The sequence below is a fragment of the Oncorhynchus mykiss genome, chromosome 5, assembly GCF_057628025.1.
Source record: "Oncorhynchus mykiss isolate SJ-2025 chromosome 5, ASM5762802v1, whole genome shotgun sequence".
NCBI classification, from domain to species: domain Eukaryota; kingdom Metazoa; phylum Chordata; class Actinopteri; order Salmoniformes; family Salmonidae; genus Oncorhynchus; species Oncorhynchus mykiss.
In genome coordinates this window covers 87,291,029-87,407,500 of record NC_143026.1, presented here as the reverse complement: position 1 = coordinate 87,407,500, position 116,472 = coordinate 87,291,029, and the positions used below count along the sequence as shown (strand labels likewise).

Here is a 116,472-nt window from a genome sequence, read left to right as displayed (position 1 = left end):
TTAATTGAAACACATTCCCTTATTGAATGCAACAACCATGTATATCACTAACAAATACAGTCATGGGTAGGTCTCTGTCACATTCACTCAAAAGGCACGCTGGGAAGTATGCAAATACAGCTTTACACCCTACACTGTTTAAAACCTAAACGCCTTGTCCTGAATAATTGTGCTCGTGTTTAAAAAGTGTTTCAGTGAATACAAATATTTACAATCTAAACACTGACACATTTTCACTGAAATTCTAAACGCCTCGATGCGTTTAGAAAGTGTTCCAGAAAAGTGTTTAGTTATGCGTTCAGATCCTAAACACTTGGTTTTACAGTGTACACATACAACAACACAGCCAAATCCACACACGGTTGCACACAGCTACAAAACAGAGCTGAGGTATTGAGATGGTTAAGTGAGTGGTAACCATGGTGAGGCAGTGTCGCTAAGAGAAACTAGAACTCGTGGTGTAAACAGGCTTTCAAAGGAACATCCTTTCAGCAGACCAGAGCCAAATCACACTAAGGGTTTAGGGCAATGTGTGTGTTTGACACGTATACAAAAGACATTCTGAGGGACTGCAACAAAAATAGTAAAAACTGAAGTGAGAGTTTCATACTGACCAAGGTGTGTGTACGTATGTGTGTCTGTGTGTGTCTCTCTCCCCCTACCTCTGGGCTGTGGGGGGCAGCAGCGGCTGAGCTGGAAGCGGAGGTTGTCGGTACGGAGGTTCTGTCCAGACAGGTGGTCTAGCAGCTCTCTGAGAGATGACCTGTAGGTCTCTGTCCCGTACAGACGAAAACCCTCTGAACCCACCTCGATCTGGAAGTTCTTATACTGACGCACCTGTCTCGACTCACACAGATCCAACTGAAGAAAGGGAGGTGGAGATAGGGAGAGGCGAGTGGTCAGTTTGGGGGAATCAAACGAGAGGAGAAGAAAATAAGAGGGAGAGAGGAAGTGAAAGATGTTACAACAACCACACAGAGTTCAGCTGGTAGTGAAAGATGTTACAACAACAACACAGAGTTCAGCTGGTAGTGAAAGATGTTACAACAACCACACAGAGTTCAGCTGGTAGTGAAAGATGTTACAACAACCACACAGAGTTCAGCTGGTAGTGAAAGATGTTACAACAACCACACAGAGTTCAGCTGGTAGTGAAAGATGTTACAACAACCACACAGAGTTCAGCTGGTAGTGAAAGATGTTACAACAACCACACAGAGTTCAGCTGGTAGTGAAAGATGTTACAACTACTGTCAATAAAAGGCTAATCGATACTTTGAACAAAGCTAGCAGGTCTTTGAACAAAGCTAGCAGGTCTTTGAACAAAGCTAGCAGGTCTTTGAAGTCCGTTTTCACTACTATGTTTAGATTAGACCCGAGTTAGCTGGATAAAAAAAAACTGTCCACTGGAACACCACATCCCAATCAGCCTGTACATTAAGTCACATGCTATTGGCTGAAACTGAATTCATTTAATTGAGAATGGATGCCTCAAACAAGAACACACTCACATACTCTCTCTCCTGCGCACGCACGCACACTTGGAGCCTGTTTGACCATGTGTTGTGCATGCATGTGAGGCTGCTCAGTCAGAGTGTTGACACTGAACAACAGTGTTTACTTATGTAGTACATCTTACCATGATGATGTGATACAGACACCAGACCAGACCACCAGGCTCTGCTCAAAATCTACTCTGGTGTGTCACCTGGTATGTGCTTGTTTTGACAGTAACCACACATTGTCTGAAAAGGACTTTAATTGCTCTTCTATCATCATCATCATGGTTTTCAGTACTCTTTATCAGACAATAACGAAACAGTCAGACAATGAGCAGTGTGTGTGTGTGTAAGTGTGTGTGTGTCATGTTTTGGCATCATCTGTGTTATATCTGTTCTTAGTCACTTCCTTGTGTAATAATCTCTGAACTTTGGCCTTTTATCTGACTTCTCCACTTGTTCCACCTCGCCCACTTCAGTCATTTCCACCCCACTCTCCCTGCCTGCAGAAATACATTGTTTGTGTTCTCAGTAGGGCTGTGACGATATCAGTATCGCAATATTTTTTCCATGGCAAAAAATGAAAACACAAAGCAGACCAAACTCTTTGGTCCTTTAAAAACTTGCTGTATGTTAAATATTGTGTGCTATAGGTTAGAAAATAAATACATTTGACTCTGGAAGACAACATAATGATGCTTGTTTCCAACATTAGAGCCATTTTCCTAAAGAAGTTAAATCAGCTTAGTTTTTTATTTCCTTGCCACAATACTAACGAGTATCGCGATACTGGTATTGTCCCGGACCTAGTTCTCAGAGTGTGTATGTTACCTCGCTGCAGACCACGGTCATGATGATGTAATGGTAGTCAGTACAGGACCAGCGCAGGACGTAGGTTCCCTCCTCGTTGCCCTCCTGACGAAGCTTCTGGTTGGCATACTCCGTACTGCAGGACGAACAAACAGAACCAACGGTCAACAATACAAAACTCAACGCTAGATTAAGAAGTTAAACAGATAGAAGTGATGGAAGATAAAAATGGGTATGAAGAGAGAGAACAAAAGACAGAAAGAGAGAGAGAAACAGTCAGAGAGAGCGAGCTAGAGAAAAATAAATGGACACACACCGAGAGAGAGTGAGTACTGACCAGATAGGTCCATGACAGCAGTTCTGTAGGTTCTGCACCACAGAGGAAGGGGCCACCTCTGTACACAGGTAGTGATGGGCATCTACTGTCAGACGGAAGTACCCATCCACCAGGGCAGCGAACGCCAGCGCCTCTCCTTTAAACTCCAGCTGCACCTCCTGTGGGACAATAGGAGCTTTAAACAATAGTAAGAAATACTTTTAGAAATCAAAACATTTGATTATTTTTGTCTTTATTTAGATCCCCATTAGCTGTTGCCTTTAGTCTGTTCCAAAACACTGCACTAGTTTCCTTTCTTGTGTCCATTCCTTAGTGTCTTGGGCCTGTATCGACAAAGCATTTCACAGTAGAAACTGGCCGATAATCTAAACACAGACTACTAATCACATTATTTGTCCCTTAGCTATGTTGGCTGGCTGTTAGGCCCAGTGACATTTGAACTCTGGCTGGCTGGAGCTAAGACGGTACAGTAGAGACAATGTTCATTAATCACTCATTAATATGCTACGGTCACTGCTTAATCTAGTAATCCAAGCTCAGGTAGTGTTTGGAGAGATGTGTGTCTCACCATCTTCTTGTTATCCTGTCTGAAGATGGTGACAGTGGACTCTTTGATGACAATGTGTGTGATCTCGTGGAAGTCACAGAATGTCACCCAGCCTTCGCTGGCGTCGTTCTTCTTGGTCTGTTTGCCCTCAAACTTGTTCTTTTTGGACTTGTTCTTTTCCTTCAGGATCAAGGTATTCTATTGCCAATGAAAGAAAAATACATTGTCAAGAGATTTATCTTAGATGAGTTTCAAAATACATTCAGATCAATAACTTCCAAATTCACTCCAACTTCAGAGATAATATACAGTTTCTCAAGCCAACTCAAAATCACACCCACACAAATACCACATTTTACACATTCAAATCCACAAAAAAACATTTGAAAATCTCCAAACATCTCACACCAACTCAACTCAAATCCCACACATCCTCCTTAACATAAAAAAGGACCCAGTGACCACTCACATTAGGGGGCTTCCTCCTGTATGATATCCCTGTGGTGCCAGTAACCTGGACCTCCATGGCCAGGGAGGACTCAGGCCTGTGGCTCAGCTCCCCATTGGTCTCTACCTCTTGGGTAACTACCAGGGCCCTGGGCTCCAGCATCTCCCTCCCCAGGCCCCGGGTCAGGCCTTCCAGGGTGGACAGGTACTTGATCTTCAGGTCGTACAGTGTGATGTTACTGTCCTGAACAGTGCGACTGTTGAACTCATTCAGGAAGTTCTTGAAGACGTTGTTGATGCGGAGCCGGGTGAGAATGTTCCGCTGTTTGATTTGCCTGTTCAGTTTCTCCGGGATGAAACGCTTGTAGCTGGAGAGAGAGGGAGTAGCGATGGCGAAGAGAGGCAGCAGAGAGGGAGAAGAGAGGCAGCAGAGAGGGAGAAGAGAGGCAGCAGAGAGGGAGTAGCGATGGTGACGAGAGGCAGCAGAGAGGGAGAAGAGAGGCAGCAGAGAGGGAGTAGTGATGGTGAAGAGAGGCAGCAGAGAGGGAGAAGAGAGGCAGCAGAGAGGGAGTAGTGATGGTGAAGAGAGGCAGCAGAGAGGGAGAAGAGAGGCAGCAAAGAGGGAGTAGCGATGGCGAAGAGAGGCAGCAGAGAGGGAGAAGAGAGGCAGCAGAGAGGGAGAAGAGAGGCAGCAGAGAGGGAGTAGTGATGGTGAAGAGAGGCAGCAGAGAGGGAGAAGAGAGGCAGCAGAGAGGGAGAAGAGAGTCAGCCGAGAGTCAGCAGAGAGGGAGAAGAGAGTCAGCAGAGAGGGAGTAGAGAGTCAGCAGAGAGGGAGTAGCGATGGCGAAGAGAGGCAGCAGAGAGGGAGAAGAGAGGCAGCAGAGAGGGAGTAGTGATGGTGAAGAGAGGCAGCAGAGAGGGAGAAGAGAGGCAGCAGAGAGGGAGTAGAGAGTCAGCAGAGAGGGAGTAGAGAGTCAGCAGAGAGGGAGTAGCGATGGCGAAGAGAGGCAGCAGAGAGGGAGAAGAGAGGCAGCAGAGAGGGAGTAGTGATGGTGAAGAGAGGCAGCAGAGAGGGAGAAGAGAGGCAGCAGAGAGGGAGAAGAGAGGCAGCAGAGAGGGAGTAGCGATGGCGAAGAGAGGCAGCAGAGAGGGAGAAGAGAGGCAGCAGAGAGGGAGAAGAGAGGCAGCAGAGAGGGAGTAGCGATGGTGACGAGAGGCAGCAGAGAGGGAGAAGAGAGGCAGCAGAGAGGGAGTAGCGATGGTGACGAGAGGCAGCAGAGAGGGAGAAGAGAGGCAGCAAAGAGGGAGTAGCGATGGCGAAGAGAGGGAGTAGCGATGGCGAAGAGAGGCAGCAGAGAGGGAGAAGAGAGGCAGCAAAGAGGGAGTAGCGATGGCGAAGAGAGGCAGCAGAGAGGGAGAAGAGAGGCAGCAGAGAGGGAGAAGAGAGGGAGTAGCGATGGCGAAGAGAGGCAGCAGAGAGGGAGAAGAGAGGCAGCAGAGAGGGTGACGAGAGGCAGCAGAGAGGGAGAAGAGAGGCAGCAGAGAGGGAGTAGCAATGGTGAAGAGAGGCAGCAGAGAGGGAGAAGAGAGGCAGCAGAGAGGGGGCAGAGAGGGAGTAGCGATGGTGACGAGGCAGCAGAGAGGGAGAAGAGAGGCAGCAGAGAGGGAGTAGCGATGGTGAAGAGAGGCAGCAGAGAGGGAAAAGAGAGGCAGCAGAGAGGGAGTAGCGATGGTGACGAGAGGCAGCAGAGAGGGAAAAGAGAGGCAGCAGAGAGGGAGCAGAGAGGTAGCAGAGAGGGAGTAGAGAGTCAGCAGAGAGGGAGTAGAGAGTCAGCAGAGAGGGAGCAGATAGTCAGCAGAGAGTCAGCCGAGAGTCAGCAGAGAGGGAGAAGAGAGTCAGCAGAGAGGGAGTAGAGAGTCAGCAGAGAGGGAGTAGAGAGTCAGCCGAGAGTCAGCAGAGAGGGAGAAGAGAGTCAGCAGAGAGGGAGTAGAGAGTCAGCAGAGAGGGAGTAGAGAGTCAGCAGAGAGGGAGCAGAGAGTCAGCAGAGAGGGAGTAGAGAGTCAGCAGAGAGGGAGTAGAGAGTCAGCAGAGAGGGAGTAGAGAGTCAGCAGAGAGGGAGAAGAGAGTCAGCAGAGAGGGAGTAGAGAGGCAGCAGAGAGGGAGCAGAGAGTCAGCAGAGAGGGAGTAGAGAGTCAGCAGAGAGGGAGCAGAGAGTCAGCAGAGAGGGAGAAGAGAGTCAGCAGAGAGGGAGCAGAGAGTCAGCAGAGAGGGAGTAGAGAGTCAGCAGAGAGGGAGTAGAGAGTCAGCAGAGAGGGAGTAGAGAGTCAGCAGAGAGGGAGAAGAGAGGCATCAGAGAGGGAGCAGAGAGTCAGCAGAGAGGGAGTAGAGAGTCAGCAGAGAGGGAGCAGAGAGTCAGCAGAGAGGGAGAAGAGAGTCAGCAGAGAGGGAGCAGAGAGTCAGCAGAGAGGGAGTAGAGAGTCAGCAGAGAGGGAGTAGAGAGGCATCAGAGAGGGAGAAGAGAGTCAGCAGAGAGGGAGTAGCGATGGCGAAGAGAGGCAGCAGAGGGAGCAGATAGTCAGCAGAGAGGGAGTAGAGAGTCAGCAGAGAGGGAGCAGAGAGTCAGCAGAGAGGGAGCAGAGAGTCAGCAGAGAGGGAGCAGAGAGTCAGCAGAGAGGGAGTAGAGAGTCAGCAGAGAGGGAGCAGAGAGTCAGCAGAGAGGGAGTAGAGAGTCAGCAGAGAGGGAGTAGAGAGTCAGCAGAGAGGGAGTAGAGAGGGAGCAGAGAGTCAGCAGAGAGGGAGTAGAGAGTCAGCAGAGAGGGAGTAGAGAGTCAGCAGAGAGTCAGCAGAGAGGGAGCAGAGAGTCAGCAGAGATGGAGTAGAGAGTCAGCAGAGAGGGAGTAGAGAGTCAGCAGAGAGGGAGTAGAGAGGGAGCAGAGAGTCAGCAGAGAGGGAGTAGAGAGTCAGCAGAGAGGGAGTAGAGAGTCAGCAGAGAGTCAGCAGAGAGGGAGCAGAGAGTCAGCAGAGAGGGAGCAGAGAGTCAGCAGAGAGGGAGTAGAGAGTCAGCAGAGAGGGAGCAGAGAGTCAGCAGAGAGGGAGTAGAGAGTCAGCAGAGAGGGAGTAGAGAGTCAGCAGAGAGGGAGTAGAGAGTCAGCAGAGAGGGAGTAGAGAGTCAGCAGAGAGGGAGTAGAGAGTCAGCAGAGAGGGAGCAGAGAGTCAGCAGAGAGGGAGTAGAGAGTCAGCAGAGAGTCAGCAGAGAGGGAGCAGAGAGTCAGCAGAGAGGGAGTAGAGAGTCAGCAGAGAGGCAGCCGAGAGTCAGCAGAGAGGGAGTAGAGAGTCAGCAGAGAGGGAGCAGAGAGTCAGCAGAGAGGGAGCAGAGAGTCAGCAGAGAGTCAGCAGAGAGTCAGCAGAGAGTCAGCAGAGAGGGAGAAGAGAGGCAGCAGAGAGGGAGTAGAGAGTCAGCAGAGAGGGAGAAGAGAGGCAGCAGAGAGGGAGCAGAGAGGGAGCAGAGATGGAGAAGAGATGGAGAAGAGATGGAGAAGAGATGGAGAAGAGAGGGGTAGAGAGGGAGCAGAGATGGAGAAGAGAGGGAGCAGAGATGGAGAAGAGAGGGGGCAGAGATGGAGAAGAGAGGGAGCAGAGAATGAGAAGAGAGGGAGCAGAGAAGGAGACGAGAGGGAGCAGAGAAGGAGAATAGAGGGAGCAGAGATGGAGAAGAGAGGGAGCAGAGAAGGAGAAGAGAAGGAGAATAGAGGGAGCAGAGATGGAGAAGAGAGGGAGCAGAGAAGGAGAAGAGAAGGAGAATAGAGGGAGCAGAGAAGGAGAAGAGAGGGAGAAGAGACGGGGCAGAGATGGAGAAGAGAGGGGGCAGAGATGGAGAAGAGAGGGAGCAGGGATGGAGAGAGAGAGAGCAGAGATGGAGAAGAGAGGGGGCAGAGATGGAGAAGAGAGGGGGCAGAGAAGGAGAAGAGAAGGAGAATAGAGGGAGCAGAGATGGAGAAGAGAGGGAGAAGAGAGGGAGAAGAGATGGGGCAGAGATGGAGAAGAGAGGGGGCAGAGATGGAGAAGAGAGGGGGCAGAGATGGAGAAGAGAGGGGGCAGAGATGGAGGCAGTGGAAGAATTAGGGACATTGTCATTCCTTTCCATTTGTGAAATATGTGTGTAGAGATTACAGAGTATATCTGGTTGTGTGTGTCTATGTTGTGTGTTAGTGTGTGTATATCTGTGTACATCTCTACCTGATCTCATTGGAGGCAGTAGACAGGGGAATCTCTCTGGTCATAGCATAGTGAGTGATGGCCAGTACAGCCATGCCCAGGCACTCATTCTCTATCTCATGCTGCTCTGCCTCACTCTGGGGGCAACGAACCACAGCAAGACCCTTCTGGAAATCATTCTGGCCCTGGAAACACACCCACACATGATTGGCTGACTAATGTTCCAATGAAATGAAGAGTAGTGAATCATATCCAGGGCCTTTATATCAAGCTGTCCAACCATGTCCAAAGACTTCAGCCACCCAAGACAGACTGTTCACTCTGCTACCGTCCGGCAAACGGTACCGGAGCACAGGCAAATGTTGCTACTCTTTATCCTTACTCCTATTATTATCTATCCTGATGCCTAGTCACTTTACCCTGTCTTTATGTACATATCTACCTCATTATTATCTATCCTGACGACGTCTATTCACTTTACCCTGTCTTTATGTACATATCTACCTCATTATTATCTATCCTGACGACGTCTAGTCACTTTACCCTGTCTTTATGTACATATCTACCTCATTATTATCTATCCTGACGACGTCTAGTCACTTTACCCTGTCTTTATGTACATATCTACCTCATTATTATCTATCCTGACGACGTCTAGTCACTTTACCCTGTCTTTATGTACATATCTACCTCATTATTATCTATCCTGACGACGTCTAGTCACTTTACCCTGTCTTTATGTACATATCTACCTCATTATTATCTATCCTGACGACGTCTAGTCACTTTACCCTGTCTTTATGTACATATCTACCTCATTATTATCTATCCGGATGCCGAGTCACTTTATCCTGCCTTTATGTACAGATCTACCTCTCATACCCCCTGCACAATGATCGGGTACTGGTACTCCCTGTATATAGCTGCACATTCTTCTGTTACTATTTTTGAGAAAGCATTTCATTGTAAATTCTACACCCGTTGTAGTCGGCATATGTGACAAATAGCATTTTTACCTGCACAGTGTACACACCCTCCCATACAGACACACACCCACACGTACCTGGGCGAACAGGTAGTCAAGGGAGGCCGCGTCCAGTAGGGGTATACCTTCAGGGGCCCTCTGTGGGCCGAGACCTCCCCTCAGCTTACTGATACAGTGTCTCCACACTGGAGACTCACGCTCACTGGTACCATGCCAGTTAGTGAAGTAAAACCTGATGGATGGATGGATGGATGGATGGATGGATGGGAGAGAGAGAAGAGACAGGACCATGTTAATACCAAGACATGGTCGGGACTCGGTAGGTGGGTGAGGTGTCCACATATTTACAGTAAGTATACGCATTTGTTTGTCAACAAAGGTTGACCATGATCTGTTGTTTGACCAAGTGTATCCTGGCTGTATGATGCAAATTCAACTCAACAATAGGCCTGCTCATTAAGGCTCTCACCACATTCACCCTCCCCTCCTCGCTCTCTATTTTCTAGTGAAAGAACAGAAAGAGGATGTCTGCGTGATACCACATGTTTGCTATCCTTCCTCTCGGAGTTAACAGTTTCTCCTGGATCATACACAACGGAACTGGCAAGGCAACTGAATATCTCCAGTTTCAATGCCCTCAAACACATCCACTTCATACTTTAAGCATTGGATTTCTTCCTGCCTTCCTCCATGTATCCTTGTAAAAACAGTTCACGAGTAAATCCTAATTAATTAAACAGCTAAACTTACAAGTTTACCAGCTCAGCAAGTGACTCTGCACAGCATGGTGCCAATGAGAGAGACGGGAGAGAGGAGAGACGAAGGTTGAATGTCATGCGTCCTCCGATACACAACCCAACCCAACACAGCGCACATCCAACCCGGAAGCCAGCCGCACCAATGTGTCGGAGGCTACACCGTGCACCCGGCAACCTTGGCTAGCGCGCCACAGGCCCGCCACAGGAGTCGCTGGTGCGCGATGAGACAAGGAGATCCCTCCCGGCCGCGACCGGGAGGTCCGTGGGGCGACGCACAATTGGCCTAGCGTCGCCCGGGTTAGGGAGGGATCGACCTCCCGGTCGCGGCCGTTTACGACAGAGCCTGGGCGCGAACCCAGGGACTCTGATGGCACAGCTGGCGCTGCAGTACAGCGCCCTTAACCACTGCGCCACCCGGGAGGCCTCCCACCTCTCTTGTTACACTGAATCCTGGATGATCAATGACGGTTAAGTATCAGCCCTGTTGAATAATCTAGAACGTAGTGACAGGTGATGCAGAGAGCTCACAACGACAACAGCAGCAGATAACAGTGGTGGATAACTAAGTAAGTGAGAGTCCGTGAGATTCATCATCCATTAGACTGATTTGATAATGTAATAACACACAGTGTAGTAGGCCTGTCTCAGTACCTCATGCGGTAGTGCAGCTTGATGCAGGTCTCGTCAGTAACCTTGATGACGTGGTTGGGAGCGTACCACAGCTGTTGGTTCTCATCATACAGACCAAACAGATTACAGCACAGGGGGGAGATATCTGAGAGAGACAGAGAGAGGGGAAACAACATTATTCATCCCTTCATTCATTTTGACACCGACTCGTCAGTTCATATAGGAGTCGTGGTATAAATAGCATAACATACTAGGGCTGGGCGATATATCGAATTAATTTGAAATGATGTTTTAGCTCGATGTTTAATAATGCCTGTATTGCAAGAATCAAGTTTATTTTATTTTATATTATACAAAGGAAAAAAAAGTATGAGTGTTGTGTATTTTTGGTCCGGTCTCCTAACCACTTACCGACAGAAACATTATTTTACTGTAATAGATGACAACTTAACCTTTCTAATTCCCAAAACGTAGAACTGAGCTTACCCTACTAAAACGAGAGCATCAATGAACATGATTGTGGAAAACGAATGCGCCGTTTCTGTCAGGCTTTTCATTTACCACGTACCGCTAGCAGCATTTTAGTCACATACTGTTATGTGCTAGCTGTCTAGTCTGTGTTTTATAAATGAACAATGAGCATAAAAATACATTTATTTAAGGAATTGGCAACTCGTTGTCATTCTGAGAAATAAGCCTCTTCTTATCCAGGTAGGCCACTGGATTTCAACATGTAAACAGAGTCAACAGGCTGTTGTTCAAACAGCTGGAGACAGACAAGAGGGTGTGTTCATAACAGTTCAACTGTTCTACCTTTTTAGCAAGCAAATAGATCCAAGTTGGCTAGACTAAATAAAGACTAGCTGGCTACTCACTAGCATGTGGGCTTGTGCTTGATTGTTTATGAGACCAGTGTTAATGTTCTATAATGTCTGTGACAAGAAGTTTGTCATTGGGCTATTAGTGGATGTGCATGGTTCTAGTTAAATTTGTAACAAAAATGCAATTTTCATAAACAGACTTGAAAATTAGATCAGTGATTATTGCTACACTATTTTAATAAAATAATTACATTATTAGTAGGTCTTGGTTGTGGAAGGCTTATATTTAGCCTATGTATTATTTTACAAATTTGAGGTATGATTTAGGCCATAATCGCCCATCCCTATAACATACAGTACAGCAAGCCTACTCAATAGGTGGACCGCAGTCCGGATCCCGAACCAGAACAGAGTCAATACAGTGCAAGGAACTAAAAATTGGGCTTTCAATTTACTTCTGTTAAGAGTAGAATGCACAATGTGCAACATTTGATAGAACAGGGCAGTTTTCCTCATTAGACTATTTCAATCACTGACAGACCTTAGAGGGTTATTTATAAACAGAAATGTCCAGTTGATCAACTAGCTGTAGGCAGTAATGCTAGTCTAATCTAAGACTTGTAGAATAGTAGTTATCATGGCCAGATTATGTGCCCAGGGGACTCGACACCCAGGGAGCCCTCATTGATTTTGTTGAGTCACTCCGGTATCATATGAACACACAAGACATGGCAAAATGTGTAGAATGGCAGAAAATTAGCTTTAAAACTGCAACATTTTCTCTCTGCACCAACAATAGGGGTGTGAACAGTTTGGGGTCGCATAGGTTGCAGGTTTGTTACTACACCGATAAATTATAATATCCATCCAGACCTTTGCCACCTAGAAAATGTGTACGACTGGACCTTCAAATAGTTTGAGTACCCCTGCAGTGCAGAGTACAGCACACACATGTATGGCTACAGTTTCTGTGTGAAAAATAACAGAGGTAAAGTCCCATTAGGAATAACAACATATTGGACGAGTAGTTGACTTGGCTATGGATACTAGCTACTGTATGTTCAAAGTCTCCAATAGGTGTAGATCTTCACAGTCACAGTGGGTCTTTGTGTGTTTATAGGGCAGGTTTCATTGGGTCAGAAATTCACTGGGCAGCCAAGGAGACAGGAAGGAAGGGAGTGGTGCACTGAACTGTGAGAAATTAGTTCTGCAAAACACACCGTCTTGGACAGAGAGAGGGAATCCCCCAACATGAAGTGCCTTCGGAAAGTATTCAGACGCCTAGACGTTTTCCACATTTTGTTACATTACAACTTTATTCCAAAATTGATTAAATTGTTTTTTTCCCCCCTCAGCAATCTACACACAATAACCTTATAATGACAAAGCAAAAACAGGTTTAGAATTTTTTGCAAATTTATTACAAATAAAAAACTGATATCACATTTACATAAGTATTCAGACCCTTTACTCAGTACTTTGTTGAAGCACCTTTGGCAGCGATAACAGCAAGTTTTCTTGGGTATGATGCTACAAGCTTGGCACGACAGATTATGATTTTTCACCGCCGATACCGATACAGATTATTGGAGGACCAAAAAAATCCGATACCGATTAATCGGCCAATATAAAAAAAAAATGTATTTGTAATAACGACAATTACAACAATACTGAATGAACACTTATTTTAACTTAATATAATACATCAATAAAATCAATTTAGCCTCAAATAAATAATGAAACGTGTTCTATTTGGTTTAAATAATGCAAAAACAAAGTGTTGGAGAAGAAAGTAAAAGTGCAATATGTGCCATGTAAGAAAGCTAACGTTTAAGTTCCTTGCTCAGAACATGAGAACATATGAAAGCTGGTGGTTCCTTTTAACATGAGTCTTCAATATTCCCAGGTAAGAAGTTTTAGGTTGTAGTTATTATAGGAATTATAGGACTATTTCCCTCTATACCATTTGTATTTCATTAACCTTTGACTATTGGATGTTCTTATAGGCACTTTAGTATTGCCAGTGTAACAGTATAGCTTCCGTCCCTCTCCTCACTCCTCCCTGGGCTCGAACCAGGAACACAACGACAACAGCCACCACATGGAAGCAGGGTTACCCATGCAGAGCAAGGGAAACAACCACTGCAAGTCTCAGAGCGAGTGACGTTTTAAACACTATTAGCGCGCTAACTAGCCAGCCATTTCACTTCGGTTACACCAGCCTTATCTCGGGAGTTGATAGCCTTGTGTAGTTAACAAGTGATTATGATTGATTGTTTTTTATAAGATAAGTTTAATGCTAGCTAGCAACTTACCTTGGCTAACTGCATTCGCGTAACAGGCAGTCTCCTTGTGGAGTGCAACGAGAGAGAGAGGCAGGTTGTTATTGCGTTGGACTAGTTAACTGTAAGGTTGCAAGATTGAATCCCCCGAGCTGACAAGGTGAAAATCTGTCGTTCTGCCCCTGAACGAGGCAGTTAACCCACCGTTCCTAGGCCGTCATTGAAAATAAGAATGTGTTCTTAACTGACTTGCCTCGTTAAATAAAGATTAAATAAAAGGTGTACATTTTTTTTTTTTAAAAGGCAAAATCAGTGTCCAAAAATACCGATTTCCGATTGTTATGAAAACTTGAAATCGGCCCTAATTAAATCGGCCATTCCGATTAATCGGCCGACCTCTCCTTGGCACACCTGTATTTGGGGAGTTTCTCCCATTCTTCTCTGCAGATCCTCTCAAGCTCTGTCAAGTTGGATGGGGAGCGTTGCTGCACAGCTATTTTCAGGTCTCTCCAGCGATGTTTGATCGATCGGGTTCAAGTCCGTCTTGGTTGTGTGCTTAGGGTTGTTGTCCTGTTGGAAGGCGAACCTTCGCCCGAGTCTGAGGTCCTGAGCGCTCTGGAGCAGATTTTCATCTGCTTCATTCATCTTTCCCTCAATCCTGACTAGTCTCAAACTCCCTGCCACTGAAAAACATCCCCACAGCATGATGCTGCCACCCCAGTGCTTCACCGTAGGGATGGTGCCAGGTTTCCTCCAGACGTGATGCTTGGCATTTAGGCCAAAGAGTTCAATCTTTGGTTTGATGAAACCAAGAATCTTGTTTCTCATGGTCCGAGAGTCCTTTAGGTGCCTTTTGACAAACTCCAAGCAGGCTGCCTTTACTGAGGAGTGGCTTCCAACTGGCCACTCTACCATAAAGGTCTGATTGGTGGAGTTTGCAGAGATGGCTGTCTTTCTGGAAGATTCTCCCATCTCCACAGAGGAATTCTAGAGCTCTGTCAGAGTGACCATCAGGTTCTTGGTCAATTCCCAGAACAAGGCCCTTCCCCCCCAATTGCTTAGTTTGGTGGTTCCAAACATTTTTCATTTAAGAAATGGAGGCCACGGTGTTCTTGGGGACCTTCAATGCTGCAGAAATGTTTTGGTACCCTTCCCCAGATCTGTGTCTCGACACAATCCTGTCTCGGAGCTCTACAGACAAGTCCTTCGACCTCATGGTTTGGTTTTTGGGGGAACTTATATAGACAGGTGTGTGCCTTTCCAAATCATGTCCAATCAATTAAATTTACCACAGGTGGATTCCAATCAAGTTGTAGAAACATTTCAAGGATGATCAATGGAAACAGGATGCACCTGAGCTCAATTTTGAGTCTCATAGCAAAGGGTCTGAATACTTATGTAAATAATGTATTTTAGTTTTTTTATTTGTAATAAAATTGCAAAAATGTATAAAAACCTGTTTTCACTTTGGCATTATAAGGTATTGTGTGTAGATTGCTGAAAACAATTAATATTTAATCCATTTTAGGATAATGCTATAACGTAACAAAATGTGGAAAAAGTCAAGGGGTCTGAATACTTTCCGAAGGTACTGTAAACCAAGCCTCGATAACTCAGATCAAAATATCTGGATGTTACTCCATCTTAATGTATTGCACTAAGCATGACTGTCATGAGTCTACTATAGAGTGTCTAGACTGTCATGAAATGGCAAGTGTAAGCTATAAGTGATAGTAACGGCAGCAGTAGTAGTCCTATAACATACAGTAGGAACTGTTACTACTACTACATATCCTACAGGCTAACACTTTAGCCTTTACAGATGAACCTTTCTAATTGTTTCAAACAAAAAAGGGAACATAGTGAGAGACAGGAACATGCCGGGGCAGGGATACTTCCTCTTATCTGAGCTCTCCTGTTTTGTTGTGACTTACTGTGTGTATCAAACTACCTACCACTGACCACACAGACAGAAAGGCTCTTCACAGACACACTTGCTATAAACAGATCATACATTTATGTTGGCAGCTGCTTTGCTTGTTTAGCCTCTAATGTTAACTAGTGAATGTTTGCGTATGGACTATGGTAGCTGTGGAGCTGAACTCCTCCTTGGTCTGAACTCCTCCTTGGTCTCCCCTCTCGCTCTGCAGTACTGGGAAAATATGTTTTGGCTTCACACAAAGAGGAAATTCCAGAACCTGTCCCATTCTGGCCCGACCCCAACCAGCCGCCATATTGTCTTGGAGTGTTTGGCTGAAAGCAAGAGCTGGACGGACAGACCCACTCCTTTCTCTTCCCCTCTCCCTTTCTATCCATCCCTGGTCCCACTGGCAGATGTTCTGGACTTTTAGAGCAAGTATCAGAACAATGTTTTAAATATCGTCCAAAATGTGTCTGTCAAAGAAGAAGGCTATCAAACAAGCATTTTTAGAACGGTAAGAAAACAGATGCTGGATGTTAGTGGCCTTTCTAATGAGGGTTAGTAGCTGGGCTTTATCAATCAGTCCGTATTGTGTGCCTTATATCTGGCAGTTACTGTAATAGCCAGTTAATATGGTTACTACTAGCATCAGAAGCATTTCTTATATTAGGATTTAGCATTTCTTATCTTAAACATCGAGATTCAGCTGTAATAAAGAGCACCCACTGACAAACAGATTGTTGGCAATAAAACAAAGATCCACAAATAACACAGATAGGCCTACATCTTTGGAATATTTTCAGGTCCCATATCATATAGGCTAGAAGCTACTGTACGACACAAATGAGCGGCACACAAAAAGAGACAAAACATCTCCGACTATGAAGCCATTTCTTAGTTAGTGTATTATCCTTCTTGTCTCCTAGGTAACAGTTCTCATGTGACAGGGCCTATTTACAGTGGCACAGTGGACTTCTGTTGGCAGAAGATATAGTTTGATCATAAAGTTACTGTTCCCCTCAAACACTTGGATTCATTATTAAAGGGAACAAGATGACATCACCTGAACTTTCATTTTAATACACTAATGGTAACATGATATTCTCTTACCTAAATTTAACAAGGTACTGTCTAGCTACAGTTGAAGACGGAAGGTTACATACACCTTAGCCAAATACATTTAATTCCTGACATTTAATCCTAATGAAAATTCCCCGTTTTAGGTCAGTTAAGATCATCACTTTATTTTAAGAATGTGAAATGTCAGAATAATAGTAGAGAGAATGATTTATTTCAGCTTTTATTCCTTTCATCACATTCCCAGTGGGTCAGAAGTTTACGTACACTCAATTAGTATTTGGTAGCATTGCCTTTAAATTGTTTAACTTGGGTCAAATGGTTCGGGTAGCCTTCCACAAGCTTCCCACAATAAATTGGGTGAATTTTGAACTTGTGAACTTTTGAAGTATGCTTTGGGTCATTGTCCATTTGGAAGACCCATTTGCGACCAAGCTTAAACTTCCTGACGGATGTCTTGAGATGTAGCTTCAATATATCCACATAATTTCCCTCCTCATGATGCCATCTACTTTGTGAAGTGCACTAGACCCTCCTGTAGAAAAGCACCCCCACAACATGACGCTGCCACCCCCGTGCTTCAAGGTTGGGATGGTGTTCTTCGACTTGCAAGCCTCCCCCCATTTCCTCCAAACATAATGATGGTCATTATGGCCAAACAGTTATATTTTTGTTTCATCAGACCAGAGGGCATTTCTTCAAAAAGTACAATCTTTGTCCCCGTGTGCAGTTGCAAACCGTAGTTTGGCTTTTTTTAATGGCAGCTTTGGAGCAGTGGCTTTTTGCTGAGCAGCCTTTCAGGTTATGTCGATATAGGACACATTTTTACTGTGGATATAGATACTTTTGTACCCGTTTCCTCCAGCATCTTCACAAGGTCCTTTGCTGTTGTTCTGGGATTGATTTGCACTTTTTGCACCAAAGTACATTAATCTCTAGGAGACAGACCACGTCTCCTTCCTGAGTGGTATGACGGCTGCCTGGTCCCATGGTGTTCATACTTGCGTACTATTGTTTGTACAGATGAACGTGGTACCTTCAGGCGTTTGGAAATTGCTCCCAAGGATGAACCAGACATGTGGAGGTCTTCAATTTTTTTTCTGAGGTCTTGGCTGATTTCTTTTGATTTTCCCATGATGTCAATCAAAGAGGCACCGAGTTTGAAGGTAGGTCTTGAAATACAGGTACACCTCCAATTGACTAAAATGGTGTCAATTAGCATCAGAAGCCTCTAAAGCCATGACATAAACAGCTTGGAAAATTCCAGAAAATTAAAGCCACAGTCAACTTTGTGTATGAAAACTTCTGACCCACTGGAATTGTGATAGTGAATTATAAGTGAAATAATCTGTCTGTAAACAATTGTTGGAAAAATGACTTGTGTCATGCACAAAGTAGATGTCCTAACCGACAAACTATAGTTTATTAACAAGACATTTGTGGAGTGGATGAAAAATGAGTTAAGGACTCCAAGTGTATGTAAACTTCCGACTTCAACTCTGTCTTCAGCCAGCATGGAACAAAATGGGGGGGTGGGACGGGTCATTCAAAACTTCTACAGTAATGTGGATTCTACCATGATTCCGGATAATTCTGAATGAATCGTGAATAATGATGAGTGAGAAAGTTACATACGCAGAAATATCATACCCCTAAGACACGCAAACCTCTCACCATTACAATAACAGGGGGGGTTAGCATTTATTGGGGGGTATAATATTTGTGTCTAACTTTCTCACTCATCAGTATTCACGATTCATTCAGGACTATCCGTAATCAAAGTACCATTCACATTAATGTAGAAGTGTTTAGAAACATTCTATTCTTACCTACAATAAAAATGACTCCAAAATGACACAATACATGATTTTACCATTCATTTCCATTGAGCACTAAATGATCTGAAACAACCAAAAACAAACAGAAAATGCATTCAGCAAATGTTTTGAGCCACTTTGAGTCACAAGCTTGATGTAGTCATTGTCTGCTATGAATATGGGACAAAAAACTACTTTAATACACATACAAGGGAATTTGTCTCAATACTTTTGGTCCCCTAAAATGGAGGGACTATGTACAAAAACTGCTGTAATTTCTAAACAGTTCATCTGATAAGGATGACAATACCCTGAAATTAAAGCTGACCGTCTTCACTTTAACTTCATGGTCATAGCCTTTTTTTCCAAATCCAAACTTTTGGTATATAGAGCCAAAAGAAGAAAAAAAATGCTTCACTGTCCCAATCATTAATTACAGAGGGCACTGTTGGTGCAACTTCAATGTTGTTTGAGTTGCTTTTAGTATCACTAAGTTAGCTTTAGAGGATTTTACTGCAACATTGCTCACTGCATCCAAGTTGCTTGACATAGATGTTTCAAAGAGCTGTCAGTCAAGGCGAGCTCATGAATACAAGCTCCCCACCCACTCAGCCTGTTGTTTCAAACTTCCTGGTAGTTAGCCATGAGAGAAAAAGTACTTTTCAGAATGACTTTTCAGGACCTGTAAAATAGGAGTATATAACTCCAGAATGTTTCTGAAAACGTCCCCCAATCAAATCGTAAAAACACAGACTATGCTTTTTAATGCTCTGGCATACAGGGACGCACACACTCGGATTCCCGCAGGCAGGCAGGCAGGCACACACACACCCACACATATATGGATGATCGCAGTTAGGCACGCACACACACACACACACACACAGCGGGAGTTGAGACAGTACTTACAGCATCTTTTGGCGGCCTCCACACACAGCTCCTCAGCGGTGAAGCAGTCTTTGAGGAACTCCAGCGGGTGAGTATCTGGTAGGTAGAAATGAATCTCCAGACCTCTCATGGTCACAGTGACGGGGCCCTCGGCCCTCCTTGACCTCCTCATCTTCCCACACAGTTGCCTGCCCAGCTCCATCACCCCCAGACTTGGCATCCAGACTCTGGAAGGAGGGAGAGGGATGGTGACTTGGAGTGGGTAAATGTGTCAGGAGTGGGTAATGTATTGATCCAGAGGTGAGCTCACTGTAGCAGCGATGCAGAGTCCTGTATACCCTGATGACTCACGTTCCAACATGGGCTGCCCCCAACACACACACACCTACTGAGGCGACGTCATTCACAACACACACACCTACTTAGATAATCTCACCAAAGCAAACACACACCTCTTGAAATGTCATTCACATACCTTCATAGATTAAATCAAAACACACACACACTCCTCTACCAAGGTAACCCTATTAATAACACTCATGCCCACTGAATTGATGGCATCAAGAACAACCACAGAATTATAATTACTCTAGCCATGTTATTTCTAAGAGCACAACACGCTCTGTGGTCCCATGACGTGACAAGCCAAGGACAAGAGAGTTGACCACTGTCCCCTTTACCCATCTCTCCTACTAGAGGAAGAGAGGATGATGGGAAGAGAGGAAGAGAGATAGTTCCCCTCTGCATGCAGATCATCCCATTACTTCTCCCAGCAGCGTTTCCCCTTCCTCTAGAGCGGCGCAGGCAGCACCCCCAGTGGCTCGGACACAGCTTGTTTCATAACAGCCCTTACCAGCCTATCGCCCATGGCGGCGGAGCTTGTTTCATAACAGCCCTTACCAGCCTATCGCCCATGGCGGCGGAGCTTGTTTCATAACAGCCCATCGCCCATGGCGGCGGAGCTTGTTTCATAACAGCCCTTACCAGCCTATCGCCCATGGCGGCGGAGCTTGTTTCATAACAGCCCTTACCAGCCTATCACCCATGGCGGCGGAGCTCTGATCTACTGACTGATGACGGGATCAGCGGGGTCACAGTACACACACACACACAACATTTACACAGGTGGGCCAATTTGTAACTTTTTTTCACTAATTGGTCTTTTGACCAATCAGATCAGCTCTGAAAAAGATCTGATGTGAAAAGATCTGATGTGATTGATCAAAATACCAAGTATTGGGAAAAAATATATCAGAATTGGGCTGCCACACACACAAACAAAATAGGCCTACATTAATCATACATATCTCCACTGATAGGAATATAACAGGACATAAGGATTACATTAAATATGTCTATGCGGAATATAACGCATCTCAACATAAACTTTTCAGAGGAGACTGCGTGAATCAGGCCTTCATGATCAAATTGCTGCAAAGAAACCACTACGAAAGGACACCAGTAAGAAGAAAAGACTTGCTTGGGCCAAGAAACACGAGCAATGGACATTAGACCGGTGGAAATCTGTCCTTTGGTCTGATGAGTCCAAATTAGAGATTTTTGGGTCCAATACCATGTCTTTGTGATATGCAGAGTAGGTGAATGGATGATCTCCGCATGTGTGGTTTCCACCGTGAAGCATGGAGGAATAGGTGTGATGGTGCATTGCTGGTGACACTGTCTGTGATTTATTTAGAATTCAAGGCACACTTAACTAGCACGGCTACCACAGCATTCTGCAGCGTTATGTCATCCCATCTGGTTTGCACTTAGTGGGACTATTTTTTGTTTTTCAACAGGATAATGACCCAACACACCTCCAGGCTGTGTAAGGGCTATTTGACCAAGAAGGAGAGTGATGGAGTGCTGCATCAGATGACCTGGCCTTCACAATCACCCGACCTCAACCCAATTGAGATGGTTTGGGATGAGTTGGACCGCAGAGTGAAGGAAAGGAAACCAACAGATGCTCAGCATATGTGGTAACTCCTTCAAGACTGTTGGAAAATAATTCCAGGTGAAGCTGGTTGAGAGAATGCCAAGAATGTGCAAAGCTGTCATCAAGGCAAAGGGTGGCTACTTTGAAGAATCTCAAATCTAAAATATATTTTAATTTCTTTAACATTTTTGGGGGTTACTACACGATTCCATATGTGTTAGTGCATAGTTTTGATGTCTTCACTATTATTATACAATGTAGAAAACAGTAAAAATAAATAAAAACCCTTGAATGAGTAGGTGTCGACTTTTGACTGGTACTGTATATAAAAGTACTATGTATGCAAAATGTATAAATAAAATGTATGTATACATAGCAACAAAGCTGTAAAAACAAAATGTGTGTGCGCCAAAGAGGGGTTAATAAAACATTTTATATATATATATATATATATATATATATATATATTCTAGGAACTATAAAATAACAAAAAAAAAGGAGAGACTAGACAACATGCAACAATTTTTTAAATATTACGGAGTTACAGTTCATATATGGAAATCAATCAATTGAAATACATTCACTAGGCCCTAATCTATGGATTTCACATGGCTGGGAATACAGATACAGTGGGGCAAAAAAGTATTTAGTCAGCCACCAAATGTGCAAGTTCTCCCACTTAAAAATGTGAGAGAGACTGTAATTTTCATCATAAGTACACTTCAACTATGAAAAAAATCAAGAAAAATCACATAGTAGGATTTTTAATGAATGTATTTGCAAATGATGGTGGAAAATAAGTATTTGGTCAATAACAAAAGTTTATCTCAATACTTTGTTATATACCCTTTGTTGGCAATGACAGAGGTCAAACGGTTTCTGTAAGTCTTCACAAGGTTTTCACACACTGTTGCTGGTATTTTGCCCCATTCCTCCATGCAGATCTCCTCTAGAGCAGTGATGTTTTGGGGCTGTTTGGGCAACTCCCTCCAAAGATTTTCTATGGGGTTGAGATCTGGAGACTGGCTAGGCCACTCCAGGACCTTGAAATGCTTCTTACGAAGCCACTCCTTCGTTGCCGGGCGGTGGGTTTGGGATCATTGTCATGCTGGAAGACCCAGCCATGTTTCATCTTCAATGCCCTTGCTGATGGAAGGAGGTTCACTCAAAATCTCACGATACATGGCCCCATTCATTCTTTCCTTTACACGGATCAGTCGTCCTGGTCCCTTTGCAGAAAAACAGCCCCAAAGCATGATGTTTCCACCCTAATGCTTCACAGTAGGTATTGTGTTCTTTGGATGCAACTCAGCATTCTTTGTCCTCCAAACACGACGAGTTGAGTTTTTACCAAACAGTTATATTTTGGTTTCATCTGACCATATGACATTCTCCCAATCTTCTTCTGGATCATCCAAATGCTCTCTAGCAAACTTCAGACGGGCCTGGACATGTACTGGCTTAAGCAGGGGGACACGTCTGGCACTGCAGGATTTGAGTCCCTGGTGACGTAGTGTGTTACTGATGGTAGGCTTTGTTACTTTGGTCCAAGCTCTCTGCAGGTCATTCACTAGGTCCCCCCGTGTGGTTCTGGGATTTTTGCTCACTGTTCTTATGATCATTTTGACCCCACGGGGTGAGATCTTGCGTGGAGCCCCAGATCGAGGGAGATTATCAGTGGTCTTGTATATCTTCCACTTCCTAATAATTGCTCCCACAGTTGATTTCTTCAAACCAAGCTGCTTACCTATTGCAGATTCAGTCTTCCCAGCCTGGTGCAGGTCTACAATTTTGTTTCTTTGACAGCTCTTTGGTCTTGGCCATAGTGGAGTTTGGAGTGTGACTGTTTGAGGTTGTGGACAGGTGTCTTTTATACTGATAACAAGTTCAAACAGGTGCCATTAATAGAGGTAACGAGTGGAGGACAGAGGAGCCTCTTAAAGAAGTTGTTACAGGTCTGTGAGAGCCAGAAATCTTGCTTGTTTGTAGGTGACCAAATACTTATTTTCCATCATAATTTGCAAATAAATTCATTAAAAATCCTACAATGTGATTTTCTGAATTTTTTCCCTCATTTTGTCTGTCATAGTTGAAGTGTACCTATGATGAAAATTACAGGCCTCTCGTCTTTTTAAGTGGGAGAACTTGCACAATTGGTGGCTGACTAAATACTTTTTTGCCCCACTGTATGCATCTGTTGGTCACAGATACCTAAAAACAAAAAAATAGGTGCGTGGATCAGAAACCAGTCAGTTTCTTGTGTGACCACCATTTGCCTCATGCAGCGCGAGATATCTCCTTCACATAGAGTTGATCAGGCTGTTGATTGTGACCTGTGGAATGTTCCACTCCTCTTCAATGGCTGTGTGAAGTTGCTCGACATTGGCGGAAACTGGAACACACTGTCGTACGTCGATCCAGAGCATCCCAAATGTGCTCAATGGGTGACATGTCTGGTGAGTATGAAGGCCATGGAAGAACTGGGACATTTTCTGCTTCCAAGTATTGCGTACAGATCCTTGCGACATGGGGCTGTGCATTATAATGCTGAAACATGAGGTGATGGATGATTGGCATGACAATACCAAACTTTGTCCAAACATTTCAAACAACTTTCCTAATCCAACTTTAGGTATTTTAAAACGTAAATAATCTATAAAATGTAAGACGGGATAAACTGCGTTCAATAGTGGATAAAATGAAAGTGGAGCGAGCTTCAGGTCACGCGCCCCAAACAAAACAGTACACTTGGCTATACACCCAGAAAGGAAATGGCTACTTCTTCATTTCTCAAAAGAAAAACATCAACCAATTTTTAAAGACTGTTGACATCTAGTGGAAGCTATAGGAACTGCAAGCATATTTCTATTAAAACAGGCTTGCCATAGAAACCAGCTTCTGGGCCTGAGTAGCAGGCAGTTTACTTTGGGCACGCTTTTCATCCGGACGTGAAAATACCACCCCCTATCCCAGAGAGGTTTTAAGCACACTGAAAACTTTTTCCCTAATAATTTGCCTAGGCTGCTCCTCTTCCGTTGGCACTCAATCAAGGTGAGAGATGTAGGCTAATCATTGATGTGTGTATAGTGTGATTTAAGGTAACATTTAAAATGGGGTGTTTCTATATGCATGAAAAAAATACATACGGTGCCTTCAGAAAGTATTCAGACCCCTTGACTTTTTCCACATTTTGTTACAGCCTGAATTTAAAATGTATTCAATTAAGATTGTGTAGGCCAGTGATACACACACACACACACAATAATGTCAAAGTGGAATTATGTTTTTTGAAATTTACAAATGTATAAAAAATTTAAAAGCTGAAATGTCTTGAGTCAATAACTGTTCAACCTCTTTGTTATGGCAAACCTAAATAAGTTATATGATTTTATTATTACTACCTCATCTCTATACCCCACACATAAAAGTATATGTAAGGTCCCTCAGTCGAGCAGTGAATTTCAAACCCAGATTCAACCACAAGGACCAGGGAGGTTTTCCAATGCCTCGCAAAGAAGGGCAACTATTAGTAGATGGATAAAAAAAACAGACATTGAATATCCCTTTGACCATGGTGAAGTTATTAATTACACGTTGGATGGTGTATCAATACACCCAGTCACTACAAAGATACAGGTGTCCTTCCTAACTCAGTTGCCAGAAAGGAAGGACACCGCTCAGGGATTTCACCATGAGGCAAATAGTGACTTTAAAACAGTTGCAGAGTTTAATGGCTGTGATAGGAGAAAACTGAGGATGAATTACTCCACAATACTGGCCTAATCGACAGTCTGAGTGAAAAGAAGGAAGTCTCTATAGAATAAAAATATTCAAAAACATGCATCCTGTTTACCATAAGACACTAAAGTAAAACTGCAAAAGAAATGTGGCAAAGCAATTAACTTTTTGTTGTGAATACAAAGTGTTATACTTGGGTCAAATCCAACACAACCCATCACGGGGTACCACTCATCATTTTTCAAGCATAGTGGTGGCTGCATAATGTTATGGGTATGCTTGTAATCGTTAAGGACTGGTGAGTTTTTCAGGATAACATTTTTAATGGAATGGAGTTAAGCACAGGCAAAATCCTAGAGGAAAACCTGGTTCAGTCTGCTTTCCACCAGACACTGGGAGATGAATTCACCTTTCAGCAGGACAATAACCTAAAACAAGGCCAAATCTATACTGAATTAGCTTACTAAGAACAGTGAATGGTCCTGAGTGGCAGTTTTGACTTAAATCTGCTTGAAAATCTATGGCAAGACTTGAAAATGACTGTCTAAAAATGATCAACAACCAATTTATAGTGCTGGGCGACTAACCGAAATGTCAGTTGACCGACATGTGTTGAATTATTTGAATTCCATTTTGTTCAGTTTTTTTCTGTGAGCTCAATGCACACATTGCACAGTTCTCTACGGATAAATCAAATACAGCCTGAACTGTCTGATGTAATAGGGAGTTGTCATTTCCAACTATTCTACATAGTTTAGCTCAGAAAACATTACCTACAATGATATTTGTATGTTCACAGATGAAATTTAATGTTTCACGCATGACTTTTCTTATGATCCTGACAAATTATGCATGGATTTTCTTACAAGCCTAACTATGTGTAAATTCAATTTTTTGGCAGCTATCTGGCTCCATAAACCCTCGCTTCTCTTATATCGAGGCGGAGTTGGAATTTAATGACTGGTGGCAGCAACAACATTGTGTCAAAATTAGTTGGTTCTTATAAAAAATGCTATTTCTGAAAACCCTTAGCAACATGTACCTATGTTTGTACTGTACAAATACGGTCCTTCCGCGGGGTGTTAATTCATAATTTTAATAAACTTTAAGTGAATACAATCACCGACTTTTCCCTCGCTGCTCATAACTACGTAAACTGAACTCCAATTGGGTCCGTGCTATTCGGGTTCCTTGGGATGTCCCTTGCTGTGTTCAAGCGTTCGTCGGAACAAGGAAACTCGGAAAAGTACGACTTTCTAACTGGTTGTAGTTATACACGTGCAGTTAGTTATACATTGTAGTTGACATTTTAAATGGTTACCGTAGAGATTAAAGCTGCAACATGTAACTTTTGAGCGAACCGTTATAGATCTGCCATTCTCATTTAAAGCAAGTCCAATAAGCGGTAGAACTGTTCTATGTGCGCCATTTCTATGCTTTCCGTTCTTCAGTTTTTGCGTCTTTTACTTTCGGGTTTGTACAACAGCTTCAAACAGCTGAAAATATAATATTTTGGGTTGTGAACAGCGGTTTAGATGGTTCGATTGGTGTTCGATGGTGTTTTGTCACAAACTTTAATTTGGCGAGCTATTAAAATTGGTGGAAATGGTGGAGCAATGTCTGCATATTGCACATTTAATGTACGGGTTATGTACGGGTTAAAGTTAGGGCTATGGTTTAGGGTAGAGACCTCCCAAGGATGCCGGATAGCACAGACTCAATTTAATCTCAGTTTACATTGTACGAGTAACGAGATAAAGTCCGTGGTTGTATTCGCTAAAAGTTTTTATTGGGAGTATGAATGTCAGTACCCCGCGGAAGGAACGCAGTTGTACAGGACAAACATAGGTACAGTTAAGCGTTTTCAGAATTGACATATGTACAAGAATCGACTGACGGTGACTCAATATTGTTGCTTGTAAATCCCGCGACCAGTCATCAAAACTCAACTCCACCTCGATACAAGAGAACGGAGTTGAGGGTTCCTCAACTATGAAATCCTGTGCATTTGTAACAGCCCGCAATAAGCAGGTGTGAATCTAATAACGATTCTAGTTAAAAGAATATCAGCGGCTTGATGGCTGGTATTTTACTCAATATCAATTTAAAACAGATTGTATGTGTTTTTTACTCACCTAGCCGTTAGCAAGCTAGCCAGATGGCAAGTTTACTTCCGTATCGGTCAGTTCGTAGATCCAGAATATAATTATCCGTTGTGAAACTATAAAGACTGAGTTGATCTTGACAAGAAAATATCCTTAGTCATGTCAATATTCCAAACGAATTTGTTTTTGCCCGACGAGTTTCTTTCCTTTCTGGTCGAAAGCACATACATAATCTTTCTAGCTAACCCTTCCTGTCAAGTATCGTCCCTATTCCCGAAAATAGTGCATCATGCTCAGCTTCACGCATTCTGATTGGTGCATTACTCCTTCAGTCAAGTGATCCTTTAGCCCACAGACACTGTCATATATGTTGTTAACCCTAGACTGGAGGGAGCAGTAAACTGAAGGAAATCACATCCATTGTAGTGTGTGTGTGTGTGTGTGTGTGTGTGTGTGTGTGTGTGTGTGTGTGTGTGTGTGTGGAGATAATACAACCGTCCCTCATCTTTCATGGGTCTTAAAATCCACACAAAAGGGTGTGAGGTTATTATAAATGTCACAATTTCTGTTGCCATGTAGGCTTTTGGGAGTTATTTTCATAGTAATGTTCTATGTATATTACTCATGTAATACACCATGCACAGTACCCTGCCCAGTACCCTGCCCTGAACCTTAGACACTGCTAGCAAAACTGCTAGCAAAACTGTGTATGTGACCAATAAACTTTGATTTGATTTGATGCATACATTAGTCTAATGTGGATTCGATACCCAAAAATATATATATACAGTAGATATATCTTGCCTCTTTAACAGGCACTCAGTGTCTGGTATAGCTCAATACAAATGCACCGAGACTCTAAAAGCATTTCATTATATAATTTGCAACACATGGAAAAATCAATTCCTTCTAACTGTTACAGTAATATCACTTAGATTTGCATGTCAAAAATCCATCAGTTGTGGGTTACAGGAAACATTGATTGTCCTTGGTGAGGAACACCCCATTCACAATTGTGTTTGTTTCTGACCATCTTCATAAATGATTTACATCTTTAATTAATAACCCTTTCTCTGTTCAAAAGATGGGAAAGGGCTTTTTCTGTTGCAATTGAGATGTAATAAGGAATTATGCTCCTCCATTTCTTTCCCATCTGATCATATTTCAAAATATGATCATCAACATTTCTTATTTACAGTATTGTCACGTAGTCCAAAAAGGAGGCCAACTGTCAAATGGAAACTGACATCCTCGTAGTGAGGTGGGAGGAAATAGAGAGCCAGGTCTTTTAAGATGGTCCAGTCTGTCTGTAGGAGAGGGACTTCCCGTCCCATATCTGATGTGTTACAAATGTGTTCGTTTTCCAGGAACCGTGGGCAGAAATTTCCCAAGAATGTTGTCGTCACTGACACAATAAGAAAGTGCAAGGTGTCGGCCAAATGTATTACAAACCTACCATATTAAAACTAACTTTTAAAAATACTGTATACAGGTAGGCTAGTAAGTATGTGATACATGCTTACAATTTTTTTTTTTATTACATTCTATATGATTAATAGAACCATTCATATGTAACAGTCCCAAAAGTGTCAATCACAGAAGTGCTTATAAAGTAGTCATTATGAGACTGTGGTGCTGTAAGTGTGAATGATGATTTGTTATAGCTTCAGCTGGAACTTCCAGGTTCACAGATATCCTCGGGGTCTCCAGTAAACTGAAAGGCAAGGGAATGCCATTACAGTGTAGTGAACGAAAAGCAAAAACCACAGGTCACCGTTAGCAAACCACTACATTCTCACAGCTATAGGAGAAAATAAAACATTGATTTTCAAAATAGGGATGTGAAACAGAAGGCGACTTTTAACTACAGTTCTTTGTTTCCCAAATTTCTCTTGTCAGTGGTTTTATTATTTACCAGAATTGATTTTCCACTGATTGCCATATCTCCAAAGTTATATTGTGTGATTAGGGTGATTCAGGAACCTTTTTTTATCCTCAAAACCATTTAAAACTTTGATCTGTCCAGTTAAACTGAACCGTGTGGATTGATATCTGTTGTGGTGAGTGAGTGGAAAAACATGTATGGGCAGAGAAAGGAGAGCGAGCGGGATAGAGAGGAGGGTGGGGGCAGACAGAGAAAGGGAGGGGTAGAGAGAGGGGATAAGGAGGGAGGGGCCAGAGAGAGGGTGAAAGATGTGATGTGACCTTTTGTTTGTCTGTGAGGGGATTTCCGCATTGACTTCCTGTATTGCTAACATTCTAAGGACATGTGTCAAACAGGAGTCTTATTTAAATACCTTTACTTATATGTTGTTATTTCTATTATACAATCATACCAAAAATGTATTATTAACTTTTACAAATGTGTTTGTATTATTTATTATATAGAAATCTAATCAGAGTTATTAATCAATTTGAAAATGTGATGTTTTTATTTGAGATATTTTATATCTTTAATTATCAATATTTTCACACAAAACATCACAGGCTATAATGTCTTTAATAATGCATTTTATTTCTGGAAATGTAATTAAATTACTGTAGTGGCCCCACACTTGAGTATTATAAATAACATGACTACATATTATTTTCAGTTTCTTTCTGATTTATTTGCATTTAATGAAAAACATGAATGACTCAAATGCTATAAAAGAAGAATTTGTTCACTTTCAACTTATGACATAATACATCATACACAAATTTTAGTCAAATACAATAAAAACATTTAGGCTATAATCATACATTTTCTAATTATCCAAATATTTGTATGTGGTTTTAAAAAATGTAAGTTGGAGACACAACATTGTAATATCCCATATGTAATTATTTCAGAGACACAAAAGTTCCTCCCTTTTTCCTTCGCTGCAGCACCAGTTCCCTCCCTCCATCCATCCATCATCACATAGTCAGTGGGTCAGGTGTGTCAAGATGGCAGCCATCCTTCAGTTATCACAGTACTGTACCTTTAAAATGGACAGCATCAGCACAGTGATAACTGAACCAGGGCAGCCTGGATGTCAGATTTAGCAGACAGGAGACATGAGCCAAGAGCCAGGGGCCCAGTCAGTCTGAGTTGCAGCACAGTGACGGTACAGCATCAGCAGTGGTGGTGGCAGTGCAACCAAACGCCCTGCCAAGGTGTCAGGATGCCATCCGTCTTCATAATACCAGGCCAGGGTCAAAGACACACACAGCACTGGGAGTCCAGAGCAACAATAATACCCCACAGTCAGTCACACTGTTTTATTGCAGATGGAACCATGCTATAAATAGGGGGGACAGGAGAATGAGAAGACGCTGTATAATATAGGGTCGGCAGGTGGGGGTGCCTTTGGAGATTATGAAAATATGCTAAAACCATAAATCATGTTTGTACTCATGTTTTCCACAGTCTCTAATTACATGAATGAGAACACATTCTCATGCAGAAGTAATGTAAACAGGCTTCTCTATACTATAGGTTACACAGGGAACTGCATTTAACAAAACCTGCAAATCTTTGTAATTATTCACAAGAGATAATTATGCATGTGCTATGAATTCAATACAGTCATTACATAATTCTAGAAAGGTATTTTACTACCATGAGTACGATGTCTTTCTCACCTCATATGAATGCAATCCCAATATCATACATGTGTAACAGCTGTAGTGTATCATCTTTTTCCTAAACTTTTTTGAACATGTCTTTTTACAGGAATAACACCGTGTTAATTGGTCGACGCCAGCACTGTTTACCCAGTACAGTGTTTGAACTGCATAATTTATACCACAGAGCTGACGTAAGACTTGTTATGATTTCTTGGGCTCCGCCCTCAGCGCGCGAAGCCTCTCCAGCAGTCCAGTCGCGTAGTCTGATCGCAGAGACTCCTCCCTAGCTCTGTCCGCCCTCCGCTTCATGTAAACAACTCGATTAGCTGGTTCTGTTTGATATCACAGGATTGCACGAGCACTTGCCAACAATTATTTAAAAAATAAAAAGCTGCGCAATGTTGAGAGAACAGTTGAATCGAGCAAAACACATAACATTGGTTGCATAATTCAATTGTAAAAAATGTAAATAGCCTAGCTACAAAACTTACCATAGATAGACTGTACTTCTTATAATAGCCATATCAGACCCTTCAATAATCGTGAAGAGCCCACCATCATATTAAATAAACGTACTTTCTTTCAAAACATATGATCACTATTGTAAGAAAATAAAATGCAATCAACACATTTCAATTGCTTGTTGCTGTTTCTATAGCCTAAATAAAACAAGAGTAAGGTTATTTAAAAACCTTTGTAAATAGGCTGTCTATCATTTGACAAATTTGAAAATACATAAATTGCCATAACTTTGATATTCAATATGAAGACCATGTCAAACAGCAATGCTTTATTTTCTATTGAGTCTTATTAATGTGCAGCAAACGCTAACGCCCAGCCTACACACACCCCTTTCCAGTTAAAAACAAGTACTATGTAGTCCAAATGAACATTAGCAATTATCTTTTTATATTTACTTGCAGTACAATATCTGACATATTAGACTTACTTACTTGCATTTTGCGCGTTTCATTCCCGTGTTTCAATTTTTTTTTATGACGCAGCAAGACCCACATAGAACAACGTGATTGTCGCCATTTTTTGTTGTTATTGAAATCTCTCAACCATGTGACAAAAAAAACAGCTAGTGAGTAAATGTATAATCTTCCAATTTATTTTCGTCTGATGGATTAGGCAGGTTCCATTGACTCAAGACAACAATAGGCTGTGCATGCGCAGCATTTGACAGCTTTAGGACACTGACGCCGCCGTCTGGTTCGCAACAAGTAGGCTACATTCCTTGGTCTGCAAATGTTGCGCGGAATGACAGCGTCTCTGCGCGTAATGGTATGTAGCCTGGGTGCCAGTCTGTTTCTGTTTTCTTGCCATCTCCGTATGAAATTGTCATGTTTGGCTTGACAATGACAATGGAGTAGGCGAAAGCACAAACAGATCTAGGATTAGGCTAGTAATGTGTAATGGCCAATGTTTCAGAGGGACACCTGAAATGCGAGAATTACCGTTGCGCGCGAGCTGTATTGACTGTTGCTGTCAACAATTGTGTCCATTTTGGGGTTCACAGTGTTTTGTCAATAGGTGTCTTACACATGACTGGAAACATTAATTCAGATTTATACCATTCATTACGCAGACATTATCAAGATCATACCCCCTCTCTACTCTCCCCTCTGGAGACGTGCCAATAAATATTACTCCCAAATAGTTCTGAATAGCTTTAATTGCATTCTAATAGAACATCAATGCACGAAGTTGGCCTTTCATACAGTGAAGTAAACTTTCTGGCAACGCAGTGATCCTTTAACCGAATAGTGTGCAATAGTGTATTGACCAAGTAGAGGGGGGTCACACAAACTAGGTCTATGCATGATTGATGACCTTACCGTAGATCTATAGACTTGTGATAGCTGCATAAACTGATGCCTGTAGACTTTAGGTCAGTGAGCTAAAGTGATCTGCAGTCGTGCAGACGATTCAGGTTCTATTATTCTAATCCGTTATATTCTATACTCTTCTAGTCCTCATGTCTCAGCCATAGATTTACATATGGTTGCTACAATTAATTCCTCATGTCTCCCGCACAATAGAAAACTACAGGTACCAGATTCCTAAGCATTACCAAGATTTCCTGCGCACATTTTTTCTGGGTGATGTGTCGGGGCGGTGCTGAGAAATAGGGCGTTGTGTCAGCTCCTCCATCCATTCGCAGAGAGAATCCCTTTCTTAAAGACGCAGGCAACATACTGTCCTTTGAAAACAGGAAAAAAATCTGACTTGGTCTGCGTGAACGACGTGCTTTATAACGCATACTTTTGCAGGACACACGCAGAAATCTGAGGTGAGGAGTGATTGTGGACATCCGCGAGGTATCTCTCATTATGCGTGACTGTTGCCCTGTTGTTTTTCTCCATAGTTTAAATCCGACATCTGTACGAAAATAAATCTAGGAAGTTCAATTTCTCTCGCTGATTGGATGAATGAGGCTCTTTATCAACCTTGCAAACTGCAAGTTTCGTTTTTCTTTAGCCTTTATTAATCGTAAGTAACCAATATGGAAAGAAATTGTTTGCTCCTGCAATACTATTATACACTTCAATAACTATGTTAAATGAAACTATTATAACTATAATAAATTATAATGCACTTTAATAACTATGTTCCTGTTAACTCAAAGGAACAGAAAGTCTCTGTGCACAGACTTTGATGATAAGTTGCACAGTGCACACCATGGGCAACATTGAAATATGCTTATCAATGTTTCAATGATTGCAAAAAGTATGTTGTGCTTTTCTTTTGTCTCCTCCAGATACAGATACAGTCTGTGGTGTCTCAGGCTATAGTGGATAATGGCCAAACTGTTCCGAGCTGTGATCATGGGTCCACCAGGTTCTGGGAAGGGGACCATATCTGAAAGAATTGCGCAGAGCTTTGGACTCAAACATTTGTCCAGTGGCGACTTCCTTCGGGAGAATATAGCTGCAAATACAGGTTGGCCTATTCTTGATAAGTTACTCACCATCTACTTATCATTTACCATTCAACAATCTATGTTTAATCTATAATTTTTTCTATGTTTTCTTATTATATATATATATATATATATATATATATATATATATATATATATATATATATATATATATACACACACATTTCATTTGCCACACCTAAGTTTTCACTTCTGTAAATTCCAATAATATTGTAACACCAGCAGAGGCCCAAGTTCAGGCGAAGTGAAGAGAGTGGCTTCCATGTTGGCACCATGCCGGACTGTATCTAATAACAGTGGAGCATTTCTCAAATCAGGAAACTCCTATCATCCAAGCCACAAAAACAATAGTTCAAGTTAGAAGAGATGGCAAACCTACTGAATTGTCCACATTAAAATACACATATTATAGGGTTTCAAAAAAACCCCAGCTATAAAGAGTTTACTTTGTGTAAGGCTGTGGCAAGTAAAAACCTGTTATAGTGTGTTTAAGATGTTGAACAGCTGTTATAATGTTTAACTCCTAATTACCTTGCTGTTATAACAATGCTGCACCTCCTAAATTATATTGAGTGATGTTTGTAACTTCTCTGATTTGACTTCTTTGAGTCCATTAAATGGAGCCTATTTTAATCAGAACATGTGCCCAGCTCTTTAGCCCACAAATGAAATGTGATGCATTCAGGGCAAACCCAAAACACATGTGTATACTTGTAATTACAGTTGTCAGTACTGCTTTAAGGCCATGCCTTACTAAACTAAACCCAGTTTCCAGACTTACTATACTGGAATTATTTACAGTACATAGGCCTACAGTAGCACTTGTATAAACACGTCATACTCTGCATTGAACCATAGAAAAACCATAGAGATCTTCCGTTTAATTCTGTGGACACAACAATAGTATGCTTTGGCTTTATGTACTTCTATTGTTGCCACTGTAACAACATTGTCGTGATCCAGATTGGTCAGTAGGTCATTCAATGACATTAATCAATTATTGATGACTGTAGTTTAGAAACTGTAGTTTTGTCTGGAGATCCGTCTTAGATGCAAGTTACGTGACTGACTGCTGTGACTAAAGCAGGGGAAAAAGCAGGAAAAGAAAGCAGGATGAATGGGTAATTGCTTAGGTGTTGTGTAACTGTCCAGTGAAAATGTCATTTTGAAAAGTTAATATTCTGTTAACTCATACCCAAATAATGTTGTTGAGTCGTCCTATACTTATACTTGTGACCAAAGCATAAATTGGAGGAAAAAACACAACCTTGTATCTCAAACAGACTGTTTAAAAAATGCTTGCTATTTCCTCAAAGTATGATGTCATACTCCTGAAGAGGATGAGCTTAATGTAACAGGTTAGGAGAATTAGTTCAAGGTTAGGAAAAGGGTTAAGGTTAGGTTAGCGAAAATACTCTCCTAACTTGCTACAAAAAGTAACTTCCAATTATAGATGTATTGAAATGGTGTGGTTTTAGGGAGTCCCCTGGCCAATCAGCGGTCTACTCGCATGAATATTTTTAATGAACGGTATATGCCCACATGATTCCAAAACAGAAAAGTTGCTTTTTAACAATTAATTAATTACAATTCTTTGGAGGAAAAATATTCCACTCATATTGTAGGTCATATTTCAAAGAAATCTGGAAACACTGGACAATTACTTTAAAGCCATAAATGGTATTCCTAGATGGGTTTGCTCTACCTCCCTGCCTCTAGCCTAAAGTCCAGCTCTCTTATCAGAAGTCTTTCAAAATGTATTAATGTGTTTTACATATCAAGTATGGATGCCATCATCATCATCATCTTATTTTCTTCTTCATCCTCTCTCCCCTCCCTCCCTCTCTCCACAGAGGCTGGTGTTCTTGCTAAGACCTACATAGAGAGGGGTCTGATGGTGCCGGACAATGTGATGACACGGCTCTTACTGCCCAGGCTGGAGGAGATGACTCGCCACAGCTGGCTGATGGATGGTAAGATCACACACACACATACACTGCTCAAAAAAATAAAGGGAACACTTAAACAACACAATGTAACTCCAAGTCAATCACACTTCGGTGAAATCAAACTGTGCACTTAGGAAGCAACACTGATTGACAATAAATTTCACATGCTGTTGTGCAAATGGAATAGACAACAGGTGGAACGGTCAGAAACAGACTCCATGAGGGTGGTATGAGGGCCCGACGTCCACAGGTGGGGGTTGTGCTTACAGCCCAACACCGTGCAGGACGTTTGGCATTTGCCATTTGCCAGAAAACACCAAGATTGGCAAATTCGCCACTGGCGCCCTGTGCTCTTCACAGATGAAAGCAGGTTCACACTGAGCACATGTGACAGACGTGACAGTCTGGAGTCGCCGTGGAGAACGTTCTGCTGCCTGCAACATCCTCCAGCATGACCGGTTTGGCGGTGGGTCAGTCATGGTGTGGGGTGGCATTTCTTTGGGGGGCCGCACAGCCCTCCATGTGCTCGCCAGAGGTAGCCTGACTGCCATTAGGTACCGAGATGAGATCCTCAGACCCCTTGTGAGACCATATGCTGGTGCGGTTGGCCCTGGGTTCCTCCTAATGCAAGACAATGCTAGACCTCATGTGGCTGGAGTGTGTCAGCAGTTCCTGCAAGAGGAAGGCATTGATGCTATGGACTGGCCTGCCCGTTCCCCACACCTGAATTCAATTGAGCACTGGGACATCATGTCTCGCTCCATCCACCAATGCCACATTGCACCACAGACTGTCCAGGAGTTGGTGGATGCTTTAGTCCAGGTCTGGGAGGAGATCCCTCAGGAGACCATCCGCCACCTCATCAGGAGCATGCCCAGGTGTTGTAGGGAGGTCATACAGGCACGTGGAGGCCTGTAGTTTTCCCACTTTAATTTTGAGTGTGACTCCAAATCCAGACCTCCATGGGTTGATAAATTTGATTTCCATTGATAATTTTTGTGTGATTTTGTTGTCAGCACATTCAACTATGTAAAGAAAAAAGTATTTTATAAGAATATTTCATTCATTCAGATCTAGGATGTGTTATTTTACTGTTCCCTTTATTTTTTTGAGCAGTGTATACAGTGCACGCCCAATTTTTCAGTTTTTGATTTGTTAAAAAAGTTTGAAATATCCAATAAATGTCGTTTCACTTCATGATTGTGTCCCACTTGTTGTTGGTTCTTCACAAAAAAATACAGTTTTATATCTTTATGTTTGAAGCCTGAAATGTGGCAAAAGGTCGCAAAGTTCAAGGGGGCCGAATACTTTCGCAAGGCACTGTATACACACACACACACACACACACACACACACACACACACACACACACACACACACACACACACTTGTAAACAAGACTTGATGGGGACACATGACAGACACACACACATACAAACCCGCACCCTCCCCACAGTCGCCCTCATCCCTCTCTTCTCTCCCTCAGGGTTTCCCTGTACCCTAGCCCAGGCCAAGGCTCTGAACAGTACCTGTGATCTGGACCTGGTCATCAGCCTCAACATCCCTTATGAGACCCTGAAGGACCGGCTGAGTGATCGCTGGATCCACCCAGCCAGCGGCAGGGTCTACAACAGGGGATTCAACCCTCCACGCGTACAGGTCCGTAATGTTGTCATGTTGTGTCTTGTCTCTGTCCTTTCCCTTCACCCTGTCTCCCTCTGCTGGTCGTTGTTAGGTTACCTTTTCTCCCCCGCTTTCTCCCAGCTGTTCCTTGTCTCCTCTAACTACCCATTCACCCCGTTTCCCACCTGTTCCCTTTTTCCCTCTGATTAGGTCCCTATATCTCTCTCTGTTTCTGTTCCTGTCCTTGTCGGATTCTTGTTTGTGTTTCATGCCTGAGCCAGACTATCGTCATGTTTGCTGTAACCTTGTCCTGTCCTGTCGGAATCTGCCGGTCTATCTGAGCCTACCTATGTTTGGTTATTAAAGAAGCTCTGTTTAAGTTAGTTCGCTTTTGGGTCCTCATTCACTCACCATAACAGAAGAATCCGACCAAGAATGGACCCAGCGACTTCGGATCCTCTCCACTCAGCCGTCGGGATCCAGGGAGCGATGCTAGGCAGACACGAGCAGGAAGTGTCTGCTGCTCGACATGCCGTTGAGACCCTGGCCACCCAAGTCTCCAACCTCACAGAACAGGTTCACCATCTCCGCCTCGATCCACCGGCCACTTCCAGGGCTTTCGAATCTCCGGAGCCCAGAATCAATAACCCGCCGTGTTACTCTGGGGAGCCCACTGAATGCCGCTCGTTCCTCACCCAGTGTGATATTGTGTTTTCTCTCCAGCCCAACACTTACTCCAGGAGCACTGCTCGTGTCGCCTACGTCATATCTCTCCTTATTGGACGGGCTCGTGAATGGGGCACGGCAATCTGGGAGGCAAGGGCTGAGTGTACTAACCAGTATCAGGACTTTAAGGAGGAGATGATACGGGTTTTTGATCGATCTGTTTTTGGGGAGGAGGCTTCCAGGGCCCTGTCTTCCCTATGTCAAGGCAATCGATCCATAACAGACTACTCTATTGAGTTTCGCACTCTTGCTGTCTCCAGTGGCTGGAACGAGCCGGCCTTGCTCGCTCGTCTTCTGGAGGGTCTCCGCGCAGAGGTAAAGGATGAGATTCTCTCCCGGGAGGTTCCTTCCAGCATGGATTCCTTGATTGAACTCGCTATTCGCATTGAGCGACGGGTTGATCTTCGTCACCGAGCTCGTGGAAAGGAGCTCGCGCTCTCCGTCGCCCCCCTCTCCGCATCACTACCATCTTCCTCTGCCGGCTCGGGTGCTGAGCCCATGCAGCTGGGAGGTATCCGCATCTCGACTAAGGAGAGGGAACGGAGAATCACCAACCGCCTCTGTCTCTATTGCGGTTCCGCTGGTCATTTTGTCACTTCATGTCCAGTAAAAGGCCAGAGCTCGTCAGTAAGCGGAGGGCTACTGGTGAGCGCTACTACTCCTGTCTCTCCTTCAAGATCCTGCACTACCTTGTCGGTCCATCTACGCTGGACCGGTTCGTCTGCTTCCTGCAGTGCCTTAATAGACTCTGGGGCGGAGGGCTGTTTTATGGACGAGACCTGGGCTCGGGAACATGACATTCCTCTCAGACAGTTAAAGGAGCCCACGGCCTTGTTCGCCCTGGATGGTAGTCCTCTCCCCAGGATTCAGCGTGAGACGCTACCTTTAACCCTCACTGTTTCTGGTAATCATAGTGAAACCATTTCTTTTTTAATTTTTCGTTCACCTTTTACACCTGTTGTTTTGGGCCATCCCTGGCTAGTTTGTCATAATCCTTCCATTAATTGGTCTAGTAATTCTATCCTCTCCTGGAACGTCTCTTGTCATGTGAAATGTTTAATGTCTGCTATCCCTCCTGTTTCCTCTGTCTCTTCTTCACAGGAGGAGCCTGGTGATTTGACAGGGGTGCCGGAGGAATATCACGATCTGCGCACGGTGTTCAGTCGGTCCAGGGCCACCTCTCTTCCTCCACACCGGTCGTATGATTGTAGTATTGATCTCCTTCCGGGAACCACCCCCCCCCGGGGTAGACTATACTCTCTGTCGGCTCCCGAACGTAAGGCTCTCGAAGATTATTTGTCTGTAGCTCTTGACGCCGGTACCATAGTCCCCTCCTCCTCTCCCGCCGGAGCGGGGTTTTTTTTTGTCAAGAAGAAGGACGGGTCTCTGCGCCCCTGCATAGATTATCGAGGGCTGAATGACATAACAGTGAAGAATCGTTATCCGCTTCCTCTTATGTCTTCAGCCTTCGAGATCCTGCAGGGAGCCAGGTTTTTCACTAAGTTGGACCTTCGTAACGCTTACCATCTCGTGCGCATCAGGGAGGGGGACGAGTGGAAGACGGCGTTTAACACTCCGTTAGGGCACTTTGAATACCGGGTTCTTCCTTTCGGCCTCGCTAACGCTCCAGCTGTCTTTCAGGCATTAGTCAATGATGTCCTGAGAGACATGCTGAACATCTTTGTTTTCGTCTACCTTGACGATATCCTGATTTTTTCACCGTCACTCCAGATTCATGTTCAGCACGTCCGACGTGTCCTCCAGCGCCTTTTAGAGAATTGTCTTTTTGTGAAGGCTGAGAAGTGCACTTTTCATGCCTCCTCCGTCACATTTCTCGGTTCTGTTATTTCCGCTGAAGGCATTAAGATGGATCCCGCTAAGGTCCAAGCTGTCATTGATTGGCCCGTCCCTAAGTCACGCGTCGAGCTGCAGCGCTTTCTCGGCTTCGCGAACTTCTATCGTCGTTTCATCCGTAATTTCGGTCAGGTGGCAGCTCCTCTCACAGCCCTTACTTCTGTCAAGACGTGCTTTAAGTGGTCCGTTTCCGCCCAGGGAGCTTTTGATCTCCTCAAGAATCGTTTTACATCCGCTCCTATCCTTGTTACACCTGACGTCTCTAGACAGTTCGTTGTCGAGGTTGACGCGTCAGAGGTGGGCGTGGGAGCCATTCTTTCTCAGCGCTCCCTCTCTGACGACAAGGTCCACCCATGCGCGTATTTTTCTCATCGCCTGTCGCCGTCGGAACGTAACTATGATGTGGGTAACCGCGAACTGCTCGCCATCCGGTTAGCCCTAGGCGAATGGCGACAGTGGTTGGAGGGGGCGACCGTTCCTTTTGTCGTTTGGACTGACCATAGGAACCTTGAGTACATCCGTTCTGCCAAACGACTTAATGCGCGTCAGGCGCGTTGGGCGCTGTTTTTCGCTCGTTTCGAGTTCGTGATTTCTTATCGTCCGGGCTCTAAGAACACCAAGCCTGATGCTTTGTCTCGTCTCTTCAGTTCTTCAGTAGCCTCCACTGACCCCGAGGGGATTCTCCCTGAGGGGCGTGTTGTCGGGTTGACTGTCTGGGGAATTGAGAGGCAGGTAAAACAAGCGCTCACTCACACTCCGTCGCCGCGCGCTTGTCCTAGGAACCTTCTTTTCGTTCCCGTTCCTACTCGTCTGGCCGTTCTTCAGTGGGCTCACTCTGCCAAGTTAGCCGGCCACCCTGGCGTTCGGGGTACGCTTGCTTCCATTCGCCAGCGTTTTTGGTGGCCCACCCGGGAGCATGACACGCGTCGTTTCGTGGCTGCTTGTTCGGTCTGCGCGCAGACTAAGTCCGGTAACTCTCCTCCTGCCGGCCGTCTCAGGCCGCTTCCTATTCCCTCTCGACCGTGGTCTCACATCGCCTTAGATTTTGTCACCGGACTGCCTTCGTCAGCGGGGAAGACTGTTATTCTTACGGTTGTCGATAGGTTCTCTAAGGCGGCTCATTTCATTCCCCTTGCTAAGCTTCCTTCTGCTAAAGAGACGGCACAAATCATCATCGAGAACGTTTTCAGAATTCATGGCCTTCCGTCAGACGTCGTTTCGGACAGAGGTCCGCAATTCACGTCTCAATTTTGGAGGGAGTTTTGCCGTTTGATTGGGGCTTCCGTCAGTCTCTCTTCCGGCTTTCACCCCCAGTCTAACGGTCAAGCAGAACGGGCCAATCAGACTATTGGTCGCATCTTACGCAGTCTTTCTTTTCGCAACCCTGCGTCTTGGTCAGAACAGCTCCCCTGGGCAGAATACGCCCACAACTCGCTTCCTTCGTCTGCGACCGGGCTATCTCCTTTTCAGAGTAGCCTCGGGTACCAGCCTCCGCTGTTCTCATCTCAGTTCGCCGAGTCCAGCGTCCCCTCCGCTCAGGCTTTTGTCCAACGTTGCGAGCGCACCTGGAAGAGGGTCAGGTCTGCACTTTGCCGTTATAGGGCGCAGACTGTGAGGGCTGCTAATAAGCGTAGAACTAAGAGTCCTAGATATTGTCGCGGTCAGAGAGTTTGGCTCTCCACTCAGAACCTTCCCCTTAAGACGGCTTCTCGCAAGTTGACCCCGCGGTTCATTGGTCCGTTCCGTATTTCTCGGGTCATTAATCCTGTCGCAGTTCGACTTCTTCTTCCGCGATACCTTCGTCGCGTCCACCCGGTCTTCCATGTCTCCTGTATTAAGCCCGTTCTTCGCGCCCCCGCTCGTCTTCCCCCCCCCCCCCCCATCCTTGTCGAGGGCGCACCCATCTACAGGGTCCGCAGGATTTTGGACATGCGTCCTCGGGGCCGTGGTCACCAGTACCTTGTCGATTGGGAGGGGTACGGTCCTGAGGAGAGGAGTTGGGTTCCCTCTCGGGACGTGCTGGACCGTGCGCTGATCGAGGATTTCCTCCGTTGCCGCCAGGTTTCCTCCTCGAGTGCGCCAGGAGGCGCTCGGTGAGTGGGGGGGTACTGTCATGTTGTGTCTTGTCTCTGTCCTTTCCCTTCACCCTGTCTCCCTCTGCTGGTCGTTGTTAGGTTACCTTTTCTCCCCCGCTTTCTCCCAGCTGTTCCTTGTCTCCTCTAACTACCCATTCACCCCGTTTCCCACCTGTTCCCTTTTTCCCTCTGATTAGGTCCCTATATCTCTCTCTGTTTCTGTTCCTGTCCTTGTCGGATTCTTGTTTGTGTTTCATGCCTGAGCCAGACTATCGTCATGTTTGCTGTAACCTTGTCCTGTCCTGTCGGAATCTGCCGGTCTATCTGAGCCTACCTATGTTTGGTTATTAAAGAAGCTCTGTTTAAGTTAGTTCGCTTTTGGGTCCTCATTCACTCACCATAACAAATGTAGTGATTCTCTCCTTTTAATCACCAGTTTGTCACCCTTTTCTCACCTTTACACGTGTTTAGACTTCTGGTTAGTCTGTCTGTTCCTCCCAGAACCCAGCACTAAGCAATGGTTTCTACAGAAGGCTGTGAAAATATGGTACCAGATTATCTTGTATTTGTTTATGATCAGTACAATCTTTGAATAATTTGAATGTGAGGGGTTCAAGATAACTCTCTGTGTACAGTTTTCATGAGTTTACGCCATTGCTGTAAGAATCTCTCTGTGTTGTGTCATCTCTCCAGGGCAGGGATGACCTCAGCGGAGAGCCTCTGATCCAGCATGATAATGACCAACCAGAGGCCCTAGTGGCCAGACTGAGGCACTACAAGGACGTGGCCAAGCCAGTCATAGACCTGTACAAGTACGTCCACTCTTCACATCACTGACACATTTTTAAAAGCACTGTGTAAATAGCTTTCCCTGTAAAGTCTAGTCTAATCTTGTGTAGTCAGTTTATCATTAATGTCCATGGTCAGAAATACTGTACCCACCTTCGTACTCTCTCACCATTGCTTATTTAACGTTTTTGGCCATACTTTACATTCTTACATGGACATTTCAGATAAAGTACATAACTGATCAGTTACATAGTAATTACAATTTAGTTTCAATATTATTATAATGTTACTACAATATAATGTGTTTAAGCTACATGGTATCAATGCAACAATGCATCTAAAGTGTGACCTTATTTTCCTCCCCAGGTCAAAGGGCATCCTGCACACGTTTTCTGGCACAGAGACCGACAGGATCTGGCCTTACATCAACTCTCTTCTCAGCACTAAGATCCCTAGCAGACCTGAGACAGACACACAGCACATCCCAATGCCCTGAGCAGAGCAGAGGTGACATAGTAGGAGTGCAGGCCATGCACAGGAGCTGTTAGGAGCCTCTTTAGCTTGGCAGTTGCTACCAAAACATGTCTGCAAATACAATATTATGCACTACATACAGGTGAAGTCAAAAGTTTACATACACTTAGGTTGGAGTCATTAAAACTTGTTTTTCAACCACTCCACAAATTTCTTGATAACAAACTATAGTTTTGCAAGTCGGTTAGGACATCTACTTTGTGCATGACACAAGTAATATTTCCAACAATTGTTTACAGGCAGATTATTTAATTTATAATTCACTGTATCACAATTCCGGTGGGTCAGAAGTTTACATACACTAAGTTGACTGTGCCTTTAAACAGCTTGGAAAAATCCAGAAAATTATGTCATGGCTTTAGAAGCTTCTGATAGGCGAATTGACATAATTTGAGTCAATTGGAGGTGTACCTGTGGATGTATTTCAAGGCCTACCTTCAAACTCAGTGCCTCTTTGCTTGACAAGACCTCAGAAAAAAAATTGAAGACCTCCACAAGTCTGGTTCATCCTTGGGAGCAATTTCCAAACGCCTGAAGGTACCACGTTCATCTGTACAAACAATAGTATGCAAGTATAACCACCATGGGACCACGCAGCTGTCATACCGCTCAGGAAGGAGACGCGTTCTGTCTCCTAGAGATGAACGTACTTTGGTGTGAAAAGTGCAAATCAATCACAGAACAACAGCAAAAGACCTTGTGAAGATTCTGGAGGAAACAGGTACAAAAGTATCTATATCCACAGTAAAACAAGTCCTATATCGACATAACCTGAAAGGCCGCTCAGCAAGGAAAAAGCCACTGCTCCAAAACTCCAGACTACGGTTTGCAACTGCATGTGGGGATAAAGATTGTACTTTTTGAAGAAATGCCCTCTGGTCTGATGAAACAAAAATATAACTGTTTGGCCATAATGACCATCGTTATGTTTGGAGGAAAAAGGGGGAGGCTTGCAAGCCGAAGAACACCATCCCATATATTGAAGCAACATCTCAAGACATCAGTCAGGAAGTTAAATCTTGGTCGCAAATGGGTTGCAAAAAGTCAAGGTATTGGAGAGGCCATCACAAGTCCCTGACCTCAATCCTTTAGAAAATGTATGTGCAGAACTGAAAAAGCCTGTTCGAGCAAGGAGGCTTTGAAACCTGACTCAGTTACAGCAGCTCTGTCAGGAGGAATGGGCCAAAATTCACCCAATTTATTGTGGGAAGCTTGTGGAAGGCTACCCGAATCGTTTGACCCAAGTTAAACAATTTAAAGGCAATGCTACCAAATACTAATTGGGTGTATGTAAACCTCTGACCCACTGGGAATGTGATGAAAGGAATAAAAGCTGAAATAAATAATTCTCTCTACTATTATTCTTACATTTCACATTCATAAAATAAAGTGGTGATCTTAACTGACCTAAGACAGGGAATTTGTATTTAAATGTATTTGGCTAAGATGTATGTAAACTTTCGACTTCAACTATAAATCAGGAGGCCACACCTTCAGTCCTCAATGGCTACAGTGTACGGTTTTCATCCTTACCTGTTAACCAGAGACTGATTTCCCCTCTCCAGATAATAAGTATGAACCCCAGGGAGAAATGGAAATCAGCAGGACTGCAGAACTTGAGAGCCTGAGTTGTGCAACCCTAAGTATGCCTTTAATAGCCAGACATGCATAAAGATGGTGGCCCCAATGTACTTACCGCAAACGCCTAATTAGCTTTTTTCTCTCCATTACTCTTGTTTTGTGTAACGGAGTGCACTGTATATTACGGCGCCATAGTTGAACAACTCTGTGAGTAGTGCTAAAGCAATGAAGTCATACCTGGATTCCTCCATCTTCATGCACCTTCGCCTCTTACATTCTTATTACTCTTACATAGATAGCCTAGCGGTTAGCGCGTTGGGCCAGTAACCGAAAGGTTGCTTGTTCGAGTCTCTGAGCCAACACAGTGAAATATCTGTTGATGTGCCCTTGAGCAAGGCACTTAACCCTAATTGCTCCATGGTTGCTGTTGATAATGGCAGACCCTGGCCATGACCCCACTCTCCGAAGGTATCTCAAAAAATACATTTCTAATTCACACATGCATATTAATTTGCACTTGTAATTAACTAACTGTTGAAATCTAATTTTTCTTTCATTTAAACTGAAATTACTATTGTTTTCTTCTAAACAGCACACCCTATAATGTGGCTTACTTTTAGAGTTCCGTCAGATTAAGATGTTCATCTTTATCAAAGTTAGATTACATTAATATGTTTTTGTGTTCAATTTAAAACTGTTTTGTTTATTTTCGTTATACCAAATATAACCTTATAAGACTAAATAATGTAAAATGATTCTAATGAAATGTTCTAATTCTAATGAATTCTAAAAAACAATAAGGTCTATAACTGCATTAAAAGGGACCAAAGAGTGTTTTAACCAATTGAAAGTGTAATACGTCTGAATGGCTGTATCAGAAAAGGGATGAGTGTGGTCAGTGTGGTTGGACAGTATTTGTGGGAGGATGTGTCTCCCTGTTAGATTTCAATAACACAATATGGAAACAGTCGCTGGTGTAAACTGTAACTGGGCCAGTATGAGTATGACAAGCCCATTATGGTGAATGAGTGATTAGGAAAGCTCTTCATACACTGTGTATTACCACCACACACTGAATGTTTTCTGTCCAGAAGTCATGTTTTCATACACTGTGTATTACCCCACCACCACACACTGAATGTTTTCTGTCCAGAAGTCATGTTGCTGTCCAAACTCTGGCATATTCCAAGGAACATTTTTTAAAAATTCTCAGAATTTCCTTTCAGGTCTTTGACTTCTCAAGGTCAAACACCAGTTCCAGGCACTATGCCTACTATGAATATGCTTACAGTAGAAACTAAATGTCTACCATTCAAAGCTACATTCAGTTTAGGTTGCATTCACTGAATAGTATTTGTATGTGCTACAAAATGTATTCACATCCCTTGACATTTCCCACATTTTGTTGTGTTACAAAGTGGGATTAAATTTACACAAAATACTCTGCAGTGGAAGTATTTTTACATCCATTCTGTTCCCGAAAAACTTGTCAGTCCTTAAAGATTACAAGCATACCCAGAACATGAAACACAACCCTGCCAAGCCGCACTGCCCACTTAACCCAGAAGTCAGCCAGAAGTCAGCCAGAAGTCAGCCAGAAGTCAGCCAGAAGAAACACAGTACAACTGGCGACCGAAGTCAGCATGCATGCACCCGGCCCACCACAAGGAGATGCTAGAGTACAATGGGACAAGGTGCACCCGGCCCACCACAAGGAGATGCTAGAGTACAATGGGACAAGGTGCACCCGGCCCACCACAAGGAGATGCTAGAGTACAATGGGACAAGGTGCACCCGGCCCACCACAAGGAGATGCTAGAGTACAATGGGACAAGGTGCACCCGGCCCACCACAAGGAGATGCTAGAGTACAATGGGACAAGGTGCACTCGGCCCACCACAAGGAGATGCTAGAGTACAATGGGACAAGGTGCACCCGGCCCACCACAAGGAGATGCTAGAGTACAATGGGACAAGGTGCACCCGGCCCACCACAAGGAGATGCTAGAGTACAATGGGACAAGGTGCACGCGGCCCACCACCCAGCCCACCACAAGGAGATGGGACAAGGTGCACCCGGCCCACCACAAGGAAATGCTAGAGTACAATGGGACAAGGTCCACCCGGCCCACCACAAGGAGATGCTAGAGTACAATGGGACAAGGTGCACCCGGCCCACCACAAGGAGATGCTAGAGTACAATGGGACAAGGTGCACCCGGCCCACCACAAGGAGATGCTAGAGTACAATGGGACAAGGTGCACCCGGCCCACCACAAGGAGATGCTAGAGTACAATGGGACAAGGTGCACCCGGCCCACCACAAGGAGATGCTAGAGTACAATGGGACAAGGTGCACCAGGCCCACCACAAGGAGATGCTAGAGTACAATGGGACAAGGCCATCCCGGCTGGCCAAACCCTCCCTTAACCCTGATGACACTGGGCCAATTGTGTGCCACCTCATGGTTCTCCCGATCACAACACAGCCTGGGATCAAACCCAGGTCTGTAGTGACTCCTCAAGCATGAGGGGGATTAGCAATTGTGTGCCACCTCATAGGTTCTCAAGGTCGCAATGCAGCCTGGGATCGAACCCAGGTCTGTAGTGACACCTCAAGCACAGTGCCTTAGACTGCTGCGCCACTCGAGTGGCAATGGCGTTCCCACTCAACACTCACTTTATGAAGGCACTGTATAGAAGACTGATGGGTTTCTACTGTGAGTGGTGAGTGGGAACGCCATTGCTAACATATTAGATATGCTATCATAGAACTATATAGGCATACTGTGGTGATGCAGCATCTGTATGAATCCAGTCCACCATGCATTCTAATGAAGTATAATGTGACAGTTACAGCACCCCCTCCCTTATTTTACCTGAAATGCACAAGGTCCTCTACTCCGACAATAAATCCACAGATAAGAGTGTAAACCAAATTTGTTTCTAGTAATCTCTCCTCTGCTAGGCTTCTTCTTATGACTTTATATGGTGGTTGGCAACCAACTTTATGTTGTATTACCACCACCAACTTGACTGTAGTGTGGACCTCAGTTCACCTTTCAGTCACCCACTGGGTATATGCTGCTAAAAAAACAATGAGGAGATGGGAGAGGCAGGGCTTGCAGCAGCCAAGTCACAAATATAATCAAGTATATTTTAGTGCCTAGCTATGCAGACTTTCGTTGACACGCGCAAGCAGTGTGGATGCAATGATTGAATAACATGTATGTGTACATTTATTTTTCAAGGATTGGGCACATAACAAGTGGTGTGGTCAGCATGGCAGTCTCATGTAAATGTCAGCACATGTGAGTTAATTTTAATTTCCATCTATCCAGTCCCCAAATCCCTACTCAGATTTTGCTTGCCTATGTTTTATTAGTAGGCTACGGCAAAATATGATGCGCTGTGTAGTCAGCATTCTGAGGCGCTAATCTGCGCATTTTTCCAGTATATGGATCTGTGACATCCGGAACACTTGGGCTCACATGGATAGGCTTCATATTGTTGTTAGATCAGCGAATTGAGGTCGCGGGATTCGTTTCAGTGAAGCTCACATTAAATATTAGGTGATGATGATGATGATATGATGATGTCGTAGTCATTAGTAATTGTAATTTTAGCCAACCGCAGGAGCTGACATTATACACGTTGCCCGTGCACCGCCACCACTTACAGGTTGAGGTACAGAAGGAAGTATCGGTCGTTTGACCTTTGACTGCTCTGGCGGCGAATGTCAAATCGAATGACAAAAAGGTTGACATTTCTCAGAGCGCAGCTGGGGTCCCCGCGCGGATCTCAGGGGCTGAGGACGTCGGCGTTCCAGAGATAATGACAGCGAGCGCTCTGAAAGGTATGCGAAACGGACTGTATTTTTTTATACATTTTTGTTGTTGTTGCATAATTCGTTTTAAACCAGATACGTTTTGTTTCAAATGACACTGAAATGATTGTTTCGGAGTAGCATCGTCGTCATGTGTTTCTCCCCGATTAGATTTGAATATTACATAATGATTATCTTCTCTGCCCCAGGAATTCTGTTGGCTAGATCCGCATAAAGATATTCTGCATATCATGGTTTGGCAATCAGTAGAAGTCTATCTCCGTTTTACCATAATATTAGACATTTGAATATCCCATAGCATCGATGATGTTTGGTTCTATTCCGTGCAGGTGTTTTGTCAAGTTACAGGCCTATCTTTAGGCGAGGAAATGCGTAACGATGGGAAAACAGCCCTGTGCGCTCAGACTCTGTATGACGTTACATACCTTTTCCTGTTGCCGCTTTAAGCTTTTTTTTATGCATTTTCTAGTAATTATGAGCCAAAAACATGCACTCATATGAATGGTGAAACCGCCGGCCTAAACAACCAAGCGCACTGAATGACAAATATGACCGGGGGGATTTTTAGGCATGATCTGAGATTATTAATGACTCACTATTTTAAATGGGGGGAAACACTAAAATATTTAATATGTGCTTAGCTAATGATTCTCATAGTTTTTAAAGTCACTGACTCATTAAAATGGAAAACTACATGCTAAGTAAAAGAAAAGCTGGCTATGCCGTGGATGATTAATGTTGCTGAATACAGTTGAGGGGCAGGTTGAAGAAGACGACGACAATATAGAGAAACCAACTAAATATTCTACTAATTATTTGCTATCATTCTTAAATGAATTATTTAGCTCAGATTTCAAAGGAAATGGGTTTTGCTGAGGAAAAAATTGTAGGGAAATCCCTTGCATGATCCAGGTGCTGAAGCGATGGCCAGTTCTGGTTTCATATGGTGACAGTGTCGTGCCGCCTCCTGTCCTATGCCGCACGGTGGTGTCACATGATGAGATGCGTGGTTTCCGTTTCACACCAGACTAGTAAAACCGTTAATACTGACGATTACATTATATTATCGAAACTAGATACATTCAGGACAACATTTTTCAGTGCAGGTGTTAGTGTAGTAGCTTATTAATATGGTGTATTGATATTACTTGCCTATAGGCTAATTAAGAGCAAATAACCACATGAAGGCTTAACTTGATTTATTACCCTTTTAAGAGCATATTTCTCTTATGCATACATTTCAACGAAATTACGTTGAACCAACGTGGAATAGACATCGAATTGACTTCTGTACCCAGTGGGTTGTGATATATAGCAATACTATGTTTTATTTTCATTCCATCATGATTCCTTTGATGATGATTGGAAAGATGTTTAGAGATTCTTCATTAGGCTAAGCAAGAATCTATTTAGTTCAAAATGTAAAGACAGCTGCATGGACAATAGGCTACACACAGATCAAGTAATTTAGGCTACTGTCTGCCAGTGAACCCTAACCCTAGCCAGCAGATTTTACAGGTCAATAAAGCTTTAACCTGTAGGGATAATCATTAATCCACTGTCCACCATTAAATATGATGGCAAATCCACCGATTCAAGCAGAAAATATTATTTTAGGTCAGTCAGTTTAGTGAAGATAATGGCTGTATGGCTGGACTGGATTCAAGTAGCCTAATGTTGTCCTCAATATCCATAAGTCTTAAAAATCATGAAGTATAGCAGTTTTTGAAGAGGCGTAGCTGGAAGAGTGAAATAAACTTCTGTTTATGAGGCGAAGGTCTTATAAAACATCACAAGATCTTTGTTAAACTACAACTTCCTTAACCCACAGTGCTTAAACCTCTCCTGTAAGGGAATAAAGGAATGCAATGTGGCATTTAAACCTATATAGTAAGTTAATAAAGGTTGGCTGGGCTATAGAGTTAGATTATTTTAATGGCTGTCATTTGTTTTTTATGTAGCAGGTTTACGATAATCTCTCCCTGTTTATTCATATTCGCTTATCTGTCCATTATTCTGGATTATGTGGAAGTGTAGTTGTCATTGTAGTGTGATTTTTTTCTGCTTTTCGAACTTGGATCCCAAATACAGTACAGTGGACACTCTCATCATCCAAGTGATCCCTTCTTGCATCACACCACTGTGACCATAGACATAAAATAGTGGTCAAAAGGGGGTCAAAAGGTCAATGCCAGGACATTACATTGCTTTTGATGCCCAAGTCCAGTCCTCTCAGCGAGTGAGGATTGTAACCATTTGAATTGGAGACTGACTGCAGGAGTAGTAGTGCATCTGGGGTAAATGTCTGATGTTGGGAGGTTAGCTGTCAGAGGAAACTAAATCCTACAATAGAGCGGCACTTTGCATCCGGTTACGTCTGGAATAATTTCTCCTTTTGGACATTCCCTTGCCTGCTGTGCTTTCAGTCCAGGGCTCCTGTTGTAAAGGGTTTCCCAGGCCCGGGTTCTGCTTTGAGAAACCATGCAGCCCTTTAGTTGCCAGGGAACTGGGCCAAGGAAGGAAGCATGCTGCAGAACGCCAAGTAGCTGTCTTGGTGTGCTTTCCAAATAGCACACCATTCCCTATATAGTGTAATACTTCTGACCAGTGGTAGAAAAAGTACCCATTTATTGTACTTGAGTAAAAGGAAAGATACCTTTTAATAGGAAATAACTCAAGTAAAAGTGAAAGTCACCCAGGAAAATACTACTTGAGTAAAAGTCTAAAAGTATCTGGTTTTAAATGTACTTAAAGGATAAGTTTACCCAAAATCCAGAAACTCCCAAGTGATTCCATACATTGAAACTAGTTCAGTGGAGCTTGCCCTCTCCCCCTCTCTCTCCCTGTAGCGCTGTACTGAAACCGGTGCAAAAACGGGTCACGTGACTCGTGACATTGCTGGATGCAGGCCTCGCTTTCCTCCTTTGCCAGTGAATTCATGATTCAGAAATCAGCAATTATGGACAAAATCGTTTTTTATTGAAAGTGCATGGCCAAATTAGCTATTTTGGTCAGAAGTACTATATGTTTTGAGTCACAAAATGTGTACTTTTCCACCTAAAACATTTTAGATTTATTTATGATAATTATTTTATATAGCCGACTGCTAAAATACAGCTGTTTCTACTGTCTGTCCATGGACTGGATCTGGAGCAGTGCCAAAATACAAATAGGTGTTTGAGAAGAGAACGCGACAAAACAACGGAGGTATGTAGCCCAGTCTGACTCTTGAAGTTTGCAGTGTTCTTATTGTGTTAGTACCATTGCATCATATAATGTAGACATAGAGGCATAGGTGCTCTACAGGTTAGCATATGTTCCCTATATATTTATAACAGCTGGGGTTGAGAGACAATAGACATTGTGTCACCTTTATTTGCAGAATAGAATACCCCCAAAACATGGTGATAAATAAACATAGGCTATATAGTGTTTCGGACTAATATGAAAACATAAACCCACTAACAGTCCCGTTCATAGAGGTTGATCATAAGCGATCATTCAATAAAGTAAAGTTGCCACTTACTCGTTAGATAACTGTCCATTTGACCCAGGTGAAACAGGGATGTGTCTCCAATTCGTTTTTTTGGAACATGGGATCAAAAGGGCCGCAAAATCCCCTTGGTTGCAAACTAACTGTTCCTCATCATCATTACATTCCTCCATTTTTGTAGGAATTTGAATTCTCATATTTCACATATTTGAAATCTCTGCAGCACAAACATAATTTGCAGCATTGAAGCACAATTGCCACAACTGCACCACCAGTCTGTGTTGATCCTGGGGATGGGTTGGGGCTGTGGTCCAACTACTGCCTGTCTGTGTTGATCCTGGGGATGGGTTGGGGCTGTGGTCCAGCTACTACCTGTCTGTGTTGATCCTGGGGATGGGTTGGGGCTGTGGTCCAGCTACTGCCTGTCTGTGTTGATCCTGGGGATGTGTTGGGGCTGTGGTCCAGCTACTGCCTCTCTGTGTTGATCCTGGGGATGGGTTGGGGCTGTGGTCCAGCTATTGCCTGTCTGTGTTGATCCTGGGGATGGGTTGGGGCTGTGGTCCAGCTACTGCTGCAGCACCAGTCTGTGTTGATCCTGGGGATGGGTTGGGGCCGTGGTCCAGCTACTACCTGTCTGTGTTGATCCTGGGGATGGGTTGGGGCTGTGGTCCAGCTACTGCCTGTCTGTGTTGATCCTGGGGATGGGTTGGGGCTGTGGTCCAGCTACTACCGGTCTGTGTTGATCCTGGGGATGGGTTGGGGCTGTGGTCCAGCTACTGCTGCAGCACCAGTCTGTGTTGATCCTGGGGATGGGTTGGGGCCGTGGTCCAGCTACTACCTGTCTGTGTTGATCCTGGGGATGGGTTGGGGCTGTGGTCCAGCTACTGCCTGTCTGTGTTGATCCTGGGGATGGGTTGGGGCTGTGGTCCAGCTACTACCTGTCTGTGTTGATCCTGGGGATGGGTTGGGGCCGTGGTCCAGCTACTACCTGTCTGTGTTGATCCTGGGGATGGGTTGGGGCTGTGGTCCAGCTACTGCTGCAGCACCAGTCTGTGTTGATCCTGGGGATGGGTTGGGGCCGTGGTCCAGCTACTACCTGTCTGTGTTGATCCTGGGGATGGGTTGGGGCTGTGGTCCAGCTACTGCTGCAGCACCAGTCTGTGTTGATCCTGGGGATGGGTTGGGGCCGTGGTCCAGCTACTACCGGTCTGTGTTGATCCTGGGGATGGGTTGGGGCTGTGGTCCAGCTACTACCGGTCTGTGTTGATCCTGGGGATGGGTTGGGGCTGTGGTCCAGCTACTGCTGCAGCACCAGTCTGTGTTGATCCTGGGGATGGGTTGGGGCCGTGGTCCAGCTACTGCCTGTCTGTTGATCCTGGGGATGGGTTGGGGCTGTGGTCCAGCTACTGCTGCAGCACCAGTCTGTGTTGATCCTGGGGATGGGTTGGGGCTGTGGTCCAGCTGCTGCCTGTCTGTGTTGATCCTGGGGATGGGTTGGGGCTGTGGTCCAGCTACTACCGGTCTGTGTTGATCCTGGGGATGGGTTGGGGCCGTGGTCCAGCTACTACCGGTCTGTGTTGATCCTGGGGATGGGTTGGGGCCGTGGTCCAGCTACTGCCTGTCTGTGTTGATCCTGGGGATGGGTTGGGGCTGTGGTCCAGCTACTGCTGCAGCACCAGTCTGTGTTGATCCTGGGGATGGGTTGGGGCTGTGGTCCAGCTACTACCGGTCTGTGTTGATCCTGGGGATGGGTTGGGGCTGTGGTCCAGCTACTGCTGCAGCACCAGTCTGTGTTGATCCTGGGGATGGGTTGGGGCTGTGGTCCAGCTATTGCCTGTCTGTGTTGATCCTGGGGATGGGTTGGGGCTGTGGTCCAGCTACTGCTGCAGCACCAGTCTGTGTTGATCCTGGGGATGGGTTGGGGCCGTGGTCCAGCTACTACCTGTCTGTGTTGATCCTGGGGATGGGTTGGGGCTGTGGTCCAGCTACTGCCTGTCTGTGTTGATCCTGGGGATGGGTTGGGGCTGTGGTCCAGCTACTACCGGTCTGTGTTGATCCTGGGGATGGGTTGGGGCTGTGGTCCAGCTACTGCTGCAGCACCAGTCTGTGTTGATCCTGGGGATGGGTTGGGGCCGTGGTCCAGCTACTACCTGTCTGTGTTGATCCTGGGGATGGGTTGGGGCTGTGGTCCAGCTACTGCCTGTCTGTGTTGATCCTGGGGATGGGTTGGGGCTGTGGTCCAGCTACTACCTGTCTGTGTTGATCCTGGGGATGGGTTGGGGCCGTGGTCCAGCTACTACCTGTCTGTGTTGATCCTGGGGATGGGTTGGGGCTGTGGTCCAGCTACTGCTGCAGCACCAGTCTGTGTTGATCCTGGGGATGGGTTGGGGCCGTGGTCCAGCTACTACCTGTCTGTGTTGATCCTGGGGATGGGTTGGGGCTGTGGTCCAGCTACTGCTGCAGCACCAGTCTGTGTTGATCCTGGGGATGGGTTGGGGCCGTGGTCCAGCTACTACCGGTCTGTGTTGATCCTGGGGATGGGTTGGGGCTGTGGTCCAGCTACTACCGGTCTGTGTTGATCCTGGGGATGGGTTGGGGCTGTGGTCCAGCTACTGCTGCAGCACCAGTCTGTGTTGATCCTGGGGATGGGTTGGGGCCGTGGTCCAGCTACTGCCTGTCTGTTGATCCTGGGGATGGGTTGGGGCTGTGGTCCAGCTACTGCTGCAGCACCAGTCTGTGTTGATCCTGGGGATGGGTTGGGGCTGTGGTCCAGCTGCTGCCTGTCTGTGTTGATCCTGGGGATGGGTTGGGGCTGTGGTCCAGCTACTACCGGTCTGTGTTGATCCTGGGGATGGGTTGGGGCCGTGGTCCAGCTACTACCGGTCTGTGTTGATCCTGGGGATGGGTTGGGGCCGTGGTCCAGCTACTGCTGCAGCACCAGTCTGTGTTGATCCTGGGGATGGGTTGGGGCTGTGGTCCAGCTACTGCCTGTCTGTGTTGATCCTGGGGATGGGTTGGGGCTGTGGTCCAGCTACTGCCTGTCTGTGTTGATCCTGGGGATGGGTTGGGGCTGTGGTCCAGCTACTGCTGCAGCACCAGTCTGTGTTGATCCTGCAGCTTCGGTGTCTAGAGGGGCTGCGGCCATCTGAAGCTTACTTTGCCTAAATTCTTCGTCTGCATACTCACACTCCAAACAATACGGTTCGACGAGACCATCAGCGCCCCTCAAGTAGTTTTCTTCATCACTCGCAAGTATTTAGTCATCAGACATAGTTGTTACTTGTTGTTTATTTATATAACTAATGTGTAACAATGTCTTCCCCTCCGAAAAAAACTTGCATCTGTGAATAAGGGCCTAACGTGCAGTTCCTATGCTTTCAATAAAACAATGAATTTGTCCCCACTTCGCAGATTTCTGAATCAGGAATTCACTGGTAACGGAGCAGAGTGAGGCCTGCATCCAGCAATGTCACGAGTCACTTGACCCATTTCTGCAGCTGTTTCAGTACAGCAGTACAGTAGGAGAGAAGGGGGAAAGATGGCAAACTCCCCTGAACTAGTTTCAATGTATGGAATCACTTGGGAGTTTCTGGATTTTGGGTAAACTTCTCCTTAAAGTACAGTGGTGGAAAAAGTACTAACTTGTTATACTTGAGTACAAGTAAAAAGTTAAAGTTAATGCTATGCATCAAAACTTATTATATTAAGCAAAGCAGATGGCATAATGTTCTTGTTTTGTTTATTTACGGACAGCAAGGCACACATTCCAACACAGACATCATTTACAAACGCAGTATTTGTGTTTAGTGAGTCCGCCAGATCAGAGGCAGTAGGAATGATTGATAGGTGTGTGAATTGGACGACATTGCTGTCCTGGCTGAGCATTCGAAATGTAACGAGTACATTTGGGTATCAGGGAAAATGTATGGAGTAAAAGGTACATATTTTCTTTAGGAATGTAGTGAAGTAAAAGTAAAAGTTGTCAACAAATATAAATAGTAAAGTAATCATACCAAAAAAAAGGACTAGTGATACTTTCAAGTATTTCTGCTTAAATACTTTACACCACTGCTTTTTACCATTGGCCATTTTGACCAGAGGTCTATGGACAATATGGTGCCATTTGTGGAATCTCTTTTTGTGAGGGCTGGGGGGATCGCCTGGGGCTGGGGGGAGAGTCGAGATCTTTAGTTATCAACTGACTGAAGTGCTCCCCCTCCCTGACAAATAACTATGCTGTCCTACAGTGCTGACTAAAATTCTTCAGCACTTTAATTTCTTTATTATCTTCCTGTGGAGGTGCTATACTGTATAGCCTCCAGCTGGCCCATACATGGGTCGAATTAAAGCCCCTTAGCAATGGAGACTGTCGCCTATGTAGATTATAAGAAACTGAAATCATATCATATCAAAGTTTATTTGTCATGTGCGCTGAATACAACTGGTTTAGACCTTACAGTGAAATGCTTACTTACAGGCTCTAACCAACAGTTAGAGCCTGTAAGTGGTTTGTATTGTTAATTTAACCCTTATAATTAGTTATGAAGATATCTTGTTAACTACTGTAGCCTGTGAAAATACGTTATTAGAAATAAATGTGAATATTTTCGTATAGAATCCTGTGTAGGATATCCAGTGGGCTATCATCACAACAGCCTATTCATCATCAATGTATATTTTCTGACAAATATTACTGCTTTGTAAATAAATAACGATGAATCAGGCGATCATTTAGTCACCTACTGCCGGCATGGTATTGTCAGGATTGGCTTGTAGCCAGCATAAAGCCGGAAAGGACCCATTAACTCAACCGGGACTGGCAGCCAGAGCAACCGTGGATGTTCGGTGTAGTGAATACGGACCTGATGACAGCGTCCTGCTCCTGATATCCCGGAGAAAAGAAATCAGGGAGACACGGTGCTGGAACTACTAACACATATCTGGTGGATTATTTCTAAGAATATATCTGAGATTTATCGTCCAGAATATGTGCATTCACGCCATTCAGTAGCTGTTTTTGTCTTTTTTTAATGTAATTCTCAAATCTACGGCGCAGTGCTCATGAGATGAGCCTACTTGGTGGCTATAAGAAAAAGCCATGCAGTTATGATGGCTATGAATCTTTACAGTTGGTCGATAGCAGCGGAGGCTTCAATAACGGAGGAGGGAGACGCAGCGGAATCGGCTTGGTATCAGCAGCAACCCTAGGAGGACCGAAGGCAGGCCCACTGCGGGAGAACGACTGCAGCACCATGGACAGCTCAGGTAAGCGGTGGCTCTCCATGGGAGGCGGCGTAGCTCACGCGAAGCAGGCAAGGCCAAGCTGGGGATAATGCTGATCTGTTGCATGCGAGGCAGAACACGCCTGTCGCTGTGTGATACTCCCTGAAATATATTTAATTTGAATAAGATCAGTGTAAATAGGTTAAAATATATTATCTAGACATTTCTGTCTTAGTGTTTCCACGCATTGCATCATGTAATAACGGTTTCTCCTTATATTGTAGCCTATATTGTTCTGCTTTCATTTTTATTTTGTGTGAGTAGAGCTGATCTCATCATAGCAGTGATCTCATGTTACAGTCTTTTATTAAGCTACCAATATTTTAAAAAAACTTAAATTGATGTAATTGAACATGCACACATTACATAGTCCCTACCAATCATCCTGATGTGGTGTAGCCCTAAGACTTGATTAACAGCTTGACAATAGCTAACATGACAACAACAACAAAAACACAAACCCAATAATACTCTATCCTTCCTTGTTCCTTTTGAAGAAGTGTATGTAGGGAATTTCCTGCATACAGTTGCCTGTATGTCATGTGGCCATTGGAGAGTTAAAAAGCCACAGTTCATTGTCAGTGAGTGAGTGGAAGTGTTGTGAACAGGGATATATCAACCAGGGCCCATATTCACAAAACACATCTTAGCATAAGAAACTGCTTAAGATTTTTTTTTTTTCATAAAGTAGTTTAAGTACATTTCCTCAATTGCCCTCCTCTATCTTAAGATTGAATGAACTTCCCAAATATCTTCTTACAAATCTTCTTAAGATGTTTGTTGCTAGGCAACCGTTTTAGCTATCTAGCTAGCAATGGCAATCATGTTAGCATATTTCTTACTGAGATTACTGTTCTAAACATGTTCTTGGGTTTAAAATAATCCGTACTGAAACTTTCAGAGAAAGTTTGTGAGTCAATTCAACATGTTCAATTGCTTTCATGAGCTTTCTCTCACTGCCCTGAGTTTAAGACAACGGTTTAGCTATCTTGGAATTAACAACATTTCCAATAAATTTATTTGTGGGCCTCACGAGTGGCGCAGCGGTCTAAGGCACTGCATCACTACAGATCCTGGTTTGATCCCAGGCTGTGTCGCAGCCGGCTGCGACCGGGAGACCCATGAGGCGGCGCACAATTGGCCCATCGTCGTCCGGGTTTGGCTGGCCAGGTTGTCATTGTCCCATCGCGCTCTATCGACTCCTGTGGCGGGCCGGGCGCAATGCACACTGACACATCGCGGACAGATAGCCTTACATTCCCCTGCAAAATGTCTTGATAAACTTGGGAAATCATTTTTCCGTTGATGATAGCAAGCTGTCCAGGCCCTGAGGCAGAAAAGCAGGCCCAAACCATGATGCTCCCTCCACTATACTTTACAGTTGGGATGAGCCTTTTTTTCTCCACACATTGTGGAGACACATTGTGTTGTGTGTTCCTTTCAAACAACTAGTTTCATCTGTCCACAGAATATTTTGCTAGTATGTGGAACATCCAGGTGCACTTTTGCAAACTTCAGACGTGCAGCAATATTTTTTTTGGACAGCAGTGGCTTCTTCGGTGGTGAACACCATTCTTGTTTAGTGTTTTACTTATCGTAGACTCGTCAACAGAGATGTTAGCATGTTCCAGAGATTTCTGTCTTTAGCTGACACTCTAGGATTCTTCTTAACCTCATTGAGCATTCTGCGCAATACTCTTGCAGTCATCTTTGCAGGATGGCCACTTCTAGGGACAGTAGCAACAGTGCTGAACTTTCTCCATTTATGGACAATTGGTCTTACCATGGACTGATGAACATCAAGGCTTTTAGAGATACTTTTGCAACTCTTTCCAACTTTATGCAAGTCAACAATTCTCAATCTTAGGTCTTCTGAGATCTCTTTTGTTTGAGGCATGGTTCACATCAGGCAATGCTTCTTGTGAATAGCAAACTCACATTTTGTGAGTGTTTTTTTATAGGGCAGGGCAGCTCTAACCTACACCTCCAATCTCGTGTCATTGATTGGACTCCAGGTTAGCTGACTCCTGACTCCAATTAGCTTTTGGAGAAGTTATTAGCCTAGGGTGTTCACATACTTTTCCCAACCTACACTGTGAATTTTTAAATGATTTATTCAATATAGACAAGACAAATACAATAATTTGTGTGTTATTAGTTTAAGCACACTATGTTTGTCTATTGTTGTGACTTAGATGAAGATCAGATCAAATTTGATGACCAATTTATGCAGAAATTCAGATAATTCCAAAGGGTTCACATTCTTTTTCTTGCCACTGTAAATCTGAGACACTTCATTGAGTATGATATATCACGTTTCGTCTGGTATGTATTCATTTGTGGAAGTCCTTCACCCATTTCGTATGATTTGTTACGAATTTGCAAAACGCTAATATTAGCTAGCTCGCTAATATTAGCTAGGCTTGGGGTTAGGTTAAAGTTAGGATTAGGGGAAGGGTTAGCTAAAAGGGTTAAAGTTAGGTGAAGAGTTAGCTAACATGCTAAGTAGTTGCAAAGTATCAAGAAAATAGTAAGTAGTTGAAAAGTTACTAAATAGCTAAAATGCTAAGTTGTCCATGCTGAAATACGAACTCTCAACCTTTGGGTTGCTAAACATTTGCGTTAATCGCCCACCCTCCTTTTGTTTTTGTAACAATCTGTCTTATGAAACCATATCAAATGTAGCATATACCTAATGGAGTGTCTCAGATTTATGTACAGAATAATACAAAATGCTCTGAGAACAGGTTGGATATATCCACAGCTCACTGCAGTGCACTGAAAGACCTGGCCTTAGGTACTGGATCTATCTGAGCTGAGGGGAAGTATACGATGTGGAGGGGAGGGGAGGGGAGAGAGAAGGGAGGAGAGGGGAGGAGGGAGAGGGGGACATAGACCTCTGAGATGGCTGAGTGTCAGGTGAGTCTGCCTGTGATGGCTGGCTGGCTGTATGTGGTCTGTATCTCCTGCTCCCTCTGCTTCTCTGTGTGTCTGTGCAGTGTAGCTCAGTAAACATCAGAGCTCTGCAGACTCCCATCCCCCTCTGGTCAGTCGTGTTTGGCAGGCAAGCCAGTACACAAGCAGACTGAACGACTGACTGACCAACTGACACAGAGGCAGACACAGAGACAGGTGGATAGACATGTTGCAGCTAAGTAGTAGGTGTTTGGTTAGTGGTTAGGGTCTAAGACTGCATTGGAGGTTTTCCCATTGTCTTCCCACATAGCAGAGTCTATGTTAGGGGTAGGTAATGCTCTTCGTGGAGAGCTGCAGGTACTGCAGGATTTTGTTCCAACTAGGCACCACATCTGACCAACTGAGCTAATTGATCAGTTCAGTGATTGCCTAAATTCAGCACACCTGGTCTTCCAGGTGATGCGGCACTCCAGGACCGGGGTTGCCTACCCCTGGTCTATTTACTGTAAATCTCCAGTGTGTTTGAAAGGGATTGGTGAGACCACCAGGCACCATCAGCGCACCATCAGCTTAGCATCAGAAAATGTATATTATGTGAGACATTTCCCATTGGAAATGCAAACTTCCCATCTCCCCAACTCCAGGGCAGCGCTCTTACATTAGAGCTGTTTTATTGACATTAAGTGAATAATAGATGTTTGGATGACGTCACTTCAGTCCTCTGTAAATATTTAAGTCTTAAAGGAAAATTGTGCATCATATAGGGATGATTTCTGTATTTTGAAAGTTACATATCTTGGAAACTTGATTACTGACAAGCAAAACATTTTGGGACTATGTCAACAATGGACTAATGAAACAAATTGCAAAATATAGTTTTTGTAGTGTGCATATCTGCTGCTATATCAATCATGTTTGGTGGGTGTGTATCTCCCACATAGTCAGTAGTGATTCCAAGCTGCCTGTCCCTTCCAGACAGATTAATCATAGACTCTTGTCTTATCAGCAGCATCTATAATAAAGAGCTTAGAGCCTGTTTGTTGGGAAAGTTCCTGTTCCTGTTTGACCCACAATAGAGGCCCATATGTGACTACTGCAGTACACAGGTCTGTCTGTCTGTCTGTCTGTCCGTCCGTCCGTCCGTCCGTCCGTCCGTCCGCCCGCCCGCCCGTCTGTCTGTCTGTCTGTCTGTCTGTCTCATTCACCCTGCACCGGATAGAAGGTATAAAGGATGAAGGTTGGGACTGTTGAAGGAGAGAGAGAGGCACATTGAGACTGTGTCTGTATTGATCTCTCTGACCGGGGCCAAGTCTCTTTCTGGGCCAGCGGCTCTCTGACTGGGCCTTTCTCTCACATCAGAGGTGCCTGACTGGAGCAGGGAGGATGGAAGGATGAACAGGAGGAGAGTGAGAGGGGGGCGTTTTGGTCGGGGTTCAGAGAGCAGTAACCAACTCTAAGGGATGGCTGTGGAGGAGGCTTTGAAGTGTTCCTCTAGTATTAAAAGAGGGACAAGCTGACTGGTTAAATAGTCTGAAGGAAGATGCTAAGTAATGTCCAAGAAGTACAATGAGTCTTAAAGCAACTGTCCAGTGAAAACTTCACTTTTAAAAGTTCATATTCTGTTAACTCATACCCAAATAATGTTCTTGACTCGTATTTGTGGCCAGCGCATAAGTTGGAGAAAAAACACTTTAAAAAAACCTACAAACTTGTATCTCAAATAGACTGTTTCAAAAATGTTTGCTATTTCTTGCATATATCCTGCCTCATTGCCTGAGCTGGCCAATCAGCAGTCTACTCGCATGAATATTTTTAATGACTAGAATACACCCACACCATTCTGTTGTTGGGGTATGCCCACACCATTCTGTTGTTGGGGTATGCCCACACCATTCCAACACAGAAAAGCTGCTTTTAACATATTTAATTTAAAAAATTTGAAGGAAAAGTATTTCACTCATTTTATAATTACACTACATTACCAAAATCAAATCAAATCAAATGTATTTATATTGCCCTTCTTACATCAGCTGATATCTCAAAGTGCTGTACAGAAACCCAGCCTAAAACCCCAAACAGCAAGCAATGTAGGTGTAGAAGCACGGTGGCTAGGAAAAACTCCCTAGAAAGGCCAAAACCTAGGAACAAACCTAGAGAGGAACCAGGCTATGAGGGGTGGCCTGTCCTCTTCTGGCTGTGCCGGGTGGAGATTGTCCAGAACATGGCCAAGGAGTAAATGTCAGTTGGCTTTTCATAGCCGATCATTAAGAGTATCTCTACCGCTCCTGCTGTCTCTAGAGAGTTGAAAACAGGAGGTCTGGGACAGGTAGCATGTCCTGTGAACAGGTCAGGATTCCATAGCCGCAGGCAGAACAGTTGAAAATGGAGTATGTGGACACCAGCTTGTCAAACATATCATTCCAAAGTCACGGGCATTAATATGGAGTTGGTCCCCCCTTTGCTGCTATAACAGCCTCCACTCTTCTAGGAAGGCTTTCCACTAGATGTTGGAACATTGCTGCAGGTACTTGCTTCCATTCAGCCACAAAAGCATTAGTGAGGTCGGGCACTGATGTTGGGCGATTAGACCTGGCTCGCAGTCGGTGTTGCAATTCATCCAAAAGGTGTTCGATGGGGTTGAGGTCAGAGCTCTGTGCTGGCCAGTCAAGTTCTTCCACACTGGCCTTGACAAACCATTTTTGTGTGGGCTTCGCTTTGTGCATTGTCATGCTGAAACAGGAAAGGACCTTCCCCAAACTGTTGCTGTAAAGTTGAAAGCACAGAATTGTCTGGCGAAGTAATAGGCCAAACAGGCTCACAGAATGGGACCGCCGAGTGCTGAAACACGTAGCGTGTGAAAATCGTCTGTCCTCAGTTGCAATACTCACTACCGAGTTCCAAACTGCCTATGGAAGCAACGTCAGCACAATATCTGTTCGTCGGGAGCTTAATGAAATGGGTTTCCATGGCCGAGCTGCCGCACACAAGCCTAAGATCACCATGCGCAATGCCAAGCATCGGCTGGAGTGGTGTAATGGCTTGCCGCCATTGGACTCTGGAGCAGTGGAAACGCATTCTCTGGAGAGATGACTCACGCTTCACCATCTGGCAGTCCGACCAACTAATCTGGGTTTGGTGGATACAGTGCCTTGGGAAAGTATTCGGCCCCCTTGAACTTTGCGACCTTTTGCCACATTTCAGGCTTCAAACATAAAGATATAAAACTGTATTTTTTTGTGAAGAATCAACAACAAGTGGGACACAATCATGAAGTGGAACGACATTTATTGGATATTTCAAACTTTTTTAACAAATCAAAAACTGAAAAATTGGGTGTGCAAAATTATTCAGCCCCTTTACTTTCAGTGCAGCAAACTCTCTCCAGAAGTTCAGTGAGGATCTCTGAATGAGCCAATGTTGACCTAAATGACTAATGATGATAAATACAATCCACCTGTGTGTAATCAAGTCTCCGTATAAATGCACCTGCACTGTGATAGTCTCAGAGGTCCGTTAAAAGCGCAGAGAGCATCATGAAGAACAAGGAACACACCAGGCAGGTCCGAGGTACTGTTGTGAAGAAGTTTAAAGCCGGATTTGGATACAAAAATATTTCCCAAGCTTTAAACATCCCAAGGAGCACTGTGCAAGCGATAATATTGAAATGGAAGGAATATCAGACCACTGCAAATCTACCAAGACCTGGCCGTCCCTCTAAACTTTCAGCTCATACAAGGAGAAGACTGATCAGAGATGCAGCCAAGAGGCCCATGATCACTCTGGATGAACTGCAGAGATCTACAGCTGAGGTGGGAGACTCTGTCCATAGGACAACAATCAGTCGTATATTGCACAAATCTGGCCTTTATGGAAGAGTGGCAAGAAGAAAGCCATTTCTTAAAGATATCCATAAAAAGTGTTGTTTAAAGTTTGCCACAAGCCACCTGGGAGACACACCAAACATGTGGAAGAAGGTGCTCTGGTCAGATGAAACCAAAATTTTACTTTTTGGCAACAATGCAAAACGTTATGTTTGGCGTAAAAGCAACACAGCTGAACACACCATCCCCACTGTCAAACATGGTGGTGGCAGCATCATGGTTTGGGCCTGCTTTTCTTCAGCAGGGACAGGGAAGATGGTTAAAATTGATGGGAAGATGGATGGAGCCAAATACAGGACCATTCTGCAAGAAAACCTGATGGAGTCTGCAAAAGACCTGAGACTGGGACGGAGATTTGTCTTCCAACAAGACAATGATCCAAAACATAAAGCAAAATCTACAATGGAATGGTTCAAAAATAAACATATCCAGGTGTTAGAATGGCCAAGTCAAAGTCCAGACCTGAATCCAATCGAGAATCTGTGGAAAGAACTGAAAACTGCTGTTCACAAATGCTCTCCATCCAACCTCACTGAGCTCAAGCTGTTTTGCAAGGAGGAATGGGAAAAAAATGTCAGTCTCTCGATGTGCAAAACTGATAGAGACATACCCCAAGCGACTTACAGCTGTAATCGCAGCAAAAGGTGGCGCTACAAAGTATTAACTTAAGGGGGCTGAATAATTTTGCACGCCCAATTTTTCAGTTTTTGATTTGTTAAAAAAGTTTGAAATATCCAATAAATGTCGTTCCACTTCATGATTGTGTCCCACTTGTTGTTGATTCTTCACAAAGAAATACAGTTTTATATCTTTATGTTTGAAGCCTGAAATGTGGCAAAAGGTCGCAAAGTTCAAGGGGGCCGAATACTTTCGCAAGGCACTGTAACAGGAGAATGCTACCTGCTCAATGTAAGATGGTGCCGACAGACATGGAAGCTCTTCTAGCTCCTAAGCAACTTTGCAGTATTTTGTTTTTTTGTGTGTTATATCTTACATTATTAGCCCACAATGTTTTTTGTGTAATTACATACAGACGGAAATAAATCTTGGATATCAGAGCGGCGGTAACTCACCAGCATTATGACCAGGAATACGACTTTCCCGAATTGGATCCTTTGTTCGTACCCCGAGGGCAACTGAACTTATCTCAGAGGCTGCTCCAAGATGCTCCCGGCGGAGAAGAGGTATTCGGAATCCACTTCTAGTCCTACTCAGGAGACGTGCACAACATCCACCGCTTCCGAGGATATTACTTGCTAATGTTCATCTCTGGACAATAAAATAGACGAGCTCAGGCAGAGGAACTCCTTCCAGAGATACATCAGGGACTGTAACATACTCTGTTTCACCAAATCATGGCTCTCTCGGGATATACTGTCTCTGTCTATGCAGCCAGCTGGGTTCTCAGTACATTGCGTAGACAGGAGTAAAGAACTCTCCGGGAAGAAGAAAGATGGTGGTGTATCTTTCATGATGAACTACTCATGGTGTGATTGTGATAACATACAGAAACTCAAGTCCTTTTGTTCACCCAAGCTAGAATACCTTACAAAAATATACCAAACATGTTACCTCCCAAGATAATTATCTTCGGTAATAGTCGCAGCCGTGTATATTCCCCCTCAATCCGATACAACAACTGCCCTCAAGGAACTACACTGGACTTTATGCAAACTGGAAACCACAGATCCTGAGGCCGCATTTATTGTAGCTGGGGAAAATCAGATCACGACTCCATTTTGCTCCTCCCTTCCTATAGGCAGAAACTCAAACAGGAAGTACCCATGCTCAGGTCTATTCTGGTCGGATGAAATGGAATCCATGCTTCAAGATTGTTTTATTCACGCGGACTGAGACATGTCCCGGGTAGCCTCTGAGAATAACATTGGCATATACACGGACACGGTGACTGAGTTCGTCAGGAAGTGTATAGCAGATGTTGTTCGCACTGTGACTGTTAAAACCTACGCAAACCAGAAACCGTAAATAGACGTACAGTTGAGTTTGGAAGTTTACATACACTTAGGTTGGAGCCATTAAAACTCGTTTTTCAACCACTCCACAAATTTCTTGTTAACAAACTATAGTTTTGGCAAGTCAGTTAGGACATCTACTTTGTGCACGACACAAATAATTTCCCAACAATTGTTTACCGAATGATTATTTCACTTATAATTCACTGTATCACAATTCTAGTGGGTCAGAAGTTTACATACACTAAGTTGACTGTGCCTTTAAACGTCTTGGAAAAATCCAGAAAATGATGTCATGGCTTTAGAAGCTTCTGATAGGCTAATTGACATAATTTGAGTCAATTCGAGGTGTACTTGTGGATGTATTTCAAGGCCTACCTTCAAACTCAGTGCCTCTTTGCTTGGCATCATGGGAAAATCAAAAGAAAATCAGCCCAAAAAATTGTAGACCTCCACAAGTCTGGTTCATCCTTGGGAGCAATTTCCAAATGCCTGAAGGTACCACGTTCATCTGTACAAACAATAGTACGCAAGTATGAACACCATGGGACCACGCAGCCGCCATACCGCTCAGGAAGGAGACGCGTTCTGTCTCCTAGAGATGAACGTACTTTGGTGCGAAATGTGCAAATCAATCCCAGAACAACAGCAAAGGACCTTGTGAAGATGCTGGAGGAAACAGGTACAAAAGTATCTATATCCACAGTAAAATAAGTCCTATAATCAACATAACCTGAAAGGCCAAGCAAGGAAGAAGCCACTGCTCCAAAACCGCCATAAGAAAAGCCAGACTACGGTTTGCAACTGCACATGGGGACAAAGATTGTACTTTTTGGAGAAATGTCCTCTGGTCTGATGAAACAAAAAAATAACTGTTTGGCCATAATGACCATCGTTGTGTTTGGAGGAAAAAGGGGGAGGCTTGCAAGCCAAAGAACACCATCCCAACCGTGAAGCACGGGGGTGGCAGCATCATGTTGTGGGAGGGCTTTGCTGCAGGAGGGACTGGTGCACTTCACAAAATAGATGGCATCATGAGAAAGTAAAATTTATGTGGATATATTGAAGCAACATCTCAAGACATCCGTCAGGAAGTTAAAGCGGGGTTGCAAATGGGTCTTCCAAATGGACAATGACCCCAAGCATACTTCCAAATTTGTGGCAAAATGGCTTAAGGACAATGAAGTAAAGGTATTGGAGAGGCCATCACAAAGCCCTGACCTCAATCCTATATCAAATTTATGGGCAGAACTGAAAAAGCGTGTGCGAGCAAGGAAGCCTACAAACCTGACTCAGTTACACCAGCTCTGTCAGGAGGAATGGGCCAAACTTATTGTGGGAAGCTTGTGGAAGGCTACCCGAAATGTTTGACCCAAGTTAAACAATTTAAAGGCAATGTTACCAAATACTAATTGAGTGTATGTAAACTTCTGACCCTCTGGGATTGTGATGAAAGAAATAAAAGCTGAAATAAATAATTCTCTCTACTATTATTCTGACAGTTCACATTCTTAAAATAATTGGTGATCCTAACAGACCTAAGACAGGGAATTTAATAGGATTAAATGTCAAGAATTGTGAAAATCTGAGTTTAAATATATTTGGCTAAGGTGTATGTAAACTTCCGACTTCAGCTCTATGTAACAGGGTCTAGAGACAATAACGGATTACAAAGGGAAAACCAGCCATGTCGCGGACACACGTCTTGCTTAACTAGTACTAGAACACACCGTTAGAACTAAGAATTAGAATTCTATTACACCCTTAGAATTAGGAATAAGAACTCGATCATGCCCTTCATTTAGGATATAGAATGCTGCGTTTACTCAACTTGGCTTTAAACACAAGCAGATTCAGGTGGAATTGGAAATTATTCTGCCTGTCAGATACCAGACACCTCTTAGGAGTGTTGGCAGTCTGAATTTAGAGTGAAGGAAAAGAGGGAGAGACATATTTCTGCATCATCAGTGTGTAGGAGAAGGTTAACAATCTCTCTCATTTAGCAGTGGCGTTTCCCAATGAGATTGCTGAATGAATCCCGTCGACAGTCTCAAGTGCCTGTGTCTCGAAAAGAGGCTTGCTGGCTTTCACTCTCACTCTAACTGTGTGTGTCTGCGTGCGTGGATGCCTTTATGTGGTATCGTAAAGCTGTTTTCCCCACCCAACTATCCCCACCCCCCCCCCCACACACACACACTTTTATCAGGACATAAAGATAGCCCTCCATTTCAGTAGGAATTCCCACAAAATGTCCCTTTTACCATCATGATGGATCTGAGACTCCATTAAATGTGTTGCAATCAAGTCAAAGGAATGCAGTCAGTGCACACTCAGGTGCCTCCTAGATGCCAGAATGGAGCCCCTGCTCAGGCTTAATCACCCACTTGAAGCTCTCCTTTGCTTGATCGATAAGCTCTTAGATTTATATTGCTCTGTAAAGACCATAGAGCTACAGCACTTGATAACTACTGTCCAAGACCTTCTATAGAGGAACACTGTGTGTGTTGATGCTCTGAGGTTTGTATTAGTGGTAGTAGTGATGGTGGTAGTTTTTATTTTTATTTAATAACCTTCATTTGTCAAGGAAATCCAAGTGAGATCAGGAGACCTCTTTTATAAAGGAGACCTGACCATGTCCTCCATCTCCAGATATGTACGCCAACAATGGAGGAGTGCTGCTGCTGGACATGGTGCAGGGCTGAGCTGGCAAGTAGTGATAATGGTAGTGGTAGTGGTGGTAGTGATAGTAGTAGTGGTGGTGGTAGTGATAGTAGTAGTGGTGGTGGTAGTGGTGGTAGTGATAGTAGTAGTGGTGGTGGTAGTGAAAGTTGTAGTGGTGGTGGTAGTATTGGTAGTGGTGGTAGTGATAGTAGTAGTGGTGGTGGTGGTAGTGAAAGTAGTAGTGGTGGTAGTGATAGTAGTGGTGGTGGTAGTGATAGTAGTGGTAGTGGTGGTAGTGATAGTAGTGGTGGTGGTGGTAGTGATAGTAGTGGTGGTAGTGGTAGTGGTGGTAGTGATAGTAGTAGTGGTGGTGGTAGTGATGGTGGTAGTGGTGGTAGTGATAGTAGTAGTGGTGGTGGTAGTGAAAGTAGTAGTGGTAATGGTGGTAGTGATAGTAGTAGTGGTGGTGATAGTGATAGTAGTAGTGGTGGTGGTAGTGATAGTAGTAGTGGTGGTGGTAGTGGTGGTAGTGATAGTAGTTGTGGTGGTGGTAGTGATAGTAGTAGTGGTGGTGGTAGTGATAGTAGTAGTGGTGGTGGTAGTGATAGTAGTAGTGGTGGTGGTAGTAGTGGTGGTAGTGATAGTAGTGATGGTAGTGATAGTAGTAGTGGTGGTGGTAGTGATAGTAGTAGTGGTGGTGGTAGTGAAAGTAGTAGTGGTGGTGGTAGTATTGGTAGTGGTGGTAGTGATAGTAGTAGTGGTGGTAATAGTGATAGTAGTAGTGGTGGTGGGAGTAGTGGTAGTGGTGGTAGTGATAGTAGTGGTGGTGGTAGTGATAGTAGTAGTGGTGGTGGTAGTGATAGTAGTAGTGGTGGTGGTAGTGATAGTAGTAGTGGTGGTGGTAGTAGTGGTGGTAGTGATAGTAGTGGTGGTGGTGGTAGTGATAGTAGTAGTGGTGGTGGTAGTGATAGTAGTAGTGGTGGTGGTAGTGGTGGTAGTGATAGTAGTAGTGGTGGTGGTAGTGAAAGTAGTAGTGGTAATGGTGGTAGTGATAGTAGTAGTGGTGGTGATAGTGATAGTAGTAGTGGTGGTGGTAGTGATAGTAGTAGTGGTGGTGGTAGTGATAGTAGTAGTGGTGGTGGTAGTAGTGGTAGTGGTGGTAGTGATAGTAGTGGTGGTAGTGATAGTAGTGATGGTAGTGATAGTAGTAGTGGTGGTGGTAGTGATAGTAGTAGTGGTGGTGGTAGTGAAAGTAGTAGTGGTGGTGGTAGTATTGGTAGTGGTGGTAGTGATAGTAGTAGTGGTGGTAATAGTGATAGTAGTAGTGGTGGTGGGAGTAGTGGTAGTGGTGGTAGTGATAGTAGTTGTGGTGGTGGTAGTGATAGTAGTAGTGGTGGTGGTAGTGATAGTAGTAGTGGTGGTGGTAGTGATAGTAGTAGTGGTGGTGGTAGTAGTGGTGGTAGTGATAGTAGTGGTGATGGTAGTGATAGTAGTAGTGGTGCTGGTAGTGATAGTAGTAGTGGTGGTGGTAGTAGTGGTGGTAGTGATAGTAGTAGTGGTGGTGGTAGTAGTGGTGGTAGTGATAGTAGTGGTGGTGGTAGTGATAGTAGTAGTGGTGGTGGTAGTGATAGTAGTAGTGGTGGTGGTAGTGATAGTAGTAGTGGTGGTGGTGGTAGTAGTGGTAGTGGTGGTAGTGATAGTAGTAGTGGTGGTGGTAGTGATAGTAGTGGTGGTGGGGGTAGTGATAGTAGTAGTGGTGGTGGTAGTGATAGTAGTGGTGGTGGTGGTAGTGGTAGTGATAGTAGTGATGGTGGTGGTAATAGTTGTGGTGGTGGTGGTAGCGGCAGTGGGAGCTCTGTGCCATGTGCTTTGTACAGATGGATCGGATGGGGAAGGGAGGAGTGTGCTTAGACCAGGTTACTGAGTCAGATATAGGACTTGGGTGAGGTCCAAGATGAGCGCTTTCTCTTGAAGTAGCACAGTACCACAGTTGACAGCAGCTCTCTCTCTCTCTCGCTCTCTAACTTTAACAGTTTATCAGTCCAGGTAGTGTGCTTGTTACTGTATATGTTGTATGTTGTCTCTGTGCCAATGTTGTTATATTTGTTTGTCTGTGCTGTACTGCAAATAGTGTGTCTCTACATGACTGTCTCCATCTGTCTCCTTTCCGTCTGTCTGTCTCTGTCTGTCTCTGTCTGTCTCTGTCTGTCTCTGTCTGTCTCTGTCTGTCTCTGTCTACATTCTCAGTGTGTTTCTGTGTGTTTCTCCTTTCATTCTTAATTTTAAGGTCCTCCATCTCCAGATATGGACGCAAACTATGGCGGAGGCCTGCTGGACATGGTGAAGGGCGGAGCCGGCAAATTCTTCAGCAACTTCAAGGATAACCTGAAGGACACTCTAAAGGACACCTCCACCAAAGTCATGCACCAGGTGGCCACGTAAGTCCCAACAACCACCCCCATCCCCTTACCCGTACCTTTCCTGACCCCAGAACACTACCTATCCCCTGGCTCTGGCAAAGGGAATATGTTGTGACTGTGCCCCACATTGGAGCTCCTTGGCTGGGGTAAATTGACATGCCCCTGCCCCTGCCAATAGCTCTGTTATAGCTGATCTCCCCATATGAAAAAATACTATAATGTATACTATGGTAGGAATACTATAGTATCCACTGTAGTGTTTTTGCTGACTGAAGACCTCCTTTACAAGGGAGACCTGACTTAGGTGTATGTCCGTTTATACTATAGTATAAATAATGTAGTATAAAAAAAGAGTAGTATATACTATAGTAATTAATGTAGTGTTTTTGCAGACTGTAGTATTTAATGTAGTGTTTTTGTGGACATGACTAGTATTTACTGTAGTAAACCTTGGATCATTGCTATTCTAGTGTTTTTGTGGATATGACTGTATTATATAATGTCATGTTTTTGTGGACATGACTGTAGTATTTACTAAAGTGTTTTTGTTTTATTATGTTTCGCACTTGAAGTGGAGGCTTTCTTCTTCAGGAAGCCTACTGGAGAAATACTAAAAGAGCAAATGTTCCATAACCTGTAGGTAGGTAGGACTGGGTTCTGAACGAAGAGTTCATAGCTTCTGCTATTTTTGTATAACCATAGGGAACACACTATATGGCCTATACTTGGCATGTAGGTTTCTCACTTACGGGGGGCACAAATTGGGAAATGGGGGAGGGAAAATGGCAAATTTAAATACTGTAGTATAGTTATTTTTGTTGTTGTGTTTTTGTAGATATTTACAGTGCCTTGCGAAAGTATTCGGCCCCCTTGAACTTTGCGACCTTTTGCCACATTTCAGGCTTCAAACATAAAGATATAAAACTGTATTTTTTTTGTGAAGAATCAACAACAAGTGGGACACAATCATGAAGTGGAACGACATTTATTGGATATTTCAAACTTTTTTAACAAATCAAAAACTGAAAAATTGGGCGTGCAAAATTATTCAGCCCCTTTACTTTCAGTGCAGCAAACTCTCTCCAGAGGTTCAGTGAGGATCTCTGAATGATCCAATGTTGACCTAAATGACTAATGATGATAAATACAATCCACCTGTGTGTAATCAAGTCTCCGTATAAATGCACCTGCACTGTGATAGTCTCAGAGGTCCGTTAAAAGCGCAGAGAGCATCATGAAGAACAAGGAACACACCAGGCAGGACCGAGATACTGTTGTGAAGAAGTTTAAAGCCGGATTTGGATACAAAAAGATTTCCCAAGCTTTAAACATCCCAAGGAGCACTGTGCAAGCGATAATATTGAGATGGAAGGAGTATCAGACCACTGCAAATCTACCAAGACCTGGCCGTCCCTCTAAACTTTCAGCTCATACAAGGAGAAGACTGATCAGAGATGCAGCCAAGAGGCCCATGATCACTCTGGATGAACTGCAGAGATCTACAGCTGAGGTGGGAGACTCTGTCCATAGGACAACAACAGTATATTGCACAAATCTGGCTTTTATGGAAGAGTGGCAAGAAGAAAGCCATTTCTTAAAGATATCCATAAAAAGTGTTGTTTAAAGTTTGCCACAAGCCACCTGGGAGACACACCAAACATGTGGAAGAAGGTGCTCTGGTCAGATGAAACCAAAATTGAACTTTTTTGGCAACAATGCAAAACGTTATGTTTGGCGTAAAAGCAACACAGCTGAACACACCATCCCCACTGTCAAACATGGTGGTGGCAGCATCATGGTTTGGGCCTGCTTTTCTTCAGCAGGGACAGGGAAGATGGTTAAAATTGATGGGAAGATGGATGGAGCCAAATACAGGACCATTCTGGAAGAACCTGATGGAGTCTGCAAAAGACCTGAGACTGGGACGGAGATTTGTCTTCCAACAAGACAATGATCCAAAACATAAAGCAAAATCTACAATGGAATGGTTCAAAAATAAACATATCCAGGTGTTAGAATGGCCAAGTCAAAGTCCAGACCTGAATCCAATCGAGAATCTGTGGAAAGAACTGAAAACTGCTGTTCACAAATGCTCTCCATCCAACCTCACTGAGCTCGAGCTGTTTTGCAAGGAGGAATGGGAAAAAATGTCAGTCTCTCGATGTGCAAAACTGATAGAGACATACCCCAAGCGACTTACAGCTGTAATCGCAGCAAAAGGTGGTGCTACAAAGTATTAACTTAAGGGGGCTGAATAATTTTGCACGCCCAATTTTTCAGTTTTTGATTTGTTAAAAAAGTTTGAAATATCCAATAAATGTCGTTCCACTTCATGATTGTGTTCCACTTGTTGTTGATTCTTCACAAAAAAATACAGTTTTATATCTTTATGTTTGAAGCCTGAAATGTGGCAAAAGGTCACAAAGTTCAAGGGGGCCGAATACTTTCGCAAGGCACTGTATGTAGTATTTACTACAGAAGTTGATGCAAAGAGTCAAAATTTGCAGTGTTGACCCTTCTTTTTCAAGACCTCTGCAATCCGCCCTGGCATGATGTCAATTAACTTCTGGGCCACATCCTGACTGATGGCAGCCCATTCTTGCATTATCAATGCTTGGAGTTTGTCAGAATTTGTGGGTTTCTGTTTGTCCACCCACCTCTTGAGGATTGACCACAATTTCTCAATGGGATTAAGGTCTGGGGTGTTTCCTGGCCATGGACCCAAAATATCGATGTTTTGTTCCCTGAGCCACTTAGTTATCACTTTTGCCTTATGGCAAGGTGCTCCATCATCCTGGAAAAGGAATTATTCGTCACCAAACTGTTCCTGAATGGTTGGGAGAAGTTGTTCTCGGAGAATGTGTTGGTACCATTCTTTATTCATGGCTGTGTTCTTAGGCAAAATTGTGAGTGAGCCCACTCCCTTGGCTGAGAAGCAACCCCACACATGAATGGTCTCAGGATAATTTACTGTTGGCATGACACAGGACTGATGGCAGCGCTCACCTTGGTCTTCTCCGGACAAGCTTTTTTCCGGATGCCCCAAACATCGGAAAAGGGATTCATCAGAGAAAATAACTTTACCCCAGTCCTCAGCAGTCCAATCCCTGTACATTTTGCAGAATATCAGTCTGTCCCTGATGTTTTTCCTGGAGAGAAGTGGCTTCTTTGCTGCCCTTCTTGACACCTTCACACCTGCCTGCTGCCATTCCTGAGCAAGCTCTGTACGGGTGGTGCCCCGATCCCGCAGCTGAATCAACTTTATGAGACAGTCCTGGCGCTTGCTGGACTTTCTTGGGCGCCCTGAAGCCTTCTTCGCAACAATTGAACCGCTCTCCTTGAAGTTCTTGATGATCCGATAAATGGTTGATTTAGTTGCAATCTTTCTGGCAGCAATATCCTTGCCTGTGAAGCCCTTTTTGTACAAAGCAATGATGACGGCACATGTTTCCTTGCAGGAAACCATGGTTGACAGAGGAAGAACAATAATTGCAAGCACCACCCTCCTTTTGAAGCTTCCAGTCTGTTATTCGAACTCAATCAGTAATCTCCAGTCAACACTCATACCCGTGTTAACGAGAGAATCATTGACATGATGTCAGCTGGTCCTTTTGTGGCAGGGTTGAAATGCAGTGGAAATGTTTTTTGGGGGATTCAGTTCATTTGCATGGCAAAGAGGCACTCTGCAATTAATTGCAATTCATCTGATCACTCTTCATAACATGCTGGAGTATATGTAAATTGCCATCATAGAAACTGAGGCAGCAGACTGTGAAAATTAATATTTGCGTAATTCTCAAAACTTTTGGCCACGACTGTACACATGACCGAGAGATTCTACAGTGTGTAGTATAGTATTCTACAGTATACTACAGTTTACTACAGAATTCTATATAAAGTACATTAGTATTCTATAGTAAACTGAAGTATTTTTTATGTGGGTCCATGCAATGGTTTCTATTGGCTAAGGCTAGAAATATCACTGCCTCCCCTCCCACCCAAGTCTGACCCAAGTATGGTTCCCATGCTAGACTGACATAGGGCGGTAAATTAGAATACAACATTTTTTTTACTGACCATTGCCAGCCAGTACTTTTTAAACATGCAAAAAAATAGTTTTTTTGTTGAAAAGGCAAGCTGTCTACTTATGGGAGATATACAGCTGGTGGGAGTTGTAGTTCATGTGTGTAGTTCTAATGAAACGTTTGGAACTTTTCGGCATCGTGCTTCTTCTTGGCCGTCAAGTTAGTTGAATACCGGCATATGGTAGGTAAATTCACTCTGAAACACGTATACATTTTAATATACAGTGTATCTTAAATTACCATGTTTTTATGACTTTGACGATGCAAGTGTGAGGTTTGTTCTTAGCCTACAAAACGAGGATCCAGGAAGTGCCACTTTCTTACCGTATAGCGCTCTGAGACTGGGCCTAGTAGCGCTCTGTGTGCCTGCTGGGCTCTAGTATGAGAGGAGGAGACTGTGTTTTCACCCAGCTGAGATCTTTACATGTCATCCCTTGGTTGCCAGGGTTCATTGAGCTGTGAAACATGGAATGGAGTAACAATACCCGGGCTGATTACACATGGTTTTACACACAGAGATACACCGCTATGGTTCTACCGTTACATTTCAGCAACAATGAGATAACACTTTAGGCTATATTGCCACTGTGATACACTTAAGCAATAAGGCATGAGGGGCTGTGGTATGTGGCTACGCGTTGTGTCGTGCCAAGAACAGCCCTTAGCCGTGGTATATTGGCCATATACCATAAAGCCCGAGGTGCCTCATTGCTATTATACTGGTTACCAACCTAATTAGAGTAATACAAATAAATGCTTTGTCATACCTACGGGATACGGTCTGATATACCACGGCTGTCAGCCAATCAGCATTCAGGGCTCGAACCACCCAGTTTATAAGTATTCTTTGAACTGTATCTGTATCTGAGATAAAATATTAGCTAATCAGATAGCTGATAGAATAGACTAGAGGGAAAACAGATGAGTGGAGGAAGAGAAGGGGAGGAACAGTAGAAGGGGTGTACAGGGATGAAGGACAGGCAGGGGAGAGGAATGAGGGAGAGAGAGGCTGTCGAGTTTGGCACCGCTGGGTCCTGATAGAGAGTATTTCTGCGCAGGCGTCTTCACCAGACACACCCTGTACTGTCAGACAGTGAGCAGGCCTCTCGAGACTCACGCCTTGTCCACACACTCTCTTTAACACTGCAACACACACACACACACACACTCACACACTCTCACACACTCACACACACACACACACACACACAAACACACACACACACACACACACACACACACACACACACACACACACACACACCTCTGCACACACACACACACACACACACATTGATTCAGTGTGTCGATCACAATTTTCTGCTGATAAGATTGTTTCTGGCCTAGTCTCGTCTTGTCTCCTCCCTTCTCCCATCCTTTGCAGTGGTGGAAAAAGTACCCAATTGTCATACTTGAGTAAAATAAAGATACCTTAATAGAAAATGACTCAAGAGAAAGTCACCCTCAGGTTTCATGAGTAAAAGTAAATGTATGAATCATTTCAAAGTCCTTACATAAAGCATACCAGACTGCACCGTTTTCTTGTTTTTTAGCCAGTAGCACACTCCAACTCTCAAGACACTTCCTGACGGGCCGCCCCCAGGTGGTAAGGGTAGGCAACAACAGCTCTGCCACGCTGATCCTCAACACGGGGGCCCCTAAGGGGTGTGTGCTTAGTCCCCTCCTGTACTCCCTGTTCACAGTGGTAGGCCCGATTACTGACAATATAGGGAGGAGGTCAGAGACCTGGCCGTGTGGTGCCAGGACAACAACCTCTCCCTCAACATGATCAAGACAGGAGATGAGATGAGGAGGGCCGAGCATGCCCCTATTCTCTCGCTGTATTGGAACAGGTTGAGAGCTTCAAGTTCCTTGGTGTCCACATCACCAACAAACTATCATGGTCCAAACACATCAAGACAGTCGTAAAGAGGGCACGACAACTCCTAATCCCCCTAAGGAGACTGAAAAGATTTGGCATGGATCCTCAGATCCTCAAAAAGTTCTACAGCTGCACCATCGAGAGCATCCTGACTTGTTGCTTCCTGCCATCCAGGACCTCTATACCAGGCGGTGTCAGATAATTGTCAAAGACTCCAGCCACCCTAGTCATAGACTGTTCTCTCTGCTACCACACAGCAAGCTGTACCGGAGCGTCAAGTCTAGGTCCAAGAGGCTTATAAACAGCTTCTACCCCCAAGCCATAAGACTCCTGAACATCTCGTCAAATGGCTACCCAGACTATTCAACTAACCAATGCCCACGCACATTGACTCTGCACCCCCCTGTATATATTGTTATTTTTTTTATTCTGCTGCTCTTTAATTACTTGTTACTTTTATCTTTGATTCTTATCCATATTCTTTGAAACTGCACTGTTGGTTAGGGGCTCGTAAATAAGCATTTCATTGTTGTATTTGGCGCATGTGACTAATACAATTTGATTTGATGTGTATAATACTACAACTACCACAGGCCTTAGTACAGATCCTATAGTGAGGACCTATGCAAGCTAGAGTGTGTGCTAATACCCTGTGAATTTCTAAACTTTGCCTCTGATGTCTGATACAGTTTATGTCTGATATTCCAATTAAGATTCTGTGTAATTATTGAGGTAAAATTCAAGAAAAGAAACACCCTTTAAATCAACCACACAAGTTCTTTCACCCAACACCATGTTCCCTAAACCAAATGCAGTTGTGACAAGCAGACAAGACTTTGCATGGTACTATGGTGTGATCACTGTCATTCATATTCCATTCACTCAGCTCAATGTAACATCAATAGGTTAAGCTACTTCATGATACTCAAATTTTCCCTATACCCATCATGAGGTTACAACATCCTAACCTAGAATTCAACGTTTACAACGTAGGTGCATACATTTAAGTAGTCAAGGTCACAGAAACATTCAATACAGCCTTGCACACACTTGCCTGCATCTAGCTACATCTAGGATGTAAAATGAACTAAATGCTAAATGAACTAAATATGAATGTACAGTGCCTTCAGAAAGTATTCACAACCCTAGACCTTTTCCGCATTTTTTTTCGCAAAGAAGGGCACCTATAAGTAGATGGGTCAAATAAAATCAAAAGCAGACATTGAATATCCCTTTGACCATGGTGAAGTTATTCATTACACTTTGGATGGTGTATCAAACACTCAGTCACTACAAAGATACAGGTGTCCTTACTTACTGAGTTTCTGGTGAGGAAGGAAACCTCTAAGGGATTTCACCATGAGGTCAACGGTGATTTTAAACCTGAGAATTGTTCAACAACATTATAGTTACTCCACAATACTAACCTACATGACAGAGTGAAAAGAAGGAAACCTGTACAGAGTAAAACTATTCCCAAATATGCATCTTGTTTGCAATACGGCACTAAAGTAAAACTGCAAAAAAAGTAACTTTATGTTCTGAATACAAAGTGTTATGTTTGGGGCAATTGCAACAACACATAACTGAGTAGCACTCTTCATATGTTCAAGCACAGTGGTGGATGCATCATGTTATGGGTATAATTGTCATCGGCAAGGACTAGGGCGTTTTTTAGGATAAAAAGAAACCGAACAGAGCTAAGCAGAGGCAACATCCTAGAGGAAAACCTGGTTCAGTCTGGTGTCCAACAGACACTGGGAGACAAATTCACCTTTCAGCAGGACAATAACCTAAAACACAATGCCAAATATACACTGGAGTTGCTTCCCAAGATGGCATTGAATGTTCCTGAGTGGCCTAGTTACAGTTTGACTTAAATCGTCTTGAAAATCTATGGCAAGACTTGAAAATGGTTGTCTAGCAATGATCAACAACCAACTTGACAGAGCTTGAAGAATTAAAAAAATAATAGTGTGCGAATGATTGAGTGGGCAACATGTCAGTTCATGCTGGAAAAGCTCTGATAGGTTGGAGGATGTCCTCTGGAAGTTGTCATTATTGCTTTGTAAGTCTATGGAAGGGAGTGAGAACCATGAGCCTCCTAGGTTTTGTATTGAACTCAATGTACCCAGAGGAAGATGGAAACAGTCCTCCAGCTACACAATGTTGCTACCCTACAGAGTGCTGTTGAGGCTAAAGTAGACCTTCATTGCAAAAGTGTGTTTTAATCAATTATTTGGTGACATGTGAAAATAGTTAGTATAGTTTATCTATAAATGATAACTTTTTAAATATTTCACTATTTCTGAAGTTCTGAAATTCACTGAGGATGGGCCTCCCCTTCCTCTGAGGAGCCTCCACCAGCAGCCAGAGTAAGCAGAGCTAGCACTAGCAGCAGCGACAGTAGTACAGTTAGCAGAGCTAGCACTAGCAGCTGTTAATACAGTTAGCAGAGCTGGCGCTAGCAGCAGCTAGTACAGTTAGCAGAGATTAACTATGCAGTATGTTGTGTTTTTATGTAGTATTTCTTACACTGTTACCCCAGGAAATCTTAAGTCTTATTACATACAGCAGGGAGGAACTATTGGATATAATAGCAACGTCAACTTACCAACATTACGACCAGGAATACAATCTTCCCGAAAAGCGGATCCTCTGTTTGGACCACCACCCAGGACAATGGACCGGATCCCAGTAGGCTAGTCAAAACAACGGCGTCGCAGAAGGAGCTGACGGAGTGGTCTTCTGGTCAGGCTCCGTAGACAGGCACATCGCTCACCGCTCCCGAGTATACTACTCACCAATGTCCAGTCTCTTGACAACAAGGTAGACAAAATTTGAGCAAGGTTTGCCTACCAGAGAGAAATCAGAGATTGTAACATTCTCTGTTTCACGGAAACATGGCTCACTCGAGATACGTTATCAGAGTCGGTACAGCCACCCGGTTTCTTCGCGCATCGCGCCGACAGAAACAAACATCTCTCTGGTAAGAAGAAGGGCGTGGGTGTATGTCTTATGATTTACGAGTCGTGGTGTGATTATAACAACATACAGGAACTCAAGTCCTTTTGTTCACCTGACCTAGAATTCCTTACAATCAAATGCCGACTGCGTTATCTACCAAGAGAATTATCTTAGATTATAATCACAGCCGTGTATATCCCCCCAAACAGACACCTAGACGGCCCTGAAAGAACTTCATTGGACTCTATGTAAACTGGAAACCACATATCCTGAGGCTGCATTTATTGTAGCTGGGGATTTTAACAAGGCTAATCTGAAAACAAGGCTGCCTAAATGTTATCAGCATATCGAATGCGCGACCCGGACTGGCAAAATTCTGGATCATTGCTACTCTAAATTCTGCTACGCATACAAAGCCCTCCTTCGGCCTCCTTTCGGCAAATCTGACCACGACTCAATTTTGTTGCTCCCAGCCTATAGACAGAAACTTAAACAGGAAACGCCTGTGCTCAGGTCTGTTCAACGCTGGCCCGACAAATCTGATTCCACGCTTAATGATTGCTTCGATCACGTGGACTAGGATATGTTCTAGATAGCCTCAGACAACAACATTGGTGTATACGCTGATTCTGTGAGCAAGTTTATTAGCAAGTGCATCGGTGATGTACCCACGATGACTATTAAAACTTTCCAGAACCAGAAACCGTGGATAGATGGCAGCATTTGCGCAAAACTGAAAGCGCGAACCACTGCTTTTAATCATGGCAAGGCAACCGGAAACATGACCGAATACAAACAGTGTAGCTATTCCCTCAAACAAGCTAAGCGTCAGTATAGAGACAAAGTAGAGTCACAGACACAAGACTTATGTGGCAGGGTCTGCAGTCAATCACAGATTGCAAAAAGAAAACCAGCCCCGTCGTGGACACCGACGTCTTGCTCCCAGACAAACTAAAAAACTTCTTTCCTCGCTTTGAGGACAATACAATGCCACTGACACAGCCCGCTACCAAAACTTGCGGGCTCTCCTTCACCGCAGCCAACGTGAGTAAAACATGTAAACGTGTTAACCCTCGCAAGGCTGCCGGCCAAGATGGCATCCCTAGCTGCGTACTCAGAGCATGCGCAGACCAGCTGGCTGGTGTGTTTACCGACATATTCAATCAATCCCTATCCGTCAGCTGTATCCACATGCTTCAAGAAGGCCACCATCGTTCCTGTTCCCAAGAAAGCTAAGGTAACTGAGCTAAACGGCGCGACAGCACCTCTTCAACCTCAGGAGGCTGAAGAAATTTGGCTTGTCACCAAAAACACTCACAAACTTTTACAGATGCACAACCGAGAGCACCCTGTTGGGCTGTATCACCATCTGGTACTGCAACTGCTCCACCCACAACTGTAAGGCTCTCCAGAGGGTAGTGAGGTCTGCAAAATGCATCACCGGTGGCAAACTACCTGCCCTCCAGGCTCCCTACACCACCTGATGTCACAGGAAGGCCAAAAAGATCATCGCGAACAACAGCCACCCGAGCCACTGCCTGTTCACCCCGCTATCATCCAGAAGGCGAGGTCAGTACAGGTGCATCAAAGCTGGGACCGAGAGACTAAAAAACAGCTTCTATCTCAAGGCCATCAGACTGTTAAAACCTGTTTGGGATAAGGGGCCGCATTTTCACGTTTGGATGAAAAGCGTGCCCAGAGTAAACCGCCTGCTACTCAGTTCCAGTTGGTAATATATGCATATTATTAGTAGATTTGGATAGAAAACCCTCTGTAGTTTCTAAAACTGTTTAACAGAACTCATATGGCAGGCAAAAACCTGAGAAAATCCAACCAGGATGTGGGAAATCTGAGGTTTGTAGTTTTTCAACTCATTGCCTATTGAATATGTCTATGGGGTCAAATTGCACTTCCCAAGGCTTCCACTAGATGTCATCAGTCTTTAGAACCTTGTTTGATGCTTCTACTGTGAAGGAGGGGGGAATGAGGGCTGAATGAGTCAGTGGTCTGGCAGAGTGCCATGAACTCGTGGCGCACATTCACGTAAGAGTTAGCTTGGGTTCCATTGCATTTCTGAAGACAAAGGAATTCTCCGGTTGGAACATTATTGAAGATTTATGATAAAAACATCCTAAAGATTGATTCTATACTTCGTTTGACATGTTTCTACGGACTGTAACGGAACTTTTTGGCTTTTCATCTGCTCGTGCGTCATGAATTTGGGTTACTGGGCTGAACGCGCTAACAACAAGGAGGTATTTGGACATAAAACTTTATCGAACAAAATAAAACATTTATTGTGGACCTGGGATTCCTGGGATTGCATTCTGATGAAGATCATCAAAGGGAAGTGAATATTTATAATGCTATTTCTGACTTCTGTTGACTCCAACATGGCGGATATCTGTATTGCTTGATTTGTTGTCTGAGCGCCGTACTCAGATTATTGCACGGTTTGCTTTTTCCGTAAAGTTTTTTTGAAATCTGACACAGCGGTTGCATTAAGGAGAAGTATATCTTTAATTCTGTGAATAACAGTTGTATCTTTTATCAATGTTTATTATGAGTTTTCTGTAAATTGACGTGGCTCTCTGCAAAATCACCGGATGTTTTGGAAGCAAAACATTACTGAACGTAACGCGCCAATGTAAACTGAGATTTTTGGGTATAAATATGCACTTTATCGAATAAAACATACATATATTGTGTAACATGATGTCCTATGAGTGTCATCTGATGAAGATCATCAAAAGTTAGTGATTAATTTTATCTATATTTCTGCTTTTTGTGACTTTTTGTGACTGGCTGTGTGTGTTTTTGTGACTTGGCTCTGACCTAACATAATCATTTGTTGTGCTTTCATTGTAAAGCCTTTTTGAAATCAGACACGATGGGTAGATTAACAAGAAGTTTATGTAGTTTTTGTTAATGTATTAAAGTTACATATTAAAAAAAAAATAATGGAATTTCGCGCGCTGCCTTTTTAGCGGAATATTGTCGAGCCTAGCCATAAGAAGTTTTAAACAGCCATCACTAACATTGAGTGGCTGCTGCCAACATACTAACTCAAATCTCTAGCCACTTTAATAATAAAAAATTGGATGTAATAAATGTATCACGAGTGACTTTAAACAATGCCACTTTATATAATGTTTACATACCCTACATTACTCATCTCATATGTATATATTGTACTCCATACCATCTACTGCATCTTGCCTATGCCGTTCGGCCATCGCTCATCCATATATTTATATGTACATATTTTTATTCATTCCTTTACACTTGTGTGTATAAGGTAGTTGTTGTGAAATTGTTAGATTACTTGTTAGATATTACTGCACGGTCGAAACTAGAAGTACAAGCATTTCGCTACACTCGCATTAACATCTGCTAACCATGTGTATGTGACCAATAAAATTTGATTTGATGATTTGATTACGCTAGCAGCAGCTAGTACAGTTAGCAGAGCTAGCGCTAGCCATATTATCCAGATAAGCTAACACTGTTCACGCTGCAGGAGAGCACAACAAAACACTGGATCAAAATAAAATGCTGCTTTTGGTCCAATTACCTCGTTAAAAGGAATTGCCCACTGATGCTTCCTCCTGTTCCCGCTTCCCCTCCTCCCCACCTCCTTCTCTGCCCTCCCTTCCTGCCTCCCCCTCTTCCCTCCCTGCCTCCATCTCTGCTTCCCTGCCGGCCCTCCCTCCCTCCCTGCCTCCCCCTACTCCCCTCTCTCCCTGCCTCAGTTTACCCAGGTGGCTGGGCTGTTGGGTAATCATGCAAGGCCAGGATGGGAAGCCCTCAGGGCTATATGGCACTCATCCACCCCAGCACTTCACTAACAGACCAGTGGCCTAGATAGTGGATTTACATTTACACCACAAGCAACAGGGCCCCAGCCTCATACACTTTAGGCTACTTCTATTGTCACTTGAATTGTGTAGCTTTGGCCAGTAGGCTACTGAACCCTGTCTGTGTATGTCTACTCCTCTACAGCTTGCTACAATGTCGTTTTTAACCATTACATTAGATACAAATGTGACAACACAAAACAGTCGACACAGTGTTCTAAACACTGTAATTACATAATCTGAATTGCATTATATGTTATTTGACAAAACATCTCTTTTTACAGATACACAAAAGGAGAGCTGGACATTGCCTACATCACATCACGAATCATAGGTGAGTACTGTATAGACACATCATTCTCGAACTGTAGTTTAATTTTCTCATTATGGGGAACAGTAAGCCTGTCTTCGGGCTTCAAAGGTTTCTTTTCAACCTAGCCAGCGTTAGACATCTGGATCTCTCAGTCTCCAGCCTCCTATAAATATTGCCTCACTTTTTCCCCTGCACAACATCTACTTTAAATCTGCAGGTGACAGAGGGTGAGATGTCTGGGAGAGTGGGTGTACCCCTAATAAAATAAAACACCCCTAATAAAAACACAAATGATGCTCCAACCTTGTGATGGGCCCCTCATAGCAGGCAACACACACACACACACACACACACACACACACACACACACACACACACACACACACACACACACACACACACACACACACACACACACACACACACACGCCTCCACATCCCACACCTGAGTGCTGTAAACAGAGGAGAGCTGTGCAAACCACAGTACTACTCTGTCTTCCTTCTCCTGACACACACACACACACACACACACACACACACACACACACACACACACACACACACACACACACACACACACACTCTTTCAGTGTTGTGAGGTTGCATGTAACAGCAGTCTGTCCTACAGATGCAGAGGACACTTACTTGGGGCTCCCTATCCCATCATGCATAGCGTGTCACCTCTGACCCCTCCTCTCACTGAAAACTCATAATTATTCTCTATAACACCCCACATGTAGCTGCACATGCCAGTCAAACCTGTTATAAAACACCTGCAGTTATATTATTTTAAACCCAATTTTAAACAGAAGAATATAACTATACATAAATCACAAACTGTACTCTCATCCTTTCGACATTTAGTATGATTCCCTGTCTGTTTTATATGTTTACAGCCTTCCTACTGCACATGAAATCCCCAATCTGGCCCTCATCATCCCCAGCTTCCAATTGGCTCGTTCATCCCTCCTCTCCCCTGTGACTATTCGCTAGGTCATTGCTGTAAATGAGAATGTGTTCTCAGTCAACTTACCTGGTAAAATAGGAGTTAATAGTATGGATCAAATCAAACACTGTCATGGAACGTCATGACAGTGTTTAATAATAGCATAGTACTGTATATCCTGGCATGCCTCATCATCACCTCTATGGTGACTGGGATTGCCCATTTGTCTCCCTCTCTGTCTTTTTCCAATGTCTCCCTCTATGTCCCCTGCCAATGCCTCTCTCTGTCCTTTGCCAATGTCTCCCTCTCTGTCCCCTGCCAATGTCTCCCTCTCTGTCCCCTGCCAGTGATGTCATATCCTGCAGAGGCATTGCAGATCGGCAACCAGAACCATGTGGAGGATATGCGCTCCTTTCTGGACTCACGGCACGCTGACCACTACACTGTCTTCAACCTGTCACAGCGCAACTACCGAGGCGCAAAGTTCTCCAACCGGGTGAGACAGAGAGCACGAGATGGAGGTCTACCAAGGCCTACCAAGATCAACACACAGAGATACTATACTTAGCCTCAGTTCAGTCACTCTCTGTTATACGGTAATGCTAAAACACACTATGCCAACATGTACAGTGCCTTGCGAAAGTATTCGGCCCCCTTGAACTTTGCGACCTTTTGCCACATTTCAGGCTTCAAACATAAAGATATAAAACTGTATTTTTTTGTGAAGAATCAACAACAAGTGGGACACAATCATGAAGTGGAACGACATTTATTGGATATTTGAAACTTTTTTAACAAATCAAAAACTGAAAAATTGGGCGTGCAAAATTATTCAGCCCCTTTACTTTCAGTGCAGCAAACTCTCTCCAGAAGTTCAGTGAGGATCTCTGAATGATCCAATGTTGACCTAAATGACTAAGGATGATAAATACAATCCACCTGTGTGTAATCAAGTCTCCGTATAAATGCACCTGCACTGTGATAGTCTCAGAGGTCCGTTAAAAGCGCAGAGAGCATCATGAAGAACAAGGAACACACCAGGCAGGTCCGAGATACTGTTGTGAAGAAGTTTAAAGCTGGATTTGGATACAAAAAGATTTCCCAAGTTTTAAACATCCCAAGGAGCACTGTGCAAGCGGTAATATTGAAATGGAAGCAGTATCAGACCACTGCAAATCTACCAAGACCTGGCCGTCCCTCCAAACTTTCAGCTCATACAAGGAGAAGACTGATCAGAGATGCAGCCAAGAGGCCCATGATCACTCTGGATGAACTGCAGAGATCTACAGCTGAGGTGGGAGACTCTGTCCATAGGACAACAATCAGTCGTATATTGCACAAATCTGGCCTTTATGGAAGAGTGGCAAGAAGAAAGCCATTTCTTAAAGATATCCATAAAAAGTGTTGTTTAAAGTTTGCCACAAGCCACCTGGGAGACACACCAAACATGTGGAAGAAGGTGCTCTGGTCAGATGAAACCAAAATTGTACTTTTTGGCAACAATGCAAAATGTTATGTTTGGCGTAAAAGCAACACAGCTGAACACACCATCCCCACTGTCAAACATGGTGGTGGCAGCATCATGGTTTGGGCCTGCTTTTCTTCAGCAGGGACAGGGAAGATGGTTAAAATTGATGGGAAGATGGATGGAGCCAAATACAGGACCATTCTGGAAGAAAACCTGATGTAGTCTGCAAAAGACCTGAGACTGGGACGGAGATTTGTCTTCCAACAAGACAATGATCCAAAACATAAAGCAAAATCTACAATGGAATGGTTCAAAAATAAACATATCCAGGTGTTAGAATGGCCAAGTCAAAGTCCAGACCTGAATCCAATCGAGAATCTGTGGAAAGAACTGAAAACTGCTGTTCACCATCCAACCTCACTGAGCTCGAGCTGTTTTGCAAGGAGGAATGGGAAAAAATGTCAGTCTCTCGATGAGCAAAACTGATAGAGACATACCCCAAGCGACTTACAGCTGAAATCGCAGCAAAAGGTGGCGCTACAAAGTATTAACTTAAGGGGGCTGAATAATTTTGCACGCCCAATTTTTCAGTTTTTGATTTGTTAAAAAAGTTAGAAATATCCAATAAATGTCGTTCCACTTCATGATTGTGTCCCATTTGTTGTTGATTCTTCACAAAAAAATACAGTTTTATATCTTTATGTTTGAAGCCTGAAATGTGGCAAAAGATCGCAAAGTTCAAGGGGGCCGAATTCTTTCGCAAGGCACTGTATGCAATGATTTATAATACATTACAACACATTACCCATAGCCCAGGTGTCAGACTCATTCCATGGAGGGCCGAGTGTCTGCAGGTTTGTGGTTTTTACTTTCAATTAACTAGACAACCAGGTGAAGGGAGTTCCTTATTAATTACTGACCTTAATCCATAAATCAAGTACAAGGGTGGAGCGAAAACCCGCAGACTCTAGGCCCTCCGTGGAATGAGTTTGACACGTGCCATAGGCACCAGGTATTGTGTTTCATGGCAAACATAGCATACCCACTGAAGACTGTGAAAGTGCATTGTCCTATGCATAGACCTAAAACCCGAATCAAAGACTGAACTTGGAGAGTAAGACATGGCTCAATTTCTCTCACTGTGAGACTCCAGTCACTACTATGTCAGCTTCCCACTTCAACTGATTTACTGTTCAATGACTAGATGTTATCCTTGGAATTAATCTGGCTAAATCGCTCCATTCAGTTTATGGGTCACCAAGACACCAGCAGTTACATTTTACATTGACATGTTAGTCATTTAGCAAACACTCTTATCCAGATAAGTTAGACACAGTTAGTGCATTCATCTTAATATAGCTAGTTGAGACCACCACATATCACAGTCGTAGTGAGTACATTCTTCCTCAATAAAGAAGTTATCAGCAAAGTCAGTGCTAGTTGGAAAAGATGTGCACTTTGTTATTGTTGGGGGGAATTTAGAAGACTGGTAATTCTTCATTAAATTAATTAAAATACCTTTATTTGTATGGCCTGTTCAATAGAAACAAAGTTTTAAAAATCTGACACGTAAAACTTTGTTTCTATTGAACATCCATACATACAGTGCCTTTCTTTTTGATGACCAATTTGATGACCAATTTACCCCTTTTACCAAAGAGTACCTTCTATCTACCAAAATGTACTATTGTGTACCTTAGTAGTGCTTCCCTCCCTCCTCTTTCTACTAGTTACATTTATATTTTTTAACCTTTATTTAACTAGGCAAGTCAGTTAAGAACAAACTCTTATTTACAGTGACGGCCTACCCCAGTCAAACCAGGGACTGTAGTGACGGCCTAATGGATTCAAACCAGGGACTGACGCCTCTTGCACAGAGATACAATGCCTTAGACCGCTGCGCCACTCAGGAGTTGCAGTAGTCCAGACGGGAAATGACGAGTGTCTGGATTAGGACCTGCGCCGCTTCCTGTGTGAAGAAAGGTTGTACTCTACAGATGTTGTGGAGCATGAACCTGCAGGAGCGAGTCACTGCTTTGATGTTCGCAGAGAATGACAGGGTGTTGTCCAGGTTCAAGCTTTGGTTCTTCAAACTCTTGGAGGGGGACACCATGGAGTTGTCAACCGTGATGGAGAGGTTTTGGAGAGGGCAGTCCTTTCCCGGGAGGAAGAGTAGCTCCGTCTTGTCGAGTTTGAGCTTGAGATGGTGGGCCGACATCCAAGCTGAGGTATCTGCCAGGCACGCAGAGATGTATGTTGCCACGTCATCTACCTAGCAATTATAGGAGAGACCATGAGAGGATATGATGGAGTTGAGAAAAGAGTTGTAAAGAATAAAGAGGAGAGGGCCTAGAACCGAGCCCTAGGGAACACCAGTAGTGAGAGCACGTGGTGCAGACACAGATCCTCTCCACGTAACCTGGTAGGAGCGACCAGGTAGGATGCCATCCAGGAGTGTGCAGAGCCTGAGCCACCCAGCCCTGAGAGGGTGGAAAGGAGGATCTGATGGTTCACCTGATGGAAGATGAGAGCAGAGGAGAGAGTCAGCTTTGGCAGAGCAGAGTCTCCGTGACTGTCACGATCGTTATAATGAATGTCGGACCAAGGCGCAGCGTACGTAGAGTTCCACATGTTTATTATATGAAACTCACAAAAACATAAACAGAAAACGAAACGTGCAGTAAATGCAGTGCTCCCAGGCAACTACACAAATGCAAGATCCCACAAAACACAGTGGGGGAAATGGCTGCCTAAATATGATCCCCAATCAGAGACAACAATAAACAGCTGTCTCTGATTGGGAACCATATCAGGCCAAAATAGACATACAGTAACCAAGATAACCCACCCTAGTTACACCCCGACCTAACCACCATAGAGAATAAAAGGCTCTCTATGGTCAGGGCGTGACAGTGACAGAGGAGAGCAGTCTCAGTTGAGTGACCCTTCTTGAAGCCTGACTTGTTAGGGTGAAGAAGATCATTCTGAAAGAGTTGGTCAGAGACAGCACACTCAAGTGTTATGGAAAGGAAATAAAGAATACTGGTCTGTAGTTTTTTACATCAGAGTTTTTTTTTACAACAGAGGGGTCGAATGTTGGTTTCCTGAGGGGTCTACCATTATCACCCCTTTTTCATTACACACACGCACCAGGGGAGAACCCCTCGCATTTAGGAGTTCAAGTGGATGGCCGACCATGGTACCATTTCCAGAAAACAGGATCCACATTATAGTTTTTTTTTTTTAAATGATTTCACCTTTACTTAACCAGGTAAGCTAGTTGAAAACAAGTTCTTATTTACAACTGCGACCTGGCCAAGATAAAGAAAAGCAGTGCGACACAAACAACAACACAGAGTTACACATGGAATAAACAAGTGTACAGTCAATAACAAAATAGAAAAAAATAGTCTATATACAGTGCCTTGCGAAAGTATTCGGCCCCCTTGAACTTTGCGACCTTTTGCCACATTTCAGGCTTCAAACATAAAGATATAAAACTGTATTTTTTTGTGAAGAATCAACAACAAGTGGGACACAATCATGAAGTGGAACGACATTTATTGGATATTTCAAACTTTTTTAACAAATCAAAAACTGAAAAATTGGGCGTGCAAAATTATTCAGCCCCTTTACTTTCAGTGCAGCAAACTCTCTCCAGAAGTTCAGTGAGGATCTCTGAATGATCCAATGTTGACCTAAATGACTAATGATGATAAATACAATCTACCTGTGTGTAATCAAGTCTCTGTATAAATGTACCTGCACTGTGATAGTCTCAGAGGTCCGTTAAAAGCTAGATAGAAGATAGATTAGGGGCAATCAATTCACATATGGTGTCCAGGGCACAGCTGGGAGCTGAGGGGGGTCTATAACAGGCGGCAAATGAGAGTGCCTGGGGACACCCAGTGCCTGGGTTAACGCAGTGCCTGGGTTAACCTCCACATCACCCGAGGAACAGAGGAGGAGTAGGATGAGGGTACGGCTAAAGGCTATCAAAACTGGTCATCTAGTTCGTAGAATAGATTCAGGGCATAATGTGCAGACAGGGGTAGTGAATGTAAATGGCGCTCTTTGTGGTCAATATTCGTGGATATAAAAAGAAAATTAGAACACAATCATGTAACAAATCATTTGTTGTATTTCACCAGATGTATGTCTTTGAACCGATTACTTTGAAATCCCACACAGACAAAGTTATAAGGATAATTTAGTTGTTAATGGCAGCCTGCAGTACCCTGGTTGGCCTACAACTTGAGATATTCCATGAGAGGTGGCAGCTAGCCTGCAACCTCACTTCCTAAAGTTGTACAAACTGCGCATGCAATGTTTCCAAAAACTCCTCCATGTAGAAAGATGGCGACACACTGAAATGACACTTCCTGATCATCAAATGCGCCACTGAGCATTCTCATGGGAAACAATGGGGGGATGTCATCGATGGATTCATCCATATTTTTTTGTCTGTTAAAGTCATTATAATTACATGACTCATCATGGTAACTTGTGATTTGTGCACCTGTTGCTTTCACTGCAAGGAGGTTACTTATAATCGTTCTCCTCTCTCTCTCTCTCTCTCTCTCTCTCTCTCTCTCTCTCTCTCTCTCTCATTCTCTCTCTCTCTCTCTCTCTCTCTCTCTCTGTCTGTCTGTCTCTCTCTCGCTCTTGCTCTCTCTCTCTCTCCCTCTCTCTCTCTCTCTCTCTCTCTCTCTCTCTCTCTCTCTCCACCCCTCTTCTCCCCCACTCTCTTACTCCACCCACTCTCTTACCCCCCCTCTCTCTCTTTCCCACTCCCTCATCCCCCTCCCTCTCTTTCTCTCTCTTCACCCCTAGTCTCTCTCCCCTCCCCATCTCTCTTACCCCGCCCCTCTCTCACTCTCTCCCCCCTCTCTCTCTCTCTCTTCACCCCTCTTCTCTCTCCCCTCCGCATTTCTCTCCCCCCCCCCCCCCCCCCCCTCCCATTTCCAGGTCTCAGAGTGTAACTGGCCATCCCGCCAGGCTCCCAGCCTGCACAACCTGTTTGCGGTGTGTAAGAACATGCACAACTGGCTCAAACAGAACCCCAAGAATGTGTGTGTCATCACCTGCTCGGTAAGATAAGACCCACAGGAGTGTTAATTCACATTCACATTCTTCACTCTGTCCTTTTTCCTCTGTTCCTCCTCTCTTGTTTACACACCATTCCTTTCTCTTCTCCTTTCTCCCTCCATCTCCTACCTCCTCTTTCCCCCCTCTTATTGTTGCCTCGGTCCCGAGAACCATCATTCACACTCATCCTCACTTCTTTCTTGTTTACACAACATTCCTCTCACTCCATTCTCCTTCCATCTCCTCCTCCCCCTCTCATTGTTGCCTCCCTACCATCCTGGGTTTGTCCTGGGTTTGTTCTGGGTTTGTGGGACTGCCTGGGGTCCAAGAGAAACACAGCTTGGAATACTGCTCCAATTGTTTCTGTTTCAGCTTTAGTTTCCACTGAGCTCTTTCACTGGCATTGCAGACCTTAAGCAAAGACAGATGTTCTCTGTATTCAAGAGGGAAGTATCGACTACAGTAGAAAAGTAGATAATAAAAGTCCTGGTCCTGTCCATTTGCTGTAGCAAAATAATTATGGGTAGGAAAAAGTATACTGTACATATTTCAAAGTATACTGTACATGTTTCAAAGTATACTGTACATGTTTCAAAGTATACTGTACATGTTTCAAAGTATACTGTACACGCTTTAAAGTATACTGTACATGTTTCAAAGTATACTGTACATGTTTCAAAGTATACTGTACACGCTTTAAAGTATACTGTACATGTTTCAAAGTATACTGTACACGCTTTAAAGTATACTGTACATGTTTTTAGTTATGTACTACAGTACACTATGACTGGAATGTAATGCTTTCCATCTTTCTGTATGTGATTTCATTGTGGTTGGCAAGTTCATCTGTGTTGAGCAATTACTTTTAGTTTATATCAGAGTTCCTCAAATGTCTTCCTCAACGTTTTGTGCTGAAGGAAGAATGTTGCTTTCTTAGAAATACTTGGCCCAGTTTTATGATCTTAACTTTACCTCAACCAGATGTATTTATAACTGTATAACTTTCTTAAGCAAAAGAGACACAAGTTATATTTAGAGACTGTGGCAGCAGATAGTGACAGACAAACTCTGTGTGAAGAGTCCTTGTTTAGTGATATTGGAGTGACGTGGGATTGAAACCAAAAATATTGACCATGCACAGAGAACATGGAAGGGCCCTAGCTTCTAAGAATCATAAAGACTATCCTAGCTTATAGGAATCATAAAGACCATCCTAGCTTATAGGAATCATATCATATCCTAGCTTCTAAGAACCATAAAGACTATCCTAGCTTCTAAGAATCATAAAGACTATCCTAGCTTCTAAGAATCATAAAGACTATCCTAGCTTATAGGAATCATAAAGACTATCCTAGCTCATAGGAATCATAAAACTATCCTAGCTTATAGGAATCATAAAGACTATCCTAGCTTCTAAGAATCATAAAGACTATCTTAGCTTCTAAGAATCATAAAGACTATCCTAGCTTATAGGAATCATAAAGACTATCCTAGCTTCTAAGAATCATAAAGACTATCCTCGCTTATAGGAATCCTAAAGACTATCCTCGCTTATAGGAATCATAAAGACTATCCTAGTGTATAGGAATCATAAAGACTATCCTAGTTTATAGGAATCATAAAGACTATCCTAGCTTATAGGAATTATAAAGACTATCCTAGTTTATAGGAATCATAAAGACTATCCTAGTTTATAGGAATTATAAAGACTATCCTAGTTTATAGGAATCATAAAGACTATCCTAGTTTATAGGAATCATAAAGACTATCCTAGTTTATAGGAATCATAAAGACTATCCTAGTTTATAGGAATCATAAAGACTATCCTAGTTTATAGGAATCATAAAGACTATCCTAATTTATAGGAATCATAAAGACTATCCTAGTTTATAGGAATCATAAAGACTATCCTAGCTTATAGGAATTATAAAGACTATCCTAGTTTATAGGAATCATAAAGACTATCCTAGTTTATAGGAATCATAAAGACTATCCTAGCTTATAGGAATCATAAAGACTATCCTAGTTTATAGGAATCATAAAGACTATCCTAGCTTATAGGAATCATAAAGACTATCCTAGTTTATAGGAATCATAAAGACCATCCTAGCTTATAGGAATTATAAAGCCTATCCTAGCTTCTGAGGATCATAAAGACTATCCTAGCTTATTGGAATCATAAAGACTAACCTAGTTTATATAAATCATAAAGACTATCCTAGCTTCTAAGAATCATAAAGACTATCCTAGCTTAAAGAAATCTTAAAGGCTATCTATATTAGCGTATAGGAATCATAAAGACTATCTTAGCTTATAGGAATCATAAAGACCTTCCTAGTTTATAGGAATCATAAAGACTATACTAGCTTATAGGAATCATAAAGACTATCCTAGCTTCTAAGAATCATAAATACTATCCTTGCTTATAAGAATCATAAAGACTATCCTAGCTCATAGGAATCATAAAGACTATCCTAGCTTCTAAGAATCATAAAGACTATCCTAGCTCATAGGAATCATAAAGACTATCCTAGCTCATAGGAATCAAAAAGACGATCTATCCTAGTTTATAGGAATCATAAAGACTATCCTAGCTTATAGGAATCATAATCACTATCCTAGCTTCTAAGAATCATAAAGACTATCCTAGCTTCTAAGAATCATAAAAACTATCCTTGCTTATAAGAATCATAAAGACTATCCTAGCTCATAGGAATCACAAAGACTATCCTAGCTTCTAAGAATCATAAAGACTATCCTAGCTCATAGGAATCATAAAGACTATACTGCCTTTTTTTGCAATGCATTGAGTTGTGTAAATTGAAGTACTGTAAGCTTGCTGCAGCTTCCTTCTCTTCTGTTAGTTATCCTACATAACGGTTTATGTTGGCATGTTGCTGTTCGCTTGCTAGTTTTGTCTATGTGTATCTACTATCTACTGACTGTCTGTGCCCTCCTTAAGGACGGCCGTGCTCCGTCGGGTGTGCTGGTCTGTGCCATGTTCTGCTTCTGCCACCTCTTCTCCAACCCAGTGCCCGCCATGCAGCTGCTGAGCGCCAAGAGACCCGGCTCTGGCCTCTGGCCCTCGCACCGGAGGTAGGACAACACAGGGGGCGTGTTTGTGGGGTGTGTGTGTGTGTGTGTTTATATTGATTGCTGTTCATTGCAGTGGAAAACAGGAGAAAAAGATTAAACACATAAACAGTCTTCACCTCCATGACTTTGACTTTGTTATTTTTAGATGATGGATGAACTTAAAAACCTAGCTCCCTCCTCCTTCCTTCTCCCCCTGCATTACTCTCCTAAATCCTTTATCAACCTATTTATTTTCCGATGGCTGAGTTGCGGTACATGGCGCATTAGCCACGATGCTAACGAGGTGGCAGAAATATACAGCAGCCAATTAATCAACATGCAAGCACGAACACGCACACAAACACACACACACACACACGCTAACACAGCCAGTCGCTTGGGCACACAGCTGCTTCTCATAATAACAAAGACTGCTTCATCCTTCAGCCCAGACAGAGAGGCTGATGGATGAAGACAGTGGCAATCAAGCCTCATCTTGGTTTTTGTTCTGTTGTGTTTCTCTAAACTGAAAAAGCAAACGATTTTCTGCAAGAATCTGTAGACATAGGAAATATGATTTCAAGTATATACTGTAACTTTAAGATGGATAGTTTTGTTATATTTTCTAGCACAAAAAAAATCCCCTCTGTATTCATGTACAAAGACAATGTATGTTTATTTTTTAGATAGTACTCAGTGCTTATGGTAGTTTAGTGTCTGTAACCTTACATTCTCTGCCTCTCTTCTCCAGGTACATAGGCTATGTGTGCAGTATGGTATCAGAGAAGCCCTCCCTGCCACACTCCAAGCCCCTGGTGGTCAAGGCAGTCACCATGAGTCCAGTACCTTGCTTCAACAAACAACGCATCGGCTGCAGACCCTTCTCTGAGATCCTCATAGGGGAGACCAAGATCTTCTCTACTGCACAGGACTATGAGAGGATGAGGTACAGTAGGTGCAGACACACACACACACACACACACACACACACACACACATACACACACACACACTAGCAGCTCTTTGTTCACACGCACCCGCCCGCAATTGCTATATGTGATAAAGTGAACATCTGAGGCCCGCAACTGATGCTAACCTTCTATTATAGAAAATGCGCTGTAGGCTACAGTTAGACAACAGATTATTTTTGACAGGCCGTGCAGAATCTTTTTTGCCTTATTTAGATATGTTTCTGTTTATAATTTCCAACATTTTGGTAGACTATTTGCTAGTCAACTGGTCTATAATTAGATACATGCAGCTTCTCTTCTGTCATTATATGTTGCCCTAGAAGACTAAATAAACCCCTGCTCACCAGAATGTCATAAATCGACAGAATGAATGCTTCAAGTTGACATAGGTAAAGTTTTCTCTGTCATCTCTGCTTCTTTCATGGAGCAAGGACGTTTAGGGACCGGGGAGAAAATGCTCCAGTTGGACCAGTTGTAAGGAAATAGAAAGCTGTGAAAACAACCCATCATGTTTCTGATAAGATGTCAGTTCAGCTTGGATGCATATTTTATGTGTTTGAAATTCAGCTTTTATGATACTGATAAAGATAGCACCTCTACAGACTGCACACTCACATTCTCTCAAGATGTTAAAAGAAAGAAATCATCATAGCCTATTTCTCCACTCCTGTTCCTGTGAAGACATAATAGTGAAGACATCAAAACTATGAAATAACACATATGTAACCATGTAGTAACCAAAAAAGTGTTAAACAAATCAAAATATAATTTATATTTGAGATTCTTCAAAGTAGCCACTCTTTGCTTTGATGACAAATTTGTCATACTTGGCATTCTCTCAACCAGCTTCATGAGGTAGTCACCTGGAATGCATTTAAATTAACAGGTGTGCCTCATTTGTGGAATTTCTTTCCTTCTTAATGCGTTTGAGTCAATCAGTTGTGTTGTGACAAGGTAGGGGATGTATACAGAAGATATACAGCCCTATTTGGTAAAAGACCAAGTCCATATTATGGAAAGAACAGCTAAAATAAGCAAAGAGAAACGACAGTGCATTATTACTTTAAGACATGAAAGTCAATAAATCCGGGAAAATGTAAAGAACTTTGAAAGTTTCTTCAAGTGCAGTCGCAAAAACCATCAAGCGTTATGATGAAACTGGCACTCATGAGGACTGCCACAGGAAAGGAAGACCCAGAGTTACCACTGCTGCATTAGAGTTACCAGCCTCAGAAATTGCAGCCCAAATAAATGCTTCACAGAGTTATACTTCGGGAAGTATTCAGACCCCTTAAGTTTTTTCCACATTTTGTTATGTTACAGCCTTTTTGGGCATGATTTGGAGGCCACTGAATATCTCGTACAATGCTGTGTACTACTCCCTTCACAGAACAGCACAGACTGGCTCTAACCAGAGTAGAAAGAGGAGTGGGAGGCCCCGGTGCACAACTAAGAAACAGACGCCTCACAAGTCCTCAACTGGCAGCTTCATTAAATAGTACCCGCAAAACACCAGTCTCAACGTCAACAGTGAAGAGGCGACTCCAGAATGCTGGCCTTCTATTTACTATTTAATGAAGCTGCCAGTTGAGGACTTGTGAGGCGTCTGTTTCTCAAGCTAGATACTCTAATGGTATTGTCCTCTTGCTCAGTTGTGCACCGGGGCCTCCCACTCCTCTTTATATTCTGGTTAGATCCAGTTTGTGCTGTTCTGTCAAGGGAGTAGTACACAGCGTTGTACGAGATCTTCAGTTTCTTGGCAATTTCTCGCATGGAATAGCCTTCATTTCTCAGAACAAGAATAGACTGACGAGTTTCAGAAGAAAGGTCTTTGTTTCTGGCCATTTTGAGCCTGCAATCAAACCCACACATGCTGATGCTCCAGATACTCAACTAGTCTAAAGAATGCCAGTTGTATTGCTTCTTTAATCAGAACAAAAGTTTTCAGCTGTGCTAACATAATTTCAAAAGGATTTTCTAATGATCAATTAGCCTTTTAAAATAATAAACTTGGATTAGCTAACACAAAGTGCCATTGGAACACAGGAGTGATGGTTGCTAATAATGGGCCTCTGTATGCCTATGTAGATATTCCATAAAAAAATCAGCCATTTCCAGCTACAATAGTAATTTACAACATTAACAATGTCTGCACTGATCAATTTGATGTTATTTTCATGGATAAAGAAATGTGATTTTCTTTCAAAAACAAGGACATTTCTAAGTGACACCAAACTTTTGAACAGTAGTGTATATACAGTTGAAGTCAGAAGTTTACATACACTTAGGTTGGAGTCATTAAAACTTGTTTTCAACCACTCCACAAATTTCTTGTTAACAAACTATAGTTTTGGCAAGTCGGTTAGGACATCTACTTTGTGCATGACACAAGTAATTTTTCCAACAATTGTTTACAGACAGATTATTTCACTCATAATTCACTGTATCACAATTTCAGCGGGTCAGAAGTTTACATACACTAAGTTGACTGTGCCTTTAAGCAGCTTGCAAAATTCCAGACAATTATGTCATGGCTTTAGAAGCTTCTGATAGGCTAACCAACATATTTTGAATCAATTGGAGGTGTACCTGTGTATGTATTTTAAGGCCTACCTTCAAACTCAGTGCCTCTTTGCTTGATATCATGGGAAAATCAAAAGAAATCTGACAAGATCTCAGAAAAAAAATGTCGACCTCCTCAAGTTTGGTTCATCCTTGGGAGCAATTTCCAAACGCCTGAAGGTACCACGTTAATCTGTACAAACAGTAGTACGCAAGTATAAACACCATGGTCGTCATACCGCTCAGGAAGGAGACGAGTTCTGTCTCCTAGAGATTAACGTACTTTGATGCGAAAAGTGCAAATCAATTCCAGAACAACAGCAAAGGACCTTGTGAAGATGCTGGAGGAAACAGGTACAAAAGTAACCTGAAAGGCAGCTCTGCAGGGAAGAAGCCACTACTCCAATACTGCCATAAAAAATCCAGACTACGGTTTGCAACTGCACATGGGGACAAAGATCGTACTTTTTGGAGAAATGTCATCTGGTCGGATGAAACAGAAATAGAATTGTTTGGCCATAATGACCATCGTTATGTTTGGAGGAAAAAGGGGGAGGCTTGCAAGCCAAAGAACACCATCCCAACCGTGAAGCACGGGGGTGGCAGCATCATGTCATGGGGGTGCTTTGCTGCAGGAGGGACTGGTGCACTTCACAAAATAGATGGCATCATGAGATAGTAAAATTTTGTGGATATATTGAAGCAACATCTCAAGACATCAGTCAGGAAGTTAAAACTTGGTCGCAAATGGGTCCTCCAAATGGACAATGACCCCAAGCATACTTCCAAAGTTGTGCTAAAATGGTTTAAGGACAACAAAGTCAAGGTATTGGAGTGGCCATCACAAAGCACTGACCTCTATCCCATTGAAAATGTGTGGGCAGAACTGAAAAAGCGTGTGCAAGCAAGGAGGCCTACAAACCTGACTCAGTTACACCAGCTCTGTCAGCGAGGAATGGACAAAATTCACCCAACTTATTGTGGGAAGCTTGTGGAAGGCTACCTGAAACGTTTGACCCAAGTTAAACAATTTAAAGTCAATGCTACCAAATTCTAATTGAGTGTATGTAAACTTCTGACCCACTGGGAATGTGATGAAAGAATAAAGCTGAAATAAATCATTCTCTCTACTATTATTCTGATATTTCACATTCTTAAAATAAAGTGATGATCCTAACTGACCTAAAACAGGGAATTTGTACTGGGATTAAATGTCAGGAATTGTGAAAAACTGAGTTTAAATGTATTAATAAGGTGTATGTAAACTTCCGACTTCAACTGCATACAGTGGGGAGAACAAGTATTTGATTCACTGCTTATTTTGCAGGTTTTCTGACGTTTTTATCATAGGTACACGTCAACTGTGAGACGGAATCTAAAACAAAAATCCAGAAAATCACATTGTATGATTTTTAAGTAATTAATTTGCATTTTATTACATGACATAAGTATTTGATCACCTACCAACGAGAAAGAATTCCGTCTCTCACAGACCTGTTAGTTCAAGATGACGGTCAATCACCCTCGGTCTGGGGCTCCATGCAAGATCTCACCTCATGGGGCATCAATGATCATGAGGAAGGTGAGGGATCAGCCCAGAACTACACGGCAGGACCTGGTCAATGACCTGAGGAGAGCTGGGACCACAGTCTCAAAGAAAACCATGAGTAATCACACTACGCCGTCATGGATTAAAATCCTGCAGCGCACGCAAGGTCCCCCTGCTCAAGCCAGCGCATGTCCAGGCCCATCTGAAGTTTGCCAATGACCATCTGGATGATCCAGAGGAGGAATGGGAGAAGGTCATGTGGCCTGATGAGGCAAAAATAGAGCTTTTTCTTCAAAACTCCACTCACCGTGTTTGGAGGAAGAAGAAGGATGTGTACAACCCCAAGAACACCATCCCAACCATGAAGCATGAAGGGGGAAACATCATTCTTTGGGGATGCTTTTCTGCAAAGGGGACAGGACGACTGCACCGTATTGAGGGGAGGATGGATGGGGCCATGTATCGCGGGATCTTGGCCAACAACCTCCTTCCCTCAGTAAGAGCATTGAAGATGGGTCGTGGCTGGGTCTTCCAGCATGACAACGACCCGAAACACACAGCCAGGGCAACTAAGGAGTGGCTCCGTAAGAAGCATCTCAAGGTCCTGGAGTGGCCTAGCCAGTCTCCAGACCTGAACCCAATAGAACATCTTTGGAGGGAGCTGAAAGTCCGTATTGCCCAGCGACAGCCCCGAAACCTGAAGGATCTGGAGAAGGTCTATATGGAGGAGTGGGCCAAAATCCCTGCTGCAGTGTGTACAAACCTGGTCAAGAACTACAGGAAACGTATGATCTCTATAATTGCAAACAAAGGTTTCTGTACCAAATGTTAAGTTCTGCTTTCCTGATGTATCAAATACTTATGTCATGCAATAAAATGCAAATTAATTACTTAAAAATCATACATGTGTTTTTCTGGATAATTTTTTTTAGATTCCGTCTCTCACAGTTGAAGTGTACCTATGATATAAAGTACAGACCTCTACATGCTTTGTAAGTAGGAAAACCTGCAAAATCGGCAGTGTATCAAATACTTGTTCTCCCCACTGTACATATCCAGTATATTTTTTCCTTTCTTATTTACCACTAACCCTACCACCCCTCCACTAATTGGAGTAAACTAATGAACAAAAGGGGTCTGAATACTTTCCGAGTGCACTGTATGACACCATCTCTGAATACCTTTCTCTTTTTCTCCTTCTCCTCCTTTCCTCCGCTTGTCTGTCTCTCTCACCCTCCCCCCTCTCAGAGAGCACAGGGTCCAGGAGGGGAAGGTTGTCTTCCCTCTAGGTGTGAATGTCCAGGGTGATGTGGTCATTTCTGTCTATCATATGAGGAACACCATCGGAGGACGACTGCAGGCCAAGGTACAGCATGGGGCTAGCCTAACATGCTAAGACAACACTGACACACTCAGGCCAAAGTACAGCATATGGCTAGTCTAGCATGCTAGCATACCACTGATGCACACACAGATTATGATATGCTATGCTATGAGAGATTCTGTTAGCTCTGATTGTATGGGACCATGTCCTGATACCTTGTTATTTACAGACAGAGATCGCTCTCTGGGAGATACTGTCACACTAACACATTGATGTACATTGTGTGCCCTGAATGAACATAAACACAGCACAGACTAAATTAAAATCTAGATGGAATCTCCTTCCCTTACGATCATACATTTCCACAGTGTAATTGTTTGAATCTATCTATGTGCCTCCTGAATCTATCTATGTGCTTCCTGAATCTATGTGCTTCCTGAATCTATGTGATTCCTGAATCTATGTGATTCCTGAATCTATGTGCTTCCTGAATCTATCTATGTGATTCCTGAATCTATCTATGTGATTCCTGAATCTATCTATGTGATTCCTGAATCTATCTATGTGATTCCTGAATCTATCTATGTGATTGCTTGTTGGTGTTTGCAGGTGTCCAACACCCAGATATTCCAGATCCAGTTCCACACAGGCTTCATTGCTCCAGGGACCACTGTGTTGAAGTTTACAAAGTGAGCCCCTCTCTCATATAATATCTGTACAGTACATATGTGAAGTATTAACACGTGAATGTGAAATACTATATCATGTTTACATGTTGGTGTACGTCATGATATGGAACATGGCTCTTTTTTGAAATAGTGATTGGAGAACTAACTAACTATTTGTCTGACACACACACACACACACACACACACACACACACACACACACACACACACACACACACACACACACACACACACACACACACACACACACTCACACCTGTCTAGGCCGGAGCTGGATGCGTGTGACTCTCCAGAGAAGTACCCTCAGTTGTTCCATGTGTTGGTGGACATCGAGGTGGAGAGCACTGACAAGCAGAAGGACCTGACCCCTCCCTGGGAACAGTTCCCTAATAAAGACCTCATCCCCAACGTACTGTTCTCCTGTCACCAGGAACACCAGGACGCACTGGCCATAGCAGGTAGGGCAGAGGGGAGGTCAACATACAAGCACACATGCAGAGGCATACAGGACAGATGGACACACACACAAACACACACACACAGGCAAATATGTACACACAGATGCACACACTCATACACACATGCACGCATACGCATACAAACGGACACAGATGGGCACGCACATGTTGGTACACAGGCACAGATACATGCACTGACACAGAGGTCCACACACTCCAATGCCCAGATGGACCAAGGCACACACACAGAAACTATGCACACAGACAGCTAAACACACACAGATACTGATATAGTCACCACTAATGAGAGCTGCTGTTGAACAGTCTTTCTTACTCTAACGTTGGTCTCATTCTCTCCTCCCAAGATGAGATGGAGGGACTGGACTTGGAGGGTAGGTCTAGAGTAGAGGAGACCACAGACCAGTAAAGATACTAGCTGCTGTAGTTAGAGGAAGTCAGCACATTGTTCGAGGCAGCTTCCCCTGGGTGATGTACATGTGTTAGTTTAGCTTTATCACGCTGCTGTGGTGGCTAGCAATGCTGATATCTATAACTTAGCAAAATATCTCCTGTTCTCCTGTTGAATATTTTGTGGGAAGCAAACCTATTTACTAAATCAAGACCAAGTTTTCCTTATGTGACCTACCCCCTCCCATGTAGAGCCAAGCCGGTCCCAAGGCGGTCTGGATGGTCGTCCTCACGGGGAGGACAGTGAGCCGTCTGATGACGAGATGCTGTCCCTTTCCAGCCAGCAAAGCCACGCTAGTGTAGAGAGACCTGGAGGGGCTCAGACTGGTACCAGGGGCCCCAAGAGACCCGAGCAGCCCCACGCCCCCCCCGCTGCTCCTCCTCCTCCCCCAGAAGAGGTGGACCTCCTGGGCCTGGATGGGGTGGCAGTGAACACCCCATGCCCCTCGCCCCAGCCCCCGACCACCAACACCACCACAGACCTCCTGGGGGACCTGTTTGGGGCCTCCCCCCAGACAGGGAGTGAGCCCACTTCGGCCCAGTCCACCCCACAGAAAATAGCCCCTCCCTCCACCCTCCCCTGCCCCTATCCAGGTATGTAGTCAATTATTACTATAACACCATATAGCCATAGTTACTGATCAACTCAATTCAGGTTCATTTGTCTGTTTTTTTACAAAGTCATTTTAACACAGATGTGTACATAGTATGTTCATCTATGCGTATCCTATGACTTCCAGAATTAATTGCCTGTCGGAGATTAATAAAATGTATTGAATTGAATAGTAAAGTAATGGTTTATGCTTTTCTCTCTGTCTACCCAGCGTTGGACCCGTTTGGGGCGGGTCCGATGCCCAAGCCCCAGGAGCTGATGGGGTCCTTCCTGGGTCCAGCAGGTAATCTTGGTAACCTGGGGCAGCCTGGCCCCCTCCTACATGCAGCTCACTCTCTATCCCCCACCATGCAGAACACTGGCATGTGTAAGGCATGACCAGACTGCATCTGTAGAGGCACTGTCTACCAATTAACGTTTCACTCTTTCCACTATCCACTATGTGACTGCTGTCTTTACACTGATACAGTTGAAGTCGGAAGTTTACATACACCTTAGCCAAATACATTTAAACTCAGTTTCTCAATTCCTGACATTTAATCCTTGTAAAATTTCGCTGGTTTAGGTCAGCTAGGATGATCAATTTATTTTAAGAATGTGAAATGTCAGAATAATAGTAGAGAGAATGATTTATTTCAGCTTTTATTCTTTCATCACATTCCCAGTGGGTTAGAAGTTTACATATACTCAATTAGTATTTGGTAGCATTGCCTTTAAATTGTTTGACTTGGGTCAAATGTTTCGGGTAGCCTTCCACAAGCTACCCACTATAGGTTGAGGGAATTTTGGCCCATTCCTCCTGATAGAGCTGGTGTATCTGAGTCAGGTTGGTAGGCCTCCTTGCTCGCACACGCTTTTTCAGTTCTGTCCACACATTTTCTATAGGATTGAGGTCAGGGCTTTGTGATGGCCACTCCAATGCCTTGACTTTGTTGTCCTTAAGCCATTTTACCACAACTTTGGAAGTATGCTTGGGGTCATTGTCGGCCTTGAAATAATTCCACAGGTACACCTCCAATTGACTCAAATTAGGTGTTATAGTGGCCCAGCCTGAGTCTGGAACCTTCGTGCTCCTCCGTTCCTTTCACAGGACTTCTTATCAGTCAGGTGTTATAGTGGCCCAGCCTGAGTCTGGAACCTTCGTGCTCCTCCGTTCCTTTCACAGGACTTCTTATCAGTCAGGTGTTATAGTGGCCCAGCCTGAGTCTAGAACCTTCGTGCTCCTCCGTTCCTTTCACAGGACTTCTTATCAGTCAGGTGTTATAGTGGCCCAGCCTGAGTCTGGAACCTTCGTGCTCCTCCGTTCCTTTCACAGGACTTCTTATCAGTCAGGTGTTATAGTGGCCCAGCCTGAGTCTAGAACCTTCGTGCTCCTCCGTTCCTTTCACAGGACTTCTTATCAGTCAGGTGTTATAGTGGCCCAGCCTGAGTCTAGAACCTTCGTGCTCCTCCGTTCCTTTCACAGGACTTCTTATCAGTCAGGTGTTATAGTGGCCCAGCCTGAGTCTGGAATAGGTAGGAGCAAGCCCATGTAATGCTTTGTAGGTTAGCAGTAAAACCTTGAAATCAGCCCTTGCTTTGACAGGAAGCCAGTGTAGGGAGGCTAGCACTGGAGTAATATGATCACATTTTTTGGTTCTGGTCAGGATTCTAGCAGCTGTATTTAGCACTAACTGAAGTTTATTTAGTGCTTTATCCGGGTAGCCGGAAAGTAGAGCATTGCAGTAGTCTAACCTAGAAGTGACAAAAGCATGGATACATTTTTCTGCATCATTTTTGGACAGAAAGTTTCTGATTTTTGCAATGTTACGTAGATGGAAAACAGCTGTCCTTGAAATGGTCTTGATATGTTCTTCAAAAGAGAGATCAGGGTCCAGAGTAACGCCGAGGTCCTTCACAGTTTTATTTGAGACGACTGTACAACCATTAAGATTAATTGTCAGATTCAACAGAGATCTCTTTGTTTCTTGGGACCTAGAACAAGCATCTCTGTTTTGTCCGAGTTTAAAAGTAGAAAGTTTGCAGCCATACACTTCCTTATGTCTGAAACACATGCTTCTAGCGAGGGCAATTTTGGGGCTTCACCATGTTTCATTGAAATGTACAGCTGTGTGTCATCCGCATAGCAGTGAAAGTTAACATTATGTTTTCGAATGACATCCCCAAGAGGTAAAATATATAGTGAAAACAATAGTGGTCCTAAAACGGAACCTTGAGGAACACCGAAATGTACAGTTGATTTGTCAGAGGACAAACCATTCACAGAGACAAACTGATATCTTTCCGACAGATAAGATCTAAACCAGGCCAGAACTTGTCCGTGTAGACCAATTTGGGTTTCCAATCTCTCCAAAAGAATGTGGTGATCGATGGTATCAAAAGCAGCACTAAGGTCTAGGAGCACGAGGACAGATGCATTAAAAGGTAATTTACCACCTTCACAAGTGCAGTCTCAGTGCTATGATGGGGTCTAAAACCAGACTGAAGCATTTCGTATACATTGTTTGTCTTCAGGAAGGCAGTGAGTTGCTGCGCAACAGCCTTTTCAAAAAATTTTGAGAGGAATGGAAGATTCGATATAGGCCAATTAGTTTTTTATATTTTCTGGGTCAAGGTTTGGCTTTTTCAAGAGAGACTTTATTACTGCCACTTTTAGTGAGTTTCAATCTCTTTCAATCTCTAAGAATACATCAAAACTGTATATAAGAGTATATACAGTAATTATGATCTGTCAGCTCTAACTCCAGATACATGGCTCCTATTCTTTTTTTTTTTTTTTTTTTTTTACCCCTTTTTCTCCCCAATTTCGTGGTATCCAATTGTTGTAGTAGCTACTATCTTGTCTCATCGCTACAACTCCCGTACGGGCTCGGGAGAGACGAAGGTTGAAAGTCATGCGTCCTCCGATACACTACCCAACCAAGCCGTACTGCTTCTTAACACAGCACGCATCCAACCCGGAAGCCAGCCGCACCAATGCGCCGGAGGAAACACCGTGCACCTGGCCACCTTGGTTAGCGCACACCAGCCCGCCACAGCGCTGGTGCACGATGAGACAAGGACACCCCTACCGACCAAGCCCTCCCTACCCCGGGCGATGCTAGGCCAATTGTGCGTCGCCCCACGGACCTCCCGGTCGCGGCCGGTTACGACAGAGCCTGGGCGCAAACCCAGGAACTCTGATGGCACAGCTGGCGCTGCAGTACAGCGCCCTTAACCACTGCGCCACCCGGGAGCCCCCTACATGGCTCCTATTCAACCCTTATAGAATCGTTCTTACACTCAGAGACATGCTCCCTTTGTACTTTCACTCTGCCTGAATACAATGCACATAGACCAATGATAATTACTACTGCTAGGCTAATTATACAATTACAAACAGAGGGGCTCAATTCAGTAGCTCAAAGGGAATTCAAGTCAGATAGTATCCAACACTATGGTCATTGGTGATAATGTGGTCATAATTTGCATGACTTCATATCTCTTTCCTCCCATTGTCTGTGAGGTCTGTCACTGATGTTTCTGTGTTCTGATAGGCCACAGCTCCCCAGTCCCACCCACCACCCCTGTAGTCACCATTCAGCAGCCTCCCAACGCCATGGGAGGATGGGACTGGAACAAACCTGCAGCTCCAGGTAAGTTCTACTCATGTGTAACATTCATGGACAACATCTGCAGAGACAGGGGTCTGAGAACAGAGGAACAACCAGCTGCCAGGAGCAACAGAGAGCTAAGGCATGCCATCATCCAGCGTACTGTGCTGCCAGGAGCAACAGAGAGCTATGGCATGCCATCATCCAGCGTACTGTGCTGCCAGGAGCAACAGAGAGCTATGGCATGCCATCATCCAGCTTACTGTGCAGCCATGAGCAAGCAAGCGTGTGTAATATCAGAATGGACTAAATAGGGACCTCTGCTGGTGCTTATGAGAATATTTATATTATAGATATATTTATATTATAGAACTACAGTGCCTACTTCTTTGGAAATAAGAATGTGTTCGTAATTGACCTTCCTGGTAATATAAAGGCTAAATAAAATAAAGTATTGTATAGTATTTCAACTGTGTTATTGTGTGTTCTGTGTGAGGAGGTGGTTTCAGTCTGGGCAGCAAGTCAGCCAGTACCAGTCCTACTGGGTCGGTCAACAACACTCCCACACACCAGGCCAAACCCAACACTCTGGACCCCTTTGCTGACATCGGAAACCTTGGGGGAAGTCTGGGAGGTCAGTGAAGGCTTTAAGTACTGTTCTAACTGATGCTTTAAATATGTTATGTCCAGGGGAGGCTGTTGGGAGGAGCTATAGGAGGACGAGCTCATTGTAATAGCTGGAATGGAATCAATGGAACGGAGTCAAACGTGGTTTCCATGTGTTTGATGTGTTTGATATAGTTTCATTGATTCCATTCCAGCCATTACAATGAGCCGGCCCTCCTATATATCTTCCCCCGAGCCTCCTCTGGTTATGTCATGCTATGTTATGTTATGATAGTTGAGTTACAGTTTCTGTAAACACTCCACTTACATCTCTCTCTATAGGAGGATCTGGGTTCTCCAGTAAGCCCACCACCCCTACAGGCACCACCCCTGCCTTCCCCCCCATGGGCTCCCCCTCACGGCCTCCTCCCTCGCCCCAGCACGGTGGGGGCTGGCAGGCCAACACAGGCCTTCCCTCCTGGAAGCCCGGTGGTGGTGGTGTTGGAGGGCAGCCAGGGTGGCAGCCCCAACCACAGGGTCAGGGTGGTCCATCCCCCCAGGCCAAGCCCAGCACCAGCCACTCCATGCCCCACACCTCCCCCTCCAACAGACCCAACTACAACATCAGCTTCTCTGCCATGGGAGGAGGAGCTGCTCCCAATGCAGCCGGGAAACAACAGCCCAACATGGGTGAGTCAGTGGGAGACTGGTTGTTATCACACTGGGATGGATAGACTGTTGTGTTGTGTTCCCCCCAAAATCACTCCTGTTGCTCTGTATTAATGTACAAATGTGCCACTTGAAACTGACCTGCATGTGTGTGATCTGTGCAGGTAGTCATTCATGATATGACTGCACATATACTGTATTACAAGTGGATGAGAGAAGATGTTACTTTCTCTCTCCCAGGTACCAAGCCCAAAGTTGCAATGGCTAACTTTGATGACCTGCTGTCTGGCCAAAGCTTTGCTGGAGCCAAAAAGAAGGAAGGTCCCAGGACAATAGCAGAGATGAGAAAGGAGGAGATGGCTAAAGAGATGGACCCCGAGAAACTCAAGGTAGTCTTACAGTGGTCAATCCACTTCCAACTCTCGGTCCAATCCACTTGGACCGAGAGTTGGAAAGTGTAGTGAAGATATAACTACAGGGGGGAGGTGGGTCCAATGTTGGACTGTCTTTTGACAGCCTAAGAAAAACAAGCTAGCTATCTCAAGATGTTGAAGAAGCCCTGTGAGCTCAGTGTTGTATCTGGCCCAGACTCTCCCCCCTCTACCACCAGATTCTGGACTGGATCGAGGGGAAGGAGCGTAACATCCGGGCCCTGCTGTCCACCATGCACACGGTGCTGTGGGAGGGGGAGACCCGCTGGAAGCCTGTAGGCATGGCTGACCTGGTGACCCCAGAGCAGGTCAAGAAGGTCTACCGTAAAGCTGTGCTGGTGGTCCATCCAGACAAGGTGAGGGGGAAGGAAGAGGTTAACTCTACACACAGTGTAACACATGTACACTTACCTCATACACACGCATACACACACACATACTCATGCAATCACACACACACACACACAGGGGGCATCATGCACCCCAAAAATCTGAGGGTGCGTGAGGATAGCTGGGAGGTGGACTGGAGGCTAGGCCCCCCCCCCCATCCTTTAAGTTGAAGAATTTAGCATTGTTTAAACACCTCAAGTTTGCTTGTCCCCAAAGGAGAACCCTTTGGTTCCAGGTAGAACCTATTTTGGTTTTAGTTAGAAGCCTTTTGGGTTCTATGTAGAACCCTCTGTGGAAAGGGTTTTTCATGGAACCAAAAAGGGTTCTACCTTGAACTTAAAATGCTACTTGAAATTGTTCTCCAAATAACCATTTTAGGTTCTACATAGAACCTTTTCTTCTAAGAGTTTAGAGCCATAATCACTATGCTTAATTCAATTTTGTATTTTTCTGCATACCTCTTGAGCTGTCTGTATCCTCTGTTGTGGAATATTGAGTCAAATATTTACACAGATACCGGAAGTCTTGAATTCAATATGCAGAGGCAGTGGCACCCCAGATGAGTTCCGGTATCTGTGTAATTACAGTGGGGAGAAAAAAGTATTTAGTCAGCCACCAATTGTGCACGTTCTCCCACTTAAAAGATGAGAGAGGCCTGAAAAAAAAATCCAGAAAATCACATTGTAGGATTTTTTATGAATTTATTTGCAAATTATGGTGGAAAATAAGTATTTGGTATCAGTATAAAATACACCTGTCCACAACCTCAAACAGTCACACTCCAAACTCCACTATTGCCAAGACCAAAGAGCTGTCAAAGGACACCAGAAACAAAATTGTAGACCTGCACCAGGCTGGGAAGACTGAATCTGCAATAGGTAAGCAGCTTGGTTTGAAGAAATCAGCTGTGGGAGCAATTATTAGGAAATGGAAGACATACAAGACCACTGATAATCTCCCTTGATCTGGGGCTCCATGCAAGTTCTCACCCCGTGGGGTCAAAATGATCACAAGAACGGTGAGCAAAAATCCCAGAACCACACGAGGGGACCTAGTGAATGACCTGCAGAGAGCTGGGACCAAAGTAACAAAGCCTACCATCAGTAACACACTACGCCGCCAGGGACTCAAATCCTGCAGTGCCAGACGTGTCCCCCTGCTTAAGCCAGTACATGTCCAGGCCCGTCTGAAGTTTGCTAGAGAGCATTTGGATGATCCAGAAGAAGATTGGGAGAATGTCATATGGTCAGATGAAACCAAAATATAACTTTTTGGTAAAAACAACTTGTCGTGTTTGGAGGACAAAGAATGCTGAGTTGCATCCAAAGAACACCATACCTACTGTGAAGCATGAGGGTGGAAACATCATGCTTTGGGGCTGTTTTTCTGCAAAGGGACCAGGACGACTGATCCGTGAATGGGGCCGTGTATCGTGAGATTTTGAGTGAAAACGTCCTTCCATCAGCAAGGGCATTGAAGATGAAACGTGGCTGGGTCTTTCACCATGACAATGATCCCAAACACAACGCCAGGGCAACGAAGGAGTGGCTTCATAAGAAGCATTTCAAGGTCCTGGAGTGGCCTAGCCAGTCTCCAGATCTCAACCCCATAGAAAATCTTTGGAGGGAGTTGAAAGTCTGTGTTGTCCAGCAACAGCCCCAAAACATCAATGCTCTAGAGGAGATCTGCATGGAGGAATGGGCCAAAATACCAGCAACAGTGTGTGAAAACCTTGTGAAGACTTACAGAAAACGTTTGATCTCAGTCATTGCCAAAAAAAGGGTATATAACAAAGTATTGAGATAAACTTTTGTTATTGACCAAATACTTATTTTCCACCATCATTTGAAAATAAATTCATTAAAAATCCTACAATGTGATTTCTGGATTTTTTTTCTCATTTTGTCTGTCATAGTTGAAGTGTACCTATGATGAAAATTACAGGCCTCTCATCTTTTTAAGTGGGAGAACTTGCACAATTGGTGGCTGACTAAATACTTTTTTGCCCCACTGTATTTGACACGTTATTCCACAACACCTCCTGACTAGCAGTTTTTTTTTAAAGAAAAAATGCTTCTCTGCATTTCTGCTATAATCTAGGTAAAAGATTGAAAGGAATGTGTCTTATTCAGTACCTTTAGTTATTTATTGCTTTTCTAAAGCAGGTGTCTAAAACGTTAACTTGCCCAGGGACGCCCACCCAGGCAAACCGGCGACCCAGGAACCCCAATCATGTTAGCAAAAACATCATCCGGTGGATGATAATGGCAAGGACAAGTAATCAACATTTTAAAATGAATAGATTTGATAGATAGTTGTTCATTATTCTAACTTCCCCACCTAATTGGAAGAAGTATAAACTCTAACATAGCCTATTAGGTAGACAGGTAACTCAAACTAGGGCTTTGACGATTATGGGATTTGGGGTAATGATTCATTGTCATGCAGTTATTTTCATAATAGTTATTTTTGTTGATTTTTTTGTTCTTGCTTGTAATGCATCATAACATCTTACAAAATGAGCTACAATACCTAATAAATACAACACAGCTTTAGTGACACCCTTGTCTTAAAAACAAATGGACTGCTTAGAACTGTTGGAAATGAAGCTTCTCCTCCCAACTGTGCTGTTCTCCTCGTGAGATGATTACCAACTTTACCCACTTCATGTAAAAATGGAACACTACTTTCGGGTAAACTAAATCTACTTTAATATTAGGTTTTAATTCTCTTAAAATGTATGTATTAAGACGATTATGGTGATTATTATACGATAGCTGTGCTCCAAACACATTCACTAATAACAGGTGTTTCACTGGTTGAACAAAAGTTAGCAATGTGTTGACAAAAGTTAATGTTCAAGCCAAGAAAGCTTGCCAGGAGCCAGCATCACTTGCCGTGACTGGTATTGGTGGGGGGGTTTTCAATGCCTACTGTCAGATTCTCCAGTGAATATAATTAGCTCCAATGAGTGTAATTTGCTACCGTTCAAAAGTTTGGGGTCACTTAGAAATGTCCTTATTTTGGAAGAAAAGCTATTTTTTGTCCATTAAACTAACATCAAATTGATCAGGAATACAATGTAGACATTGTTAATGTTGTAAATTACTATTGTAGCTGGAAATGGCTGATTTTGAATGGAATATCTACATAGATGTACAGAGGCCCATTATCAGCAACCATCACTCCTGTGTTCCAATGGCACGTTGTGTTAGCTAATCCAAGTTTATCATTTTAAAAGGCTAATTGATCATTAGAAAACCCTTTTGCAATTATGTTAGCATAGCTGAAAACTAACCTTCTTTAGACTGGTTGAGTATCTGGAGCATCAGCATTTGTGGGTTTGATTACAGGCTCCAACTGGCCAGAAACAAAGATCTTTCCTCTGAAACTTGTCAGTCTATTCTTGTTCTGAGAAATTAAAAGAAATGCCAAGAATCTGAAGATCTCGTACAAAGCTGTGTACTACTCCCTTTACAGAACAGCACAAACTGGCGCTAACTAGAATAGAAAGAGGAGTGGGAGGCCCCGGTGCACAACTGAGCAAGAGGACAAGTACATTAGAGTGTCTAGTTTGAGAAACAGACGCCTCACAAGTCCTCAACTTGTAGCTTCATTAAATAGTACCCACAAAACACCAGTCTCAACGCTAACAGTGAAGAGGTGACTCTGGGATGCTGGCCTTCTAGGCAGAGTTCCTCTGTCCAGTGTCTGTGTTCTTTTGCCCATCTTAATCTTTTCCTTTTGTTGGCCAGTCTGAGATATGGCTTTTTCTTTGCAACTCTGCTTAGAAGGACAGCATCCCCGAGTCGACTCTTCACTGTTGACGTTGAGACTGGTGATATTTTGTTATTTATTTTCTGCAAATAAATGCTCTAAATGACAATATTTTTATTTGGAATTTGGGAGAAATGTTGTCAGTAGTTTATAGAATAAAACAAAATGGTACATTTTATCCAAACACACACCTATAAATACTAAAACCAGAGAAACTGATCATTTTGCAGTGGTCTCTTTTTTCCAGAGCTGCATATATACCGTATATACTGTCTAACTTGATTGATAGCCTGAAGTGTTTTCTTTGTAGCTAGTTATGAGGTTGGGAGATTGAGAACCTATCTGGGCTAGCTAAAGACAATTTCATACAATTACTATATGGCTAGTAGTATTGCAGAGAAAGAAAAAAAAGCATTTACAGGACAAATCTGTGTGGGGAAAGTGCCCCTGTACCCCCTACGGGTATAATTCTTCTACACACACACACACACAAACAAACACCAGATATGATATAGTGAGGTTCTGTACAATAGACACTTTTCACCTCTGCAGTAAATTACAACGTGACTGACTGATGTTTTCCTCCTTGTCCCCTCTCCCAGGCCACTGGACAGCCCTATGAACAATATGCCAAGATGATTTTTATGGAACTGAATGATGCCTGGTCAGAATTTGACAGCCAAGGACAAAAAGCACTCTACTGAGCTGAGAGAGAGAGAGAGGGAGAGAGAGAAAGAGTTCCTGCCGACCCCCTGTGATCAATAATCAAGCCCCCACCGGATCTGACTCCCCCCCTCCTTCTCTTTTTGTCACTGTCCTGTGGACTCTACTCCATAGAGATTTCAATAGCCAGACTAACAGAAAGATACCTACCTACCCACCTACCTATGTATCTGGTGGCAGAACTGTCCAACTGTCCAACAAGAACTGTTCAACCCTGTCCTACATGTCCGAGTCCTGAACCAAGCAAAGAGTCCTGAACCAATGAATGCAGTCATCCAGCTGTCTATGGAGACATCGCCAGAGTGATACTGTCCACCTAACACCGGACATTGGTGATAATGACATACCTGTGGTCACAGTGTTGTTAGCCAGGTGCTATATAGAGCAAGACGATGCCAATGTTTTACACACAGTAGCATTAACACAGTGTTCCTGTCAGTCACCTGTGTGACTTTGAAGTGAAGATCTAGAGCCAGTGTTGGGAGTGGATGGCCTATTCAATTAGGCACTGTACCACTGACTGTAAGGTCTATACACCACAGTGATCTCAGAAATACCATGTCAAATAATTGAATATAGAGCGATCACAGAGTTTCCACCTGAGTTGTCTATCTTCATGGAAAAGCTACTGTTATCTATGTTATTTGAATTACCAATTTAGATCAATGTGCTTCCACAGAACTCCACAGGAGAGTTCTAGGAGACAACAAGATAATTGCAAGCCAGGGGTAACATGTGTTCGTTCTGACAACAACCTGGAGACTCAACTTGACATGCAGTTAGTAGGTGAAGGTAGGCAGGATATTCGTTGTTGCACCCCCACCTTTACTACCTACGGTGGTTGGTTCTTGTGTTTTCTTGCCCTCCGTCTCAGAAAGGTGCAAAATGTCTTTAGCTTTAACACAGAGAGTAAACTCCGCGGCAGTCTATTACCAGTCTTAAAGCTGGAATCCACATTAGGTGAAACAGCGCCACCGGTCACCCCAGGCACATTTGTTACGAAGAGAGGAGAGGAGTTCAGAGAGAGAGAGAGATATCCAGCATCTAGCATCTTGGTTTTTTAAAACTCTGCTGTTCTATCGAGTGTGCAATCATGTCCGAAGTAACGTCTTTGTAATATCACAAATGGACATGGCAGTTTGACCGCTATCGATTCCAGCTTTAAACATACAATACTCACTCTCATCTTTACAGTCACTTGCTAGTGGGCGGCAGGTAGCCTTGCGGCTAAGCATGTTGTGCTAGTAACCGGAAGGTTGCTGGTTCAAATCCCCGCGCTGACTAGGTAAAAAATCACTTGATGTGCCCTTGAGCAAGGCACTTAACCCTAATTTCTCCTGTAAATGTAGTGTCTACAGTCTGAAAGAACCTGTGTGTAAAGGATATTATCCACAATCAGAGAAAGTATCCCCTATCACACTGCTGTACTTATCTAAGAAGCTTCATCATCGTTATGTGTAGTTTTACTCTGTATTATGTTCATTTATTGACTCATTTCAGATGATTCAGTCCCTCCCAATGAAGAATCTTTCATTTTATTGCGGGTAATGTTTAGTAACATGCAGGTGGTGTATTGTCTTATTCATCCTTTGCTGTATCCTCTAAAGTGTTTACTTTTAAATCATGACAAATATTTGAAATGAAATTCTGATTGATCAAAGGCAACCTGTCATTGATGAGGGCTTTTATATTTACATTAGTTTGAAGCATATCTTTTTTGCATTCACTGACTGGGAGAACTAGTGGAAGGACTACAGGACTGACTTTATCTTGCTACACATGGAGGCACATCATTCCATAATACATTACTATACTTGAGTGTATTGGACCACTATCAAGCTTGTGAGATCCTAATATAGGCCCCCTCTAACCCTTATCTGTGTAAAACAATGCATTTGGTAGACTGGCACATCTATTTCATCTGATACAACCATTTCCCTGTTTTATCCCCTGCATACTGATGTTGTCAACCAGAGGAGGCTGGTGAGAGGAGCTATAGGAGGACCAGCCTACTCTGTCAACCGTTTCCTCTGTGAAAAGGCCACACCTGAGTTGTTGACTAATGTGAGCACTGACTGACCACTGACCAGTATATAACTAAAGAGACTGTCTGTCCACTGTATTCTCTGCTTTCTCTGGTGACTATACCAATGGCAGAAGCTGTGGCTGTGTAGTATGTATGTACTGTATGTATGTACTGTATGTATGTGTGTGTGTGTGTGTGTGTGTGTGTGTGTGTGTTTGTGTGTGTGTGTGTGTGTGTGTGTGTAAGAGAGAGAGAGAGAGAGAACCCCTATAAGCTCCCTAGCTGACTGAAATCTCTTGTCTATCTGCTAACTTAGGGCAATGTTAAAACGCCAACCTCTCTCTATATAGTGGATGAGTGTTGTTGAAACTGTTGTACGTGAGGATGTGATACGATTTGGATACAACTACTGTATGTGTTTGCTTGTCGGCTGTAAAAGTATTACTACTAAAAATGTAAACCGTTTCTGTCAGTGGAGGCTGCTGAGGGGGGGAAGGCTCAAAACAAAGGCTGGAACAGAGCAAATGGAATGGTATTAACCACATGGAAACCATGTGTTTGATGTATTTAATACCATTCCACTTATTCCACTCCAACCATTACCATGAGCCTGTCCTCCCCAATTAAGGTGCCACCAACCTCCTGTGGTTTCTGTGTTTCTCTTTGTGGGTTCTGTTTACCCTTGATAAAGTGATAAGTGCAATGCACAAATAAATAGAGAAGATGAAAGTCAGAAACAACAAACAAACGTCATCTGTGTCTGTCTTCGTTCTTAGTGGCACAATCTAGCCAATGGCATCGTGGAAATCAAATCAAATCAAATTTATTTATATAGCCCTTCGTACATCAGCTGATATCTCAAAGTGCTGTACAGAAACCCAGCCTAAAACCCCAAACAGCAAGCAATGCAGGTGTAGAAGCACGGTGGCTAGGAAAAACTCCCTAGAAAGGCCAAAACCTAGGAAGAAACCTAGAGAGGAACCAG

At 43.7% G+C, this 116,472-nt stretch overlaps 3 protein-coding genes and 1 non-coding gene across 14 annotated transcripts in view; 2 read left to right on the top strand and 2 right to left on the bottom strand.

The window, feature by feature from the left end:
* Positions 1-27,281, bottom strand: part of jak1 (Janus kinase 1) — an 80,855-nt gene extending 53,574 nt beyond the window's left edge. Inside the window, exons 1-10 of the mRNA XM_036978622.2 lie at positions 26,848-27,281; positions 19,057-19,262; positions 10,251-10,374; positions 8,920-9,073; positions 7,878-8,041; positions 3,663-4,008; positions 3,215-3,391; positions 2,647-2,804; positions 2,331-2,445; positions 663-861 (exon numbers count right to left, since the gene is read on the bottom strand). Coding sequence (XP_036834517.2) covers positions 663-861; positions 2,331-2,445; positions 2,647-2,804; positions 3,215-3,391; positions 3,663-4,008; positions 7,878-8,041; positions 8,920-9,073; positions 10,251-10,374; positions 19,057-19,255 — 1,636 coding nt within the window. The 5' untranslated portion in view covers positions 19,256-19,262; positions 26,848-27,281. The remainder of the gene's footprint in view (positions 1-662; positions 862-2,330; positions 2,446-2,646; positions 2,805-3,214; positions 3,392-3,662; positions 4,009-7,877; positions 8,042-8,919; positions 9,074-10,250; positions 10,375-19,056; positions 19,263-26,847) is intronic.
* A 3,966-nt stretch (positions 27,282-31,247) lies between these two features.
* Positions 31,248-45,336, top strand: ak4 (adenylate kinase 4). 4 transcript variants are annotated; one of them, XM_021604612.3, is made up of 6 exons: positions 31,248-31,695; positions 33,173-33,354; positions 35,209-35,328; positions 36,791-36,963; positions 42,276-42,394; positions 42,738-45,336. In XM_021604612.3, exons 2-6 carry the CDS (start codon positions 33,213-33,215, stop codon positions 42,865-42,867), a joined length of 684 nt encoding a protein of 227 aa, XP_021460287.1. In that variant the 5' UTR covers positions 31,248-31,695; positions 33,173-33,212; the 3' UTR covers positions 42,868-45,336. The 4 variants fall into 4 exon arrangements, with proteins under 4 accessions (XP_021460287.1, XP_021460285.1, XP_021460286.1 ...); XM_021604610.3 differs by lacking the exon at positions 31,248-31,695 and adding an exon at positions 32,454-32,704; XM_021604611.3 differs by lacking the exon at positions 31,248-31,695 and adding an exon at positions 32,568-32,904.
* Positions 45,337-47,896: 2,560 nt separating this feature from the next.
* Positions 47,897-116,236, top strand: dnajc6 (DnaJ heat shock protein family (Hsp40) member C6). 8 transcript variants are annotated; one of them, XM_090236211.1, is made up of 19 exons: positions 47,897-48,339; positions 56,953-57,088; positions 70,840-70,975; positions 84,033-84,082; positions 85,355-85,503; positions 91,444-91,566; positions 94,526-94,659; positions 95,390-95,584; positions 100,969-101,086; positions 101,654-101,733; positions 101,998-102,191; positions 102,852-103,253; positions 103,484-103,555; positions 106,809-106,907; positions 107,365-107,499; positions 107,814-108,161; positions 108,381-108,529; positions 108,751-108,927; positions 113,341-116,236. In XM_090236211.1, the coding sequence occupies exons 2-19, from the start codon at positions 57,076-57,078 to the stop codon at positions 113,440-113,442; spliced, it is 2,676 nt and encodes an 891-aa protein (XP_090092337.1). In that variant the 5' UTR covers positions 47,897-48,339; positions 56,953-57,075; the 3' UTR covers positions 113,443-116,236. The 8 variants fall into 8 exon arrangements, with proteins under 8 accessions (XP_090092337.1, XP_090092336.1, XP_090092335.1 ...); XM_090236210.1 differs by having other exon boundaries at positions 107,362-107,499; XM_090236209.1 differs by having other exon boundaries at positions 47,926-48,339; positions 70,825-70,975.
* On the bottom strand, positions 71,531-71,585 carry LOC118964753 (U7 small nuclear RNA). The gene has a single exon (XR_005051946.2). It is a non-coding gene; the product is annotated as a U7 small nuclear RNA (small nuclear RNA).
* Positions 116,237-116,472: the final 236 nt, after the last annotated feature.

Bases quoted from the DNA above. Each gene is read 5' to 3' on its own strand.
- ak4 (XM_021604612.3), top strand. From the start codon at position 33,213: ATGGCCAAACTGTTCCGAGCTGTGATCATGGGTCCACCAGGTTCTGGG. The intron at 33,355-35,208 runs GTTGGCCTATTC...CTCTCTCCACAG, and splicing joins GAATATAGCTGCAAATACAG to AGGCTGGTGTTCTTGCTAAG. The intron at 35,329-36,790 runs GTAAGATCACAC...TCTCTCCCTCAG, and splicing joins CCACAGCTGGCTGATGGATG to GGTTTCCCTGTACCCTAGCC.
- dnajc6 (XM_036978617.2), top strand. From the start codon at position 56,890: ATGAGCCTACTTGGTGGCTATAAGAAAAAGCCATGCAGTTATGATGGC. The intron at 91,567-94,525 runs GTAAGATAAGAC...GCCCTCCTTAAG, and splicing joins TGTGTGTCATCACCTGCTCG to GACGGCCGTGCTCCGTCGGG. The intron at 108,530-108,750 runs GTAGTCTTACAG...CTCTACCACCAG, and splicing joins TGGACCCCGAGAAACTCAAG to ATTCTGGACTGGATCGAGGG.